Source organism: Saccopteryx bilineata, chromosome 5 (genome assembly GCF_036850765.1).
Source record: "Saccopteryx bilineata isolate mSacBil1 chromosome 5, mSacBil1_pri_phased_curated, whole genome shotgun sequence".
Classification (NCBI taxonomy): Eukaryota; Metazoa; Chordata; class Mammalia; order Chiroptera; family Emballonuridae; genus Saccopteryx; species Saccopteryx bilineata.
This window is the reverse complement of record NC_089494.1, coordinates 200,018,796-200,134,161: the sequence shown is the minus strand read 5'-3', so window position 1 is coordinate 200,134,161 and position 115,366 is coordinate 200,018,796. Positions and strand designations below refer to the sequence as shown.

The following is a 115,366-nucleotide window of genomic DNA, read 5'->3' as shown; positions in this document are numbered from 1 at the left end:
CCTGGATCTAAGTTGCTTTGATCCACTATGCTAGATAAGAGGAATATAGGGACACACGGGAAGGAGGACTTGTAACAATATTTATAGAAATTGACATTTTAGAAACACTTTATAATTAGGCACCTATTTTTAAGGGGCACAAAATGTGTGCTAGAGGCTGGAAAGGAGAAAGTAAACATGTGTTGAGTGCATGCTGTTCTCCAAGATGCTTTGCATTCGTTTATTCATCTAGTCACTCAAATATTTGTTGGGTGCTTACAATGTGCCGAGCACTGAACTCGGCAGCAGTAAGCAGTGAGCAGGAATTCTCCCTGCGCTCTGGAGCTTCCACTCTTACAGGGGAAGCAGATGATTTTTTTTTTTTAAATCACATAAAAGTAAAATTCCAAATGTGGTAGGTGCTCCAAAGGTGATCATGGTGCTTTACATATGTATGTTGGAGGATTTGAATGTGGAGCAGAGGGTGTTCCTGTGCAGGTTATGCTTAAGTCAAGATCTGAAAGCTGAGTAACCCAGTGGGGGGCAGGGATCACTAGAGGCTAAAGAGATGGCGTGTGCAAAGGTGAGGGAGTTCGGATAGTAAGAGGACTCAGAGATGGCTGGGGCAGCTGGATCAGAGAGAGTGACGGGCACCTAGGGACATAGAGACTGACACTGCAGTGTCCAGAGGCATTCTTGGAGCAATGGGAAGCCATTGAAAGGGCTTCAAGCCCTGGTCGGTTGGCTCAGTGGTAGAGCGTTGGCCTGGCGTGCAAGGGGTCCCGGGTTCGATTCCCGGCCAGGGCACACAGGAGAAGCGCCCATCTGCTTCTCCACCCCTCCCCCACTCCTTCCTCTCTGTTTCTCTCTTCCCCTCCCGCAGCCGAGGCTCCACTGGAGCAAAGATGGCTCGGGCGCTGGGGATGGCTCCTTGGCCTCTGCCCCAGGCGCTAGAGTGGCTCTGGTCGCAACAGAGCAACGCCCCGGAGGGGCAGAGCATCGCCCCCTGGTGGGCGTGCCGGGTGGATCCCGGTCGGGCGCATGTGGGAGTCTGTCTGACTGTCTCTCCCCGTTTCCAGCTTCAGAAAAAAAAATAATAAAAAATAAAAATAAATAAAAAAAGAAAGGGCTTCAAGTCTAGGGTGGGAAATGCGATATTAGATTTATATTTTACAAAGGCAACTATAGATGTTCTGTTTCTTCCCTTGTATGTCTCTATATAACATGGATGTATATTTCTCTATAGATATAGACAGGGTTTGTTATTTTCTTCTTTTAAGGGTTTATCTATGTTTACTCTATAAATATGTATTTCTATGTGTCTATAAGAAAGTAGGTACTTGGAAACAGTAAGTGAACCAGAGATCGTCAGAGAAAGCAGGATAAGAATAAGATGCATAAGTTCTAGCGGTCACACATAATAGCCATTATGGTGTAAACCAGTGATTTTCAACCGGTGTGCTGCAAGAATTTTTAAAGCATGCTATACCTCACTGGTCAGGGGTACTGACCTCTTTCTCCTTAGACTGTCAAATTAAAAAATGACAACAGCCAATGCAACAACAGCTGTGAATGGATCAAAATTATACCTTTTTTACTGTCAAATAGGCAAAAAAATATAATTTTTTTTTGGTGTGCTGCAGAATTTTAGTAATTAGTTCCTGTGTGCCATGAGATGAAAAAAAGTTGAAAATCGCTGGTATCATCTAAAGGATTTTTCAAAAGTCTTTAGAGGAAAGCTGACTGCCTGATGTTGGTCACCTGTCTCTGGGATGATGAAGGCCCTGGAAGATCCTAGTGACTTATGCCAAGAAAAGGAACACTGAAGTGAATTAAGTGGGACATTTTCCTTGTTACCCCCAGGGTCTGTAAACAATACAAACATAGGACAGAAAAGGGAGAGCTACAGAAAATGCATTGGAAATGTGGAAGCCATCGGGGTAGGGATATACAGAGGGGGTGTCATCCTCATATCAGACGTGAGCTAGAACCTACCGTGTTCTTGACCTTTGGCCCCCTGTCAGGTAGTCTTAAGTTCTTTCAAGAAAATAGTGCTATGGGAAGAGGGTTCTAGTCAGGATTGCAGCATAGATAAACGCAGGACTCAGATCCTCCCACGGTCACGTCAAAATAACAATGAAACTACAGAACAGCCACCCTTCAGGACAGCCTGAAATCTAGCTGAGCAGAAGTCTCATAACTGAGGATATAAAGAAGAAGCCACATTGAGACTGGTAAGAGGGGTGGGGACACGAAACAAGCTGGTCCCACAGCCACATATCAGGAACAAAAATCAGGAAGGATGTCTTGGCTGTGAAGATACCCCGTGAGGAGTAAAGAGTCCCAGCCCTACACCAGGCCCCTCCAGCCCAAGGTTCCAGTGCCAAGAAGAGAAGTCCCCATAACTTCTGGATGTAAAAACCAGAGGGGATTGTGGCTGAGTGAGATGGAGGACTACTGGAGTCTCAGGCACCCTTCTTATAGGATCCATGAGTGGGATTATTTGAACTCACTTCTTCTGAGCTCCAGCACTAGGACAGCAGCTCAAAAGGCACCAGGGACATATGGAGAGGAACTGAATTGTCTGGCTCCAGTGCAAGAGCTAGAGAGGCAGCTTTCTTCCAAACAGAATGCTGGCAAAGGCCATTGTTCCTTTGTTGAGCCCTTAGCAGGCAGGCTTCATATCGGAGACTTTATCCACCTGGCTAACACTGTTTGTCTCACACTGGTGATTCCCTGAGATCCTGCTTCACCCAAGTTTCAGGCCCACCTAAACTGTTTCTAGTGGTTTCTCCATACAAGCAGCCTGTCTTGGCTCATGCTTCAGACTTTCCAAAAATCTCTCAAACAGGCAGCATCTGGCCTCAGCATTACCTGTACCTCTTGTTAAGTGGCCTCAGGCCTGGTCAGGCCGGGCACTAGTGGCAGCCAGACTCTGTTCACAGTTTGGCCCCTCATGGGGATCTCCAAACCCAGCACAAGTAGCAGCTATCTGCAGATTACTTTGTAGCTCATGCTGGGTGACTTCGGGCAGAGCACAAGGAACAGCTGACCTTGGCCTGCACCAACTGGGGCCCCTAGAGTCAGCACATTCTGTGGATAGCTTCAGACCGTGTGGAAGAACTGCCCAACAACCTCCACAAGTGGCACACTTAAGGGGTGGAGTCAGTGGGCACAGAGCCCCACTGAAGTGAGCCCTACCCCATGGGATTGACTCCTGCACTGCTGATCTTTCACAGTGGTCACAGCCAGTCTTTGAAGCCGATCAGCCTGGGGTAAATCCGGCCCATTGCACTGGCCGACAGCAATCAAGGCTCACCTACTGCAGGAGGGTGCACACAACCCACATGAGGAGCACCCGGGAGGGCCCAGCTCAGGTGATTGGGGCAGCTGAGCCGCTGAACCCGACAGGACACCTACTACACAAGGCCATTCTAACAAGCCTGGGAGACCTACCAGCTCTACCTAATACATAGAAACAAACACAGGGACTCAGCCTAAATGAGGAGACAAAAAAAAAAAAAATTCCAAATGAAAGAACAGAACAAAGCTTCAGAAAAAAAAAATAAACAAAATGGAGACAAGCAATCTACCAGATGCAGAATTCAAAACACTGGATACAATGTTGCTCAATGAACTTAGGGAAAGAATCTATGAACTTAGAACTTCAACAAAGAGATCAGAAACATAAAAACAGATAAAAAAAAACACATAAAATGAACCAGTTAGAAATGCAGAATGCACTAACTGAAATGAATACATTATAAGAGCCTGAACAGGTGGTGGCACAGTGTGTAGAGCATTGAACTGGGATGCAGAAGACCCAGGTTCAAAACCTCGAGGTCACCAGCTTGAGCATGGGCTCATCCAGTTTGAGCACGGGCTCACCAGCTTGAGTACAGGGTCAGTGGCTTGAGCATGGGAACATAGACATGACTCCATGGTCGCTAGCTTGAGCCCAAAGGTTGCTGGATTGAAGTTCAAGGTCTCTGGCTTGAGCTCAAGGTCATTGGCTTGAACAAGGGTTCACTTGCTCTGCTGTAGCTCCCTGGTCAAGGCACATATGAGAAAGCAATCAATGAACAACTGTGGTGCTGCAATGAAGAATTGATGCTTCTCATCTCTCTCCGTTCCTCTCTGTCTGTCCCTATCTCTCTCTGTCTCTCTTTCTGCTCTGTCACACACACAAAAATAGAATACATTACAGGAAATCGACAGTAGAATACAAGAAGTAGAGGACTAAATCAAAGATTTGGATGATTAGGAAGCAGAAAACAACCAATCAGAATAGCAAAAAGAAAAAAGAGTCCAAAAAATGAAGATAGTATAAGGAGCCTCTGGGACAACTTCAGGTGTACTCACATTTGCATCATGAGGGTGCCATAAGAAGAGGAGAGCAAGGAATTGAAAACCTTAGAGAGAGAGAGTGAGTGAGAGAGAGAACTTCCCTAACCTATTGAATGAAATAGACATACATGTCCAGGAAGCACAAAATCCCAAACAAGATGAATCCAAAGAGGCCTACACCAAGATACATCATAATTAAAATGCCAAACGCTAAAGACAAAAAAAAAAAATCTTAAAAGCAATAAGAGAAAATCAGTTATCTACGAGGGAGCTACCATAAAATTGTCAGCTGGTTTCTCAACAGAAACTTTGCTGGCTAGAAGGGATTGGCATGAAATATTTAAAGTGATGAAAAGTAAGGCTCTACAACCAAGATTACTCTACCTAGCAAAGCTATTGTTTAGAATCAAAGTACATACAGATAAAGAGTTCCCAGACAAGAAAAAGCTAAAGGAATTCATCACCACTAAACCAGTATTATAAGACATGTAGGCCCTGTCTGGTTGGCTTACTGGTAGAGTGTCAACCCTGCATGTGGAAGTCCCAGGGCGCACAGGAGAGGCAACCATCTGCTTCTCCCCACACTCCCCCTCCCCTTTCTCTCTCACTTCCTCTTCTGCAGCCATGCTCGATTGATTCAAGCACATTGGCCCTGGGCACTGAGGATGGCTCCATCAAGCCTCTGCTTCAGGTGCTAAAAATAACTTGGTTGCAAGCATCAGCCCCAGATGGGCTTAGCCAGGTGGATCCCAGTTAGGATACATGCAGGAGTCTGTCTCTGTATCTCCCCTACTCTCACTAAAAAAAAGAAAGAAAGAAAGAAAGAAAGAAAGAAAGAAAGAAAGAAAGAAAGAAAGAAAGAAAGAAAGAAAGAAAGAAAGAAAAGAGAGAGGAAAGAAAGAAAGAAAGAAAGAAAGAAAGAAAGAAAGAAAGAAAGAAAGAAAGAAAGAAAAAGAAAGAAAGGTAAAAGGGTCTTCTATAACAAGAAGAAAAAAAGATCAAAAATATAAATAGCCTGACCAGGCAGTGGCACAGTGAATACAGCATCAAAGTGGGACACAGAGGTCCCAGGTTTGAAACCCCAAGGTTGCCGACTTGAGTGTGGGCTCATCCAGTTTGAGCATGGGATTACCAGCTTGAGCTCAGGGTCACTGGCTTGAGCATGGGATCATAGACATGACCCCATGGTGGCTGACTTGAGCCCAAAGGTCACTGGCTTGAAGCCCAAGGTCGCTGGCTTGTGCAAAGGGTCACTCACTCTGCTGTAGTTTCCAACCCCCATCAAGGCACAAATGAGAAAGCAGTCAATGAACAACTAAGGAGACTAAGGAGTCACAGTGAAGAATTGATGCTTCTCATCTCTCTCCCTTCCTGTCTGTTAGTCCCTATCTTTCCCTCTCTCTTTCTCTGTCACACACACACAATATATATATTGTGTATATATATTGTGTATATATACACACACATATATACATATATATAATAAAATCTCAATAAACATATATCTATAAACAATTACTTTAATTGCAGTTGGATTAAATAGACTTCACAGCAAAGGTTATAACAAGAGACAAAGAAGGACCCAGCAGTTCCACTTAAGGGTATTCATCTGAAGAAACCCAAAACACTAAATTGAAATAACATATACGTCCATATGTTTATTGCAGCATTATTTGCAATAGCCAAGATATGAAAGCAACCTAAGTGTCCATCAATAGATGAATGAATAAAGAAGTGGTACAGATATACAATGGAATTATACTCAGCCATAAAAAAGAATAAAATCTTGTCATCTGCAAAAACATGGACAGACCTACAGGATATTGTGCTGAGTGAAATAAGTCATACAGAGGAAGACAAATACCATATGGTGGTAGATAAAGGAGGCAGGAGAAGGCATGGGGGTATCTCTGGGATTGGATAAAAGACAAAATGGAGAAAGACATACTCCTTTTACATTGGGGGATACAGGATAGCTAATAATTAGCATTTACAGCACATCAGCCATAACATAGAGGTGGTAATCAGGGAACAGATGACAACGAGGGGTTCTGTGATCTCGTGCTCTGGTGGGCTTGTACTCTAGTGCCAGACGGTGTTCATCTTTTAGGGGTAGGAAAGTGACCTTGTAACAGCCTTTTTCCTTGTATATATTTCCTTGTTCCTACTTCCTCCTGCCTGTTAGTCTTTCATTCTGTACAGCTCCTCCAAGCTCCTTTCTATCTGCTAGATTGGACGCTGCCTGATTCATCAATTGTTGAATAAAGACAATAAGATCTTTAAAATTTTCTCAGTTGAAGCACAAATCTTAAGTGTAAGATTGAGTGAGTTTTGACAAATGCATGAAGCCAAACCTCTGTCATTCCAGAAAGTTCCTTCAAACCATTTTTTAGTAAATCCCTGCTCCCATCCCCAGAAGCAATCACTGTTCTAACTTTATTCATCATATATTAGTTTAGGCTGGCCTAGAACTAAGAAATAATGCATAAAAAAATAGAACCACACTTTGCATACTCTTGTGTAATGTTCCTTTTACTCAGCATAATGTTTTTAAAATTAATTCAAGACGTTTCCTGTATCAGAGTTCATTCCTTTTTTTTTTCTAAGAAGTTTCCTTTGTATGAATACATCACAGCTTGTTTATTCATTTTCCTGTTTATGGACATATTAGTTTGTTGCCAATTTGGGGTTATTATGAATAAAACTGCTAAGGACAGTCTTATGTTGGTGTTTTTTTTTTTTTTGGTGTTTTTTTTTTTTTTTTTGTAAACATATATTTTTGTTTCTCTAGAGTAAAAATAGCCAGGAGTGGAATTGCTGGGTTGTGAGAGATGAAGAGGCTGTAACAACATTAAATGTGCAGTAAGCCCAACAAGCTAAGGAGGGCCACAGGGCAGGCCTGACATGCCCAGTGACCAAAAGTCACCACACTGGATGGTCTGATCACAAATTCCTAACTGGGCAGGTCAGAGCAGGTAGTCACATTTCTACAGCTTCCTTAGCAAAGGTCAATCTTTACATCAAGTGAGCTCTCTCCATTGTTCTAATGCATCTAGGATAACATACCTTTGAAATATCAGAGTAGTTTTCTTTGCCTACCCCTAAAAGATGAACACCGTCTGGCACTAGAGTACAAGCCCCCCAGAGCACGAGATCACAGAACCCCTCGTGGTCATCTGTTCCCCGATTACCACCTCTATATTATGGCTGATGTGCTATAAATGCTAATTATTAGCTATCTTGTATCCCCCAATGTAAAAGGAGTATGTCTTTCTCCATTTTGCCTTTTATCAATCCCAGAGATACCCCCATGCCTTCTCCTGCCTCCTTAATCTACCACCAATGGATTCCATGCACCTTCCTTACGTCTTCTCCTTTGATTCTAACGCATAAAATAAGCTGAAAATCTGCCATTCTCTGGAGCATTTGAGATCTTGCTTCCCAGCATATGTCATCAGTTTGGCTCAGATAAACTCATAAAAATTCTCTACAGGTTTGGATGTTTCTTACATCAACAGGACCATGGGGACATTATGAAACAGCCAAAGCTTTTCCCCAAGTGATGTTCCACTTCACACTCCCATGAATAAGGTCTGAGAGTTCTGGTTGCTCCACATCCTCACTGACATTTAATGTTGTTACTTGAAAAACTGTACCCATTTTGCACCCAAACAGGGCATATAGTCCTATTTCACTGTGGTTTTAATTTTCATTTCTCTGATGACTAATGATGTTTTTATGTGTTTATTTCCTATTTGAAGAGCTTCTTACAAAATGACTGTCTAAATTTTTCACTGTGCAACATTTTAAGACACATAAGGGTTGTAACTCCTTTAAGATAGCAAAAATTTACCCCTTCTCTCTCTCTGTCTCTCTCTCTCTCCCTCTCTCTCTCCCTCTCTCTCTCTTCTCTAAAAATTAATAAAGAAAAAAAAGAAAAGAAAAAAAGGTCTGACCTGTGGTGGCGCAGTGGATAAAGCGTCGACCTGGAAATGCTGAGGTCGCCGGTTTGAAACCCTGGGTTTGCCTGGTCAAGGCACATATGGGAGTTGATGTTCCAGCTTCTCCCCCCTTCTCTCTCTCTGTCTCTCTCTCTCTCCTCTAAAAATGAATAAAGAAAAAAAATAGAAAAAATTTAAATTAAAAAAAATCCAAATGCTATGAATTCAGATATTTAAATATTGGAAGATCCAAAAATTAAAAAAAAACAAAAAAACAGTGCAGAATGCATTGCATGATGGGCCAGTCTAGGTGGATGGGGCGTCAGAGTTCTGTAAGTTGATTTAAGAATGAGGGCCTGAAAGAACTCCCACTCAGAGATGTGGGCTAAGTGACCAGGCTCTCATTATGACCTTCACAGGCTCTGGGCACTTTTGCCCTTGTGGGAAAACACATTTGCATTGGTATCAAAAAGAATACAGTCAAAGCTGGATCTGGTATTATATATTCATTGTTATTATATTCATATTTTTCTTCTGATTTTAAAAGAAATTAAAATTACAATATATTTGTGGACACCTAAAAGTACCATAGGTCCTAGGTACTGTGCCACTCTACTTAACAGGTAAGTCAGCCCTGTTGTTGATCACCCCCTCCTTAAATTATGACAGAAAAACTGCAGTAATTAGAAAAGCAAAGTCAACCTAGGTCAGGGTTGTGAGTAAGGTGACCAACAGTCCTCCTTTAGGGAGGACAGTCCTTCTTTTGTAAGTTCCGTCCTTCCTCGAAAAGTGTCCTCCTGCACGTCCTCCTTTTTGATATTGGAAGACTAATCTGTAAGTGTCTATATTCCATCAATGCAGAGTCAATCCATTGGGTGTGATGTGACATATTTGTATCTAAATGAGTACTTTTTTCTTATAATTATTATTAAAAATTAATAGGCATGTAAACATAATTACAATATAAAATATTACAAATATTTTTATTATGCTTTTATCATATTATAGTGTATTATTGTTATGATGATTAAAATGTTTCTTTTATTTACGATATTGTTTGCTTCAATTTATTTTTGTCCTTTTTATTGTAAAAAAGTTGGTCACCATAGTTGTGAGAAAAGCTGGCCTGGAGGTCTGAAGTCCAGGCTGAATATCCAGGTTGAAATTTCTGGTTTTTCTATAACCTCTCAAGCACCTGAGAAGCTAATTCCCAAAACATATGAGATGATATGTTTTCTTTGGTGGGTAAGCAACTCTGAACCTCAAAAATCATCAAGTATCAGGGTGTTTCAGAAAAGCACACCTATACATGGATATATTTGGGTTAAAAAGAAACTGTATAGGCCCTGGCCGGTTGGCTCAGTGGTAGAGCGTCGGCCTGGCGTGCAGAGGTCCCGGGTTCGATTCCCGGCCAGGGCACATAGGAGAAGCGCCCATTTGCTTCTCCACCCCTCCCCCTCTCCTTCCTCTCTGTCTCTCTCTTCCCCTCCCGCAGCTGAGGCTCCATTGGAGCAAAGATGGCCCGGGCGCTGGGGATGGCTCCTTGGCCTCTGACCCAGGTGCTAGAGTGGCTCTGGTCGCAACAGAGCAACGCCCCGGAGGGGCAGAGCGTCGCCCCCTAGTGGGCGTGCCGGGTGGATCCCGGTCGGGCGCATGCGGGAGTCTGTCTGTCTCTCCCCGTTTCCAGCTTCAGAAAAAAATAAAAATAAAAATAATAAAAAAAAAAGAAAGAAACTGTATAGCCTGACCTGTGGTGGCACAGGAATGTGGAGGTCGCCGGTTTGAACCCCCGGGCTTGCCTGGTCAAGGCACATGCCAGAAGCAACTACTACTATGATTTGATACTTCCTGCTCCTCTCCCTTTTATTCTCTCTCTTTCTCTTTCCTCTCTCTAAAAATCAAGAAATAAAATATTTTCTAAAAACTGTACATATTTGATTTTTAGGGGTTTAAAAAAATTTGACCTGTTAGAGTATATTTTAGCTTTATAATTTCCAGTTAAATGTCAAATTGGGCAATTGTTTTAGCTTATGATTTTAAGTTGAGGTGTCATAAGTTTATTTTTTAGATTTTAATTTATTTAAGAATATTGGATGGTTTTGTTTGTTTAAGGAGTACTTGAAAGGAAAATTAAATATGTTAAATGTATATAGTTGAAAATATTTAATGGAATCTACTTACTTTAAAAATCCTTCCTGCCTGACCTGTGGTGATGCAGTGGATCAAGCATTGACCTGGAATGTTGAGGTCGCTGGTTCAAAACCCTGGGCTTGCCCGGTCAAGGCACATATAGGAGTTGATGCTTCCTGCTCCTCCCTCCTTCTCTCTCTCTCTTTATCTTTCTCTCTGTCTCTCTTCTCTAAAATGAATAAATAAAAAATAATAATTAAAAAAAATCCTTCCTAAGGTGAGTGTTAACATTTTCTAGATTTATGAAGAGATTATGTTTTTAAAACTGTGGCTTGTGCATAAAACCATCCATAGGATATTTTAAAAATTGTGTTTGGATGATATATATTACCACAATGGGAGAAACTTGTTTTAGATAAGTTATAAGGAGAGCAAGTCATGTAAAATGGGGATACCAGGAACCAAATGAGGATAGGAGCCTACTCCTCTCACCCAAACCTCACATTTGCCATTTAGGGGCATCAGTCTCAAGCTCAAACATATACCTATGAAGTCATATGGCATATGCCCTAAAATCTGATTTCCCAATGTCAAAGCCCTGTGTCAATCAATCCACTATGGTCACCTTCCTAAAAACATACTTTATTTCCATCAGGATCTGATTGTTCAAATATGGCCTCCGCCTTGTCCCAGACTCTGCCTTTGCATTATTTATCTGGCTATTTATTCTACCCAGATCCTTCTTTTTACTCCCTGGGTGCAAATTAGAGCTTTTGGAAGCAGCGTTAAAATTTTCAGTCACCAGGGTCCCATTTACCCTCATTTACCAGAATAATAATTCCTTAAATGGTGCCCTGATGGCCTGTCTAAATGGATGCCCCCTTCACGTTGCCTAATTTGCATCCTGAGCATGATTTAGCCACCCAGCACCATCTAGTATTCTATTTTCATTTTTCTCATTAGTTAATTTTCCAGTTACTTTGATAACTGTTCTCAGACTAGCCAAGCATATTGCTTGGGTAAGGAAAATTCTAAAGCCTCTGGGCTAAAGTAGGTTACTTTAAGTTGCAATATGAGAATATATTTTCTTATGCAGAATATCCTTTCTTAATTCTGAAGGTCATCATATTCGTATATGCAGGCAGTTTAAGAGTTACATTAATTTCCACTAAGGTTCCGAAGTCGTTGTTCCCTGGGATGCTGGCATGCACACACCACCGCGTGTTTGCCTGCCCTTCATGCCTCCAGGAACTGCTCCTCCCACCTGTCCGCACGGTTGATTCTGTGCAGTATATTTGTACTCCAATGTGGCCACTGTTTCCTGTCACAGCTGATTGGCCAAGCACGGGGATACAATCTAAACTCATTCCTAAAGGTCATTCCTTTTTGGGAAGTTGAGACTTAGAGATCTGGGGAGAATGTTGTATGCAAATCGTGCTGTGTGAACAGGTTTCTGACGCTACTGCTGTGGGCAGCCATTCCTGCACACCATTGCTCAGGGAGCCGCCTGGGGAGAGAGAGAGAGAAAGAGCTGAGTGTAGCAAAGTGAGGGGAGATAAGGGCTGAGCAGCACAGGAAACAAAGCAGCTGATTCCTGATAACTCTCTGCTTTTAGTTCCTTGTGAACCGGAGTGCACAGTCTGTCCTTGGAATCTGTAACGGGACTCTCCACTTTATACTAAATCCTCCTGTTCATCCTAGGTTACTTTGCTTGGGTTTCTTTTACTTGAAACCCAAAGAACTTTGACAAAGAAATAAAGACCACTTACTAAGTAAGTAGTCAGAGAATCTAAATTGTAAAAAAAAAAAATTGAATTATTTAGAAAATAAAGCAATGCAATGTTAAATGAAAGAAGGATCATAGTCTAACAGTTTTATTAGGTTCTACTGATCTAGGGGTTCCATTCCCAGCTTAAAGCAAACATAGTGCAGGGTAAATTCACCCTGCAATACCAAAAGGAACATTATAGAAATAAGCACGCTCTCATTTTCTCTTGCTTTCCTTAGAAACTTTTACTTTCTGGTGGAAATTCATATATCCACCAGATATTGTGTAATATATCATATTCAGAACTTTAGTTTAGATCTTTTAACAGATATTTAATGAGCATATAATAGACTAGGGGTCCCCAAACTACGGCCTGCGGGCCACATGCGGCCCCCTGAGGCCATTTATCAGGCCCTGCCGCACTTCTGGAAGGGGCACCTCTTTCATTGGTGGTCAGTGAGAGGAGCCTAGTTCCCATGGAAATACTGGTCAGTTTGTTCATTTAAATTTACTTGTTCTTTATTTTAAATATTGTATTTGTTCCCGTTTTGGTTTTTTACTTTAAAATAAGATATGTGCAGTGTGCATAGGGATTTGTTCATAGTTTTTTTTTTATAGTTCGGTCCTCCAACGGTCTGAGGGACAGTGAACTGGCCCCCTGTGTAAAAAGTTTGGGGACCCCTGTAATAGACTGTGCCAATATCGGGGATGCATGATGAATAAGTTAGGTCTGGAGTGCCCAACACATAAAGAGAGAATGTCAGAATATGTAAGTTCCCTGCCTCCCCTTTCTCTGCTGTCAGGACTCTGGAGGGAGACGGGGTGTGATCACCAGAACCAGCTAACTGGTCTAGACAGACCAGCCTCCTAGAAAAGAATGAATAGACCTGGGAGGCAGGTTGGGCTTTGCCAATACTAGCACAGATCTGTGAAGTCTTTACCTAAGCCAGTTTTCCTGTTTATCTTTTTTCCCCTTTTTATTGAATTTATTGGGGCGACACTGGTTAACAAAATTCTACAGGTTTCAGATGCACAATTCTACAACATGTGATTTCTACACCATATTGTGTGTTCATCACCCCAAGCCAAGTCTGTGTTCAACACCATTTCTTGTTTATCTCTGCACCTATAAATCGGGCAAAAGAAAATGGAGAAATGGCTCTCGTGGGTAGATCACTTAGGATTCAGCTGTAGACAACAGAGGCCACTCCACATATATCATATAGAAATGAATTTTTATCTTTTTACAGGGATGGATAGTCAGAGAGAGGGATAGACAGGGACAGACAGACAAACAGGGATACGAGAAGCATCAATCATTAGTTTTTCTTTGCACGTTGCGACACCTTAGTTGTTCATTGATTGCTTTCTCATATGTGCGTTGACCGCGGGGCTACAGCAGACCGAGTAACCCCTTGCTCAAGCCAGAGACCTTGGGTCCAAGCCGGTGAGCTTTGCTCAAACCAGATGAGCCCGCGCTCAAGCTGGTGACCTCGGGGTCTCGAACCTGGGTCCTCCGCATCCCAGTACGACACTCTATCCACTCTGCCACCGCCTGGTCAGGCAGAAATGAATTTTTAAAAAGGAGATTAAACACAAAATTGCTGAGGGCCCTAGGCTGGTTCTGGCTCGGCAGCTCAGTAGGTTAGAGGATTGTCCCAACATGCTGAGGTTGTAGGTTTGATTCCTGGTCAGGGCACAGACAAGAATCAACCAATGACAGCATGAATAAATGGGACAATGAGTTGATCTCTCTCTCTTTCTCTCTCCCTCTTCCTTCCCCTTACAAAAAAGAGAAAAAGAAAGAACATATTGCAGAATTGGCTGTTCAGGGAATCAGACTAAAGCAGGGCCAATGGTTTTAAAGACATACTTCTTTAGCCTTGATCCAGGACCAGCTTCTTTTAGACACCGGTGAAGCTAAATATGGACACCAAGACCTGCTGTAGAAAAGCCCAGGGCAGTGCCTACCGGAGGAAGACAGGTACATCGCACTTCCACCTTCAAAATAACACAGCAATGCTCACAATAAAGCTAACATTTACTCACACTATGTGTCAGGCTAAGCCAATTATGTGATTTCACTCAGTTGTCATAACTGTTCTATGAGATAGATGCTCTTTTCATCCCCATTTTACAGACAGGGAAACTGAGATCCAGAGGAGGCAAGCGTTCGAGTTCACATAGGCAGTAAATAGCAATAGAGATGTGCGTGCATTTTATTGGTGTCGTCTATTTCATGTCTTGAACCCTAGCTGCAAGAAAATTTGGGAGGCAAAGCAAGATTTTTGGTTTTCCCACCTTTGCAGCTATTCAAAATACCCTAGAAGATAGGATCTACGTGGCTGTCCAGCATACCCAGCTCTGTGAAGCAGTCCCAATCCAGGGCTCGCCATGGCAAATATGCTACAGCAACAGTGGTTCAAGGCAAGTAGATTCATTCAATGCACCTAATCTATTTGTCATCTGTTACCCTAAGATTAGCTCACCACAAAGCCCTATTAAAGCAATATAGACAGTTTCTGATTACATTTGACATATATTCCTGTTTGAACAAGGCATAAATTAGTTTGTGGTCTGTATTTATTTCATTGGTACAGAATTACAAACTTAAGTTTTGTGTTTCAAACTTACTCACTTTTGGTAAAATGTGAAATACTTTTTTTTAATTTATTCATTTCAGAGAGAGAGAGACAGACAGAGAGAGAGAGAGAGAGAGAGAGAGAGAGAAGGGGGAAGGAGCAGGAAGCATCAACTCCCACATGTGCCTTGACCAGACAAGCCCTGGGTTTTAAACCCATGACCTCAGCATTCCAGGTAGATGCTTCATCCACTGCGCCACCCCAGATCAGGCCTGAAATACTTTTCTTTAAAAACAATGTTCATTTAGAGCTCATTGGATATTAACAATTCCCTTCATTTTTCAGGACCAAACTCAAAAGTCATTTCATTTGTGAGGAGTTTCCACCTGGATTTGAGTACTTTTGTTTATTAATTGTATTCTTTTCTGTAAAAATAAAAGTTGTACATGTCTGTATTAGATTGCTAGGGTTGTTATAACTAAGTACCAAAGGCTGGGTCGCTTGAATAACAGAAATTTATTTTCTCAGAGTTCTGGAGGCTAGAAGTTCAAGATCAAGGTGTTGGAGGTGTTGGTTTCTATTGTGGCCTCACTCCTTGGCTTGTAGATGGCCATCTTCTCCCTGTGTCTTTAGATGGTCTTCCCTCTGTGTGTCTGTGTCCTAATCTTCTCTTCTTATAAAAATATAAGTCATATTGAATTAGGCCCTATTCCAATGACCCCATTTTAACTTAACTGCCTCTTTAAATTCCCTGTCTCCAAATACAGTCACATTCTGAGGTGCTTAGGGTTAGGGCTTCAGTATATGAATTCAAGGGGACATAATTCAGCCTATTACAATGCCCTCTGCCAACTAAACTATTGTGCTTTCAGCACAATAGAGTTATTCTTTTACAAAGTGCTTTCATGTATAGAATCTCATATGACCTTCACATAGGGCAGGGTAGAGATCCCTATTTTACACATTTGGAAACTGAGGTTCAGGCAGGCAAGGTGACACCCTCGAGCTTACACAAGGAATGAGTAATTCTAGTGTTTGAGTCCAGATTTTCTGATTTGTGATCCAGCTCTGCTAGAGCCCTGGATTTGAGCTTGTAGACAGAGATAAAAGGGTTTCTTTGGATGCTCATGGGAACATTTGAGGAAAGGTCATGTGGGGGCAAGAATTTGAGACTTATGACCGTCAAGATGAATTTTAATTTTATGATTATAGTGAAGAGGAAGTGAGTGAGAACTGGCTGGAGTATGCCAGCTCAGAGGGGCAAGAGGCACAGAGGTTATGGAGTCATGCACAGAGAAGAGGATTAGTATTTTTAAAGACTCCACAATGTTTCCCCAATCTACTCACCAGGCTTATAGATATCAGCAAACTGACAAATATTTTAAAGCACTTGTTTTAGTCACAAAAATAGACATAAATAAAATAATATCAATGACATCTTTTATTAAATATACTGTAATATGATTTTCACTAATTACCATTAATGCTCTAAATGATAATGTTCCCAGAAATGGAAGAGCATTATAATCATTTCTAAAATCACCCCATAAAGAGGAAGGCATTTACTGATTTTTTAGCACATTCTTCTATTGATCACTGGGAAAAAATGAATAGCTTTTCTGATACATATAAGTGCAGAGTTAAAACAATAAAAAATTCAGCAATACTAGTAATGTAAAGCTATGTTCTAATATATAGGAATAGGAGTATATAATACTGGTAAGTAGTTGAGGAGTATAAATGAGCTCTGTGCCTGACAATTCACTCAGCTCTAGAGTCTTAAGTTAAGGCTGAGCACATTGTTTGAAATTGACTTTGGATGTCAAATAGCCCAGACTAGAGAATGAAAATCTTGCCAGGTGCTCTGTACTGTCTTCCCTGTGTCTTCTGGGGATAATGATGACCATATGTTTGTTCTCTTGATGACAATGAAAAAAGACATTTTGAAAGATATAATGTAACTCTATTTTCTTTTGCTATATATTTTTGGAAAATTTATTTTCAAATATATTTTCATATAAAATATATGGCTTTGGTCGGTTGGTTTAGTGGTAGAGCATCGGCCTGGCATATGGATGTCCCAGGTTTGATTCCCGGCCAGGGCACTCAGGAGAAGCGCCCATCCACTTCTCCACCCCTTGCCTTCTTCCTTGCCATCTGTCTCTTCTCCTGCAGCCATGGCTCAGTTGGAGCAAGTTGGCCCAGGGTGCTGAGGATGGCTCCATGGCCTTGCCTCAGGGAGAGAAATGAAAGAAAGAAAGAAAGAAAGAAAGAAAGAAAGAAAGAAAGAAAGAAAGAAGAGAAAGAAAGAAGAGAGAGAAAGAGAAAGAGAGAAAGAAAAGAAAGAAAGAAAGAAAGAAAGAAAGAAAGAAAAGAAAGAAAGAAAGAAAGAAAGAAAGAAAGAAAGAAAGAAAGAGGGAGGGAGGGAGGGAGGGAGGGAGGGAGGGAGGGAGGGAGGGAGGGAGGAAGGAAGGAAGGAAGAGTATTACTACCATGTTAGCTTCATCATAACTTATGTTATTTGGCCTTTACATAAGGTCAAAAGAGAGATATGGGTTACTTTGATGACCTTAAAGCAACTCCAAGAATGTCACCAACAGCATGAACTTTAAGACCAAATCCAGCAACCTGAACTTTGTTTTCTCAGTAAAATATGAGCAGCCATCACAGCTTGAGCAGATGCATGGCAGAACTCGACCCGACTTTTTTCAGCACCTCTAAAAGGCCTTGGCCCCCAAGGCAGGCTGGGCCAGATGGGTGTTCTTGTACTGTTGATCATGTACTTCTGGTCCTGTTGGTGGCTCAGAGCTTCCTGGCAGGGCGAAGACGGTGACACTTGTCCACCCTGGCAGCACTGCTGGCCTAAGCAAAAGAGTGAGGCAATGTAGTCTCTTTTGCTAATTATTTTGGTGGATATTATAATAAATACCAAAAAAGAATGGAGAAAAAGAAGAAAATCAAGGAAGGTTTAGTGTTTAAACGTGACCTGAGTAGGTGTGTGCCAGTTATGCATTTATTCCTGCTCAGCTCAAAATGTACCCTGTATTATCTGCTTCATGACAATGGGGCGGACCCTTCAAACACTTGTTTATAATGAACACTTAGACTTTGTCAATAGGAGTTGCCAGAAGGACACTGCAAGAGGAAGGGGCTTCTCCTCTGCTTCTGGCTCTCCCGTTGCATTTCTCCAGGATTAGACACAGCTGCCCACCCAGGCAGAAGTAGCGCCAGACACCGCAGGCCCGCTGTGGTGGAGGTGCTTGAGGGCAGGCGGTGGGGAATTGGGAGTTGGGGGGGAAATCCCCTTTGCCAGCGGGCGCGCCTATACCCCGACTGCTATGAACGGGGCTGATAACATCCTCCTTTGCTAGAGAATTGCCCTCAGCCACATGGTGCTGCCTTGCCTGCCCAGGAGGCTCTGCCACCGCCTCACCGGCCCGAGCTGCCGGCTGACCGATGAAGAGAGTACAGACGGTCTCACAGCGCCTGACTCGGCTGCAGTTTGCACTCCAGAGCTTCTCCACGGGATCAGACCGAGCTCGGCTGCAGCGGAGCCGAGAGGCTCGCTTCACTTTGTTCCCCCTCCTGCCCTGCTTCCCTCATTTTGCTTCTCCTAAGAGCGTTCACCAGTAAAACTCTTGAACATGGATTTGCATCTTAGGTTCTGTTTCTGGGGAGCCCACCCAAGGCCCACCCCCGAGGGAGGTCCGTCTGATCATGTTCGTAGCATGGGTGAGCTGGACAGCGCAGAGGCCCTCCGAGGGCGGGGTCGTTGCCAAAGGGAAAGTGAGAGACGGCAGACCTGGGACACCAGCTCTGCTCCTCATCCCGACCCTGGCCATCTGCCGGGGCAGAGTGAGTGAAGGGGTGGAGAAGGCAGGAGTGAGTGAAGGGGTGGAGAAGGCAGGAGTACTCCGTTGGATTAGAATCACAGAGCTCCCTCCATCCACAGGAAGAGAAGACCAGGAGTGGGAAAGAAGCATCAGCACAGATGTCATCAAATTATGTTTTTAATGTCATGTTGTTGTATTAGTTTCCTAGGACTTCGGCAACAAAGTACTGTGACCAACCCTTCAGAGTCAGTGTCACCAGTCCCGCCGTCGAGTTCTGGGCTCATGGGTTCTTATCTTCCTGAAAGAAGGGTTTTAGACAAGGAACACAAATAGCAAAGCGGGCAGAGGTTTACTGGCAAAGGGGGAGTACACGGGAAGATTTCCAGGCAGGTGACTCAGACTGATCTGAGTGTCTGCTCAGCCACATAGTCAGGTTTTTATTTTTGCCTGGGCCCCCGCCCCGCCTCCCGGCGGCTCCTCCCCTGGCTCCTTGGCGGGAGTGTTCCTGCCCATTGCATGTGCACAGCTCGGCTAGTGGTGAGCGGTTGTACGTCTGCGCTGTTCCTGTTTTGAGGCCACACACGTGCTCTTTGTCATCATTCTGCCCTATCATGTCTAGCCTCCCCAGCGGAAGATCGTATATTGGTCACGGTCCTATTTGCTAGTCCCTCTGTGCGTGCTCCACACAGGAGTGTAACTGCCCTGGGCTGTATCAGGAGCTTGAAAACCACAGGCAGCCACTTAATTATCAGCTGATGGTTATTTTTAAGGTTGATATTTCCTTTCCCTGTCTGTCCCTTACCTGCTCATGTCTGATTAGCTACCTACTCTAATATCAAGAACTCAAACCAAAGTCCTTTGCCCGGTGCTATTCATGCCGATAAAGTGAGGCTGAGTTTGGTAAAGCAGGACAGAAACTTTATTCACTGACCAAGGAGTAAAAGGTGAACTCATATCTAATCTTCTCGGCTGGGAGGAGGCTTCTGCAGTTACAGGCTGTGACAAGGAGCAATGAATTTTTTAGGCATGCAGGGAACAAGATGACGAGGGGGTGTTCTGTGGCTACTGTGTCCTGAGGGGTCCGGAAGAGAACCCTTGCCACCTGCTTTGCTACTTGCTTCCTGCTTTGCTATTTGTGTCTCGTCTAAAATTCTTCTTTTGAGAAGAACCAAGAACCAAGGACCCCAGAACTCTGACATTCCAAAGGTATGTTATCTTAGATGCAAAAAGACAGTTGACAGGCTTTTACGCAAAGATTGACCTCTGTCAAGGAAGCTACAGGTCTAGCATGTGACTATCCTCTTTTAGTGAGGAATTTTTATGTTCTCTAAATACCATCTGTGTGTGCTGTAAATGTTAATTAACTGTACTGTGCCCACCAACCTAAGAGAAGTATCTGTTCTGTGGCCCCTGTGATACAGGTGCACCACAGCCTCTCCTAGAGCACTGTGTGCTGAAGGGAGCAATGGGCACTCCTCAAAGAGCAAGCCCAGGAGCACACTTCTGAGTCAACTTGATTTGCTGACCACACGGTACTGCCTAAATGGCAAGAAGAGCTCTGTGTTTGTGAGAACTCCACCGTGGCCCCAACAGTCACAGAAATGAAAACTACCAATTTTTGCTAGTTTATAAGCAACACCAAACTGAAGCGCTAAAAAAAAAATACCTGGAAGCTTTTAAATTCACAATGTAGATGTGACAGGTGTTCCAAGAGATATGAGAGAGATATAGACTAGCACTCATTCTCTCCCAAGCAATTCAAGTTCCTTCGGAAACAATTTCCCTACAGCTCTAGCAGAGGCCAGCCGGAGCACCTGCTACCCAGAGAGGGAGTCAAACACCTCCCCACAGTACCCCATGAAGAGCAGACATCTGGAATGAATTTTATGGTTTTAGTTGGCTTTGTGGCCTGTAGCAGACAGAGGGACCCACTCGGCCACCATTAATGAATGAAACCATTAGATGGCATAAAGCAGCAACAGGTTAATTATGCATTTGGAATAAATAATGGGAAAGACTTATTCTCTGCTGAATTGACAAGAAAGACGTTTCAGCAGCATCTGCTAGAATCTGCTCATTCTGCAGGAAAAGGTAACAAAAAGGTCACATTATAAGTCAGCCTCCACTTGAAGCACAATCGCTGAGCTTGTTCTCCGGGGTGTGAGGCTTTGTAGCGAGGCAGCACACCATCTTACCCTTTTCTGCGTGTGGGCTCACGTCTTCCTTCTTTTGCTTCTATCGGCTTTCAGCTTCTCCTGCAAGAACACATGAACCTCCAGCCCAACATCTTGACAAAGGCAAGTCTTTTTGGTAGCGGGGCCATTAATGATGGTAGTCTGTCACAAACCTCAGAAGCCAGGGCACAGGGGAAAGCGGCGACCCAGTTACTGACAGCTGTTAGAGCCCTGTTTTTCTGCATTTTAGTTTCCCCCACAGAGGGGCACAGACACCGCCATCATTGATATTTAATTTAGATCCAGTATGTCTGCATACGCTGGATCAACTAAAGCGCAGCCTGCTGCCTATGAAAGGTCCAGCCCCAGGAAGTGAACCCAGGGCCAGCCTGAGAGGAAGCAGACCAGGCGAGTCCTGCTGCTGACGGGCTGGAGCTGCTGAGACACGGAGGAGGCCAGTGGAGGGGGGAGAAGTGACCCGGTGCCGAACCTGCAGAGTGAGGTGGAGACAGTCAAGAATATTCTGACCCAGAATGTGGAGCAGATCCTGGCCTGAGGAGAAAACTTGCACCATCTTCACAAGACAGAGGATCTGGAAGCTACCTCCAAGCACTTCAAGACAACATTGCAGAAGGTGGCTCGCAAGTTCTGGTGAAAGAACGTGAAGATGATTGTCCTCATCTGTGTGGCGGTTTCTCTCATTATCGTCTTCATCGCGCTCGCTGCCTCTCGGGCATCCCCTGAGTAGCTTAGGGTTCCCTCCCACACTGCCCTTCTCTGTGAGGCATCCTTCCATGGGAGGCATCTGAGTCCTCTTTTTAAATTGGTCTTAGCTATGGCCTATAAAAACATTAGACTCTCAGCACAAATGGTTTTGTCTGCCAGCCCCCTACTCCCCACACAAAGACTTGAACAAACACTAATAGAGTTTCTGACAGCTCAAGGCTGCACCCCTAATATGGCCCCAGCCCCCTAAAGTGTCTGCCTAAGAAAAGTGCCAGAAGAATGACTAGTTGTTCCAACGACACCTGGTAATAGACTGATAAGCCCCTGAACCCCTACCCCTTCGAGCTGTTATTTTAGAAAGCTTGGTTGTAAATCCTTTCTCCCCTGATTTGAGATGTAGCTCTTCCACCACCCAGAACTGCCTTCTCAGGAAACCGAGAGCCTCTATTTGAAATGCAAACATTCTGGAAACACCTCAAGCTCTCTCCCAGGCCCTGGCAGCTTGCTCTAACTTACACACAGGTACCTTCTGTCATAGAGACTAGAAGTTTGTTTCTTCTCCAGATAAGCCCCCTGTGTCACCGAGCCCTCACTTGTTCCTTCATCCTCCCTTCAAAACGCCCATCATCTCTGCACTAACCAGAGTTGAGCTCCATTCATTCTGGACCCTCTTCCCATGGCAACAGTTATTGAGCAAACTCCCCCCTTTATCACTTTAGTGTCCAAGCGTATCTTTGACAAAGGTCAGCTCTGCATGCTCTACCTGCCCTACGGTGGGTTAGTTTAGACAGATCACAGCGCTAACACGGCCAAGGTTATGAACTTGATCTCCATATGGCTCTGTTCGTGTCATATGTGTACACCTCTGCCAGGTGTTTCACAAGTGCCTTTCACTGATCACAAGGGACACCAGGTGAGAAAGTAGAGATGGCTCAGCACAAACCATTTACTACTGATTTTTTTGATTTCTCATTACTGCTTTAAGAGCTCACATACACAGATGGTATGGCTTATGACCTTCACTTTGTATACCTCAGCTAGAAGAGAACCTTTGTGTCATCAGCCCTTATGTTCTCCCCTTTCAAACCCCTTCTTCTCTTTGTCTCGGACATTCCTAACTCTCCTGTCCTTGCAGCATCTAGTTCATGGTCTTCCTCTTTTACCACTTCTTTCTCAACGATGCCACCTCCCACTTTGTCTCTGTGCCTATAAGCATTTATCTTCTGTCTACTGTTTCATTTTGTTACCACCACGGCTCCTGGTTCATGTATTTATGCTTCACCACTCCTAAATATTCCGCCTCTTTTGTCTCATCAGGCTAAATACATTGAAACTACTCAGTAAAATGCATTGGAATGTTTTCATTGAGCTATCCAATGGCTTTGACAAATTTCAGCAAAATGTTGACTTCCTTCATCATTTCTAGGGTGGGCAGTAGTCTGTGTTATTATAACTCTCAAAGAGATTATAAGTTTATACAGAATCGAACCAATGTTACTGTGCTTTGTACAGATTAGTCTGTTATGTGTGGATTTTTTTCTAATTTTATGTGACTATACAATAATATATTTTACCACAAAAGAAAATTATTTAGTATGTAGCATTATAATAGCTAGTTCTTTATACTCACATTGCTGTTAGACTACATTTTCAAAGTTATGCATATCTCTTTATTATATACATACTTTATGCTCATTTAAAATATTTTGTATATTCAGGAATACAAAATAATCCTTTCAATGGATATAACACATTTATCCAGAAGGAGTCCTTCAGAATGTTAATTTTCCAATTGGGTTTCATGCAATTTTCAGATGTATTAATTTCCTACTGCTGCTGTAACAAATTACCACAAACTTAGTGGCTTAAAACAATACACATTTGTTACTTTATAGTTTTGGAGATCAGAAGTCTTGCAAGGGTCTCAATGGGCTAACAACAGGTGTCAGAACTGAATTCCTTTGTGGAGGCCCAGGAGAGAATCCCTTGCCTTTTCCAGCTTCTAGAGGATGCCTGCATTCCTTGGCTTGAGACCCCCTTCCATCTTTAAAGCCAGCAATGGCTGGTTGAGTCTCTCACATCATATCAAGACTGACACTCCTGTCTCCCTCTTTCCCTTATAACAGTGGTTCTCAACCTTTCTAATGCCTTGACCCCGCAATACAGTTCCTCATGTTGCGGTGACCCCAAACCAAAAAATAATTTTGGTGGCTACTTCATAACTGTAATTTTGCTACAGTTATGATTCGGAATGTAAATACCTGATATGCATTATGTATTCTCATTGCTACAAATCAAACATAATTTAAACATATTGATTAATCACAAAAACAATATTTAATTATATATTGAGAAATATTTATTACTAATGGACCTCCTTACCTAGTGTATTGGGGCTACCATTCTGTAAATAGCTGCTTAACTAATGGATCTGTTTTTTCCAGATTAGTGGCAAGTTGTCTATATAGAACAGTATGAACTACGTCATAGGATACACTGCAGTTTCTTCACAGCATGGTATCTTTCAGGGCTCTTTCACACTATAAAGCAGCGGTTTCTGCGGTGGAATCCACATCTCATTTACTTCAATGGGAGACCCGTGGATTCCACAGAAGAGAGATCCCCTGTACGGCAGGAATGCAGTTCCGACACATTTCTTCCTCTCCTATTCAAGTCAATGGGAGGCCGCAGCAGATTCCGCTCAAATATAGAACATGTTGCTTAATTTTTTCCATGCTAGAACTTTTCCTAGGGCAGAAAAATTCCAAAAGTGGAATCCGCCACCCCCAATAGACTTCTATAGGAGGCAGATCTTTTACACTGCAGAATCCGCACAGCAGATTCCTCAGTGTGAGGCCTCTTTCAGTCTATTGGGGGTGGCGGATTCCACCTTTGGAATTTTTCTGCCCTAGGAAAAGTTCTAGCATGGAAAAAATTAAGCAACATGCTCTATATTTGAGCGGAATCTGCTGCGGCCTGCCATTGACTTGAATAGGAGAGGAAGAAATGTGTCGGAAACTGTCATTTCTCTGCCTCTTATTGAAATCAAAAGGAGGCTGCGGCGGATTGTGTGGTAACCCGAGGTTCTCGGGAGCTCTCTTCCACAAAATCCACCGCACTCCCAATGAAATTAATAGGAGGCGGATTTAATGCCAGAAACCGCTGATTTCAGCAGTTTCCTCATTCAGAATATGGGAAAATAGTGGGAGATATGGGAGATAATTATACATTGGGGAACAGTGTGAACTACATCTTATAGTGGTCTCTTATAGTATAAATGACTGATGTAGTTCACACTGTGTAAATGTATGGTGCTTTGTGTAAGTGAAAGCTGCTTTGTGTACTGTGTAATGATTACACACAAAGCACCTTACACTTACACAGTATTGTGTGTATGGCGTGTGTACTGTTTTTACATTATTAACCTTTTTTACACCAGCAGGCTGTCTCGCAGGCTCTCTTGGTTCTCCACCTCTTGCCTCTCTGCCTCCTAGGCTTCTGTCCTCCGGCACTTGCTGCACCCGCCCACTGATGACGTCAGCAAGCGCCGGACACACGTAATGCGCTGCTATGGACTGTGGAGCATTCCCCCCACCCCTCGCTTCCCCTGCCCCATAGGCCCCGGACGGATGATGCAATCACGTCTGCGCAATGACCGCAGGCATTCAGTTTGAAACGCACGTCCATAACGGCGTGCGTTCGAGCTGAATAGCGCTGCTGCAGACGGTAGCGCGGCTTCTCAGCGGCTAAAGCCATCGGAAATATGTTTTTCCGATGGCTTTAGGCAACCTCTGTGTTTTGGTCGTTCGACCCTCGCCGGGTCGCGACCCACAGGTTGAGAACTACTGCCTTATAAGAACGTTTGTAATTACATTGGGCCTACCCAGATAATTCAGGATAATCTCTTCATCCCAAGGTCAGCTGATTAGCAACTTTAATTCAATCTACAACCCTGATTCCCCTTTGCCATATAACACGACATAGTTATAGCATCATACTCATTTGAGTTAAATTTCCTTTTTCCCTAGCTTTCTTGAGCTATAATTGACATATAATTAGTAAGTTTAAGGTGTACAACTTATGACGATGCATATATATATTGCAATATGATTATCACAATAAGGTTAGTTAAAATCTCCATCTCTTCACATAATTACTTTATGTGCGTGGCAATAGCATTTAAGATCTGCTCTCTTATCAACTTTCAAGTGTATGATACAGTACTGTTAATTGTAGTCACCATGTTGTACATAGATCCCCAGAACTCATTCATTTCATAACTAGAAATTTGTACCCTTTGACCAACATCTCCCCATCCCTCCCACAGCAACAATCAATCTACTCTTTGTTTCTGAATTTGGCTTATTTAGAGTCCACATACAAATTAGAACATATGCTCTATCTTTGAGTCAAATTCTTAAAACAACAAAAACAGGTTAATTATTTAAAATGCTCAGAAGAAAGCATGCACTTGAATGCATAAGGTACCAAATTTCCTACACTGGATATTGCCAGTGTATTAACTTGTGTTGTCAGTTTCACTTAGACTAAAGCTTCTACTGCCATCTCTGGGCAGACATCTCAATTGGGGGAGGCTTCAGCATCTAATACATCTGGTTCCGCTAGAGCAAAACCACTCATTTCCTCAATTGCTAATGGTAGTTTGTTATCTTTATCATTTATCATTGAGAGTAAAAAATATATATATACACTTATCAATATGATTATTGGAAATTGTAAAAAAAAAGTATAATAATGTTTACATCTATTCAGTGCTATTTTTTGTCATAATGGAACAGACTTCATAAGCTGTAGTGATTCTTGTGGGAGAAGGTTCTTTGCCCACTCTTGTGGTTTTCATTTATTTTTTTCCACAAGTTGGGGAGAAGGGTTGGTAGGCAGAGAAATCAATAACTAGTACAGGTAACACTTCATCACAGTGGAAATGATGGATAATTCAGTGAATGGAACTGGAACAAATGGCTACCTTGTGTTTTAGAAAAACTTATTCAGCTGAGCCCCGACTGGTTAGTTCAGATGGGTAGTGTCAACCTGAGCACAGGGGTTGCCAGATTGATCCCCAGTCAGGGCACATAAAGAAACAGATTGATGTCCCTATCTTTCTCTCTCTCAAATCAGTAATAAAAAATATTAAAACATATTCAGCTGAATGTCTACCTAGCTTTTTAAACCAAATTAAATTTTAGGTAAATGGAAAGGTTTGAGTGTGAAATTTTTGATGGTGTCATCTGACTTTGATGGTGAGCATCAAAGACATTCACTTCAGTTCTTCCTATCAGTTCCGTTGCCGTTGTGGTTTGAGAGTGTGACCATGAAATGTTTCTTTCTGTGTAAGCCTGACACCTTTGGGTGTGCATCACTTCAGACTGAGAAATTATGTTTCTTATCTGAGAGAGAGAGAGAAAGAGAGAGAGAGAGAGAGAGAGAGAGAGGAAGGTAAAGAGATGAGAAGCATCAACTCATAGTTGCATCACGTTAGTTGGTCCTTGATTGCTTCTCATACATGACTTGACCCGGTGGCTCAAGCACAACCAGTGATCCCTGTTCAAGCCTTTGGGCTCAAACTAGCAAGCCTGTAATCATGTCGATGATCTCGCACTTAAGCCAGCGACCTCAGGGTTTCAGGGACCCCGGAGTCTGGGGCCAACATTCAGTCCGGTTCATTAAATTCTTAAGTGTATTTAAGTATATTTTTATACTCCATTCTGTTCCCACTGATCTACTGTTCCCTCTACTCTAGAACTCGTTTTAATTTCCTTACATTTTAATATCTTTTGGAGCCAATTCCCCATCACTCTACTTGATAAGCCTTTCAGTTACACTGCCCTAGAGAAACACTGACTGGGGTGACAGGTTATGCTGGTCTGCAGATACAGGTATTCCCATTTCTGTAAGGGCACCACTCCCCGACCTTTCCATCTCTAATTATAAATTAATAAGTTAAATGGAAAGCCAGTCTCTTATAAACTGGCTAACAAGAATCAGGCTCACGTACAGCCTTACTTACTTGGGAAAACTGGAAATGCTGGACTTTCTAGGTTGAAAACTGAAGACTGAACCATAGTTTTATAGTCTTTTTAGCTGGAACAAATGAAACATGAATACGTGCAGTGAAGCCCAAGGTTCTCCTAAGACATTAGGGTACCATACTTTGATTCATGTAAAGGGCGGGGAGGACATGTAATGCTATGGATAAAATCAAGGCCAGTTGAAAAGAATACTTAGAAGGGATCAAGTAGGCAAATTCTATCAAGACAATATTGTATAATGGCTCAGTGCACAGACTTTAGTTAGGGACTGCCTGGGTCTGAATCCCTGCCCTGCAACTAACTAGTATATGACCATGGGCAAGTTACTTTAATTACTCTATGTCTCAGTTTACTCATTTGTAAAATGGGGATAATAACAGTATTTGTCTTATAGTACTGTTGTAAGGATTAAATTCATCACATAAGTTAGCACTTATAATAGTGCCTGGCACATAGAAATTACTCAATAACTGTTACATTATAATGAAGCATTAAGGCACAAAGACTGTGAATCTATTTGCAAAGTTTCCAATGGCTGTCTCAGACTTTAACTAAACCAGTTCAGTATCAATAAATACTGCTAGATATTACTTTTTTCTATAGATAACCAGTCATCTACATTTGCACTATAAATTTGAAAAGGGAGGGGGAAGAGGCAATATTGAAGCTGTTTGATGAGAATCTTTAATTGTTCATTTCGGTAGTATTCTTCACAGAGGGTGCAGTGACTTGCATTAGATGCTGTGTGCCATACAAGGGCGATAAATAAAGGTCTCAGCCTTCCAGGAGATTTGAAACTAATAAGATTTAAAAAAGACAGTTTTGCTGAGGGTCCCAGTGAACTGCGAGCTGCTTCAGGGCATTTCCAGGAGTCAGCATCATCATGGCAGAAAACATCAAGAACAAAATCTAGAATTAAGACTGCTTTTTTGACAGCCACTTCCCCAACCAGAACCAGACCAGGAACTGTTGGCAGAACTACCTGGGCTTCCACTGCTGTGAGAAGGCAATGACCGCTAAAGGGGGTGAGGTCTCCATGTGAGAATGGTCCACATCTGTGGTGTCGGCCTAGGAAGACCGCCAAGCACAAGGCGTGTTTCCTGGAAAGACCTGAACTGGCTCCACTGTCTCTCTTCTGTCCTCCATCCTTCTCCCAGGATGGTGAAGGGGGACCTGCGTATATCCCACCCTGGGATCCTGAACCATGGCTAAAGTAATAGTTAATACTTGTTTAAAAAAGTGTAAAAAAGAATACATGGGTATAAATGAGGGGCTCACAATACTTACAGGAGAACCCATGTATGGGGTGGGGATGAGAATAAAGTTGAACTATTTCATAGAGGAGACAGTATTTGAGCATTTTTAGTTGACGAAGTATATTCCAAAGATAATTTTTTATGTATTGGGAATAAAATAAAGCAGTTAGAAATGAAGGGTTTGGAAATCTCAGGGAAAATTCTGGAATTTCAAATATACTGCTCACAAAAATTAGAGGATATTTCAAAATGAATATGAAGCGATAAATAAAAGAAGCACTTGATTCTTTTTTATTAAACAAGAACATCAGAAAAGCAAATGACAAGTCAAAGAAAGTTGTTCAATTATGCAAATGAGATGCAAAACCAACTTTTATTTCATTGGTGAAAATGCACTGTACAAAAGGCTGAAAGTACTGGAGTATCTGCACATTCCCTGAGCCCCTAATTTGCAGTGTAGTGCAGTTGGATGAAGGAAATGGGTAAGAGAATGATGACAAATCTGGTTACAAAGGTAGGCTGCACCAATGTTAAGGAAGCTGGATTTCATTTTTTGAGCTGAGAAATAATATGTCAATATTCAATAAGATGATCAAGTATTACTGGGAAGGTTACTGTAGTTATGGGTGAGAGGTATATTCAAACATTACCCATAATTCTGGAAATATAATTGAAGTGTATTTTTTATTTATAAATTATATAAGGAATCCTTAATAAAACATATGTACAAGAAATAGTTCATATTTGAAAATGCTCATCAGACAGCTTCATGCCTTTTCAGTGGAAGGGAAATCGGAGGGTAATCTCAGCAGTTCTTCTGCTTCTTCTTGCAAAGCCTCTGCTTTTTCATGCAACAGCATCTATGATAAAAACATCATGACATGAGGCCAAAATACACATTGCTGGAGAAATGCTAATATTTTTACCTCCTGAATCCGTACATATCAGCAATCTACACGTTAAAACTAATAATGAGATTGAAAAATGGCTACTTAAGAAAAAGCGATTATAGTAAATGACGCCGAAGCATTTAATTGAAGCCATTTTAGCTGATTGCCACATTTGGTACACCAAAAATAAAAGAGCTCTAATACTCTCAAAGATTTCTCTTATTGAAGACTCAGCCACTTAAAAATTAATGTTTAATCTATACAACCTAAGACAACTTTGTAAAAATTTAGTTAGCTCTTGAAAACATTATCCATTATGTATGCGTTTTATTTTTCCTCAATATTTAGTATGCTATCTTTAAAAAATGCTATCATTTTTTCAAAGAAAAGTTTTATTCAAGTTCCTAAAATTAACATGGCTAATTTCAAAGGACATATAATAAGCAAAGAAAGTATTCTAAACATGGCACATAGATGTAAATGAATATTTACTGAATTATTTTTCTCTTTTAGAAACCTAAAATATGATGACATATTACCATTTATGACAACACAGATGTACCTTGAGAACATTATACTGAGTGAAATAGGTAAATCGAAAAAAGATTAGAACTATATGATTTCACACACAGGTGGGATATAAAAATGAGACTTATGGACATATATAGAAGTGAAGTGGTTACCAGGGAGAAGGGAATGTGGAGGCAGGAAGGGAGTAGAGAAAGACAAATATATGGTGACAAAAAATGATTTGACTTTGGGTGATGGGTATACAACATAATCAACAGTTCAAATGCTATAGAAATGTTTACTTGAAACCTGTGTACTCTTATTGATTGTCACCCCATTAAATTTAACTTTCTAAATAAAATTACAAAAAAGAAACTTGAAATAAAATGTTATAGCTGGGATTTATGTATATATATTGGGGTGAAGTATTTGTACTACTTCCGTTACAAAGTTTTATAATAAAAAGTTTAGCAAAATCACAAAGGAAAAATTTCACGACACAAAGTGAAAATGAAATACCTACTCTCTACCAATTTGATATAAAGCATAGCATTATATATAAATATATAAAAAGACTAAAAGGTAATTATGTAAACTTTTCAGCAGCTGAGGTTATGGTGACCAAGTACAACGACTCTCCTAACACATCCTCTAGAAACCATACAATCAACAAGTAAACTACACAAAATCCATGCATCAGCATTACTAAGAATACAGAGACCACCGTTAAATTTAAATTACTCATAGTTTAAAAAAATCTACCAAGTTCTAGCAGAGCCATTCTCAAGCTCCCACTACAAAGTGTTTGCAGAGATCAAGTTGGGTTTGAGAAAAACTACACAAAAAAGAGAAGAGGGAAAACAGAGGGTCTCAGATGAAATAAAATCACCTCCAGATAGAGAAGGGCTACCCTAAGTACAAAAATACTAAGAACAGAATCTTGGTAGATTAAAGCACTGTTATAAGAAAGGACTTGAAGTGTGTGAAACTCTAGAAGGCAGTCTTGGAAAGGCAATACCTCTAGAGCAAAGAAGAGTAAAAAGGAGAGGTGTCTTTTGCAAGCTAAGCAGTAAGGGAAAAATATAAGGGCAAAATATAAGGGCAAAATTTAGAAGCCTGTAGGAAAATTAAGGAAATTTTAAAAATCAAAGAACGCCATTCTTCCTTGCATTTCTCTTTCACTCTAAGCCACCCATTAAAGACACTATACTTTGCTATACTGACAGAAAGAGACGCTTGAACTAGGATTCTCATTAACCACTTGGATGGTTATTCATCCCTGTCTAAGAAATGCAGAGGCATAAGCAGCTCTCATTATACAAGTCTAGTCTATAAAAAGAAAAAATAACAAAGTGCTTCAGCTCATAAATATTTCTTTCCCTGAAAGCATATCATGAAGCACAAATATATAATATTCAAAACAGAGTTAAATAGTCTCAAATAAACACTTGGAGACATGGGTAAAAACACATTCTGAATAAGATGCTCAAAACTAAAAACAGAAATTGACCAAAATCAGGAAAAAAACGAAACAAAGGTTGAAGCTCAGGAAAGAAACAGAAGAAAAAGGTAAAATTATATCAGAAATAAAAAATAAATAATGAGATATCCAAGGAAGAATAGATTTAAAGAAAAACCTAATTAGGGTCATTGCAGGGAGAGGGAAAGAAAAACAATCATAATATAGAAATGAGATAAAGAAAGAAGTAAAAAAGTCAGAGAAATCGAAGGGGAAGACGGGCAAAAAAGACCCAAGGTACACGATTGGAGATGCTAAAAAAGACAACCCAAGCAATGGGTCAGAGCTCATATTTAGAACTACAACCTAAAAAAGACTTCCAGAAATGAAATAAAATGAGATATATCCTTGAAAAATTATTTGAATTTAAAGCTAAAGAAAACAGGTTTGTGATTTATATATTCAACACAAGAATAAAAACTCAACTCCTAAGGATTGGGGTGGAGAACTAAAATGAAATACAAACAGCATCTGTGTTTCAAATGTATAACATAACCACAGCTTTAAAAAAGCAACACTTGAGCACATTAGTTCAATTTCATAGTCTCAAACTAAAGAACTATAAATAAATACTAAATTCTAGTTAGTAAGTCCCCCCCTTTTATGTTAAAGCATAAAGTGGTATGCTTTAACAATTCTAAAATTAGTTTCAGTATATTCTAGGATTCAGCAAAATAGATAAATATATTGATGAAAATAGGAGTCAGGTTTTTCACTTTTGGAGAAACGAACTAAAAATATGAGAAGGGGGAAGAACACAATGAGTCCTATAGAGGATTAAAGATGACTGGAAAATCTTTGACACCTCTATCTACAGATGGGATTTAATTCTCCTCTTGAACCAGTGCTAACCTTGGTGATTCACTTGTAAGTAATAAAATACAGTGAAAGTGATTCTGCATGATTTTCAGGACTCTGTCAAAAGGAAGCTTTGTAAGTTTCTGTCTTGGTTTCTTAGAATGAAATCATCCCAGGATCTCTTGACGGCTCCCTTCCCAAAGCCCAGCAACCATGCTGTAGGAAACCCACCTATGTGGAGATTAAAAATAGTTAAATAAGAAACCCACAATGTTTAAAAAGACATGATAACAAATTGAACAAAAGGGGACAGAGAATAAAATAAAAAAAACCTTTGAGCCCTTGAATTTCAACAGAAAGGAGGCAGACTGAGAAAGCTACCTAGCTGCAGACATGGGCCGTTACCTGTGGAAAAGAAAGGGTGATTCAGACGAGGGAATCCAAAGCTAGGAAGAATCACTCTCAGGGAGAACTGAATCCTAAGCAGGGAACAATCCATATGTGCCTGGCTGGATATCGGAATCGCTTCTATGTCCACCCACGGTCCCTCTTTTGGAATAGTCACTGTGGTTATCCCAGCCTTCCTCACCGCTGCAGGTGTGTCTTTCTTCAGCTGTACTCAAGGAACATCACCTGTACCTAGACTTGGTTTAGAAGAAATACTGGACCTCGAGGTCCAGCCTGAGTCTGATTCCATAAGGGAATATATCTTTTACAGATAAATCTATTTTATAAGTGGGAGAAATGTAAATAATTTGCGACCAGGGGCCAAACATTAAAGATGACTGAAAACTATGGGCATACCCCTCATGGAGAGATGGAGGTCTAATTCCCTTTCCTTTCAGTACGGGCTGATCTTAATGGCCTTCTAAGAACAAACAATATAGAGCAGAAGGGCCCCTACATAACTTCTGAAATTAGTCCAGAAGATCTCTTGTATTTTCTGCCTCGATTTCTCAAAATGTTCACTCTCTGGACATTTCTTCTCACACCTGGTTGCCATGGCACGAGGGATCAAAGCCCCACGGAAAGGCCACACGCAGCCCCAGGTAACAGTGCTTTCACCTGCCAGCCAGGTGAGTGAGCGTCTTGGATATCCAATCCAGCCAAGACTACAGCCTCAACTGAAATCTCACTATAACTGCATGAGATTCCACGTAAGACTCACCCAGCTGAAAGCTTATAGAATTCCTACTCAGAAAAAATATGAGCAAAATAAAACAGCTGTTTTAAGCCGCAAAGGCAGATGACACTTCCTTAATCAAACGACCAAAGTTAACATTAGTAATTGAACAGACTGGCAGCCTCTGGCTTCTGGCACAATGTACTAAGAAGGACACACATCATTTCTGTGGCATTACTGCAAAAAACTGTATAACCTCAATATAATCCTAACTGGTTTCCCTATTTCCATTCTTGCTCCCCTATTTGCAGCCTCTGACCTACTCTTCTACTCAAAATCCTGCAAAAAATCTCCATTTTTCTCTTTCAAGCTATGTGGAAAGTGAAAGGAATGGCTGGAACCAGAGTATGTATTTGGGTCTGTAAGGTGGAAGCCGTGAATTGAGGATGAGACAGAAGTACGCGTCACTGGATACAACAGTGATTCCCCGTATCGGCTATGAATTGCTTATGCTTGCACTGGTCTAATAAGCTTTTAAAATTTAAAGTCATTTCTATGGACAGTGTTACTACAGCTCCATTGGTATCCTTAATAATATATAGTCTAACTCCATATTCCTGTCTGTATTACTAATTTAGCTGTGTTACCTTGGGTAAATCACTTACTTTCTTTAAATCTCATTTATTTATTTATTCAAATATATATTAAACGTCTACTCTAGGCTGAGTACTGTGCTAGCTGCCATTGCAATGGAAATGACTCTAACTTCATCCCTACCAACCCCAAGGGTCCTAATCTAATGAAAAAGGTCAGTTTTAGAGTCATCAAACTGGAGATAACACTGACTCGACTCAGCTCTCAGGACTGTTGTAAATCAATGAAGGTCATCTGTGAGCACCATTCAAAAAAGATGGAAATTTAATTTTTAGCTCATTCTTATATGTATATGACAACAATATATCAATGAAGTTTTTAAAAGCTAAGCAGTTTCAGGCTACAAGAATGGAATTACAGTTGAAATCAAGAAGGAAATGATCCCAAACTACTATGTAATGGCTTTCCCCACACAGAGCAGGAAGGTAATGACACACAGGACCGCATCCAGCAAAGGGTAAGCAGGACAGTGATACGTTATTTACTACGGATGAAAGAAAAAGAAGAGAGACACTCTTGCTGGCAGTGAGAACTGTTTTTAAGTATGTGAAAAACTACCCTGAGGATGACAAAATAGTTCCAGAGGGTAGTATTACGACGTAATGGCCAACATTTTAAGAAGGCAAAATTGAGCCTCATTATAATGGGATGCCTTTTGTAATACTAAGCATGTCCAAAAATAGAACTCTATAATTTTTGAGGTTGTAAACTTCTTGTCAGTGAAGGTATTGTATGGTGAGAAGACCAGATGCTGAGGGTGCTGGTGAAAGGACTTCTGTGAAAAGGTTGTAAGGAGGCAGAATTCAATGAGTTAGATTTCCTTGTACTTCAATGAAGTCTTGAAACTGTCGATTTTTGGAGGTCCTTTTTCTCTTTATAGCAGGCCCTATATCATAATGGGTGCACTATTTTTATCCATGTATTATGAGTTTATACTTTTCTGTTTGTCATTAAATATTTCTGTTTTCATGTCTAAGGTATAAAGAGAGAACAACACAAAATATCATAAAGGTGAACAAATGGTTTACTTACCTTGGCTGATGCAACAATTTGCTTGGCCTGGCGTCTTGATAAATGCTCAATTGTCCTTATTAGCACTTCAGGATCTGCATTAGCCAAGTGCACTAGACTTTTATAACCTGCATTGTATAACTGTTTTGCTCGACCCTGAAAAGTATTACAAAAAATCAGTAGGATCAGAATTTGGGATTTGGAAAAAATAATTAAATGTCGAATTGAAGAGGAAAATTTCACACGAAAGAGATAGGAATATACTAAAGTAAAGAAATAAAAATGAAGAGAGAACACATCAGAATCCTGAGGAATTTAAAGATGTATTTTGGTGCTTCCAATGTGACCGCGAGAGAGCCCTCTGTGCCGCTTCAGTCAGCTGTGTGTGCAATCAGCAGTGAGAAGTCCATTATGGCACTTAGAAAACTGGCATTATTTCAGACCCCAATCAAAATGTTGTAGACTAATATCCTGTAGACTAAAATGTTCTTACCATCTACTCAGGAAACTACAGGTGCGTGGTGTGGTGTGTGTGGGTGAGGTGTGGTGCGTTTGAGTGTGAGGTGTGGATGTGGTAAGTGTGGGTGTGGTATGTGTGGATGTGGTAGGTGTGTGTGTGGTGTGTGTGGGTGTGAGGTGTGGGTGTGTGTTCCCAAGCAGAAGAGTTCCTCTGATTCAAGACCTGAATAACAGAGAATAAAATTAAGGGTTGGTCAAAAGAGACAGCTGAAAAACCAGCTGAGAATACTTTCTTCTGTCTCTTAAAAAATGTGAATAAGGCTTGTTACCACCGAGTCACCAGTACTTTAAATAAGAACAGAGTCTAAGCTGATGGAAGGCAATTCTTCACTGAAGAAAAGATGTTAAGGATCAGCGGTAGCACACATATACTTGGGGAATGTCATCTTATCCCTACTGTTGTTTTTATTCACATGTGTGCTCCTGGATTAACAAGGGATTTCTAGGAGACCATGGAAGCAATTTATCTTAAAAACAAACAAACAAACAAACAAACCCATGCTATAAGGCTGTTGTCATTTACCCTATGACAAGACTTCACAGTTAGTTGAAATCATCTCAATTGGGAAACTGGGAGGCTACTAACCTCTAAAACTCCAGTCACTTCCATGAGAGGGATCAGTTCTGCCTTTACACAGTAAGTCAATTTCTTCGTAAGTTCCACCAAAAGGGCTCTATAAACCCAAAACTCTTCAAGTTCCTGCCGAACACAGAGATATACAGAATTTAAAACTGGTAAGTTATTTCAAAGTTTAGTTTGCGTGCTAGGGAGTTCAGAGAGACTATTCCCTTATGTAAGTTCTGGGACTTAGGTTAAGCCAGAGGTGAACAATAATTCCATGCAAAATTATTTTAAGGAAACATGGCAGAGACTCTGATGAACTTGATGAATAGTTTTGGGATGAGGAAAAAATACAAAAAAGTAAGTCAATAAGAAGAGTTCTACTCAGTTTTATCAAAATACCAGAAAGTGAAAGCATATTTTTTCTTTCCCAAATGACTGAAAATAATGCCTACTTCTGGGAATTCACTCTGAAGACAAAATACAAATATGGAATGATTCAAATGCAAGCTGATGCTCAGAGCAACAATACTTAAAACAATAAAAATACTAGGAGCTGTGGGTGAATAATTGTTAACGCTGGATGGGTAAATGGGTATTCATTATATTATTTTTGTCTTCTTTTGTATACGCCTGCAATTTTCTATAATAGTTTATTTTTTAAGTCTCTTTCTAACCTTTTGGTATCATTGTGAGAGTATGTGATACAGGGAATAGCATCAGTTAGTCACTTTGTGACCACTGCTCAAGATAAAAGAGTAAAAAGAAGATACCTTGACTAAAGCCACTGAATCAATCACTCCTGGAACTGCCCTCGCTCTAGCTTTCCTATTACCTAAGATAATCTTTTTTCTTATTGTTTAATCTATTTTTTTTTAGTTGTAGGTAAAAACATCTTGATTAATACAATTAGTGTCTTATTTTATATGACTTAGTAATTATTTAAAAAGAAAAAAACTTTAAAATAGACATTCACAAAAGCACAAGTTGTTAGGTAGGTTTTTCCTAAGATCGACCATCAAATTATATTAGTCGTTTTTCAAGTTCAACATAGTCTTTAACTTGAACAATTCTACAAGCTGAAGTCCTTATGGCTCTAATTAAAACAAAGGGATAGCATATTAGGAAAAGTATCTTTAAATATGAAGAACAAAAAAGAGAAAATTTAAAATATATTTTAAAGGCTAGCTTGTTATTACTCAATTTTGTCTATTGCTTCGCTAGCATGTGATTACGAAATGTAAGCTAATATTTTAAAAAGTCAGCATAAGTAGTAGAATATATTTAGAAAGATAAATTTGCTAAAATAATTATAATTCAACCCAAAGTCAAGTATTTTGGATTATTTACTCATTAGTACACGTGACAGAACCAATTGCCATGTACACATACAAAATATGGAGATTTAAGATAGGGAAAATGAAGTTGATTTTAAGTCTAAAAATAAAATTCATGGGAAAAAATGTTTTGTTTTGTTTTGTTTTTTGTATCTTTCTGAAGCTGGAAACGGGGAGAGACAGTCAGGCAGACTCCCGCATGCGCCCGACCGGGATCCACCCGGCACGCCCACCAGGGGCAGCGCTCTGCCCACCAGGGGGCGATGCTCTGCCCCTCCGGGGGTCGCTCTGCCGCAACCAGAACCACTCTAGCGCCTGGGGTAGAGGCCAAGGAGCCATCCCCAGCGCCCGGGCCATCTTTGCCCCAGTGGAGCCCTGGCTGCGGGAGGGGAAGAGAGAGACAGAGAGGAAGGGGGGGGGGGTGGAGAAGCAAATGGGCGCCTCTCCTATGTGCCCTGGCCGGAAAACAAACCCGGGTCCCCCGTAGGCCAGGCCGACGCTCTACCGCTGAGCCAACCGGCCAGGACCGGAAAAAATGTTTTTAAAAATCAAGTATAGGGCCTGACTGGGCGGTGGTGCAGTGGATAGAATGTCGGACTGGGATGCGGAGGACCCAGGTTCGAGACTTCGAGGTCGCCAGCTTGAGCACGGGCTCATCTGGTTTGAGCAAGGGGTTACTTGGTCTGGTGAAGGCCCGCGGTCAAGGCACATATGAGAGAGCAATCAATGAACAACTAAGGTGTCACAACGAAAAACTAATGATTGATACTTCTCATCTCTCTCCATTCCTGTCTGTCCCTATCTATCCCTCTCTCTGACTCTCTCTCTGTCCCTGTAAAAAAAAAAAAATCTAGTATAGGAACAAATATGAAAACAATATTATGCTACCCAATACTAAGAAATTTAAATATAGCAAAAATGGCTTATATTATAAATTCGTCAAAAATCATCTGAGTAGACAAGTCTGGCAAGCTTTACTGTGTTATTTAAGGAAATTCTGAAAGCTTCTTTTTAACAAATCTATCTCAAGTGCATATGGCCAAAATAAAGTTTTCTCCTTGAGTTACTTTATAAAATAAACATTTGTTGTAGAAGTCTAAAGTAGCTGCCTGACATTGAAAGCAAAAGCAGTAAATTACTGAGACAATCGAAAGAACATGAAACGAAGTAGTTAAGTAGCTTTGGATATTGACCACATACTAATCAATCATTTCACGTGGGTGTTATGCATGAGGAGGACATATATAGAATCCACATTAGTGGAGAAATGTCATCTTAAGATTTGATTTCCAAACACTTGAAACAATTAACGGTGCTTCTAAGAATAGGGATAATTGTGTGCTTTCTACTTGCTCATTATATACTTTAGTTGATTTTGTCATTTTTGTATCTTCACATAAGTATGCAAATTGTGTTTTTCCAAGCCAATAAAAACAAAAAGACACTTTAAATAAATTCTGAGTGCTTTGTAATAACAGAATAAGTCAACAATGAGAAAATACTAACTGGTTTATGAGTTTAATAAGTTAAAATAAGATGATGCACAAAGCACCTAACATCCATTTAATGGCATTACCTCACAGAAGTGTAACACACAAGATGAGAACGTGGCAGCTGCAGTGAGGAGACTCTGTGTATATCCTCGAGGCATATTAAATTTTTCAGACACATTCCAAATGTTGGTCTCTTTGAGCAAGGTATAAAGCACAAAAGACAGGTATAGTCTATTCACAACATCCTTGTTCACCTTCTAAAAAGACAAATTTATGTACTGAACCTACTAAAAAAAATGTACATTATATTCAAACCAGACAAAAGGTAAAGTGAATGAAATTGTGCTACAGGAGAACAAGGCTAGAATGATTCATAGAAATAAAACAAAGTTTTAATATATATATCTTAGATCAGTGGTTTTCAACCTTGTTACACTTGGGGACCGGTGAAAATAGGAGAATTATTTTGGGAACAGCTAAGGAAGAAATTACCCTGAGCATAAGAAGTGAATCTAAGATCATTGGGTCTCTACTCTTTATATAACATCAGGGTGATTAACTCCTTCACAAACCAGCACGAAATTTCTAGTGGACTGGCCCATAGACCAGTGGTTGAAAACACTGCCTTCAATTAATTCAGATTATCATTTTTCTGAGTATAAAAAAAAAAGCCAAATTGTTTCCAGTTTATATTAAGCTTCTTTCTATAGGAAGTGTAGTAGGTTGAATTGTATCTTACCAAAAAATATATTTTTAGGTCTTAACCCTGGTACCTGTGAATGTGATCTTATTTGGGAGTAAGATTTTTGCTGACGTAATTAGTTAAGAATCTTGAGAGAAAACCATCCTGGATGTATAGTGGGCCCTTAGGGCTCTTTATTTAATGTAAATTATAGTAGTTGTTTCTCAAGTTCAACACAGAGTATAAATGTCCTTATAAGAAGAGACGACACAGGAGTGACACAGACGAGAAGGCAATGTGAAGATGGAGGCAGACATTGGAAGGACTCATCTACAAGCCAAGGAAAACCAAGGATTGCCAGCAACCACAGAAAGCTAGGAGACTGGCAAGATGTTTCCTCAGAGCTTCCAGAGGGAACCAAACCTGCCGCCATCATAATTGTAGCCTCTGGTCTTCTGAATTGTGAGAGAATAAATTTCTGTTGTTTTAAGACACCCAGTTTCACTTGGGGTGGTGAACACACAATACAAAATACAGAGGATATATTAGAGAATTGTACACCTGAAACCTATATAATTTTATTCACCAATGCTATCTCAATAAATTCAGAAGAAGACACCCAGTTTATGCTAATTTGTAACAGCAGCCCTAGGGAAAAACTACACGGAGAGAAGAAGTTAAGGTTGTATATATGTGTGAATGTGATTATAAATTAGACAAATGCATTTATTTAGATAAATATGTTAATAAGCTTGTCTATATTGTAAACTGTCAATATTAGATTCTATGATTTTCACAGTCATGACAAGTAATTAATGTTCTTAAGTTAAAACACTGAAAGAGAAAAATGCTTTCTATAGTTGTCAGTTCCTATTCCGTCTACCTGCTTTTGCCTGTGGTGTCTAGTAACTATTTTTTATGTAAAATTTTCAAAATTAATGTCATACTGGCCCTGGCCGGTTGGCTCAGCGGTAGAGCGTCGGCCTGGCATGCGGAGGACCCGGGTTCGATTCCCGGCCAGGGCACGCGGGAGAGGCGCCCATTTGCTTCTCCACCCCTCCGCCGCTTTCCTCTCTGTCTCTCTCTTCCCCTCCCGCAGCCGGGGCTCCATTGGAGCGGAGATGGCCCGGGCGCTGGGGGATGGCTCTGTGGCCTCTGCCTCAGGCGCTGGAGTGGCTCTGGTCGTGACATGGCGACGCCCAGGATGGGCAGAGCATCGCCCCCTGGTGGGCAGAGCGTCGCCCCTGGTGGGCGTGCCGGGTGGATCCCGGTCGGGCGCATGCGGGAGTCTGTCTGGCTGTCGCTCCCTGTTTCCAGCTTCAGGAAAATGAAAAAAAAAAAAAAAAAGACACATACTCGAGCAAGCAACAAGCAACTAAAGTGAGCAACTATGAGTTAATATTTCTCACTCTATCCCCTGACCCCTTCCTCTCTTTGTAAAATCAATAAATAAAATCTTAAAAAAAAAAAAAATTAATGTCATACTAAGTTAGAAACTGAGTAGCTCATGCTTAAAATCAGAGGGGGGGAGGAAAGGGTGATCTTGAAAGAGAAAAGGTAGGTATAAAATATAAAATTATATCCTCTACTATAGTAATAGAATGTTTGAGATGAGAATTTGACTGACATATTAAAGAATATATGAATTAAGATTTTGCATGTTGATATTGGACCACCTATTTAAAAAGCATTAAACTAGCCCAACCAGTGGCAGCACAGTGGATACAGCATCTACCAGGAACACTGAAACCCCAGGTTCAAAATCCCAAGATCACTGGCTTGAGCACTGGCTCATCCACGCATGCAGAATCACCAGCTTGAGCGTGGAATCATCGACATGATCCCTTGGTCGCTGGCTTGAGCAAGGGGTCATTGGCTCGGCTGGAGTCCCATGTTAAGGCACATATGAGAAAGCAATCAGTGAACAACTACAGTGCTGCAACTATGAGTTGATGCTTCCCATCTCCCTCCCTCCCTTCCTGTCTGTCTGTCCGTAATAATAATAATAAATAAAAAACATGGGGGAGATGGTAGATAATTAGGTGTCAATGGAGTATAGATTATCAAAGAAAATTAAAAATGGCCTGACCAGGTAGTGGCGCAGTGGATAGAGTGTTGGACTGGGACACGGAGGAACCAGGTTCGAAACCCCGAGGTCTTCAGCTTGAATGTGGGCTCATCTGGTTTGAGCAAGGCACACCAGCTTGAGCCTAAGGTCACTGGCTTGAGCAAGGGGTCACTCGCTCTGCTGTAGCCTCCCAGTCAAGGCACATATGAGAAAGCAATCAATGAACAACTAAGGTGCCGCAACAAAGAATTGATGCTTCTCATCTCTCTCCCTTCATGTCTGTCTGTTCTATCTGTCCCTGTCTCTATCTCTCTCTGTCTCTGTCACACACACAAAAAAGGAAAATGAAAAAAAGTATATATTATGAGGTATGAAATGATATTAACTTAAGGAATTTGAAGGCATATTAGCTAAAGAATTATTTTTACTGCTCTTACAGTGTATGTACTAGACACTTGCTTCATGCTTATTGACTGAACTTTAAAACCCCCCAAAATACTAAGATATCAAACAAAACAGTATTAGTTTATCCACTTCAACCTTCTAGAATGGTTTATGTACGTCAAGTACTAGATTGGACGTTCTCTGAGAACAACAAACAGCACCAACAATAAAAACCTTAAACCTGTCCTATCTTAGGGTCTCTGGTATCAAATAGAATGCCTAATAAAAAGTTTTTTTTTAAAATATAACTTTCTTATATAATATCATAAAAACATTTTATAAATATTTTACAATTCTTATAATGGGAGCAGTAAGTAGCATAGGAAAAAACAGATTAATAAGATTTACCTTTCTCTATGATAAAATCCTTATATGTACATGATGATATTTTAAATACAAAGGTACAAAAAACAGCCATCACACCACCAACAAATAAATATTTTTAGATTGATTTTAAAGAGAGAGAGAGAGAGAGAGAGAGAAACATCAATTTGTTGTTCTACTTATTTATGCACTTATTGATTGATTCTTGTATGTGCCCTGACTTAGGGATCAAACCCACAGCCTTGGTGTATCAGAAGGACGCTCTAACCAACTCAGCATCTAGCCAGGGTAATAGTTTATTAAAAATGCCTAAAATTTTCACCCTCAGATGTTTTAAATATAAAATGGGAATTATAATAATTTAGACAAAAAGTGTGAAACAAAAAGATCAAGTCAGTAAAGATGATACAATAGCATTAATTTTGTTAAATGAACTTGGTCATTGAGGAAGGAAAAAAGGACTGTGGTACCTTCTTAATAGCTTGACCTGATACCTTCTTCCCAAGATAGTTTTCAGAGACTCCAACAAGAGCAGCCACATTTTGTTCTGCTGGACTGAGCTGGTTAAACTTTATAGAAAAAGAATAATTATATAGAAAAATCAAATTGTAACTTTAAAAAGTGCCATTTGAACCAAATCTGGTATTTTTTGATACCAAATTTTCATTCTTGCAAAGGACATGAAAAAAGAGAACATTTTATTTACATATTGCAAACTTTAAAATATTATTAAAATATAACACACTTTCTAGAATTAAAGTTATGATCACAAGTACTGTGTAATATTGGAAGATGTCTAGGGGTACAGAGAAGAGGGAAAGCTTTAGAAGTAACTGCATTATATATACCACTTAAGAAAACTTATAGGAATGATTTTAAAATATGACATTAAAAAGTTTATTTCTTACAATTAAAAGCTGCACACTGCTTCTGCCTAATGTGGTCACGCCTCTATCTTGTTTACAGTACAATCATAAAGACTGTACTCTACCACTTGCTTTTGTAATAAATAAGGCCCGTTCCTGCTGGTGATAAAATTGCTATTCCTTCTCAGTTATTACTATTACTGGGTTTGGGATATCATCATGCTTGGCCCTGACAGAACTTTCATGTAATTAAACTCTCCATCATCAGAACCGGCCTTCATGGTTTTCTTTAGATCCTAGACATTATAATGCAGTGGTCACCAAATCAGAACAGTAACTATCTTTGGGGAAATGGAGACAGGATGATCCTTTTTTCTTTTCTGTACATTTATTTTTTGATAATGACATATTTAACAGAAAAGTAATATTTAAGTTAAACAAACCAAAAATGCTATTGCCATATTACTTTTTCATTTTTCAATACTGATTTTAGAAACAGAGAGGAAAGGAGGGAGGGAGGAAAGAAGAAAGGAAGGGAAAGAGGGAGAGAGGGAGGGAGGAAGGGAGGGACGGAGAGAGGGAAGGAAGGAAGGAAGGAGAGAGAGAGAAACACTGATTTGTTGTTCCAAATATTTATGCATTCATTGATTCACTGGCTGATTCTTGTATGTGTCCTGACCTGGGATCAAATCTTAGCGTATCAGAATGACACTCTAACCAAATAAGCAACCTGCCATATTACTATTTTAAAAACTGGAAGAACTAAAAGCCCAATTGCAAATATATTTTAATTAAAAAAGTGAACAACCACTTGAAGAAAATCCTATCTTTAATAGGCTAAGTAGCCTATATTGAAGAAACATATATGCTCACCTGTCTGAAGTATATCATCCAGTCAGGGTTACACTGAGAAGCCATATCATAAGGAGTGGTTAGGTAAATTAGATGAAGAAAGCTTTCAAGCACAAGGCTTTCAAGACCTATCTTCAAATCTCTGTAGAGAATGTCACAATAAGCCAGATCTATAGTTCCTAAAAGATATAAGTATTTCATCTTTCATAATCACCAAAGGGGGAAAGAGGTAATTTTAAAGAAAGTCTTGGTTAGAAGTTAACTAAACATAGCAAATAGTATTCAAAATCTCTTATTATGTAATTTAGCACAACTATTTTGGAGGTCGTTCTGATAGTATCCACCAATATTTAGTAAATTTATACCTTCTGACACAACTACTCTATTTTTGGGAATTTAACCCAGAAAAACATTTCCACACACATCCAAAAACATGAATAGAGATGCCCATGCAGCCTTGTTTGTACCTGAAAAAACTCAGGAACAGTGCAAATGTCCATCAATAGGAAAATGGTTAAACAAATTATGGTCTTTATATCATGGGTGACTAAAGTAGCAAAAGAAAATGAGGTAGATTTAAAAGGTTTAACATGTTAAGATGTTCATGATATTTATAAGGGAGAAAAGCAAGCTGCTAATACATACACTATGACTCCATTAAAAAATAAAGTATGTGCATATGCACATATGTATATGTGTGTATATATGTATAGACACATGCACCTGTGCTACATACACATGAAAATATTTGCAAGGATACATACACATACACACACATGTGCACATATATTAAATTGTTAACTGTGGTAGCTCCTGGGACAGTGGAAATGGGAAAGAAGTATAAGATTTTCTTTTGTAAATTCTGAGTCCTAAGAGATTTTTTTAACAACAGAAATGTATTATTTTTCATTAAATAAATTATGAAATAACTATAAAAAACTATCCACTGTCACGCAACAGTCTCTCTATTCACTGTTCCACAGCAATATAGTTGACTGTTTATTTAAAAACAAAAACTTGGCCCTGCCAGGTGGTTGGCTCAGTAGATAGAGCTCTGGCCCATCATATGGACTTCTTGGGTTCCATTCCTGGGCAGGGCACACAAAAGAAGCGACCATCTGCTTCTCTCCCCCTCTCTCTTCTCCTCCTGCAGCCAGTGGCTCGGCTGCTTAGAACACTGGTCCCTGGTGGCACTGATAGCTTGGGTGGTCTGAGCAATGCTAAAAGTAGTTTAGTTGATTTGAGCATCAGCCCCAGACATGGGTTGCCAGGTGGATTCCTGTTGGGGTGCATGTGAGAGTCTGTCTGTCTCCCCTCCTCTCACTAAAAAAAAACAAAAAAAAAACTTTAAAATATTTAAACCTGTATATATCTATGTATTATACATTGAAGTGAAATATACAGAAACTGTCTAAAAAGATATACACCAAATTGTTATTCTCGGTAGAATTAAGATTTGTTGATTGCTGGGGGAGAGGAGTGTGAAGAAGGGATGAACATCTTTTTCTCTATGTACTTCTGCAGTATTCTAATTACTTGTAATTCAAAATATTTTTAATGTTTTGAAGTTGAAGTAGTCTAACAGTTTATGATTAATTAATATGAAATTGCAAATCCAATTTTAAATAACAATAATTTTATGTCTATTTTTTCCAATGCATTTCCTCAGATTTTAAAAAATTTTATTTTAGGTAAACTATTACCTTTAAAAGAAGCTCGTCCCAACTTTGTAATGTGAAAACTATACTGGTACCATTCTTCAGACTTACAAAGAGCGTCTTTTTGTGTAAGTCCTTTCTCTGTCAGAGTGGTGTCTTTTTGTAGGAGTCCTTTTTCTGTCAGGTATCTAAGTGATTCGACAGTTACTTCCCAGAGACTCTTTTCTTTCAACAAAATCTTTTGCTGAACACCGAACAATGTGCCACTCATAAACTGATAGATCTCACCCAGATTTGTTGCAATCTGAAACAATTCAGGGCATCACTGGAGCATTTTCCTTAACTCAAGACATCATTTTCAATGTACTTAAGATAATTCCGTACCTCAGAGATATTTAAATAAAAAATTAGCATAAAATCTAAATTGTTGCATATATGAAGGTGATTTTATAATAGCATTTAAAAATTAACAAGAAACAACATTTTAAGAAAGATGACAGTTACCATATTCATAGTTTTTATGAAAACACCTACACATTTTTTATTTAAAAACTCCTTTGGTTTTTAGTGATTTTTCACAATATCTCCAAAGCTGTTCTCTGTTTATTCCACAACCAATTATCACTATTTCTCACTCCTCCTTCAGAAATCCTCCCAGACACCTGAGAAAGCACTCTAAAAATAGTATTTAAAAAGAAATAAAGAAACACATAGAAAACACAACTGAAATCTCCACCAAAACAGGATCAGGCAACAGTGTCCCTGTTTTATCACCTAAAAATGAAAAGCAGTTCTCTAATTCTTTTTGTCTCATTTCTATCTTCTTTTCTTGCCTTTTCCTTTCTCCTCCTCTTATTCACTATTTAAAACTTTTAATGGCAATCATCAGTAATACTTAACCCTCCATTTGGTAATTAGATATAGAGCTGACTCTGAATTAGAATAATTTTATATTAGGCAATTTCAATGAAATCAGCATGTTATGGTAAAATATAGTCAATCAATAAGCATATTTCTCTCTCACAATTCTGATAATATTTCAACTGGAAAACTTAAGTAGTCATTTCATATAAAACCAATATAGGGGATAACAAAAAATATTATGGAGCAAAGACATTTCTTATTGCTTCTCCTTTTAATAAAAATCATTCTTAATAAAGTATTCAATTAAGCTAAAATTGCACTTTTAAGGTATCTAAGAACTGATAGTTCAATGTACTTAGTTTCTATATTGTTTTCTACTTGGTTAATTACAGTTAACACTGCGGGTTAAAAAAAAAGTTTACTTGATCTTTCTATCTACCATCATGTTACTACTCCTCTGTGAAAAACTTTTAGACATAGGGATTTAAACTCACTGGGCTAGCCTCTGTCTCTTCTCAAAGCTGAATTCTCCACTGTTTCCCAATCTTCAGTTCACTCATGCCCAAATCTAAAGTCAATCCATTAATTAAGTCAAGCATTTACTGAATGCCAAATACATGCCAGGCACTGAGATTCAGGGGTAAATGGAAATAAATGTGATCCTGCTTTCACAGGGCTTACATTCCAAAGGGGTCGAGTCTGTGGTCCTATTAAGTGTACAACACCAGGATGACTAGATTCAGAGGCATAGGCATAGGCATAGGCACAGGCACAGGGAGACTTCCCTGAGGAAGTGATGGTGAAGTGAGAATCAGGAGGCTGGGTGGGAGTTAACCAGACAAAGTTGTGGGGGAAGGTAAACTGCATGAAAGGGTAAGAGCACTGGTTTTCTATTTAGACAAAGCTGAATTCAAACCTTGGCTTTGTCATTTAGTGGCAGAGTGACCTTGGGCACAAAGTTAGATTTTACTTTATTTAAGAATAATCCGGCCCTGGCCGGTTGGCTCAGCGGTAGAGCGTCGGCCTAGCGTGCGGAGGACCCGGGTTCGATTCCGGGCCAGGGCACACGGGAGAAGCGCCCATTTGCTTCTCCACCCCTCCGCCGCGCTTTCCTCTCTGTCTCTCTCTTCCCCTCCCGCAGCCAAGGCTCCATTGGAGCAAAGATGGCCCGGGCGCTGGGGATGGCTCTGTGGCCTCTGCCTCAGGCGCTAGAGTGGCTCTGGTTGCAACATGGCGACGTCCAGGATGGGCAGAGCATCGCCCCCTGGTGGGCAGAGCGTCGCCCCTGGTGGGCGTGCCGGGTGGATCCCGGTCGGGCGCATGCGGGAGTCTGTCTGACTGTCTCTCCCTGTTTCCAGCTTCAGAAAAATGAAAGAAAAAAAAAAAAAAGAATAATCCTAAAAAAGAGGTTTCACCTAAGAGACATTGATAAGAGTGTGGTGGTTACGGGGGGGAGGGGGGAATGGGAGAGGGATAGGGGGTGGGGAGGGGCACAAAGAAAACAAGATAGAAGGTGACAGAGGACAATCTGACTTTGGGTGGTGGGTATGCAACATAATTGAACGACAAGATAACCTGGACTTGTTATCTTTGAATATATGTATCCTGATTTATTGATGTCACCCCATTAAAAAAATAAAATTATAAAAAAAAAAAAAAAAAAAGAGGTTTCACTGAAGAGTAAACCAGAAAGGAAAATTAATTTCTAATTTTAGGAAAAGAGTATTTCCCTGTTATGCTTGTGAAAATTATTTAAAATTTTTTGCCTGATAAAGACCATACTTATTTCACAAATGTTTAAAATATCCTCCTAGGCTGGTCACAGGACTGTAGGGGACCTTTACTCTTAACAAGGGCGAAGAGGCTGGATTATCTCACATCAGGACCCATGTTTTACAGCATTGTATATCCATGGTATCCACCAAAGTCTCTTACTTGTAACTGATGCCTAGTTATAGTTTGTTGATTTCTCATATTCTTCACAACTCCAAGGTTATAAATGCACATATAAATCCAGATTCAGATTTACTTTGTCACAGACTGTTATTTTCCACATCAGATTAAAGTTAACATTTTTTCATACTTTACAGCTTTTATATCTATTTAACCTCTATTATCTCAGGTAATAGTAATAAGACTTTAAAATATTTAAAAATACCTTCAAACCAATCAGTGAAAGAAACAAAGTTTGGATTCCCTTGGAGAATTCTTTAACAAGATGGCTATAACAGTTTTCCAATGGTCTGCTTATTAACTCCAATACCTACAAAAGTTAAAGCAGTATTATATTTTGGGTTACTATAAAGGATAAATGGTGTTTCAGATAAATTTTTATAATTTGTGTTTATCTTATAGAGGCATAGGAAGATTAAAAAAATACAAAGACAAAAAAAGAATTTTGCAATTGTGCTCATGAAATAGAAAATAGGAAAAATACTTTTTATTATTTGCCTGAAATACAAAAACTACTCTAATTCTTAATCATAAAGAAGAAAACATTATTTAAAATAATTAATAATTAATTTTTAAAAGATGACTCATAAAAGGGCTAGACCAGGGGTCCCCAAACTTTTTACATAGGGGGCCAGTTCACTGTCCCTCAGACCGTTGGAGGGCCGGACTATAAAAAAAAACAACTATGAACAAATCCCTATGCACACTGCACATATCTTATTTTAAAGTAAAAAAACAAAACGGGAACAAATACAATATTTAAAATAAAGAACAAGTAAATTTAAATCAACAAACTGACCAGTATTTCAATGGGAACTATGCTCCTCTCACTGACCACCAATGAAAGAGGTGCCCCTTCCAGAAGTGTGGTGGGGGCCGGATAAATGGCCTCAGGGGGCCGCATGCGGCCCGCGGGCTGTAGTTTGGGGACCCCTGGGCTAGACCAAAGACCAAAAAAAAAACAAAACCAGCCCTGGCAGGTTGGCTCAGTGGATAGAGGATTGGCCAGCAAGTGAAAGCCCCAGGTTTGATCCCCAGTCAGGGCACACATAAAAAGTTACCATCTGCTTCTTTCCTTGTCCCTCTCCCCCTTCTCTCCCTTTTCCCTTCCACAGCCAGTGGCTCGGCTGGTCCACATGTCAGCCTCAGGTGCTAAAAATAGCTTGGTTGATTTGAACATTGGCCCCAGATGGGGGGGGGGGGGTCCTGGTAGATCCCGGTTGGGGCACATGCGGGAATCTGTTTTACTATTTTTCCTCCTTTCATTAAAAAAAAAAAAAGACAAACCAACCAAAAATCAGATTGAATGTTACCTGTTGCTTGTCTTTTTCTTGCAATATAACAATACTCTCCCCAATAGAATCTATTCCAGCACGGCCAGCTCTGCCAATCATCTGTTTGTATTGATTTCTCTTTAAAAATTCCTTAGCAACATAGGGGGCTCTCAAAATAACTCTATGGGATTGATAAAAATAATTAAAAGTGATACTCCATTTACAGCAAAAGCATCTATTTTTTAATTAACTTCATTATATCTATGTGGTATTAAATTTAATGACATATTAACTTAAAATAATAGGTTACTACTATTTTGCAAAAATCTATGATGTACTAGGTTCTTTAAGTACATTATCTGTGATTCTTACAAGAGTCTTTATAATAATATTCTTTTGTTTTTTTAAACAAGGGCTAATTGGCTTACCTCAACCCACAAAATTAGTAATTTCCAGAAACATGATTTGAATTTAGGCCCACCTAGCTATAAAGGCTGTGACTAATCCACTATAGCAATAGTCTGCAACAATTTTTTATTTTATACTCCATAAATGAAAATTCTCACCATGTACCACTAATATATGCATACTTATTTATAAATTTATATTGTGGTCAACTATATAAAATTGTAGATTTCAACTGTTTTTGACCTACAAACAGGGTGATTTCATCCTGCTCAAAAATACATAAGTCTGTAGCCAGCAGACTTATGTATTTTTGAGCAGGATGAAATCACCCTGTTTGTAGGTCAAAAACCTACAAAGGTGAGACCTTGTTCAAAGGTGAGAAAAAAATCTATAGTATTTACCTATACTGACTAACTCCTTTATTTATAAATCTCATTGGACAGCTATGATTACCAAACACTTTAAGAAAACTAATGATGTAACAGAAAAACAAGAAGATAAATAATACCATATTTCCCCACATATAAGATGCACCTTTTTTTGGAAAAATTTGAAATCTAAAAACTGGGTGCATCTTATACAGTGGTTGTAAATATTTTACTTGCATTTCCCATTTTTTTGACAATGATGAGGAGTTATATGAATTTTATGATGAATAAAACTTGAGTTCAATAACTTTATGTAATACATTTTTTTTCAAATTTCTGGCCCCAAAATTAAGGTGCATCTTATACATGGGAGCGTCTTATACATGGAGAAATATGGTAAATGTCTCACAGAAGCAGATAATACAGAGAACAGAAAAGAACTTAAATTCTAATAAGTATCCACAGAAAATCCTAGAGGGTATTGTATTCAAAATATGAGAGCAGACTTTATTTAAAAAGAGCAATAAAAGTAGAGAGTTCTTGGAAATTAAGAAAAGGTTCTAAATTCATTTTAACAATTCAATAGAACTGAGCCTGACCAGGTGGTGGCGCAGTGGATAGAGCATTGGACTGGGATGAGGAGGAACCAGGTTCGAGACCCCGAGGTTGCCAGCTTGAGCATGGGCTCATCTGGTTTGAGCAAAGACCCCTAGCGTTGCAGTCTCCGGGACCGCTCGCGACCTTCTTTCATTCACAAAAAATGGAAAGGCGATAAAAAGAGAGAGAAAGAGAGAAAGGGAGAAAAAAGGAGGGGTGGATTGATGATGAATGCTGTCACAAATTTTTAATGTCACAAATTATAAAGAATGGAAATCAACTATGCAGGCCACAGGTTTAGTAGTAACTGAAAATGTAACCAAAGATCTGCTCTAAAAAAGATACTAGACTCAAAAGTCTTTATGAATGAATTCTTTAAGGTTTCAAGGAAATCCCTATGTTGAATAAACTCTTTCAGATGATTAAAAATGGTAGAAAGCTTTCCAACTGTTTTTACCCAAGCTGGATAATAAACTGTAACTTAAAAACCATATAAGGAGGGCACAAAAGAAAGAAGAAATTTTAATACTAGAAAAGCTACTAATATTATTTTTCATTAAAATATTAAAGAAAATAAACCAAATGATCAAGTCAGCAAATATTTGAAAAAGAAAAAAAAAATTTCACCCACTACCAAGAAAGAATAAAACAACCACAAAACTCCTGGCAAGCTAGGCTTTAAAAAGTTTTGAACCTGGCCAACAATTACTTGTATCTTACCTTCGAGCTGGTAGGTTAACACCTGCAGCTAGGGTGGATGTGCAGGTTAAAAGGCAGAGGACTCCTGCGGAATAGGCCTCCTCCAAGAGCTTTCTTTCATCACTTGTTAAACCACTATGGTGATAAGCAACTCCTAATGGGATAGTGCGCTTTAAAACAGGACACAAGTGGCCACTGCTCACACTCTTCAAATTCTCAATCACCTCCTGTTTTTCTTTTTCCCTGTGTCTCAGATATTCCCTAGGAAAAGAGATCCATTAGAAATATGAACCCTATAGTGACAAAGTGCCTATGATTTAAATTTTAGTAGATGCATGTAAATATGCTTTTTAAAAAATATATTAATGTTATTGATATAAGTAAATAAAATGTTCTTAGAATTTTGATTCTAATTTCACAGACAGTCGCAATTTTTTTAGAGATCACAGAGCACTGTGAAAATTTGATTAAAGGTAAGAAAAAAACAAATATTCACATAAACACAATACCTCACATTTAAGTTCCGAAGGTTTATGGACTTCCTGAAGTTCATTCCTGTACTTCCTATGAATTCATGGACACGAAATTTAGACCACTACTCTAGATGTTACAATTATTTTTTTCACTAGATCACATGTCATCATATGTCATTATTGAAGATGATTTATTTTAAGTAATACATTTTCTTCTCTTAAGATGGTAACATATTAAATAACACATAGGGTATGTAAAATACTGTCTTGAAACTAGCATTTTAGAAACCTCAATAATATCCTACAATGTCTCTGGGTCTAGAAACACCTATTATTTTAAATTCCACTAAGACAAGAAAGAAAGGAAAGAAAAACTATGTAGAACTAACTACCAATTGATTGTAAAGCAACTTTTAAATACCAATAGCAAACACATAGCATCCAAGGTATAAATATTACACACAGAGCCCAGTGTTCTTTTGGTCTACTTCCTAGAAAGAAGAGAGCGCTCTGGCTGGCATTCACTGAAGAATTTCAGAAGTTGAGAAACAGGAGGCAAAGAGGCAAGAGCAGCAGGCTTTATGTTGTGATTTTCCAGCCAATGTGCAAGGTCCTGAAAAGAATGTAGAGGAAGGACACTTCTCAAAGAATTAAGTCTTATAAGCAGTGATAACATGGATAATCAGTATATAATTTTTGATAAGGGACACATAAGTTATGACTGACCAGATAAGCTATGGCTGCATGAAGAATAGTTTTGGGAGAACTTGAAATCTGAGCTGGATCTTGAAGAACAGGTGTTAGGTGACAATAAGGGCAGGGAAGTGCAATCTTGGCAGAAGGTAAAGCATGATCAAAAGACTGAAAATGGGAAGTTCAGGGCATAAACAAAGAAGAGTAGTTCAGGTTGGATGAATCTCAGGGTGAATGAAGAGTAGAAGAAATAAGGATGGAAAAGCAAGTTGAGTCAAGTCTTAGCCTGAATTCTAAGCTAATAAGCACAGGTTTTATTTTTAGGAAATTTTTTTTAGGAAAAGTAGTAAGACCAGAGCTTTGGCAGTTGTCAGGAATAGCACTTAAAAGACATTCTTTAGATTTCACTTATATGTAAAATCTAAAAAACAAAAATAAAAGAACAAGCAGACCAGAAATAGACTCATAGATTCAGAGAACATTTTGATAGTTGCCAGATTGGGGGGGGGGGGGGTTAGGGAGTCTGGAACAAAAAGGTGAAGGGATTAAGAAGTACAATTTGAGAGGTACAGAACTGTCATGGGGATGTAAAGTACAGCATAGGGAATATGGTTAATACTGCAATAACTATGTATCGTGTCAGGTGGGCTCCAGATTTATCAGGCTGATCACAAGTTATATAAATGTCTAATCACTGGGTCTGAAACTAATATAATATTGTACATCAACTGTAATTAAAAAATAAAAAATATTTAAAAAATAAAAGACATTCTTGACTAAAGTCAAAGGGAGTAACAGCTACAAAAAAGATAATAATAAACAAATCAATTAAAAAATGGGAGAGGACCTGAACAGACACTTCTCCCAAGACGACATACAAAGGCCAACAGATGCATGAAAAAATGCTCATCTTCACTAGGTATTTGAGAAATGTAAATCAAAACTGCAATGAGATACCAGCTCACACCTGCTAGACTGGCTATTATCAACAAGATAGGTAATAAGTGTTGGAGAGGCTATGGAGAAAAAGAAACCCTCATTTGCTGCTGGTGGGAATGCAAGTTAGTACAACCATTATGGAAGAAAATATGGAGGTTCCTCAAGAAATTTAGAATAGAACTACCATATGACCCAGCAATCCCTCTACTGGGTAACTACCCCCAAAACTCGAAACACTGGTATGGAAAGACATATGCACCACTATGTTCATCACAGCATTATTCAGTGGCCAACACATGGAAACAACCAAAGTATCCCTCGATAGAGGATTGGATAAAGAAGATTTGGTACATAGATATAATTGAATAATACTCTGCCATAAGAAATAATGACATAGTGACATTTATGACAACATGGATGAACCTTGAGAACATTACACTAAGTGAAATAAGTAAATCAGAAAAAACTAAGAACCGCATAATTTCTCACACAGGTGGGATATAAAACTGAGACTCATGGACATAGATAAAAGTGAAGTGGGCCCTGGCCGGTTGGCTCAGTGGTAGAGTGTCGGCCTGGTGTGCAGGAGTCCCGGGTTCGTTTCCTGGCCAGGGCACACAGGAGAAGTGCCCATCTGGTTCTCCACCCCTCCCCCTCTCCTTCCTCTCTGTCTCTCTCTTCCCCTCCCGCAGCCAAGGCTCCATTGGAGCAAAGTTGGCCTGGGTGCTAAGGATGGCTCTGTGGCCTCTGCCTCAGGTGCTAGAATGGCTCTGGTTGCAACAGAGCAATGCCCCATATGGGCAGAGCATCGCCCCCTGGTGGGTGTGCTGGGTGGATCCCGGTCGGGCGCATGCAGGAATCTGTCTGACTGCCTTCCTGTTTCTAACTTCAGAAAAATACACACACAAAAAAAAGTGAAGTGGTTACTAGGGGGAGGGGCAGAGGTGGATTAAGGTCGGTTGAGGCCCCGGGCACAAAAGAAAATATTGGGCCCCTTAAAAAAAAGAGAGGCAGAGAAAATAAAAATTCATGTTACCCATATTTTTTTTTCTTGTATTTTTCTGAAGCTGGAAACGGGGAGAGACAGACTCCCACATGCGTCCGACCGGGATCCACCCGGCCTGCCCACCAGGGGCCACGCTCTGCCCACCAGGGGGCAATGCTCTGCCCCTCCGGGGCGTCGCTCTGTCGCGACCAGAGCCACTCTAGAGCCTGGGGAAGAGGCCAAGGAGCCATCCCCAGCGCCCGGGCCATCTTTGCTCCAATGGAGCCTCGGCTGCGGGAGGGGAAGAGAGAGACAGAGAGGAAGGAGGGGGGGAGGGGGGAAAAAGCAGATGGGCGCCTCTCCTGTGTGCCCTGGCCGGGAATCAAACCCAGGACTTCTGCACACCAGGCCGATGCTCTACCACTGAGCCAACCGGCCAGGGCGTTAACCATATTTTTAAATAAATAAAAAATATTATGTACTATCAATGTTATAATTGCACATATGAAACCAAACTTGGTGTCATTAGAAAAAAATGTAAAGTTGGGGTTTTGTGGGGCCCTTCAGAAGTCAGGGCCCAGGGCATACGCCTGCCGTTAAATCCACCTTCGGGAAGAGGAATGTAGGAAAGGGAGTGGAAGGGAGCAAAGAGGGACAAATGTACAATGACGAAAAATTATCTGACTTCGGGTGATGGGTATACAACATAATCAGCAGTTCAGATGCTATAGAAACGCTTAACCTATGCACTTGTATTGATCACTGTCACCCTGTTAAATTTAATTTTCTGAATAAAATTTTTTAAAAAGGTAATATTCCTTGAGACTGAGATAATCATTTCGAAATAATCTGCTTTAGTCTTTGCACTTAAATAGACATACAACCATATTCTATTGTCCAGGGCAGGGGAGAGGGTACTGTACCTGCTTCCCACAAAATTTATGATAAGGAGCCAAATAATTAAGATCCAAGCTGAGGCCCTGGACGGCTGGCTCAGTGGTAGAGCATCAGGCCACCGTGTGGAAGTTCGGGTTTGATTCCCGGGCGGGGCACACAGGAGAAGCGCCCATCTCCTTCTCCACCCTTCCCCCTCTCCTTTCTCTCTGTCTCTCTCTTCGCCTCCCACGGCCAAGGTTCCATTAGAGTAAAGTTGGCCCGGGTGCTGAGGATGGCTCCATGGCCTCTGCCTCAGACACTAGAATGGCTCCAGTTGCAATGGAGCAATGCCCCAGATGGGCAGAGCATCACTCCCTGGTGGGCATGCCAGTTGGATCCTGGTCAGGCGCATGCGGGAATCTGTCTGCCTCCCTGCTTCTCGCTTCAGGAAAAAGAAAAAAAAAAGATACAAGCTGATATCCCAAGACTCTCAAGAAATGTTTTAAAACCACTATTGAGCCTGACCAGGAGGTTGCACAGTGGATAGAGCGCCGGAATGGGATGCAGAGGACCCAGGTTTGAGACCCCAAGGTTGCCAGCTTGAGCGCTGGCTCATCTGGTTTGAGCAAAACTCACCAGTTTGGACCCAAGGTTGCTGGCTCGAGCAAGGGGTTACTTGGTCTGCTGTAGCCCCACGGTCAAGGTACATATGAGAAAGCAATCAATGAACAACTAAAGTGCCACAATGAAAAACTGATGATTGATGCTTCTCAACTCTCTCCGTTTCTGTCTGCCTGTCCCTATCTAACCCTCTCTCTGACTCTCTGTCTCTGCAAAAAAAAAACCCAAAACAAACCACTATTAAATAAATTCAATAAAAAAATTAAAATATAAAAGTAAATAATAAAAATAAACAAGACCACTATTGATATAAGAACCTATTTAACTCTAGATTTCACTTCATCTATATCTAAATTATAGAATAATATAAAAAGTGTTATTTCAATATGACAACATTTTAGTCAATAGCCACAAGAAAATGAGCTAAAACTATACTCAGCTTATAAAAGCAGCAAGTAATATGGAAAACATAGCTTAGAGGAAATTTTCCTTTGGAAAGAAATTGTTAACTGCTATCTTTTAAAGAAAATATCAAGTATCTATTTTAATTCATTAACTGAGTGTTCTGGAGAAGTAATTCTTAAAAATGCTTCAATATTAAGCATAAACATTTATGATCCAAATAAACCATTATCATTAAAAGCAAAATAAACCTGACCAGGGGGTGGCGCAGTGGATAAGAGCGTTGGACTGGGATGCGGAAGACCCAGGTTCGAGACCCCGAGGTTGCCAGCTTGAGCGAGGGCTCATCTGGTTTGAGCAAAAGCTCACCAGCTTGAGCCCAACGTCGCTGGCTCAAGCAAGGGGTTACTCGGTCTGCGGAGGGCCTGCGGTCAAGGCACATAAAAAAACAACAACAAAAAAACAATAAATAAAAGCAAAATAAGCCCAGTGGATGAAGCACTGACCTGTAACGCTTAGGTCACCAGTTTGAAACCCTGGGCTTGCCTGGTCAAGGCACATATGTGAATTGATGCTTCCTGCTCCCCTCCTCCTTCTCTCCCTCTCTCTGTCTCTCTCTCTCTCTCTCTGTGTCTCTCTCCTATCTCTAAAATGAATTTTAAAAATCTAAAAAAAAGAAAAGAAAAAGCAAAATAAGTCAAGGGTATAACTTCTAAACTTCAGGTCTCCCAGGCAATTGTTAGTCTCTAAATTTCTATGTTACTTAGCCAGTGCTATATTACCTTATATTATTCTAAAAAAATGAGCAATTTACTGAGAGTACCTCAATGATAATTTCGTTCAACTTTTATAATCAACATCATTATTATAAAGGCACGTTATCAGTTATACAATGGAAAGCTCTGCATCTCTGTGCTAGTCAATGGATTTAAGTCTATTTCAGACCAACCCGTGACAGCAGGCCTGGGAAGGGGGTGGAGGATGACTAGGTTAGAATCCAGGCAGGGTCAAGGTCTGTATCTAGAACTGGCTAAGGGGGCAAAAGTCTGAAAACAAAATAAAACCACATGAGAAAAGTGCAAAAACCTGGACTGCTCATATTTAAAATCACATTATACTCATCGCTGTGAATATAACAGAGCCAATATTAAATTACTATAAAACTACAAACTAGTAAAATTCCTTAATTACTTAGAAAATTCAATATAAATGTCCACACAACTTAAGTGTGAAGCTTACTAAGGAAACAAAGGCACTGTATTTAATTAAAGAGAATATGAGCTGCAGATATGACCTATCCCCATAGTAATTACGATGATTAGTCCTTTTCCACCTAGGCCAGTGGTTGACGTTGGCTGCAGGTTGAACTTGCCTGGGGAGCTTCACAGAATGGTGCCTGGGTCCTCCCATTAGAGATTATGATTTGTTTAGGATGTACCTTGGACACTGACATTTTTAAAAGTCCCTGATTCACTGTGCAGCCAAGGTTGAGAATCATGGCTCTAAGCCATTATATTAGCATTCTCTTATATGTAGTCTTAGAATTTTTCTCTGGCTATTTTACATATATGAGTTTCTTTTCTCTTCTTTTTTAAGAGAGAGAGAGGGACAGACAGACAGGGAGAGATAAGAAACATCAATTCTTCATTGAGGCACCTTAGTTGTTCATTGATTACTTTCTCATATGTGCCTTGACCAGTGGGCTGCAGCCAAGCCAGTGACCCCTTGCTCAAGCCAGCGACCTTGGACTTCAAGCCAGCAACTTTTGGGCTCAAGCCAGTGACCATGGGGTTATGTCTATGATCCCATGCTTAAGCTGGTGACCCTGTGCTCAAACTGGTGAGCCCATTCTTAAGCCGGATGAGCCCGTACTGAAGCCGGCAACCTTGGGGTTTCAAACCTGGGTCCTCAGTGCCCCAGGCCAACACTCGATTATTCACTGCATCACCACCTGGTCAAGCTATATGAATCTCATAATTAAAATTTCTCCAAGGTCAAGGCTTTTCAAATCTATTATAACCACTTAACAATGTTCTGCAATATGTCAGTGTTTCTTGAATAAACAGGATACAGAGCATTCAAATTATGACAAAAAATAAAACAGAACAGAATATTTTTAGAAGATTAACATACTTGCTTAAAAATTTGCATATCATTTCTGCTACGTTTTCACAGTTCTTCTTAGTGGGACAAAAAACTAAGCAGGAATAATTGGGAATAACTTCTGTCACCAATGCTACCAAGTGATCAGGATCCATCTTTTTCAGTGTATCAGAATACTGCATAACAAGATACAGCAATAAAGTAGTTAGCAACCACAAAAACCTGTCATTTTACCAGTGTGCTTTGAAAGGTAGGTAAAGCCATAAAGTTAAATTTTTTAAAATCTGATCATTTAAATAAAATAAAATCTATATTGTACATCAATATAGTTAAGTCTCGCTTTTACTTCAGGTTAGTAGGATATTGTTAGGTACATTTAGTTTTCAATTAAAGCACCTGGGTACAAAGTCTGGCAACCCTGGGTTCAAAGGTTATTACCGTTACCTTATAAATAAGGAGACGTGAAAAAGTCATGCCATTCTCAGCTTTTCTGTCAACCTCATATATTGCATCATTTATTTTCACATGTTCTTTTAATTCAACCTCAAATTGAAGGGATATTCGCAGTTATTAACACATATAAATTCCTTTTTCCAGAGTTATAAATTTTGTAAAATATGTTGTAAAAAAAGATACCTATACAAGGTAAGTAAAACATGCTTTCACTTAAAAGTATTTTCTTTACCATTTCTTCTATTTCTCTTAAATAAAAGTAGGGATTAATATTCTTAAAATATACTTTTGAATTGAATAGCTACATATCTAAACAGGAACTATAGTACAAATAAGTTAAATGTCCATACTCTATCTTTTATTGAGGAGTTATTTGTGTTATTTCTCATGGATCTAAAACTTTCTAATATTTTATTAGTTGTCAGTTTTTATTCTAACTACCACCATATTACTTTGAGTATCTGCAGACAAAAATAAAGTTTGTAAATATAGCTTACTGCATTTTCAAAAGAATAGCAATTAGCAATTAATTTGACAATTAAGGCCATAAAATATCCTTAAGTTTCATATATGATGCAAATGTACAAACATCGATTTTCATATTAAAATTTGGGGATTCTTAAAAATAATTTTCTGAAAACCCATTCAGAGACAGAACATGTACACTAGTACTACAGTAGATACATTTATTTACTCTCTTTAAACATTTCAGGAATACTATTATTGAGAAGTTTAAATTTAAATCCACATGAAGTCTAAACTTATTTAAAAAGAATTGTAACTGCTAAGAATAAATACTTTAACTTGGAAGATACCTTTTTAATGTGCTAATAATTCAAAACATAAATCACTAAATTCTGACTGAAAACTTTTACCTTAGAGAATAAGAAGTGGACAAATAGAATGGGTCCTGAAATTTTCATTCAGAAACTACTCATTTATTGAATATTTGGGCCAGCCACTGTTCCAGATCCTACAGATACAGTTGTGACCCAAGCCAAGATCCCTACCTCACAGAGTTCACATTCTCTATAAATTCTTATTAGCGTATAGCCATCGTGAGTGGAGTTATAGCCCTCAACTACTCTATAATTTTTTTTAAATATGGTACATTTGTTACTATTGTTTCTAAGTCAAATGATACATAACAAATCAGTACAGTGTAAACCCCAGGTACATACTGGTCTGAACTGACTGGTGTAATATTCTGCTTGGAGAAATTCTCTCAGGTCTTCAACATTGTTCAATGTTGCACTCATACCAATAATTTGAGTTGTTTCTAAACAAAGAAAAAAACCACAAAGTATTAAAAAAATTTGTTATTTGGTATATCATAATAGTAACTTCAGCAACCTTTTCCTGTTCTAAAATTTTCCTGAGTGATTTGGAAAGAGGTTGGGAGAGGTAGGAAAAACACAAATATATTATCAGAGTATTAATTTGGCAATCAAAGAATGAAATTTTTCTCAGATCCTAAGAGTTACTATTTAGAATTTTATAAAATTTCAAACTTGAAAAAAAGTAGGATCTTTATCAAGACTTCTAAACAACAATTATGAGTATAAATATACTTGTTGCTATTTGGACCATCCTTGTAAAGAGTTATGATAGGTTCCACAGGTTCGGCTCTATGCATGTGTATAGCGTAGGGTGCAGGGCTGCGTGGGACCTAAACTCTTGTCACATGAAAGGTACTTTATGCGATCTTGGTATCAGGTTAACTTTATTTTAAAATAAAGGTGGAATGAAACTCATGAAGCTGCATAACTTCCTGGGCAGTATATAAATGCTGCTTTCCACAGACCAGCTATTGAATAAAAAAAAGAAAACCAAACAAAAAAACAGAGAAGAACAAAAATAGAGAAAAAGAAAAAATAATAAAAAAACCTCACTACAAATAAAATTTTTAATTAAAAAAATGAACAAAAAGAAAATTAAAAAATAAAACAAAGAAGCCTTCTTAGCAAATGCTTCTTCATTGTTTCTGTGTTTTATCTTTTTCTTTAGTTAATCGAGTAGACTCTATTACTTATTGTCTGGTGAATAAAATGATTAATTGCTAGTTATCAACAACCAATTTGAATTTGGTAGTGATGTTTAGACATGTTCTCTCTCTCATTCACAGAATAGCATGTGTGTTGTTTTACATATCTGAAAGAGATGCTCAAAGATTAAATTAGGAGACAACCAACTTCTCCAACTTCTCAACCTGGGGCTTGTCAATTAGATATTAACTTCTAAAATTCCAAAATCATGTTTTTACCTGAATACATGCTGTGCTTTGTCTTGAATTTCATCATGCAAGATCTTATCTGAAGGAAGACTATGTGTTGCCCCTTCCTACTCTGCACAGGTGGCCTATGAAGCGGAAGAGGTGAGTACACAACCAGATTAAAAAAGGCTGTGCTAGCCTGACCAGGCGGTGATGCGATGGATAGAGCTTTTGACTGGGATGCGGAGGACCCAGGTTTGAAACTTCGAGGTCACCAGCTTGAGCGTGGGCTCATCTGCTTTGAGCAACGCTCACCAGCTTGAGCCCAAGGTTGCTGGCTTGAGCAAGGGGTCACTCGGTCTGCTGTAGTCCCCCCAGTCAAGGCATATATAAGAAAGCAATCAATGAACTAAGGTGCCACAACGAAGACTTGATGCTTCTCATCTCTCTCTCTTCCTGTCATTTTGTCCCTATCTGTCCCTCTCTCTGTCTCTGTCAGAAAGAAAGAAGGAAAGAAAGGCTGTGCTAAGAAATTTGGGATTAATGTGGAAAAAAGGGGAAGCTACGAAAGGACTGTAAATAGTAAAATAATCTAATGGGATTCGCATTTAAGAAATACCATTCTAACTGCACTAGAGAAGATGGGTTTGGTGGAGAAGGAAGTGATCAAGTCTGAAGGCAGATGAAAGTTTTCTATGTTAATCTAGGTAAGAAAGGATGAGGTATTGAGCTAAAGATTTAGTAGTAAAGAAGGATAGAAGAGAGAACTTAAAAATATATTTATATGGTAGACCAGACAGAACTTGGTTGCTGACAGAATGGACAAGAGTGAAGGCTGTAAGATTCTGGCTTGCTGGCTGGCTGACAAATAGTGGCAAGGAATTCAGACTGAAGAATGGGTCTGAAGAAAATGGGTTAGCCTTGGACATGGTGAATGTGAACAGTTCACAGGATATTCAAGTAGAAGGGTTCAGCTGGCAGATAATATTACTCAGAAGAGAGCCATAAACTGGGATTGCAGATCGGAAGCCATCAGCATACAGGAAGCACTTGAAGTCATGAGTGTGCATAAGAATTAGCAGAGGCTGACCAGGTGGTGGCACAGTGGATAGAGCGTTGGACTGGAATGCAGAGGGCCCAGGTTCGAGACCCCGAGGTCGCCAGCTTGAGTGCGGGCTCATCTGGTTAGAGCAAGGTTCACCAGCTTGGACCCAAGGTCGCTGGCTTGAGCAAGGGGTTACTCAGTCTGCTGAAGGCCCGTGGTCAAGGCACATATGAGAAAGCAATCAACAACTAAGGTGTCTCAACATGCAATGAAAACCTAATGATTAATGCTTCTCATCTCTCCGTTCCTGTCTGTCCCTGTCTATCTGTCTCTCTGACTCTCTCTCTGTCTCTGTAAAAAAAAAAAAAAAAAAAAAAAAAAAAAAGAATTAGCAGAAACTGTATGAAGTAGGAAACAAGGAAGAGCCTAAACTGATTCTATCATAATGCCAATGTACATAATGAACATGCTTAGAATAAGGTGTCACAAAGGAGAACAAGAAGGAAAAACTAAAGAGATTAATTTCATTTAAGTATCTATTGCCCTGGCTGGGTAGCTTAGTTGGTTAGAGCTTCATCCCTATATGCCAAGGTTGTGAGTTTGATCCTTCCCCCACCCCATCAGGGCACATACAAGAATCAACCAAAGAATGCATGAATGGGTAGAAAAACAAATAGATGTTGCTCTTTCTTTCCCTTCCTCAAAATCAATACATAAAAACATTAGATTTTTAAAAAATAATTCTTAAGATCTGACCTTTAAAATTAATTTTTGCATATAGAAGTTAAGTTACTGCACTAGCATATCATTAAATAATAAAGGAGACATTTAGAATAAATATTTCTTGTACATTTAAAGACTATCCAATGTTGCAAAATAGCTCCTTAAAGTGATTACAGGAATATACCTCATTATTGGTACGATGATGATTCTGATGGTGGCAGCAGCAGCAAAATCTTATAGAGTGCTATGTGCTAGGCATTGCTGAATGCTGTACATGTGCTAACTCATTTATCCTCACAACAGTCCCATCAGGTCAGTCCTATTATTATCCCATTTTACAGATGAAGAAAGAGAGGCTGAGTCACCTTCATAAGCACACATAACTAGCAAGTGAAGGATAATGACAGGGATGTCCTCCTGTCATAAATGAAATGTTAACTTCATTTATCTTCACAATTATCCTCATTCTTCCAACAAAAATTTATAAGCTTACCTTAGAAATCAAAGTCTAAAGCAAAAATCTTAAGTATTTTACTCAAGGTTACATAATCTAGCTAGTGACAGAAATAAGTCTTATAAGATCTTTGATTATAAATCAATTACGGCAGTTACCACATTGGAAAAAATACTCACTGCTAGTGTAGAGGATTTTTGCTAGGGTCATTTCCAGCACAGCCCCGCGGCTTCCTTCAGCAATCATGTGCAACTTGAGATTTTTATTAAAAAGGAAAAAAGTAAATCTGCATATAATGACTATATAAAACATGCATATGCATATATTTGTATGAAATGAAGTAATATTTGCTTTATAACTCTTAAGCATTTTGGATATAGCAACTAGAGTACATATGCATTATTTCACTGATATCTTAAGTTAATGAGGTTTGGGGGCAACGTCTTAACAGATCTGGAATCCATAAGTACATTATAAAATAAAATATACACACACATATATTCATTCTGCAAGAAAACAACACAAAACTGAATTTAAGATCAAGTCTGTTTCCATCTGTATTGTCTATTTATTAAAATAAATTATTCTCATAGAGGTACTAAGCAGATCCACATAATAACTCAGTATAATAAAAATGTTGATAAACAAGTTACAAAAATAGTAACCCACCTCATCTACAACAACCAGACCCAGACTGTCAATCCTTCCAGTTTCAATCAAGGAGTTGATCAGACCATGTCCTTTTTCAATAGTGGCAATATATAGTGATTTCTTTTCCCTTCTTTTAATTGGAGGAAATTTTCCTTTGCTTCCAGCATATTCTTCCACAAAGAAACCCAGTTCTATACCAAAGCTTGACAAATCCGAAATCTAGAATATTAGTCAAAATAAACAAACAAAACAGAAAAATAAAAAGTTTAGTTATTAAGTGCTCTCTGGGATTTAAAAATCTATAATTCTATTTAATACCAATCAACGGGAACAAGCTCACAGATAAAAGCATGTAAGAAATGTCATTATAATTAGTGCTCATTTTGGCAGCACATATACTAAAATTGAAACAGTAGAGATTAGCATGGCCTCTGCACAGGACGAATGCAAATTTGTGAAGTGTTCCATATTTAAAAAAAATCACAATGTATTGATCTTTGCAAGAATAAATCCTACTTTTATTTATTTTTATTCTGCAAGTATGTTTATTACAGCTGGAGCCGGTGACACAAGGAAGGCGCAGGGACAGAAGCAGTGACTGGAGAGAGCCTAGACGGGTCTCCTCTGGCTGTCTAGAAATGTTGGGAAAACAGTGGGCTGCTCTCAGCTTGCTGGAAGGTCAGGGACAAAGGGGCTTTGGGGACAGGTTCGGGGTGAGCCCTGGACAAGCTGCTGTCCATTGCTCCCTGGATGCAAGTCTCATGGGGACCCTCAGAATTTAGGAGAAAGAAAATTCACTCAAGAAGGAGATTCGATCCTTTCGAAGAACAGAATGCCCCAAGGAGGGCGCACCACAACTTCTAAACTACTTAATAAATGAGAAAGTAAATTTCAACTGTCTCCTCTGATGTAAAAAAAATTAGAGTAACTCATTTATTTTGATAAAATAATTGAAAGCAAACTAAATATCAATAGAACATTCACAATGGAGTTTAATCCACCAGTTTAGATGGGAAAAGATTTTCAGTTAAGCACATCATACTGCTTTTGGCACATTCTAAAACTATTAATTCTCCATCATTAATAGAAAAACCTGCTTTCAGTCAATAAAGTTACACATGCTAGTTTTTATATCTTAATGTCATATGTCAAAATAACATTAGCAAGTACCACTTGTTAAAAAAAAATCACCTTTTCTTGGACAATTGCCACATATGGTAGAATCATTAAAACATCTTTCCGCCGGCAAAGCAGTTCTTGTAGCATTAAAATCTCAGCCACGAGGGTTTTTCCACCACTCGTTGGCAAGGAGTATATTAAATTTTTTCTTTCCTGCACAGAATTCAATGTTAAGCAAGTATGTTGCCAGTCTGTGGAATTAAACAAAAAGCATTATTTTTCCCCTAGTTCAGTCTTAATCTTAGAAAGTTTTCTAAGAAGGAAAAGTAAATCCCACCTTCTCATAATGGTATGAGAGGGGGTAAACACACAATATGGTATAAAGAGATGTGTTGTAGATTTGAACACCTGAAACATGTAAAATGTTAACCAGTGTCACCCTAATAAACTCTATTAAAAATGGAACTATACATCAATAATAAATGTCAAAATCCCCAATGTGTAATGTGCATAGCAAGTGAGAGTCTGATTCGAATTCAGCCTGGTCAGTGGAGCTCTCCTACTCACCAGCTGCAAACTTAGGTGTAAGGTACCACCAGCAGGGCAGGCTTTGCCTGCTGGACAAGAGTTATCACCTGAGACAGAGCTCCAGGACAGTACGTGATTTATGTGAATTCTAAGACTTTCCTCTTATACTCTGCAAGGAGATTTTGTAAGCTTCCCTTTCTCGTTCACTCAAACACCATCTTAGAGAAATAGGGGAGAAGAAAAAAAATTTATGAGCATTTGTATAAACCAAGGACTATTATTTAGATCTCATGAGGAGCTGAACTTTGAATGGCCTGAATACCATTTAAACCGGATAGTTTAAACCATAAAACCTTATTAATTTGTGTATCTAGGGTTTCCACAACTTAGCACAGTGGAATTTATGAAAAGCAGCATGTCAGAGCCAAAACATGTTGTGAAAACTAGTATACCAGTAATTACTTTGTAGGGTAATTTGATAATGTGGATCATCAGAAGTCTTCAAAATGAGCACCAGTATCTTAATCACTAGAAAAATGGAAAAAGACATTTCACTGTAGGGATAAATGCAAATGACTAATACATGAAAAAATGCTTAGAAAAATAAATAAAGACCAAATAACTATCAAGAAATTTTTAAAAGGCCACTAATGTAAAAGCCACCTGGCCAAAGTGGAGACAAACAAGCATTCCTGTGTACGGTTTATAAGAGCTTATAAACTGCTAGTCTTTTTGGAAAGCAATTTAGCATATCAAAACCAAAATTGCACATTGTCGATCTAGTAGTATTACTAGTATTCTTCTAGAACTCCACTCCCATTGAAACAAAGGGACATATAAAGATTATGTGCAGGATGTTCATCGTGGCTTTGTTTTATATAACAAAAAGCCATTGGGGGTAAAGGTTGAACAAATTTTTTGCACAATCATATAATTCTTGCCTGACCAGGCGGTGGCGCAGTGGATAGAGCGTCGGACTGAGATGAGGAAGGACCTGGGTTCGAGACCCCGAGGTCGCCAGCTTGAGCACAGGCTCATCTGATTTGAGCAAAGAGCTCACCAGCTTGGACCCAAGGTCACTGGTTCGAGCAAGGGGTTACTCGATCTGCTGAAGGCCCATGGTCAAAGCACATATGAGAAAGCAATCAATGAACAACTAAGGTGTCGCAATGCGCAACGAAAAACTAATGATTGATGCTTCTCATCTCTCCGTTCCTGTCTGTCTGTCCCTGTCTATCCCTCTCTGACTCTCTCTCTATCTCTGTAAAAAATAAAATAAAATAAAAATAAAATTTAAAAAAAATCATAGTTCTTTGCAACTTGAAAATGGGGAAATAGATTTATATATGCTCAATATACAGTTGAGTGAAAAAAGCAGATTATAAATGTGTCGGAAAGTATGAACTCAATTATGTACAGATATTAGAAAAATTGGCCTTGAATATTTTGCATGTTTTCCCAAAAAGATTAAATTTAAAAAATGATTGACAGGTTATAATACAAAGGCATTAGAATAGTTAAACATCAATGAGTTACAAGTGACTAACTTATTGTGCATTTTTGATAATTCTCAAATATTTACAAATGGCTATGTACCCTTCTTTTTGCCTGACTGGTGGTGGCATAACGGACAGAACCTCAACCTGGGATGCTGAGAACCCGGGTTTGAAACCCCGAGGTTGCTGGCTTGAGCGTAGGCTCACTAGTTCGGGTGTGGGGTTGCTGGCTTGAGCGTGGGATCATCATGAGGCGATGGTCGCTGGCTTGAGCCCCCCACCAAGGCACATATGAGAAAGCAATCAGTGAACAACTAAAGTGATGCATCTATGAGATGATGCTTCTCATCTCTCTCCCTTCCTGTCTCTCTCTCTCTCTCATATACAAAAGACTATGTACCTTTTTTTACTTTAAAATATTTCAGAAAAAAAATTTTTAATTTTTCAAAAATCCTTAAATTTAATACTTAAATATTAAAAAACTTCAGACTGGTACCGCTCATTAGTTATCAAATTGCAGATGTTTCTATGAAAATATAACCTGACCATATCTACATTTTATCCAACTCAGGTTTTTAAAGTATAAAATGACAAAAATAACAAATACTTAGGTATATTATCATCAAACATTAAAAAAATTAGAACTTAGTTCTCAACATTTAACATTTATATAAAACACATTAAGCATGTAATTCTACAATGAGAAAACAACCACTACACCATGAATAAAGTTAAGTTTCTCTTGCTCAGTGGTTCTCAAACTTTTGGCACTTCAGTGTGCCCTGGAGGGCCTATTAAAGCAGACTGCTGGTCCCACCTCCAGACGTTCTGATCTATTAGGTTTTGGCCTGGGGCCTGAGAATTTCAACACATTCCATCAAGTTCCCACGTTGGGGTTCAAAAACTGGTCATGTAATTAAGCTTATTTTGCAAGTAAAAAGAGATAAAGTTATTAACCAAAGTTCATACTTCAAAACTACTAGTTACTGATAGTCATTACCGAAGTCTAATTTGGCATATCCTTAACATAAACTATAACTTGCAATACAGCTATTATTACTTTTATTATCATCCTTTGTTAATAGATCAGAAATTAAGGCTCAATATGCTAAACTTGTGTTTAAGTGACAGGGCCAAAATTCATAAGTAGGCTGACAACCCGCAGCAGTTAAAAATCAACCGGAGTATACCAGGCTCAGTGCTAGTTACATAATAAAAAGATGAATTAGATAAAGCCCTGTCCACAAGTACTCATTCTGGTAGGAGATGCAGATTAAACAAAGACAGGTGCTAGGAGAAAAGCAAAGGAAGAAAGTGAACACCTCCTTCCGGAGCTATATACATCATTAGCTCTTAAACTACAAACCTCACAATTTAAAATTAGATTCTTGTAGTCTTATATTACTGTTTCCTGTAGTACTACTTCTCCAACCTGAACCGAGAACCCATGTTTTCATATGGTTCTTAAGATACTTAGCCAGTGGGAGTGGAGTGGAGAGAATAAGGGATATAAGTGATGATGGACACACCTGACTTGGGCTGGTTAACACAAAATAGTGTACAGATGATGTGTTGTACAACTGTGCACCTGAACACTGTATAATTTTTAAAGTATCACCCCAATAAATTCAATTAAAAGGGGAAAAAATAGGAGTTTCAAAAAATGCTTAGGCACTGATTGGTTGATAGGCTGATCTTCCAGAATAGCAGCAATAGTACCTTGTCTAAAATGACACGTATTTGAAATATAGGCAAGAATCCAGAATTTTTGAAAAATATTATATGATACAGTTATTCATATTCTTTGCACTTAAGTCTTAACTTCAGTTGTCTTAATGTTTAATTTTAATCTGCTATCACAAATACTGGCTTCTTTCATTCAAGACATCTCAGTAGTCAAAGGAATTTCAACAACTACGTTTTGGTAGAGAAGACAGACTCAGCCAAGGAAACACACCAGCTAAGAAAACTGAGGAGCAGCTAGACAACTAGAGAAAAACGGAGTGGAACATATCAGGAAGTGTTTTAAAAAGTCTGGTTAATTGTGTCAGGTAAGCTACTAAGGAGTCAGGAAAGGTAAGAACTAAAGATATCATATCTTAAGTGAGCACAGAACCCAGAATTCAAATGGGTTAGGAATTATTTGAGTTAGCAAAGGGAGACAGTAAGGATAACAAGTTTGAGAAGTGTGAGTACAAAGGGAAGAGGTTCAGTAGTAGCCAGATAGGGTAGGTTGCAGGATTCATACTTTTGAGAGGAGGGGAGATAGTGAGACAGATCCTCCTATGCACCCTGACTGGGACCCACTCTGCAATCTCCATCTGTGGTCAATGCTCAAATCAACCAAACTAGTTTTAGCGCCTAAGGCTGATGTTCAGACCAACCAAGTCACTGGCTGTGAGAGGGGAAGAGAAGTAGATGGTCACTTCTCCTGTGTGCCCAGACTAGGACATCAGGCTGACACTCTATCCACTGAGCCAGCTGGCCAGGGCCAACACATTTTTTTTTCCTGAAGTTAGAAGCAGGGAGTCAGACAGACTCCTGCATGCACCTGACTGGGATCCACCTGGCATTCCCACCAGAGGGCGATGCTTTGCTCATCTGAGGCGTTGCTCTGTTGTGGCAGGAGCCATTCTAGCGCCTGAGGTGGAGGCCATGGAGCCCTCCTCAGTGCCCAGGTCAACTTTGCTCCAATGGAGCCTTGGCTGAGAGAGGGGAAGAGAAAGATAGAGAAAGGAGAGGGGGAAGGGTGGAGAAGCAGATGTGTGCCCTGGCGGAGAATTGAAACCAGGATTTCCATACGCTCTGTCAATGCTCTACTGCTGAACCAACTGGCCAGGGCCAACACTTTGTTTTTAAGATATAATATATGACAGGGAAGGATGTGCTTTTTATTGCTTTGCACTAATGTCATTGTAATGGTGGCAAAAAAATTTTCATTCCAGCAAAATGCATTACCATATAATTTTTCAATTCCCCTGAATTGAACATAAAGGTCTCTGACTTTGCTGGGTAATGAATAAAAAGGACCAAGATCATCTGATGATGACTCTATTGTTTTCTTAGCAACATTAATTTCTTCAGATAGGAGCATCTCTTTGAGCTGTTTAGTCCTAGAAAACACTGGTGTTTGGGCCTTTGCATTTCCAGTCATGGCACTTTTTAGATGATCTTTAAGACTTTTTCTCCTTTTCACATCTGAACTAGTTCTGACCTTAGAAGAGGATTCGTCAATTTGCTGGGGTTGCTCTATGCTATTATGGGGCAATTTCTCATTCACAGTCTTGTGAGAGGATGAGTTCCTATCCCTCTCTTTAGTACACCAATCGTCCAAATCATTTGAAGAGTTCTGCAAATTTTCAAAATATAAAACCTGTGAAGAAGGCAATTCATACGTAAGATCAGCTCCAGGTTTAATAGAGACATCTTCATGCCCACTCTGGTTCTTTGTACACTCATCTGTTTTTAATTCAGTACAGCTGTCTACAGTAGTAATGCTGAGTTTGTGATGTTTGATGCTTTCTGAACAAAGATCTTCAGTGACAAGGTCTGTATCGGGTTTCCTATTTTCATGAACTTGCATATATTTTTGTTCCAGGTCATCAACTTGAGCTAAAAAAGAATTTTCAGCAAAGCTATCATAGTCACCAAACATGTCCTCTTCACTATCATTGCTCTGGAAAGAAAACAAAAATATTTATGATCAATTCTAACTTCATTAATAAAAGTTTCAGCCTTCAGCTACATCAGGTATATAATTAAATGGTAACACACCCATCACAGACTTAAATGTTAATCACCCTATAAAATATATATTTATCATTCCCATTTTATAGAAGAAATGGATGCCTAGAGAGCATAAATGACTTGCCTAAAACTACACTCCGAGTGCACGGTGATGCTGGGATCCTAATTCTTAAGCCAATGATAAGTCCTTTACATGATAGATAGCAAGACTGATAGACATTATTGATATGTCATCTCACTAGAAGTTCTAATACTGTACAACCCCTACCCTCCTAGACTCCAATGTACAGAGAGTGGTCTGTAACAGAATCATGTATGTACTACTGGACACTCCAAGGAGATTGTCCCTAGGTATTTGAAATTGAGAGGAGTCTGCACATTGACCTAGGGTGGTCTACTAAACAGAAGATATGTAAACTCGGAGGCAGCAATATAGTGCAGCGATTAAAAACACAGGACTTGGAGTCAAACGTAGTTTCTTAACTTCTCAAGGCCTGATTTCTGTTATAAAATCTAGATAATGTAACCAGCTTAAGGAAGTACCCAGCACATAACTGGTCTGCAGCAAGTGGCAGATTTTACTGGCACAGAAGCAGCAGTAACTTCGACTCTAACTTTGTGTCTCGGTCATACTTATTCGCCACGTGTACACTTTTTAAGTGTCGGCAGTCTGCATTTCACATCTAAGTAAGTACAGGGATAACGAGGCAGTATCTCACAAGGGAGAATGAACAGCAATAACAGAGGTGAGGTAAGCACACGAAGACTAGTATATAACCGGTCAATTGTTTGCATCTGAGAAGGAAAACGTCAACATTTTGGAGTTTCAAATTCCATTCCTTCGAGAGCTGGTCTCCCACGCCTCTTTCAGTGGGCATGCGCAGTAGGAGACCTGGGTTTGTATCTATCATTGTCCAAAGGTGGGAAATGGGACGAGAAACCCGGGGGGAATTTGAGAGCTGATGGGGCTGTACCTCAACCAGTTGCACGCCCACAGTTTTCCGTCGCCGGCTCCCAGCCACCATCTCCTCCTCCTTCTCCTCCTCCTCCTCCTCATTGTCCGGCTTGAGCTCGGCCGTGGTAGGGGTCGCAGAAATGATACCTAGGCTAGGGCGGTTCCTTTTGCGGACAGACACCCGCCGGCGGATGCGGGAACCATCTTCATCCATGGCAGGGACCGAGGACTCTTGCCCGAACGAGGTCCCCCGTGACCCAGCCACCAAACCCCAGTGAAGGGGCTAGTGGAGGACAAGCACCTGAAAGTAAGACCGCTAACTTATCCATTCATCTTCGCGAAAGACCACAAATTTAATTGCTCCCGGACCGGAAGCGGAGACACACACGTACAGCCCGCCTTCTTCTCGTCCAATCACAAGCGACGCAGGCTCGCCGCGCGCTGAGACTGGGAACGTAAAAGCTCTGCGCAGACGCATTGACAATTCTTTTCTTGGGTCCCTGGCGTTTGCCTGCGGAACTTCTGAGGGGAGTCCAGGCCACCCCGGGGAAGAGCACCGGAAAGGACTTGTCAGGGCTATTTAGAAAGAGGAAAGGAAGAGGGAGGACCGAGGAACCATGTCATCTGTGTTTGCTGTATGTAGTGGTTTAGGGAGGAAAAATTCGACGTACTTTGTAACGGCTGCTGTCAGCCTTCCAAATCCAAGAACTCATGCGGGTAAAGTCTCTATTTTGCGTTCGTTGTAGTTTTGCAGCCATTTCCTTAGCCCTAATTAGGTTGGTGGTGTGTCGCCACTGTTAGCTAACAGCGTCGGTTTCCAGGCGATGTATGAGTTATTCCAAGCTGGGTGGGAATCTGTACTGGCCCATGACATGACTAGTATTTTGAACTGAAAAGGGCGTGAGATATATTTTCTAATACTTTTTTTTTTTTTAACATAGCAGGAGAGTAATGAATGTTTATTAAAAGGAGACAGGGACTTGCCTAAGAACTTCTGGTTACATTATTTAGAGTAAACTTAAGGAAGGGACATTGCTAGGGTCACCCAGCAGCAAATTCCAGATGCCTGAGGTCCCAAAACAGGACGAAATTGTGACACAGGCTTTTGAATCTATTATTTTTGCACTTTTTTTTTTCTGTTTATCAATAACTACTCTCTCTGTAGAAGGTCGGTTACTCATCCTCCCTTTGGTACGACAGTCCCTTTCTGTTCCTTCTCCGCTAAGTAAGATATTTGCATTAAAAATATGTTTCTGGCCTGACCTATGGTGGCTCAGTGGATAAAGCGTCGACCTGGAATGCTGAGGTCGCCGGTTCAAAACCCTGGGCTTGCCTGGTCAAGGTACATATATATGGGAGTTGACGCTTCCTGCTCCCCCTGTTCTCTCTCTATCTATCCCCCCCCTCTAATAAAAATGAATAAATAAAAAAAAATGTTTCTGACCATGGAGTGAAGGGAAATAAATATTAAAAGAGCAGATTAGAGGTTATATGGGTGGGTAACAGGTGAATATGCCCTTTCCTAGAGCCCTGGAAGGCACATCCATATTAAATTTTTATCCAGTCATTGTGAGTATAATGAATATAAAACCTGTCTATATTCAGGTGTTCCTTGATTTATCTTGCTAATATAAAACAATTTCTTTAGCTACTCAGCTAACAAAAAGAATTGGCTTGTTGCTGTTTCTGTTTAATTGCAGTGCTGTGGAGAAGTTGTTCACAATATAAACAGGTAACCAGCAATGAGGACCTGGTAAGAATTTTTTTATTCCTTTTTTATAAGGTATTTGCAAATATGACCAAATTCTTATTATTTAGCTGTTTGAATAGAGTTCAGCTAAAGGACAAAACAATAATCATTAGTCTGAGTTTGAAAATGATAATTCATTGATAAGTAATGAATTGAGTTTTGAAGAAAATTCCTAGATTCCTAGCAAGAAGCATGGCTTCTATGATACCGTGTTTTCTTTTTCTTAAATTTAAGGATATGTGCTTTGGGAATTAAAAAATGTTTGGGTGGATGGAATAATTGCAGATAATCCAACAAAGGCATTTTACAAAACTTACAGGTTGACTCTGTTCCTCATTTCAAATTCAATTCTTTCCTTGTCCCATTCATCATTCTTTTGAGGGGTGAGGGCTGTATTAATAAATGAGGGATCAAATTAAAGTTTGAAACCAGGACACTAAATACAGTTTCTTCTATAGATATATTTTTATGGGTTTTAAGTATTAGGATTGGACCTGGGTAATATAGGTTTTCTTGCCACTTGCAAAGATAATTTGATACTAATCAGAGCATACAAAGCACTACAGTGTAGAGAAGGAATATAGTCATTACTGGAGGTCCTCGGGTTACAACAGTCTTGACAGATGGTGTTTTGAGTTTACGATGCTCACTCCCATAAAAAACGTAAAAAAATTGAGACTCAGTGTTTCAGCGTATGCCGTTAGTGTCAGTATTTATGGACTATGTGGGTGAAATAGTTTGGTTGTGTTATTTTGCAGTAACAGGGCATATGAGTGAGAGATGGCTCACTCCTTTTTTTTCTGTTACTACAGTATAGTGTACAGCAGTGGTCCCCAACCCCCGGACTGCAGACTGGTACCAGTCCGTGGGCCATTTGGGACTGGTCTGCAGAGAAAGAATAAATAACTTACATTATTTCCGTTTTATTTATATTTAAATCTGAATGATGTTTTATTTTTTAAAAATGACCAGATTCCCTCTGTTACATCCATCTAAGACTTACTCTTGATGCTTGTCTCGGTCACGTAATACATTTATCCGTCCCACCTAAAGGCCCGTGAAAATATTTTCTGATATTAATCTGGCCCATGGCCCAAAAAAGGTAGGGGACCACTGGTGTACAGTACAGTATATTTATGTCCTTCTCCTTTTTCTGTGGCTTAGTTGTGTTTTTATATTCTAGATTATGATTTTACAACTGTGTTAGGATAGGTAAGTGATTTAGGCTAGGGTGTGTTTTGACTTACACCAAAATTTGGGTAATGTCACTGTTGTAGGAACAGAACTGTGTCGTAACCCAGGGACCCCCTATACATGTGAGCTGAAAGTAAATTGGATTAAGAAAGTTTGAGGACTTGAGAAAAAAAAGCACTCTAGTCCTCTGAGCATCTATCTTAGTCATTCCATTCACACCATACTTCAAGATAGTAAATTATTAGAACTCCTTTTTAGGTCATAAACTCTACTGAGACTAATGAAAGCTATGGGATCTCTCAGAAAATGGCACAGTCCCATTCATTTGAAATTTTACATAAAACTACAAAGGTTCAAGGATTTCACAGCCATTTCTACATTGAGACTCTCTAGACTAGAGATGCCTACATTCATTGTAAGAGGGAGGCATTGTGACAAACGTTGGAAGCAGTGGTGAAAGAAAAAAAGAAAGGCTGACACAAACTTATAAAGCAGTCTGGGAGCCACAAAATTGTAGTCAAAGGACCTATACTAAGTAAGCCATGGGGGCATCGTCTCTGTAACAAAAATGGTACTAAAACATCTGATGGTGAAAAATGGGAATGGATTTAGGAATTATTCTAACCTAAAAATTGCATATATCTGTGATATTTTCTTATTATTTTTTCTTCTTTTCCAAGAGAGAGGAGGGGAGATAGGTAGACTCCCGCATATACCCCATCCTCCAGGATCCATCCAGCAACCCCCGTCTGGGGCCAATGCTTTGCCCATCTGGGGCCATGCTCACAACTGAGCTATTTTTAGTGCCTGAGGTGGAGGCCATGGAGCCAACTCAGCACCAGGGGCCAACTTGCTTGAGCCAGTTGAGCTATGGGTGCAGTAGAGGGAAGGGAGGGAGGGGGAGCAAGAGGGGGTGGAGAAGCAGATGGTCGCTTTTCTTGTGTGCCCTGAGAATCAAACCTTGGATATCCACATGCCAGGCTGATGTTCTTACCACTGGGCCATCTGGCCAGGGCCGGATTTTCTTAATTAAAAAATCTATAGTCATTCACAACCTGGGCAAAACATTTGAGGAATCGCTTAGTGCAGATTTTATTTTTTTTCTCCCATAAGCCCTTTTTCGTCTCCAAATACTATATTTTATCTTAGAATCCTCCATGACAATTCCTCTTTAGCCAAAGTAAAGCAAAGAACTTGTGCAAAATATGGAAAAGCACACTGAAATCTTTATAGTGATAAATCCTTTTAGAAGTACTTGTTTTTTTCTTTTACAACGTCAGAATGTAGTTTTATTCCTTTTCATGGTAAGAAAGGCAGTACTGATCCACTGGGTAGATTTAAATGTGGTAACCATAAGATTTCATTTTAATTCAAAATTAACACATTAAACTTTATTATCAAATTCTTTCCCCCTTTATTCCAGCCTGTTCCAATGGAAAGTCCTTATAAGGAGCCTCTTAAAAAATGTATCTTGTGTGGAAAATGTGTAGATTATAAGAATGTACAGGTGAGATCTGGTTTTACTTCACTAGGATACTTGATTTTAGGATTTTGTTTATTAGTCCTAACTAAAAACAAGTCTGTTTTATAACAGGTTTTGTGGAGGGGCAGCTGTTTTAGCAACATCATAATTTCCAATCCAGTTATATTTCTATGTATAAGGCATCTCTATTTTATTCTAATAAGAGCTCACTGTGGCAGTAATTCTCAGTTTCTGGGGGTAGTTTGGAAAAAGACTCCTCTGGTGAAGTTGATCTCTGTACCTCACTGCCAGTATCACTGTTTCAAATACAATTTTATTTGTTGTGTAGCTCTCAGCAATTTAAGTGGCAAATCTGGGATAGAAAATAATGTTGGACTTTATACTGATAGTTGCTTTATATGGAGAAGAACCAAGAAATTTTAAAATGTAACATTTTAGGATTATACATAGTGCTAACAACACTGCCTAGCATCTGGAAAGTGCTAGAATTAAATTAATGAAACATAATTACAGCAAATGTCTCAATGTACCTTTTGAAGACTTCACTGTAGTCTGATATTATGTGACAGCCTATCATGATAGATGAAATGTTTAGTATTGTTGTAAGCAGGAGTATTTTAGAAAAGTATCTGTAAAAAAGTTAGGAAAATGGCCTTAGCACTGAAAGAATATGCTCAATAATCTGTTGTATAGACTTTTTGAACAGAGATATTAACTTCAAAAATCACTTTAGTTCCTTAAAAAGATCTTCCTGGGTAAGAGATATTAACTTTAAAAATCACTTTAGTTCCTTAAAAAGATCACCTACTAATAGGATAAGTATAGGTCCGTATTTTTCATATTTAGGAAGTTTGCCTGAAATTTATTAACAAACCTTTACATAACTTGAAGGTGATATGAGGTATGCTTTTTTTTGAAATTTACACAAGTTTGAGTAACAAATGTATTAACATAAATTTTTTCCTCTTCAAATAAAACCTAAACAGCTTTTGTCCCAGTTTATTTCTCCGTTTACTGGATGCATTTATGGAAGGCACATAACAGGTATTTTGTTCTCTTTTATAGCAACTTATAAACCTACCTTTGTTATTTAAGAAAACTGGCAAAATTTGTTTTCAAATAATGCTACAAATCACTATTAGAAATCTTAGTATTGCCTGACCAGGCAATGGCGCAGTGGCTAGAGCCTTGGACTGGGACGCGGGAGACCCAGGTTCAAAACCCCAAGGTCGCCAGCTTGAGCCCAAGGTCGCTGGCTTGAGCGAGGGGTCATTCGTTCTGCTGTAGCTCCCCAGTCAAGGCACATATGAGAAAGCAATCATCGAGAAACTAAGGTGCCACAACAAAGAATCGATGCTTATCTCTCTCTGTCACCAAAAAGAAAAAAAAAATCTTAGTATTTAAGAAAGCATCTTAGTCCAAGAGGGGTATTATTTTACATGTCTTCGTATACTCAGGTAACTATAAGCTGATGTGTAGAAAACTTGAGATCTTCATATACTCAGGTAACTATAAGCTGATGTGCAGAAAATTTGAGATTAAATTGTGTTGGTATTCTAGGAGTACCAGAATTTACTTACACATTTAATTACTATTAAATTGTGTAATAGTCTAGGAGTATACTATAGTCACTCCTAGACTATTATTTAAACAGGAGCCTATTTCCTATAGGCCAAATTGGGTCTGCCACTTATTTTTATAAATAGCTTAGTGTAGTGGTTTTCAACCTTTTTACACTAGGGTACCAGAGAGAATAGAATTATTTCGGGGACCGCTAAGGCAGAAATCACCCTAAGCGTAAACAAATTCGACCAAGATCATTGGGTCTATAATCTTCATACAACATCGGGGTGGTTAACTCTTTCGTAGAACAGCCTGAAATTTCCGGTGGCTGGTCCACGGACCGGCGGTTGAAAACCACTGGCTTAGTGAATGTAGTTTCTATGGCTAGCTGCTTTGTGTGTTAGAAAAGTGGAGTTCAGAAGTTATGACAGACTGTATAGCCTGCAAATCTTAAGGTATTTACTCTCTGGCTCTTTAAAGGTTTTCCAAATCTTCCTTGACTTAGATAGTTGTTAGGCATTTTGAATATTGGCATTTTTTATGAATAAGAAAGAATTTTCTTTTATAGGTCTTTGTGGGAAGAAACAAAAAGAAATCACAAAAGCAATTAAGAGAGCTCAAATAATGGGTAAGAGTATCTGAAAAAATGGTCTGGGCTAATCAAAATTTTGCCTGTTATCTTTTGTGAAGAACTTTAATTGTTTCTTTACAGGATTTATGGCAGTTACATACAAGGATCCTGCGTATCTCAAAGACCCTAAAGTGTGTAACATCAAATATCGGGAGTGAATTACATAAAGTTATTGTTAAACATTTTAAAATAAATGGTTGTTGACTCAAACTCTAAAATCTAATAACATTTAGAAAAATAGGCTTAAAATAAATCTTTCAACCAATAAATTCGTTTTTATTAATATGAAATCTTATGACGAAAGTGTTTCAAGAGTGATGTGTTTCCTATTCATATCAGTGAATGTTCATTAAATAAAACTAGAGTATTTAAAATGTTAATACTCATTTACATTTACATACACATGAATAAAATACATTGGTACGGTGGCATTGTCACTTATATCTGGTCCAGTTAGCTTGTACTATCATAGATCACTGTTAATGGGATATTAATTGTGAAAAGGATGACTTGTATTGGAATTTTAAATCCAGATTTTGTCTTATAAGTGGGATTTTAGGAATATGGGTAGAGAGAGGAAATGGATGCATGTATAATCTACAAATCCCACGTAACAGAGTGTGGACCTGAAATTGCTCAGGGAGATTTTCTAACTAGCAAACACAGGTATACCTGACTAGGCCAGTAGATCTTCCCTTTGTAGGGATGTTAACACTAGACGGATAGTGGTGCCGTCACAGGACCCGACATTTATTCCTGGACTAGTCTGTCCTGAAACTGTGTCCTTTAAATAAACTGATCCATGTCATCTTATTACCAAAAGGAGAGAAATTAGGAGAAATTTCCCTATAAGGACTCTTTTTACTCCTTTCCATTGAATACCCTGAAAATTTGGTCATCAGACTCAATTGTGAAGTTCAGCTATGTACCAATGACCTGAGCAGGCTTTTATTTAAAATTCAATATTGCTTTCTTCAAAGGAGATGGGTCATTGTGCAACAGCATGAGCTAAATATTTTTGTACTTATATAGTATTTCAGCAAATTGAACTTTCCATGAAAGCAGGTTTAGACTTCAGTCTGAGTAAATATGTAGGATCTTGAAAAATCTGAAGTTATTATCTAGAGAAGACATTTGCATATGTTGGCTGCTTGTTGCCTCTACCATTACCCAGGTATCCAGTTTTGTTCATTTGTTGGTTATGTCTAGTCATTATGTTCTATATTCGATGGTGATGTTTGCAGTTATTTTTAAATAGGATTCAGACTGACATCCTATTTCCCCTCCTTTTGCCCTCTGCACCACCACATGCATCTTATGTGCCAATAAAACAATCCCAGAAAAAAAAAACCATTATTTTCAAAATCATCCCTGGTTTTATGTGGACTTCGTAAGCATCCCATGGTAACTAACACATGTTAACAAATAGATAAAAAAGATGCTAATTTTTTATACTAGCTATGGATTTGCTCTATTATGTAGGAAGTAACAGATGAAAAGCAATGGTCAAACTGTGTTCAGCATTTCATCCAGTCAATGAAACATGAAAGCTTCATGTATTGTGTACGCTTCATGGAAAATCCTCACAATAATGAAAAAGACACATACAAAAAACATAGCAAAAGCTCTTTTAACCAACCTGCACCTAACCAACTCACTAGATTAAACTGAGTTAAACTGGATTAAACAGTCTTCCTCAGAACTGTACTGAGCCCATGACTTGCCTGCTTGTTGAGGTCTGCATTGCCAAGAGTTACTTTGTTCCCATACCTGTTAATTGTATTTGTTACTGTATTGATGAAAAAGGAGCATTAAAAAGAAAGCTAACTGTTGGAATAAAATTAAGTAAGTGCTTTGGAAGGTCAATAAAAATAGCTTTAAAAAATAGTTGTCAAAAAAAAAAATAGTTGTCAAATTATGTGTGGTCAGGACAAGTGAGTAAATTTAGGAATGAGTGGTTGCCATGAAATAAAAAAAACCTAGTAGCATTCTGTACTTCACTTTAAAGAAACCAAACTATTTGTGCTGCATTATAGTCATGCCATAAATAGAACTGCCAGATTTAGCAAATAAAGGTACAGCACATGGTCAAGGCACCTATGAGAAAGCAATCAATGAAAAATTAGGGTGTTGCAACGTGCAACGAAAAACTAATGATTGATGCTTCTCATCTCTCCGTTCCTGTCTGTCTGTCCCTGTCTATCCCTCTCGCTGACTCTCTCTCTGTCCCTGTAAAAAAAAAAAAGATACAGACATTCAACTAAATTTTAATTTCAGATAAACAATGAATTTTTAAAATATAAGTATGCCCCTTGTATTGTAGTACCCAGCATTTTATCTGGCAACCCTAGTCATAATGTACTATTTATTATAGCTTTAGTAGGAATTGTAATGACTTAGAAAAAATTAAATAAAATTTCATATTAATTTTAGACTTCTATTGTAAAAATAAGGCTAGTCTCTCTTTCCCAATTCAAAAGACTATGGTACTACTTAAACTTTTCCCTTAATAGTTTAGTGAAAGGGACAAAAAAGGGTTTTGGCTTTAAAATAAAAGTACTTGATAAAATAAATGCAGTAGAACTTATTTATTTACTTCAAATAGCCAAATAGCAAAAACAACGAATATTTGGCTTTACCCTTAAGCCATCAAAAATCTTTTGGCTTAAAAGGATCAAAATGTAGGAGACTGTGAATATCCACCAGAATATTTCATTTTTTCAATCTCCTCATCTGTTTCTAGGCTGCTCGTTGGTGATTTTTCTTGGTTACTACTACCAGTATCTGTTTTCGATGGTTTGTTCTCTGTCTCTAACAGCCGCGGCTTCTTGACTTGCCGTCTGCCATCTGTGTCTATGGCTTTGCACTTTGTTTGCCGTGTACGTGTACTTCTAGCTAGACTAGCTTCAGGAGTGTCAGCGTATTCTACCATTAAGGTCAAGTTGTCTACTGTGTTCAGTTCGTGCTTGGTATTACAGCTACTTTTAGAAATTTGCTTATTTTTCAAGGAGATAACACATGAATGAAGTAATTCACAATCTGGAAAAAAGGTCCGTAAAGCTTGACAAAGAAAAATGTTCTCCTGAGGGTCTTTTTGGACATTCTTCTCTCCTAAACAAAATAAAATAACAGTTCAACATGCAATAGTCGTTCTACAAAGGTTTTATAATAATCTATTTGTTAGTAAAGTTGAGTTAAAAACACTTCAACACTTTTATCAAATTATCAAAACTGAGAAAAATTACTTGCATGATAACAAATTCCAACTTATACCATAATATTCTAAGAGAACATTATAGAAGGTCTACCGGAAAGTTTTTGGAATAAAACAAAATACAAATTTTTCTTACCATCAATAAACTTCATTAAATAATATAATTGCCATTATTATTAATGATTTCTTGCCAGCGTGAGGGCAATTTGTATATCCCATTTTTGAAAAATGTTTTATCTTTTCATGCGAAAAATTGAACCAGTGCTTGTTTGATATCTTATTCATTTTTGAATTTTTTGCCTTTCAAAAAATTTTGTAAGGACAAAAACAAGTGATAGTCGGAGGGTGCTAAGTCCAGGGAATATGGTGGATGCAACAGACATGCTTCTGTAGCATTTCTTCCTTGTTGAAATTCATAAAAATTATAGTGGCGTAAATAAACTTTATCAGTAGCCATGGGTACACTATGGCTTCAAACATAAGACTAACGTGAATCAACTTTGTTTTAGTTAATTTGCTATGTCAGTATGTATACATTAAGTGATAAAAATAGAGAGGCACACATGCGCCAAATAAACATGTGCTTATGTGTTGAAACTTGTTGTGATAGAGACGGACAGAACTTCCTGGTAGACCTTATAGTTAAATTCTTTAATATCAACAATTGAGTGTAATAGTACCATGTTCCTTTGTTCAGTAGAATTTAAGGGTATTGGCCCTGGCCGGTTGGCTCAGTGGTAGAGCGTCGACCTGGCGTGCAAGGGGTCCCGGGTTCGATTCCCGGCCAGGGCACACAGGAGAAGCGCCCATTTGCTTCTCCACACCTCCCCCTCTCCTTCCTCTCTGTCTCTCTCTTCCCCTCCCGCAGCCAAGGCTCCATTGGAGCAAAGATGGCCCGGGCGCTGGGGATGGCTCCTTGGCCTCTGCCCCAGGTGCTAGAGTGGCTCTGGTCGCAATAGAGCACGCCCGGGAGGGGCAGAGCATTGCCCCCTGGTGGGCAGAGCGTCGCCCCCTGGTGGGCGTGCCGGGTGGATCCCGGTCGGGCGCATGCGGGAGTCTGTCTGACTGTCTCTCCCCGTTTCCAGCTTCGGAAAAAAAATACAAAAAAAAAAAGAAAAAGAATTTAAGGGTATTAACAGAACAATTCCTTTTAATCCTTTTTTTTAATTAAATGAGAGGTGGGAGGCTGAGACAGACTCCCACATGGTGGATCCACCTGGGAAGCCCCTACCAGGGGATGCTCTGCTCAGCTGGGCTACAGCTCTGGTTGCTGAGCAACTGAGCTATTAATATTTTAGCACCTGAGGCAGAGACCGTGGAGCCATCCTCAGTGCCCAGGGCAAGACCAACTTTTGCTCGAACAATTCAAGCCATGGCTGTGGGAGGGGGGGGGGGAGAAGCAGATGGTCATTTTTCCTGTGTACCCTGACCCGGAATTGAACCCGGACTTCCACATGCTGAGCAGACACTCTATTGCTAAGCCAACTGGCCAGGGCCCCTTTTAATCTTAAAGTGGACAAATTCATCTATGCAGCTGGCTCATCCATAAGTCAAATCAGATTTTTTGTAGGCCCAGAAGGTAGTGATGTGTATGAACTTTTTACTTACGTGCTGCTTGAATCTGTGCTTGTTTTCTTTTTTTAATTTCTTGTTTTAATCTGTTTACATCCTTTAGTAGTTTCTCTACTGCTTCCTCACTGTGTTCTACTTTTTTGCACGTTCTCTGCAAAATAAAATAATTTAAGGGGATAGATAAAATTCCAAGTTGTGTACTAGATTCATGAATAATATAAAATCCTTCATGGTGCTTAGTATTAAATATTACTTGCTTTTATAAAAACTTTAATTTAGCTATTTTTTGGAGGAACTTAACAATAAATACTTGAATAGTGCTTTATAGGTATAAAATGATATCCAGATGTATTAATTCCCATTCCTATAATAGTTTTAGCATACCAGTCATTTCCTTGATAATACACAGAAATAACAAAATGTAGCTTGCTTTGAAACAAAAAATACTGTACTATTTTGAGAGGTGATAGGTACTGCAAACATTTAACATTAAAGAAAAGTGACTACATTTTAATGTTATGAAAGAACTTTTATACAGGAATTTTATAATTCCTATAAAAGAAACTACTTTTGAAAAGCAGACTATTGGGGTGGTGAACACACAATGCAATATACAGATGATGTATTATAGCATTGTACATCTGAAACCTATGTAATTTTATTAACCAGTGTTACCCCAATGAATTCAACAAAAAATTTAAAAAACTGAAAACCTTACTAACCTCATGTGTCATCAGTTTGAAGCACTAATACACTTTGACTCAGTGATTTCATTTTGAGAATATATCTTAAAATATATATAGAATGATCTTTCTTAGTATAATACCAAATCAAAAGTTACTACTTTCCAATTATACAGTAAAATGCCATTATAGTCACTTTTAGTGGATACTTTTTAAGATGCTACTCAGCCTGTTTATCATGAACTTGTTCACTAACAACCTCTTCACCAACTTCACCCTAGCTTATGCAAGCAGAGATGTTACACAGCAAATCAGCAAACCCTACTCTCTTGAATAGAAGATACCTAAAGGCAGCTGTGGTTAGCCATTCTCTGGTCAACCAGTGGATGAGTAAACAGGAAGAGCTGTAGATAACTATGAAAGAAACCAATGTGCAGACACGGAGAAAACTGTGATGGCACTCGAGCTCCTGGTACCAGTTCCTTCCTGGAACTTGGCAGCTTTCTGCCTACGGGTCCTGTAACATACCTCTCTACATTCCCTATTTTAGCCCAAGTTGGTACTTTTAACATAAGAGTTCTTAAGTACTACTCTATGAATACACTGCCATTAAAAAAGAATATGTAGCAACATGAAAAGTATTTAATGATACAGTATATCAAATAAATAAAAATCATGACACATTTGCCTGACCAGGTGGTGGCGCAGTGGATAGTGTGTCAGACTGGGACGTGAAGGACCCAGGTTTGAGACCCCGAGGTCACCAGCTTGAGCGTGGGCTCATCTGGTTTGAGCAAAGCTCACCAGCTTGGACCCAAGGTCACTGGCTTGAGCAAAGGGTTACTCAGTCTGCTGAAGGCCCACGGTCAAGGCACATATGAGAAAGCAATCAATGAACAACTAAGGTGTCGCAATGAAAAACTGATGGTTGATGCTTCTCATCTCTCTCCATTCCTGTCTGTCCCTATCTATCCCTCTCTCTGACTCTCTCTCTGTCTCTCTAAAAAAAGAAAATATCATGACACATTTATGTGCTGCCATCACTGTTAACTATACAGAAGCATGTATAGATTAGGGGAAGACTGCAGACTGGCAAAGTGAAAATAGTTACATTACAATGATGGGATTATGGATGTTCCTCTCTTCTAAAATTCTTGTATTACTCATTTTAGTAGTGTGTAAAATGTATTAAAGCCATTTCTCTTAGAGTACTAACTGACGAGTATTGTGACCATGGAAATATACTCCTCAGATCTCCAATTGGAGGAATAACTGACTGGCAGCCCAGCTGCCATACTACTATGCCATACTAGTAGGGTGCCATACTATTACTATGTCTGTACTTAGGCCAGACTCTTCCTAGGCTGCTCTTAGTCAATGGCTGAGCACGCTGGGGGTATTATTACAAGTTTATTCCTATAGGACAGCTTTGCTCAAAGATTTCCCATTAGCCTGGCTGAAACTTTTCTGGCCCTGCAGTCTAAAGCTCTTCCTACTCAATCTCATCTCCTTTTTCAGGTGTCCCCTTCCCTTTATCCTTTTCTAGCCCAATGAATCTCTTGCTAGTCTAATCCCACATTGATGTCTACTTCTCAAAGAAACTGAACTGCCAAAGTAAAATAAAGCAAAGTACTGTGGTAGATTGTTTCATTCCCAAGTATTTACTTTCATTTTTATCCTACAAAGGGTCATATGTCCCTGCCTGTTGCCATGTGATAGCTTCTGACCAATGAACTATGAATGGAATTGGCAGACAGACAGTAAGAGAGAGAGAAGCATTAATTCTTCATTGCGACACCTTAGTTTTTCATTGATTGCTTTCTCATATGTGCCTTGACTGGGGGCCTACAGCAGAGCGAGTGACCCCTGGCTCAAGCCAGCAACCTTGGGTTTCAAGCCAATGACCTTTGGGCTCAAGCTAGAGCATGGGGTCATGTCGATAATCCCACACTCAAGCCAGTGGCCCTGTGCTTAAGCTGGTGAGACCGCACTCAAGCCAGTTACCTCAAGGTTTCAACCTGGTCTTCTGAGTTCCTGTCCGACACTATATCCACTGAGTCATGGCCTGGTCAGGCTGCTCTGAGCTGCTTTAATAGCTATTTTGAATTTCCACTAATTTTCTTGCTCTTTTCCCTTTGTAATGAGAAGAGCCTGTTCCACATAAGGTTGTTCCTTCAGTCTGGGTTTGAGAATGAAGATGACATTTAGAATAGTAGCCGAGTTGCAGCCCAGACATAATGTTAGTGAGACAAACTTTTGTATTTGTGGGCCACTGAAACAGGTCTTTCTTACTGAAACTAATCTAAACTACATATCTAATCAAATGTCAGGTTATCCCTAAAAAAATTCAATTATCAATTTGATATGAACTCTAGAAGTGGTCTGAAAGAGTTGGGTTAATTAACTTACTTTTAATTCCTCTTGTAAAGAAGCATACATTTCATTTATCTTGTGTACTTCCTTTAAAGATCCATCTTCTTTAAAAAATTCAGGGCTGTAAAAAATTACCATTTCCTCAGGCAAGTGTATAGGACTCATTTAAAGATACGATGAAAAACTTATCTGTAGTTGAGCTATGAAGAATCACAATCATATTTTACTGATTTTAAGGCATCATTGATTGAAAGAGGCAACATTATTTTATGTACATTGAAGAAAAAAAAATGCTAAGGCATGGTTTGTAAGACATCCCAATTTGAAGTAAATTTAAAACTACATCTTAGAATCAATGAAATGTGATACTTAATTTCTGTAAGACACTGTTATGCACTGTTGAACACAAAAATAAAATCTAACCCCTTTTCTTATAAAGTTCATATTCTAGGAAATATATATTATTAGTGTTACTTCTGACAATTATTCCCTTAATGACCATCAAAAAGTTGAAACTTAGCAGCCTATAGTATGCATGAGTCTTGGCTAAAGCCTCATTTTTTGTCTTTATTATCCAGTCTTATCTCATGCCTTTAACTGAACTGCTGCCTTAGAAAATTATTTTGAGGCTAGCTACTTATTCTTAGAAAATATGTTAAAATAGGCAAAACTGGACAAGTGCTAGAAAGAAATATGGAAAAAGTAAAAACTGTAGTTTAGTGATGTGGTTATTAGTCAATTTTTCTTTTATTTTCATTCTGTCGTAGAATAAAAAAACTAATTTCAGTAAGTGGATAGGAATAAGATTAGTGAGAAGCAATTAAAGAATCTCACCTGTGTCAGCGGTAGAGCGTCGGCCTAGCGTGCGGAGGACCCGGGTTCGATTCCCGGCCAGGGCACACAGGAGAAGCGCCCATTTGCTTCTCCACCCCTCCGCCGCGCCTTCCTCTCTGTCTCTCTCTTCCCCTCCCGCAGCCAAGGCTCCATTGGAGCAAAGATGGCCCGGGCACTGGGGATGGCTCTGTGGCCTCTGCCTCAGGCGCTAGAGTGGCTCTGGTCGCAAGATGGCGACGCCCAGGATGGGCAGAGCATCGCCCCCTGGTGGGCAGAGCGTCGCCCCTGGTGGGCGTGCCGGGTGGATCCCGGTCGGGCGCATGCGGGAGTCTGTCTGACTGTCTCTCCCCGTTTCCAGCTTCAGAAAAATGAAAAATGAAAAAAAAAAAAAAAAAGAATCTCACCTGTGTGTTTTTACTGCTCTGCTAAAACCAGTGGACATACAGGAACCTGACACAGTTTTATAACCTAGTTGTTCAGACATGCCCAGGTTGGCCACCACTAAAGGTATCCTATGAAAAAGTCTGAGGAAATAAAAATTTTAAATACAAATTTAGAATAAAGTGAAAGATTAGCTTCTAAATTTATTAGTATAGATTACCTTTCCCCTATAAGACTAAACAACAAAAAACCCCATTCCTTACTATTGATATTTACCCAAGATAGAATTTACTGACTTGAGGAAAATGGCTTTTAAAAGTTGAAAATATACAACCTGACCAGTGATGGCACAGTAGATAGAGCATTGACCTGGGACGCTGAGGTCCCAGGTTTGAAACCCTGAGGTTGCCAGCTTGAGCGTGGGATCATAGACATGACCCCATGGTCAATGGCTTGAGCCCCCCCCCCCCCCCCCAGGTCAAGTATGGAAGCAATCAGTGAACAACTAAAGTGGCACAACTATGAGTTAATGCTTCTCATCATCTTTCTTCCTTCCTGTCTCTCTCTTGCTACAAAAAAAAAAAAAAGTTGTAAAATGTACAAAGTATAATTATGTAAAAAAATATTTTCATGGCTACTTTAACTGATTAGCACATATAAAAATAAGGCTGTATTGTTGAGATTTTATCCTATCTCATGAATAATAAAATCGACCTTAGTTGGTACTCCTTTCTTTTTTTAATTGAATTTTATTGGAGTGACACTGGTTAATATAATTATACAGGTTTAGTTGGTACTCTTTTAACTTAATTCTCATATTCCATGAAAATGTTGTTTATACAACCTTTGGGGAATCCCTGTTAACTCATTTTCGTAGGTCATCAAGAACTACTTTGGTTTCTTGCAGAGGTTACAGAAAAGCTGCTCAAGTATCTACATTTAAGTTCTACATTATATCCTTCAGCAACCAATAGCTAAAGCACACACACTTTTTCTACCTTATTTTAAATAATAGTAAACCCTCAATGTTGGAAACATAAGTCAACATTCCATAACAGGCTTCTAATTTCCTTATCTGACCTTCATTTTCTCATCTATAAAAAGCAGATAGTTAAGACAGACTTCAGAGCATTATTTTAACACTCTAATGCAACAATGTATGAAAATACTTGGTTAGCCACAAAAAGTGCTATAAGAATATTGGGTAGCCTGACCAGGCGGTGGCACAGTGGATAGAGCATCGGACTGGGATGCGGAGGACCCAGGTTCGAGACCCCGAGGTCGCCAGCTTGAGCGCGGGCTCATCTGGTTTGAGCAAAAGCTCACCAGCTTGGACGCAAGGTCACTGGCTCGAGCAAGGGGTTACTCAGTCTGCTGAAGGCCTGCGGTCAAGGCACATACGAGAAAGCAATCAATGAACAGCTAAGGTGTCGCAATGAAAACCTAATGATTGATGCTTCTCATCTCTCCATTCCTGTTTGTCCCTGTCTATCCCTCTCTCTGACTCTCTCTCTGTAGGAAAAAAAAAAAAAAGAAGCTGGACCTCACCTACATAGGTCCAGAAACTGAAAAAAAAAGAATATTGGGTATATTTTTCTATTAGTTGAGCACAGCCAGTGACTAGCTAACATTTACCCTTTCTGAGGTTTATACAAGGCATGCTCCAGCCGATGAGTAGAGCAGCTTTCCGTTACAATACTCGGTGTTAATAGCAGAAAAACAAGGTCCCGGCTTGAAAGATGCTGCTGTAAGTTTTTGTGAAGCAGTCTCTCTCTGAATGTCATGATCTGATCTGAATGGCGTCGGAATTTGTACCAACCCACCACATCCTGAAAGAAAATACATTAAAAAAAAATCAGGTGTGTACCTTAATGGTTACACTTATTGAGTCTGTCATAATTAAGCAATAAAATTGACAGCCTTTAAAAATAGCTTTCTTAATATTTAAAAAAATTTTGGGAGTATGTAAACAAAACATTTAAATATACACGTTACACTTTGTAAAGTATGCAAACTCTTGCAGTTAAATTACTTTCCATTCAGTTTCAGGACTAAATTTTATTCAATATAGATAGAAAAAAAAGATTATGTTATGACATCTTAATCTCTTAATCTTTAGTCAAAATTTAAATTAAAATATCAGTGAAAACAAGTTAATTTCCTACATGAATACTTGATTTGCTATAAATAAGCTGAACCCAATAGTTTTTCTTTTCTTTTCTTTTCTTTTTTACAGAGACAGAGAGTCAGAGAGAGGGATAGACAGGGACAGACAGGCAGAAATGGAGAGAGATGAGAAGCATCAATCATTAGTTTTTCATTGCAACACCTTAGTTGTTCATGTTTTCTCATATGTGCCTTGACCGTGGGCCTTCCGAATAACCGGAAGGTTATTCGTGCCAGACCAAATAACCCCTTGCTCAAGCCAGTGACCTTGGGTCCAAGCTGGTGAGCTTTACTCAAACCAGATGAGCCCGCGCTCAAGTTGGCGACCTCAGGGTCTTGAACCTGGGTCCTCCATCCTAGTCTGACGCTGTCTCCACTGCGCCACCGCCTGGTCAGGCTGCACCCAATAGCTTTTAAAACAAATTTGTATGGGGATATCACCTACCCCATAGCGTTGGTTTCAAGACTGAATAAAATCAAGTGAAAGGGTTTTGTAAACTGTAACACATTAAAGAAATGTGCTATGTTACTAAACCTTTATGTTTTTAACTGAAAAAATAAATTTCATTTGCTGAAAATTTAGTAATTGTTAAAAAAGAGAAAACAACCATTTTGCTTAGAGATCTGTCAGTTTCAGCAACTGAGTTGTATATCTGCTCCTTTAAATTGAGGAAATTAAAATTACTTTTTAAAACTAAAACATTTTTCCAGGTACATTTTTTAAATACCTACACATAATTGGGGTAAAGCCTGTGCATTTTCAACAAAAGACTGTTTGAAAAAAACTTCTGGCCCTGGCTGGTTGGCTCAGTAGTAGAACATCAACCTGGCGTGTGGATGTCCTGGGTTCAATTCCCAGTCAGGGCATGCAGGAGAAGTGACCATATGCTTCTCCACACCCCCTTCCCTTCTTACTCTATCTCTCTCTTCTCCCACAGCCATGGCTCGGTTGGAGCAATTTGGCTCCGGGCACTGAGAATGGCTCCATGGCCTTGCCTTAGTGCTAAAACAGCTCAGTTGCTGAGCACCGACTCCAGATGGGCAGAGCATTGCCTAGTAGGGGGCTTGCCAGGTAGATCCCCATTGGGGCACATGCAGGAGTCTGTATCTGTGCCTCCCCACTTCTCACATAAGAAAAATGAAAAAAAGAGAGAAAAAAAACTTCTGCTGAATTTACTTTTGTTTTGAACTCTGAGATCAAAAAGTTTTAAGAGGAAAATGGTACCCAGGAAAAATTCTGTATTTGGAAAAAGAAATCTATTTTGATCATTCAGCAAGTTTTAATTGAACACCAAGTATGCTGTGGAGGATTCAAATTAGGTGTTGTACAGGAAATCGTCCCTACACTATAAAAACTAGTAGCTGTGGCTATGCAAAAACAGTCATGGATTAAGTCCGAGAATAAATGTACTGGGAAGAGGTATGATGGGAAGGTAGAAAAGGAAGAGATCAATGTTCATTAGAATAGTCAAGGAAAGGCTGAAAACAAGAATAATTCTTTTCATAACTAGATTTGCTGCCTGACCAGGTGGTGGTGCAGTCGATAGCGTCAGACTGGGACGCAGACGACCCAGGTTCAAAGCCCCGAGGTGGCCGGCTTGAGTGCGGGCTCATCTGGTTTGAGCAAGGCTCACCAGATCAGTGGCTTGAGCAAGGGGTCACTCGCTCTGCTGTAACTCCCCCTTCCCCGTCAAGGCACATATGAGAAAGCAATCAATGAACAACTAAGGTGCTGCAACGAAGAATTGATGCTTCTCATCTCTCTCCTTTCCTGTCTGTACCTCTCTCTGACTCTCTCTGTTTCTATCGAAAAATCCCAAACAAACCAAAAAACCCAACAAAAAACTAGTTTTGCTTCCAGAACAGCCCCTTAAATTTCTGGAAAGAACAAGCTTTACCTCGCTTGCTTTATAGGACATTGTGAAGACACATGCTACTTAAAAGTTCTGTCAAAGTATTTACAGTTTTAGGAACTAAAAATAATACTTCTAATAAAAAAGAGGTAAATAAGAGAATACCTTTTTGGCACTTGATAGTATTTTCTTCAGTGCTTGCTCATTTAATTCACCAGAAGAATTGTAAAAGCTGTAAAAGCCAAAATTAAAGGCATTTCAAATAAGCTAAAAATATGAATCATTTTATTAGCAATTTTAATTTTAGTTACTCCTTACTACCCAACCAAAATACATATACCTGCCTGCCTGTCAAATAACGTTCTAAAATAAATAGTAAAGAACATTCTCGGCCCTGGCCGGTTGGCTCAACGGTAGAGCGTCCGCCTGGCATACGGGGAACCCGGGTTCGATTCCCGGCCAGGGCACATAGAAGAAGCGCCCATTTGCTTCTCCACCCTCCACCCTCCTTCCTCTGTCTCTCTCTTCCCCTCCCGCAGCCCAGGCTCCATTGGAGCAAAGGTGGCCCGGGTGCTGGGGATGGCTCCTTGGCCTCTGCCCCAGGCGCTAGAGTGGCTCTGGTCGCGGCAGAGCGGCGCCCTGGAGGGGCATGCCGGGTGGATCCCGGTTGGGCGCATGCGGGGAGTCTGTCAGACTGTCTCTCCCCGTTTCCAGCTTCAGAAAAATACAAAAAAAAAAAAGAAAAAAAGAACATTCTCAAAATAAGGTCCATAAGTAATGAAAAAGGAAAAGGAGTGGGGAAAGTTCAAGAGATAAGTTTGGGTATTACTTTAATGAAGAAAAAACCCACATGTGTTAAATACAGGTATTTGTAAGTTCACATAGCCAGTTCAAAATTCATTCAAATTTACTTATTGATATATACATACAAAAATATCTAAAAAGATTATAATGAAGCACAATAATGAAAATAATTTATTCATTGCTAATTCCTAAGGCAGCACTTGCATTAAATAAGATACGTGTTTCAGGAGTTGGTTGGTCTTGTTTTTTTGAGGGGGAGCAAGGAATAGGTACTGGTTTAGTTTAGTGGTCTTTGTTCTAAGCTGGAAAGTCAAAGTTGTAGGAAGATTTAAAAGATTCTAAAGTTTATTTCCAGCCTCCTTTCCCTTTCAATAACAGGGAATGCAGGTAATATTTTCTTCCTATTAACATTCATTGAGATAAACAATATTCTTTTCTATGATGGTGATAATCCTTTATAAATAATTCACTGTAATGGGCTTTTAATGGTTAATTCTAATCTGCACAGTAAAAAGAAGTTGTTACATAGCACTAAAGATATGTCCTAACAGGCAATATATTTTTTCTTTTTAATTTACAAAGGCTTACATTAAAATGTTTTAATGGGAAAATAGACAGTGATCCACCTACCAAAGGGGGATATTCAGTTGATCAAACAGATCCCTGTAGTTGATTATTTATTATCCCAGCATGAAAACTCTAAATACAAGAGTTTATTCCTATATTTCTCTAGGATGGTCCACTTCTGAGTTTCTCAAAGTGGGGTATAAAGCAATATGCCAAAGTATACAAGAAACAACAGGATAAGAGCGTACATCTTTTATGTGCAACTGATTTTTTATGATGTTTCTGGGAAGGAGGCATTTTTAAACAGAAATAGATATACAGGGTGGGGCAAAAGTAGGTTTACAGTTCACATGGAAAATAATACAGTAATTAATATATAATACAAGAATACACTCCATTTCATATATTCACAGCTGTAAACCTATTTTTGTCCCATCCTATATTGTTCAGAATTCATATTAAATTGCGTTTTGTTTTTTTTTCTTTTTTTAAATTTATTTATTTATTTATTTTAGAGAGGAGAGAAAGGGAGAGAGAGAGAGACAGAGAGGGAGAGAGAGAGGAGAGAAAGTCAGAAGGTGGGGAGGAGCTGGAAGCATCAACTCCCATATGTGCCTTGACCAGGCAAGCCCAGGGATTCGAACCGGCGACCTCAGCATTTCCAAGTCAACGCTTTATCCACTGCGCCACCACAGGTCAGGCTGCGTTTTGTTTTTTTTTAAGTGACTAAGTTTTAGGCTTGAATGGCCTGTTTTCTAGGAACTTCTTCCAGATTCCGGAGGTAAGTGAATCAGTGTATTTCAATGGAAAACTCTGAAGCAGCAATGTATTCAAGTGTAAGGGGCCGGAGAGTATTTTAGGCTTTGCTGGACACATAGTCTTTGATGCAGATTCCTCTTTTTTTTTTTAAATAACCCTTACTATACCAACTATTCAGAATAGAGTGCAATATAAAAACAAGCCATGGGGTTATAACTTGGTCACCCAGTTTATGTAGTAGAACATAAAGCTGGATGTTTAAAGCTTATTCAGCTCAGACTCCAAGATGTTTGGTATTAGAAGATGCTGTATCAGGGAGAGACAGAGAGGGAGCGAGAATTATATAGAGTTGCTTCACTTTAGTTGTTCAATTACTGCTTCTCATGTGCCTTGACCGGGCAAGCCTGGGGTTTTGAACTGGCCACCTCAGTGTTCTGGGTCAATACTCCATCCACTGCACCACCACAGGTCAGGCTAGGCTTAGTATAGTCTTAAATTGCTGTACTCTAAAGAGGTACAGCTCCTACAATACCTTATGTACAATGGACACAAAAATATTTGTTGAATGACTAAGGGATTCTTGGCAGAGACTCATAACATACTACCTTGAGGGTCTCTGGAACCGCAAAGGATTAAGAAGGGAAAGTCAAAAGTGATTTAATATCTTCTGGTGACTACCTTAAATAATTAGACCAACTTAATAAAGTCTTAGAACTGAGGAAACCATCTGATCCAGTGATGGGAAACCTGTTTCATCCTTTTAGCTTTATAAAAGTAAAGGGGCAGGGGCTTGGGAGGGCATAGGAGAATCACCTGAAATGGATCTCATTCAAAAAGGTTTACCACAGCCTGGCCTGTGGTGGCGCAGTGGATAAAGTGTTAGCCTGGAATGCTGAGGTCACTAGTTCAAAACCCTGGGCTTGCCCAGTCAAGGTACGTATGACAAGCAGTCATTCAACAACTAAAGTGAAGCAACTATGAGTTGATATTTCTTGCTCCCTACCCCCCTCTCCTCTCTTTGTAAAATCAATTAATAAAATCTTAAAAAAAAAACAAAACAAGAAGACTATACTAAGCCTTTATTCCTATCATCCCCTACCATAAATTTTTCTCACCATAACCATGTGTTCCACTGCAACTCGTACACAACCTTGGATGTGTCCATGCAGGGTGACTAAGACAATACTGGTTTTTCATGTACATTTTATATATTATAAATCATAGAACTATTTCATTAAAACTACACCATGTTGTGGTTATAGCTATCTGCTTTATGAAAACTCATTTGTGTACTTTTAACAATACCTCAATAAAAAATTTTAAAAACTATCATAGCTAGCCTGACCTGTGGTGGCACAGTGGATAAAACGTTGACCTGGAAATGCTGAGGTCACCGGTTCGAAATCTTGGGCTTGCCTGGTCAAGGCACATAAGGGAGTTGATGCTTCCACCTCCTCCCCCTTGTCTCTCTCTCTCCTCTCTCTCTATCTCCCTCTCTCTCCTCTCTAAAATGAATAAATAATAAATAAAAAAAATTAAAAAAAAACTATCATAGCTTATATTAGGGCTAATAGTACTACTACTTGTAGGACTAAGAGCACTATTTTTCACCTTAGAAAAGTAATAGGAAGGTGGCGCAGTGGATAGAGCATTGGACTGGGATGTGGAAGACCCAGGTTCGAGACCCTGACGTCACCAGCTTGAGTGCGGGCTCATCTGGTTTGAGCAAAAGCTCACCAGCTTGGACCCAAAGTCGCTGGCTCAAGCAAGGGGTTACTCGGTCTGCTGAAGGCCCGCAGTCAAGGCACATATGAGAAAGTAATCAATGAGCAACTAAGGTGCCGCAATGAAAAACTGATGCTTCTCATCTCTCTCCCTTCCTGTCTGTCCCTATCTATCCCTCTCTCTGTCTCTGTCAAAAAAAAAGGAACCTAACTGGTTAACAGACAAAAGATAATATTAAAAAAATATAAGTGAAGGAACAGATGATAATCTGGAATAAAAGGGTAGAAAAAAGATTACTGTTGATGTATGAGAATGTGTCGCTGAGTTTATAGTATGTAATGAAGTGAGTGCCTGTGAGAAGGAAAAGCAATCCTCAAGGTACACCTGGGAGAGGCAATGGAGACCAGCTAAAACAAACATATATATAAAACAAACAGGATTGAAATGAACAAGTGAATTTTCATGTATTTAAGAAAAGTAATTTTAATCAGTGCTGTATAACTGATAAGAAAGATACTGTTAATTTTAAAAATTACTTCACTTGAAGAGAGTACTTTTCACAGTGGATCATTTACTTGCTCTTACTACTCACCTAAAAAGCTGATAACATGGAATATATTTCTGAATGTCTGGAAAAAAGAATTTTTAATTATGGTTACATTAATATTCATATGAGTAACACATGTTGAACACCTTGTGCCAGGAGTACTTTATCATTTTCTCATTTAAACCTCCCAACAAACCTATGAGAAGATATCATTCCTTCCCTTTTAAAGATGAGGTAACAGGCAGAGATTAAGTGGCTCTCCCGAGCCAGTGTATGCAAAGCCTCACTCCTAACTACAGTGGTAGAGTCCCTCTAAATATGTTACTAAGGCACACAGAAGATAAGTTCAAAGCTGCTATATTTTCACTTGAATTCTAAAAGGGGTTAGGCTGTAATTTTACCCATTTGATAAAAACAGCTGTTAATGGGATTATCTTTTGTTATTCCAAGTAGTTGTTTCACAAAGGCTTTGTTAATGTTAATTAAGAACTATCAAGAGAAAAACTTCTTTTAAGAAGCAAGTTTGCCTGACCAGGTGGTGGCGCAGTGGATAGAGCATCGGACTGGGATGCGTAAGGACCCAGGTTCGAGACCCCGAGGTCGCCAGCTTGAGCGCGGGCTCATCTGGCTTGAGCGAAAAGCTCACCAGCTTGGACCCAAGGTTGCTGGCTCCAGCAAGGGGTTACTCGGTCTGCTGAAGGCCCGCGGTCAAGGCACATATGAGAAAGCAATCAATGAACAACTAAGAAGTCGCAACGCGCAATGAAAAACTAGTGATTGATGCTTCTCATCTCTCTGTTCCTGTCTGTCTGTCCCTGTCTATCTCTGCCTCTGTAAAAAAATAAAAAAATAAAATAAAATAAAATAAAAATAAAAAAAAGAAGCAAGTTTTATTCTCCTGTCAATAGAAATATATGTAAATGGGAGAAGTGATCATCCTCACTAGACATTTTTCTTCTAGCAAATGTATGCTTCTCTCAGACGACTCTCTCTGTCAGAAAAAAACAGTGAACAGAAAGAGCCCTTGTAACTGGTAACACTCAAACATTCTCTGGTGTAGATGAGGGAATGATAAAATGAAAATGTCATTAACCAAAGTAATGTAGTAATTTGTAGATCTTGATTTTACCTGTTATCATGTGTCTTAAAGTAATATAACATTTTTAAATAATTTGAGAAAATACGTAAGTGTTTGTAGGGCACTTTCCTGACACCTTAAAGCTAAACACTGTTCCTGGCACAATGGAGTTGCTCAATAAATAGTTTTTACTTAAACTCCTCAAAATATGTATGTTCAGATACTTTGGGAAGCATGCCAATTAAAAAGGCTCCCCAAAATGGTCACGTACACAAACCCATTGCCCTCAATTATAATTGAGAAATGCAAATTCAAATGATTTTTTCCTGTATCAAATTGGCTAAGATTAAAAGACTTGATAATAATCTCTAGGAATTTGACTTTCAGATATATTCAAAGGCACAAGAATATATGCACAATAAAATCTCCACTATTTTTTTATTCTGTATTGACAAAGAAATACAGAGTCCTTCACAGCTGTTTAAATAAGTTATGGTATGTCCATACAATGAGGCTCTGAAACCATTAGAAAGAATGACAGACTATACACATTTATACTGTTTTGCATTAATAACATCTTGGAGATCTTTATCCATGTATCGTATGATCACATTTGTATAAATAAAAATATATACACATATATATGTGTATTATGTGTACTGTTAATGAGTAAAAACAATACTCATGAAACAAACAGTGGTTGCTACAATGGAGACTAATGAGAATGAGTTTAAATTTTTAAATTTACTTTATTTACTTCATACATATATACTACATTTACTGTATGTACATATGTACATTTACATATATGTACTTCCATTTTTAACATTTTAAAGTGGCAAACAAAAAAAACATGAATAGTGTGCATATAAACTATCTTTCTGGAAAGTAATTTGTGAATACAGATCAAAACCCTTAAAAATGTTAATACCCTTTAATATTATAATCACATTCCCAGGAAAATATCAATAATAGATATGTACAAGGCTGTTCAGTGTAGTATAACTTATGATAATAAAAAGATTGGAAATAACTCAGACTATCATTTACTTATTTAAAGAACTGCTGAAATTACAGAGCCATAAGAGTAAGGCCATAGAGAATACAATGCAGTTATAAAAAATGATATTTAGAGGACAGTTGCACATGGGAAAGTGGTGATGACACATGTCAAGATGCTAAATTTTTTATAAAGTACACTATCAATTTCATTTAAAAACATGCTTAGAAAAAACTATGTTAATCAGAAAACTCCCTATATATTTTTAAATTATCATTTTTTTCCCCTGAAAGAACACCGGCCACCAGCTACAGCTGCTCCGTTCTCACTCCTCAAACCCATGCAGCCTGGTCTCTTCCCTTTACACTCCAGAAATTACATTAGATTTTTAATTCTGTAGTCACTTGAGTTTTTCCAGTTCTCATTTTCCAACTTTTAGTATTTAACATTTTTGTCCAAACTTTTTCTCTTGGTTTTGCTTAGTGGTTCCTTCTCCTTTAGCTGGGCCATCTTCCTGCCACTTAAATATATACAGGAGCTATTTCGTCCTTGCTTCTCCACAGTAATCATTATTATTTTTTTTAAGTGGCAGGAGGGGAGATAGTGAGACAGACTCCCTCATGCACCCTGACCGGGATCCACTTGGCAACCCCCATTTGGGACCAATGCTCGAATCAACACCAGGCTATTCTCAGTGCCTGAGGCTGATGCTTGGACCAACTGAGCTATCCTCAGCACCTGAGCTGACACTCGAACCAATCAAGCCACTGGCTGTGAGAGGGGAAAAGGGAGAAGGGGTAGTGGGAGGGGGACAGAAACAGATGGTTACTTCTCCTGTGTGCCTTTACCAGGGATCAAACCTGGGATGTGTGCACACTGGGCCAATGTTCTATCCACTGAGCCAACCAGCCAGAGCCCTTCTAGTGATCTTACCTGCTTATGTCCCATACTGTTTCCTGTTTTAGACTAGGCCATGGCCATAATTTTAATTGAGAAATGATGGCAATAGGTTCTTTTAAAATTTTGCATCTTTTTAAAAAATCAATTTAAAAAATCCCTTTCAACATAAACCAACAAAAAGTAGAAATCCAGAAATAAGTGGCTCACCTATTGTATAAATTACTTCAACATCATCCATTTGGGAATCAGTAATGCTATTCTTGGCTTCACCTTTCACTTCCCCAAGGAGAAAACCTTCCTATGGATAAAAATAAGAAGCAGTAAGTATATGGAATATACTGATAGAGTTACCAGTCTATCAGTATTTAACAATGTATATAGTATGTGTTTCCAACTTGAGGGTACAGAAAGAAAGACCAGGTACACTTCCAGTTTAGTTGGAAAACATGAACAGTTAACTAAAAATTAAGAGATTGTAACTACCACTGTGATTTTAGCACACTTGGAAGCATAAAAGGCCTACAGCCAGAAATGAGCACACATTGCCTGAGGAATGAGGAGCAGGTCAGTCTGCCATGGAAATGAAGAGTCCCATTTGTAAGGAAATCATAGATAGGAATAACTCCAATAATGGAACATCCCAACATGACCAGCCAAGGACTTTAAATTAATGGCACGTACTTTTGGGAGCCAGTGGTGGCTTCTGAGTAATGTAATGACACAATGACCAATCCTTTTAGATTAACAATCATGCAAAATATTAAAGATTTGAAATTCAACATCAGACTCTGCTTTTTTAAATGGGAGCTGTGAGCCATGATTCATTAAAAATTACATGAATTTTTGTCACAACAGTGGTTATTTCTTTGAGTTTTGAAGAATTCAGTTATTTCTCTTGGCACATTTTCTTGTTTTTTGTTTTTGTTTTTTTAGAGACAGAGAGTCAGAGAGAGGGATAGATAGGGACAGACAGACAGGAATGAAGAGAGATGAGAAGCATCAATCATCAGTTTTTCGTTGCAACACCTTAGTTGTTCATTGATTGCTTTCTCATATGTGCCTTGACCGTGGGGCTACAGCAGACCAAGTAACCCCTTGCTCGAGCCAGTGACCTTGGGCTCAAGCTGGTGAGCTTTGCTCAAACCAGATGAGCCTGCGCTCAAGCTGGCGACCTCGGGGTCTTGAACCTGGGTCCTCTGCATCCCAGTCCAACGCTCTATCCACTGCGCCACTGCCTGGTCAGGCTCTCTTGGCACATTTAAAGATCCATTGTGCCCCTGGCCAGTTGGCTCAGCGGTAGAACACTGGACTGGCATGTGGATGTCCCAGGTTTAATTTTGGGTGAGAGAATACAGGAAAAGCACCCATCTGCTTCTCCACCCCTCCCCTCTCGCTTCTCTCTTTCTCTCTCTCCACCTCCTCCTGCAGCCACGGTTCAACTGGAGCAAGCTGACCCTGAGGGCTGAGGATGGCTCCATGGCCTAAGAGCTCAGTTGATGAGCAATGGAGTAACACCTCAGATGAGCAGAGCATTATCCCCTAGCAGGCTTGCGGGTGGACCCCGGTAGGGGCGCATGCGGGAATCTGTCTGTCTGCCCCCTTCTCTCATTAAATAAAAATAATAGTAATAAAAATAAAGATCCATTGTGCCTTACAATGAAGTTTGTCTTCTTTATAATTAAAAATGCCCCCCCCCCATTTTATTAAGGAAGAGCACAAAAGGAATGTTTCTACAATGTATTTACTGGGAAAAAAGGGGGCCAATTCAGAACTCCATACTATAGTGTTCTAGACAAAGCTGAAGAAAGGAAGCAGAGATAATGCAAGTCACCCTTTAAAGTAGGGGTCCCCAAACTACGGCCCGTGGGCCGCATGCGGCCCCCTGAGGCCATTTATCCGGCCCCCGCCACACTTCTGGAAGGGGCACCTCTTTCATTGGTGGTCAGTGAGAGGAGCACATTGACCATCTCATTAGCCAAAAGTAGGCCCATATTTCCCATTGAAATACTGGTCAGTTTGTTGATTTAAATTTACTTATTTATTTTAAATATTGTATTTGTTCCCATTTTGGGTTTTTTTTTTTACTTTAAAATAAGATATGTGCAGTGTGCATAGGGATATGTTCATAGTTTTTTTTATAGTCTGGCCCTCCAAGGGTCTGAGGGACAGTGAACTGGCCCTCTGTGTAAAAAGTTTAGGGACCCCTGCTTTAAAGACTAAAGAAAAAGATCTAAGAAACAAGGGCCTAATATTATGGTACTTTCCAAGGGCTAAGTTTTATGCTACAGAGGACTTAAGAGCCCATTCTGTTTATATTTACACTAAGACATTCCAAAATAATTTCCACAGCTACATACATTTAAAATTGTCATATATTTACTCTTTTTTTTTGACAGAGAGAGAGACAGAGGGGCAGATAGGGACAGACAGGAAGGGAGAGAGATGAGAAGCATCAACTCTTCGCTGCCGCTGACTGGGCACTGAAGCTGGTGAGCTCAGGGTTTATGAACCTGGGTCCTCTGCGTCCCAGTCCGACGCTCTATCCACTGTGCCACCGCCTAGTCAGGCCTATTTGCTCTTTTCTAGGTGTTCATTTATAAGGTTATTTAAGAAATTACTAGAGTTTGTTTAGTAGGGTATTTTCTAAACTACAGTATTAGCAAGTTAGTAAGCACTTAACTCTAAGGCACTACCTCTTGGGCTCAAAGTTTTACAATACTTAATTTCATAAAAATAAAAGTTTGGGCCTGACCTGTGGTGGTGCAGTGGATAAAGCGTCGACCTGGAAATGCTGAGGTCTAGGTTCGAAACCCTGGGCTTGCCTGGTCAAGGCACATATGGGAGTTGATGCTTCCAGCTCCTCCCCCCTTCTGTCTCTCGGTCTCTCTCGCCTCTCTCTCCCTCTCTGTCTCTCTCCTCTCTAAAAATGAATAAATAAAAATAAAAAAAAATAAAAAAACAGGGAGAAAAAAATTAAAATAAAATATTGAATAAAAGTTTGTAAAAATAGGCACTGTATTAAAAAAATATTACTTCAGCCTGACCACGCGGTGGCGCAGTGGATAGAGCGTCGGACTGGGATGCAGAGAACCCAGGTTCGAGACCCCAAGGTTGCCAGCTTGGGCACGGACTCACCAGCTTGGACCCAAGGTCGCTGGCTCCGGCAAGGGGTTACTCAGTCTGCAGTACCCCTCCCCCCCCTCCCCCGTCAAGGCACATATGAGAAAACAATCAATGAACTAAGGTGTCGCAACGAAAAACTTAATAATTGATGCTTCTCATCTCCGTTCCTGTCTGTCCCTATCTATCCCTCTCTCTCTGACTCTGTCTCTGAAAAAAACAACAAACAAACAAAAACAAATACTACTTCAGAGACTTTGAACCTAGGCAATTAGTATGAAATAAGCATTTAAATATCTAATATTTGAGCATATACATTTGAATCTGAACTGAAAGCATCAGAACAGGAACTAGCTGAGGCCTTACAGTGTAATAAATTTAAACCTAACGCAAAAGTCAAATATCTGATACCAAATTAAGCTTTTCCTTCCACTAAGTTTTCCCAAAAAACTGCCACTGGATGCAACATTTATCCCTTTAACCACCCTACCGTTTCAACAAGCATGCATAGTAGCTGCTTTGCATGAAAAACTGCAGTTGTCTTTGCAAAGACTGCCCATAGTTTGGAGCAGCGGGAAGTGAACGGGCAACCTTCCTGGCTAGTGGGGAAACGCTCCGTGAACTTTCCCAACCAAGCAGAACCTGAGAAAAGGGGGCGCTGAAATGGGGCCGCGTGGGTCACTCGGATCGGGGCACGGAGACCAACACTGCTTAGAAGAGGGAAGGCTGGTCCCGGAAACATCTAGCGGACGGGAGGCACATCAGTTCCGCCCCACAGCCTGGGAAGGCACAGCCCCGAAAGCTGAGGCCGGCGCCGGGGCGGCCTCCGGGAGCTTGCGGGTGGGACGCGGGCAACGGCAGGGAGGGCGCCGCCGCCGCCGCCGCCGCCGCGCCTCTTCCGGGCAACGCCGGGCCCCGCCCCGCCCCTCAGCTCACCGAATCCGAGTCGGTATTAAGGTGCTGGAAGGACAGCGCGCCGAGCACGAAGCCCGAGAGCACCGCCGACGTACTTTCACCCTCCATGCTCAAGCCACCGCGGCGGTGAAGGAGGGGGCGGAGCGGAGCGCGCCAAGTTCAGACCGTCCTCTCTGAAGCGACGGCGGGGCGGGGCCGAGCGAAGGGGCGGGGCCTGGCGAGGAGGCGGGGCCGGCGCCGGCGCACAGGCCCGGCCGTCTCCGCTGGGGAGCGGCTGGGGGAGGTGCAGGCGCCCTCTGTTAGGGAGCGCGCCAGGCTGCTGTTGCCGACGGACCCGCCGTCAGTTCTACCGCGCTTTGCCCCAAGTGTCTCTCCCTGGCTCCCCTGACAATTTAGCTATAAAGACCGCGTGGTGTTGAGGACCTCTAGGGAGGGTACAGAAGGTGTTTTCGTGGCTAGCGGCTCCTGAGGGACCCGTGGTATACGTGCAAAACTATCAAAAATGAACACTGCTGACAGAACGGAAGCATGGATTAATGTAATATCACAATGAATATGCCGTGTTTATAGTTCGAAACTGCATGATACTGCCGTTTACCCAATGAAATTACTGGAATACTAATAACGAGTGTCAGATATTAGCTGTTCTAGAACTCTTCAGCCCTGGCTCAATTGCTTAGAGCGTCCCTTAGATATGCCAAAATTGCACGTTCCATCTATCAACCAATGAATGCATAACCAATAAATGAAAGAGGAATCAACCAATGTATGCAAATCAATGGTGGAACAACAAATTGATGTTTTTCTATCTCTCCCTAAACATAAACAAACAGACAGACATTTAGAACTCTTCAATTATGTTAAATCCATGGGGAGAGTGGGCGGGGGAGCAGTAGAGGAGTTGGGTTTCTTTGCTTGCTTTTAGAAGATTAAGGATTCAATTTACTTTACAGAATACATAGATTTTTTTTAAGCCTTGTTCTGAAAGTTAAATGACAGGTATAACCATACTGTGTTGGAGGACTTGATATGAATGATAAGAGGAGTGAGAAGACCAGGATTTGACAATTATCCATGCAAGATAGCAAATACGTGGTTTTGAAATGATTGAAAGAGCTAAATATCAGACTAGACATGCTCCTCCGCTTAGATGGGGTTACATCCAGATAAGACCACTGTAAATTGAAAACATCCTAAGATGAAACTGCATTTAATGCACCTAACTTTCTGAACATCATAACTTAGTCTAGCTTACGTTATTAATAAAGTAAATATTAATGGGATTTTGAAAAGGTCCTAATACAGCACTCTCAAAGCTGGGTCAAATGGACTCCTACTTGTCCCCCAACATTAAAGTGTCCCATACAAGTCTTGTTCTATTTCCTCAGTTTGCAGGAATTTTAAAAACTGGAAAATAAAGAATACAATGAGAAATCCAATGTGGAATCATAGTTGTTAGATTCAAGGAGTGCTGACATGCTGGGGCTGCCAAGAGTGTACAAGGTCCCTGTGATGCTGAGAACAAAGAGTTCAGCAGCATCCTGCATTGAGTCAGAGACCCTTATCAGAAGTTTATGTTTGAAATTCTCCACTGAGTAATACCCTCCCCTGTAACTGCGCACGACCTCCCTAGCCAATGACTAACAGCCACATCAGCTTCTGTATGATGCTTGCTCATCCTAGATAGCCACCCTATAAAAAGGAGCCATTTTAGAAGCTCGGGGCTGCAGTCCCTGTGCAGGTTTGGGGGGCTGCAGTCCCCGCGCAGTTTGTTGGCTGCGCAGGTTTGGTTGGCTGCAGTGCTCCAGTCTCTTTGGAGGCGTGGGTTGCCTGCAGTCCCTGCGCAGGTTTGGGGGGCTGCAGTGCTCCAGTCATTTCGATGGCGTGGGTTGCCTGCAGTCCCTGCGCAGGTTTGCAGGGCTGCAGTGCTCCCCTGCGTGGGTTACCTGCAGTCCCTGTGCAGGTTTGCGGGGCTGCAGTGCTCCTTTGCATGGGTTGCCTGTAGTCCCTGCGCAGGTTTGCGGGGCTGCAGTGCTCCCTTGCATGGGTTGCCTGCAGTCCCTGCGCAGGTTTTGGGGGCTGCAGTGCTCCCGTCTCTTTGGAGGCGTGGGTTGCCTGCAGTCTCTGCACAGGTTTGGGGGGGCTGCAGTGTTCCCCTGTGTGGGTTACCTGCATCCCTGTGCAGGTTTGGGGGGCTGCAGTGTTCCCCTGTGTGGGTTACCTGCAGTCCCTGCGCAGGTTTGGGGGGCTGCAGTGCTCCCTTGCATGGGTTGCCTGCAGTCCCTGTGCAGGTCTGCAATAAAACTTATAAAATTCACTTTGTGTCTGCTGTGGCCTATCTCGCCGGGATGTAACAGATGGAGGCCCCAGCGAGATAGACCGTGTAAGACCCCTCCTCATGGAGTGGGCTGCAGCAGACTTTGGTAGCTGGCTAGCCTCTGGCAGTTGCCATTTGGAAACTGAATTTGGCTGATTCGAAACATTTGGAGTCTTGAGACTGTTTGGTAAGGAAGCGTCCTCTTTGAATATTTGGAAACAGAGCTCTGGTTAGAAAAGGGTGTAGTAGAGCAGGTGGGACGCCACCTGATTTCTCCCCACCCAGTTGGTCAGGGAACGCAGGATGCTGCCTACTCCCTTTGGTTTTGGTTAAGCTTCCTCTTTGAATATTTGGAAACAGAGCTCTGGTTAGAAAAGGGTGTAGTGGAGCAGGCAGAACGCCACCTGATTTCTCCCCACCTGGTCAGTCGGGGAACGCAGGACGCTGCCTTTGCCCTTTGGTTTTGGTTTAGAAGTTTTGTTTGTTTTGTGAACATATTTGGTTTGTTTGTCTGCTACTGGAATGGCCAACTTAAGAGCAGACTGGCCAAACCAAGGATTGCTAGACCCATAGAAAACATAGAGAGTCTAGCGTACTATCACCAGCACCCACCTGCAGGCAGGTGGCACGGTCAGTATGCAGCCAGTATAGCAGCAGAGGTAAAGAAAGAAAAGGCAGCCAGGCTGCAGCTGGCTGCAGAAGAAGCGGCAGGCTCCCCTCACAGTTTCAGGCACTTGCCCCTCCCCCTTGGGCACCGGCTCAAGGGCTGAGCCACTGCTTAGTCAGGCAAAAGATAACAGCGCTGTAAGTTAGAGGTTATCATCACCTTGCTACAGCCCCTGCCCTCCTCTGCTTTGGCTCCGGGGAATCCCCACCTCCTATCTGGAGCCAGACCCGAGGAGAAGATTTAGGGAATACGGCCCCTTCTAAACCCACTGCTTTAGGCTTCTTTAAATACAGGATACCCAGTTTTGCTCTCTTAGTCAAGCCCCTCAGTGAGATCTTCTGAGCATGGCTTTTAAGGTCTATAATGACCAAGGAAGTAACAGAAAAGGCAAATAAGGCCCAAAAGAAGTCAGGAAATACCAACTTTTGGCTCCAGCGCCCTAAGGGGCTTCATAGCTGTCATTAAGGCCCTGCTCCAGAGTGGAAAGAAAGGTCATTGAACTGAAGCCTGCCAGGCTTCCTGGCCCCACCGGTTGACACACTTGTGCTGTGGAAAGAGGGACATGAGAAGGTAAGCTGCCCCCTTGCTCCATGGAGGGAGGGTTCAGTCTCTTCTAGCCCTGCTCCAGCTACCTGTGACCTGACCTTGCCCAGCGTGCTGGGAATTGCCACTGAAGGCCTAAGGACATGTTCAGGAGCCTAAGGTATTTCTTCCAAGTAGCAGATAAGCTAATAACACAAGGGCCATCTACTATGCCTTGCTTGAATATTTAAGTTTTATTTATTCCTCAAAGATCTCTACTGTAGGTATTGACAGTCTGGTTTTATTGCTTTATGTTTAGTGTATCCTTTATTTCTCTTATCTCAATGCCCCATGCCTATTATAGGCTGGGGCCTGCTGCTAATTCCAGCTAGAAGCAGTGGTCACTAGGACTTAAACTCTAACTGCAAAGTGTAGAAATGTAACACCCTTTCCCTAAGTACTTGCAGGTTTTATAGGTTACTCAGCAAACTGTTCAAAGACTGTCCAAGAGGCACTTCTAGCAGTACACCACCCAAGGACTGACTCCCACATAGATGGGTCCACACACCATGATCCTGACTACTCCCACTACTGCCAAGGTAGAAGGCATACCCGCCTGGGTCCACCACAGCCGGCTGAAGCTTGCAGTCCCGGCAGAGACATCTTTGTGGACAGCGAAGACTGACCCCGCCAACCCTTGTAAGCTGACCCTGAGAAGGACAGCATGCCCTGCTTCAGCCACAAACCAGAAGTTAACTGGTCCACGCATGGCTAATGCCTAGAGAAACTCACTAAGGACCTCCTTCTAATTAGACTTTGGGAGGGAGGGAAACTAAGGTAAAAGAAAGTCATCTTAAGGTTTGATGCATGTACTGCTGTGAGTCATACAGAAAGGGGGTGTAGGTCCTTTGGCTGACTAACTTAGTCCTCACTGAAGGTTAAAGATTTTTAAATCAAGAGTTCTGACTAGAAAGGAATTGTATGGTTTTGATAATAGAAGGTATGAAGTGTAGAGGTACTTTTGAAAGGAAAAGGAAAAAGTAAGTTGTTGTGAAAGCTAGTTATATACAAAAGTGCATAAAAGTTGTAGAAGGTTTGTGTAAGTTGCAGAAGGTTTGTGCAAGTTGTAAGAAGTTAGTACAGAGAAGAAAAATACAAGGCAGAAAGAAATTAGTCCGTAAAGCTTGTAGTACTAAGGGCACACTATCAGCGTGCCAACACATACTAGGGAGGACCCTTGACCCAATTAGCTTATAGCTACAGCTAAAGTAGAAAATTCTCATGACCCCAGCCTTATACCATTCTCCTCACTGATGAAGAATCAAGGATTTGATTTATGCCCAAAAGAGATGGGGGAATGTTAGATTCAGGGAGTACTGACATGCTGGGGCTGCCAAGAGTGTACAAGGTCCCTGTGACGCTGAGAACAAAGAGTTCAGCAACATCCTGCATTGAGTCAGAGACCCTTATCAGAAGTTTATGTTTGAAATTCTCCACTGAGTAATACCCCCCCCCCCCGTAACTGCGCACGACCTCCCTAGCCAATGACTAACAGCCACATCAGCTTCTGTATGATGCTTGCTCATCCTAGATAGCCACCCTATAAAAAGGAGCCATTTTAGAAGCTTGGGGCTGCAGTCCCTGTGCAGGTTTGGGGGGTTGCAGTCCCCGTGCAGTTTGTTGGCTGCGCAGGTTTGGTTGGCTGCAGTGCTCCAGTCTCTTTGGAGGCGTGGGTTGCCTGCAGTCCCTGCGCAGGTTTGGGGGGCTGCAGTGCTCCAGTCATTTCGATGGCGTGGGTTGCCTGCAGTCCCTGCGCAGGTTTGCAGGGCTGCAGTGCTCCCCTGCGTGGGTTACCTGCAGTCCCTGCGCAGGTTTGCAGGGCTGCAGTGCTCCCTTGCATGGGTTGCCTGCAGTCCCTGCACAGGTTTTGGGGGCTGCAGTGCTCCCGTCTCTTTGGAGGCGTGGGTTGCCTGCAGTCCCTGCGCAGGTTTGGGGGGCTGCAGTGCTCCCTTTCATGGGTTGCCTGCAGTCCCTGTGCAGGTCTGCAATAAAACTTATAAAATTCACTTTGTGTCTGCTGTGGCCTATCTCGCCGGGATGTAACAATAGTCAGCCAAATTAGTCAAGATAAAGACTGACAAAGTGCTAGGATTCTATGGCTGGGACCCAAAACCTAATAATGTACAAGAGTGAGTAAAATGGTCAGAGGATGAAGAAGCGATGTTTCTGAGGTTCCTTGAAACAGGATCCTCATGCATTGTGGAACCAACACCTGTTAGTGAAGCCCTAAGGTGGGCTACAATTAGATTGAGTGAATATAGAAATGTGTAAGATTATTGATAATAATAAGAACAATCCTATTATTGATAATAGGAGTAAGGTAAAAGTTTGAATTAAAATGGTAATGTTTAAACAGGCTTTAAGTGACAAGGTTGTGTCTCCTTTATCCGAATGCTTCATGGGAATAAATATTATATCTGACTGGGGAGCTCTTCCCCTACCTAGTACCATAAAACCAAAACCTATCAAGGCTTTTAATTTATCTCATCCAAGTGTTCTGTAGTAAAGCTGTTCTAATTTAACAATTACATAAGAAAGGAGAGCCTTGGGGAAAAATGAAATGTCATTAAATGAAATTTCTGCCAATGTTTTGGGTCACAGATTTTCTCTTAGGTAATTTAAGTGATGTAATTGGTATTACTTTGCTCGCCCATGAAACTGAGACATGTGTTTTGGTCATTTGCATTTGTTCTTTTCTGAATTACCACAACATATATATTTTCCTCTTTCCTATTGCTCTTTATATATTATTGATTTAACAGTGTCTATATATTAAAATTATTTACCTTTTGTCTATCAAATACTGAAAATCGTTTTCTACTAGATGGTTTTTAACTTTAATTGTGTTTGAGGCGATTATTTTTAATATAGAAGCTTTAAAACTATGTATTTAAATTTTTATTTATACCCTTAATCTTTCTGTCTAAGAGGTATCATATCTAGGAAGACTTCCTTGTCTTATGACACTATTCTTGAATAGGAGGAGGCAATTACTAATTAAGACCAGTGGACTAGCCTGACCAGGCGGTGGCGCAGTGGGTAGAGTGTTGGACTGGGATGCCGAGGACCCAGGTTCAAGACCCCGAGGTCACCAGCTTGAGCATGGGCTCATCTGGTTTGAGCAAAGCTCATCAGCTTGCACTCAAGGTCGCTGGCTTGAGCAAGGGGTTACTCGGTCTGCTGAAGGCCCGCGGTCAAGGCACGTATGAGAAAGCAATCAATGAACAACTAAGGTGTTGCAATGAAAAACTGATGATTGATGCTCCTCTCTCCGTTCCTGTCTGTCTGTCCCTATCCATCACTCTCTCTGACTCTTTCTCTGTCTCTTTAAAAAAAAGGGGGAGGCAGTGGACTAATGCCACTGGCTGAATAGAATCACAACAGATTGATTACCAATAGTCTGAACACTGGATTCATACAAACAATATAATTGTTTATTTTATTTTATTTTTTTCTGTATTTTTCTGAAGCCGAAAATGGGGAGAGACAGTCAGACAGACTCCCGCATGCTCCCGACCAGGATCCACCCAGCACGCCCACCAGGGGGCGACGCTCTGCCCACCAGAGGGCGATGCTCTGCCCCTCTGGGGCGTTGCTCTGTCGTGACCAGAGCCACTCTAGCGCCTGGGGCAGAGGCCGAGGAGCCATCCCCAGCGCCCGGGCCATCTTTGCTCCAGTGGAGCCTCGGCTGCGGGAGGGGAAGAGAGAGACAGAGAGGAAGGAGAGGGGGAGGGGTGGAGAAGCAGATGGGCGCTTCTTCTGTGTGCCCTGGCTGGGAATCGAACCCGGGACTTCTGCACTCCAGGTCGATGCTCTACCATTGAGCCAACCGGTCAGGGCAATATAATTGTTTAAAGAAGATTTTTAAAAAACGATTATTTGTTCTTTTCTTCACTTAAAGAAACTAGTGCTCCTTGGTAGAAAGGCTGATTTCAAGGGCTGAGGCAGAGAAAACACAAGATGAGACTGAAACATATTTTTGGGGGGTCAGAAAGTAAAGATAGGTCCAAAGAATGATGTAAGCATGTGAAACTGACATAGGATTCAGGTGGAAGGGGCTGATACCAAATCTGAGGCAATCTAAGTATCAATATAAATAATGATAGTAATGGATTGTGGTCCATTGAATAAAATAGGAATCTTTGTGTTCACACTGATATAAATGAATGAATTTATAAATGAGTAAATGGGATAAGAGAAAGCTCTTCCTTACAGTAGAATATCAACTAATAAACAGAGGAAATCTTGAAATTAAAAAACCATTTTTGCCCTGGCCGGTTGGCTCAGCGGTAGAGCGTCGGCCTAGCGTGCGGAGGACCCGGGTTCGAATCCCGGCCAGGGCACACAGGAGAAGCGCCCATTTGCTTCTCCACCCCTCCGCCGCGCTTTCCTCTCTGTCTCTCTCTTCCCCTCCCGCAGCCAAGGCTCCATTGGAGCAAAGATGGCCCAGGCGCTGGGGATGGCTCTGTGGCCTCTGCCTCAGGCGCTAGAGTGGCTCTGGTCGCAATATGGCAACGCCCAGGATGGGCAGAGTATTGCCCCCTGGTGGGCAGAGCGTCGCCCCTGGAGGGCGTGCCGGGTGGATCCCGGTCGGGCGCATGCGGGAGTCTGACTGTCTCTCCCTGTTTCCAGCTTCAGAAAAATGAAAAAAAAAATTTTTTTTGGGCAACTATCATCATCATCATAATTGATACAGGCAATGGATACTAAAACTAGCAGGTAAAGTTTGAGTAACAGTTTTTAGTCTCCAAGAATCTCCCCCAAAGATATTTATGAATGACAAAAGAAAAAATAACTTTACCAACATCCCCTTAACCAAATAATGAAGTTTAACATCTCCAATAAAGAGACAAATGCACATCAGATACCTCCTAAGGTGGGGTTCTAAGAGGACCAAAACATCAGCTATGTAATATTCTTTTATTTTTATGTTTATTCTATTGATTTTAGAGAGAGGAAGGGAGAGAGAGGGAGAGAAAGGAACATCAATCTGTTCCTGTATGTGCCCTGACTGGGGATCGAACTGGCAACCTCTACACTTCAGGAGTAACTGAGCTATCTGGACAGGGCATAGTATTTTTGTTTTGACTTATTGATTTTAATAAGAGAGGAAGAGAACAAGGGGGAGAGACAAAAATTTTGATCTGTTTCTGTATCTGCCCTGACTGGGGATAGAACCTGCAACCTCTGCACTTTAGGATGATGTTTCAACCAACAGAGCTATCCTGCCATGGCTGCAATAGTCTTTTGCTAAACATAAAAAAGTCGAAATTTCTCACGAGGAAAGATCAGACAAACTCAAATATAAAATAACAGACCTGTACTCTTAAATGGCAGTGGCATGAAATGCAAAGACTGGGGAGCTGTTCTAGATGAAAGGAAACTGAAGAAATAGGACAACTGAATGCTGCAAGGAATGACCCACAATGGCAGGGATAAATTGGTTCAAACTATACTGAAATATTGGTGAAACAATTTTATCTGTTTTTACTTTGTTTTACCTATAATTAGTATATGATAACTCTGAAAACCCTAAAAAAGAGAGCAATTCTGAAATCTTCACCTCAAGAACTATTTAAAAATATTACAAATAGATTTCCTTCAACTATCCAAATTTCAAAGCTTGAATATGTTTGAATAGTTTGTAAATTTTCTGGTCAGATCAAAACTTTTCCTTATCACTCCCTAAATTTTACTTTAAAAAGTATGGATTTTATTTTTCCAGCCTGGGCAACTCATTTAGTATTTAAAAGTCCCTCATTTTACTGATGAAATTCTTATAGAATTATGCAAGATAATTTTATAAATCAGAAGTGTCATTGTCCATATCATTTCCCAAATTCTCAGAAGATAAAATTAGATAATCTATTACAAAATCAAAAAGTCTAAATTTTCTAAAAAGCTTAATTTCCCTTCACCTAAAATTCTACCCCAGCATAACAATGATATAATCTCTACCTCAAAGCCCTCATAAACTCACATCATAGGCAGTTTTTTTTTATTTTGTTAATTTTAATTTAATTCCATTATTTTTTAATTAATTTTAATGGGGTGACATTGATAAATCAGGGTACATATGTTCAGAGAAAACAGCTCTAGGTTATTTTGACATTTGCTTATGCTGCATTCCCATCACCCTCATGGGCAGTTTTTAAGGAAGGCTCATGAAACGTGGCTGGAGACCTGTTGCAACAAGTATCTTTTTTTTTTTTTTTGTATTTTTCTGAAGTTGGAAACAGGGAGGCAGTCAGACAGACTCCGGCATGCGCCCGACCAGGATCCACCCGGCATGCCTACCAGGGGGCGATGCTCTGCCCATCTGGGGCATCGCTCTGTTGCAACCAGAGCCATTCTAGCGCCTGAGGCAGAGGCCACGGAGCCATCCTCAGCACCCGGGGCAACCTTGCTCCAATGGAGGCTTGATTGCGGGAGGGGAAGAGAGAGATAGAGAGGAAGGAGAGAGGGAGGGGTGGAGAAGCAGATGGGCGCTTCTCCTGTGTGCCCTGGCCGGGAACCGAACCTGGGACTCCTGCACGCCAGGCCAACGCTCTACCACTGAGCCAACCAGCCAGGGCGGTATCTTCTTGGTACATTCCAATATTGTCAAGTATTTTCAAAATGTTTTCACAGTATTTGAAATAGGTACAAATAAGTACAAGATATATTTCCAAAAAGAACATTACCAGATATATCCCTCTTTCATGTACCACCAGGAGATATAAGAAGAGATAGCAATAGAAGTCAGCCTTAGAATGTACTAGAATGGAGCATTTTAGATCTTAAACACATATCCTAAGCTCCAATGCATAGTCATGAAGGAATATGTTTTCTTGTTGTATAAGTTTGCTTGGGTTGCCATAACAAAATACCCCAGACTGGGTGGCTTAAACAATAGAAATTTATTTCTCACAGTTCTGGAGTCTAGAAGTCCAAAATCAAGGTGTCAGCAGAATTTGTTTCCCCCTGAGGCCTCTCTCCTTGGCTTGTAGATCGTTGGCTTGTGGATCACTGTCTTTTCCTGTGTCTTTATTATTAGTTTTAATTCTTTTTTAAAAAGCATTTTAATTTAATTTATTTATTTAGTGACAGAGATAGAGAGAGTCAGAGAGGGACAGACAGGAAAGGAGAGAGATGAGAAGCATCAATTCTTCCTTGCAGCACCTTAGTTTTTCATTGATTGCTTTCTTATATGTGCCTTGCCCAGCAGGCTATAGCAGACTGAGTGACCCCTTGCTCAAGCCAGCGACCTTGGGCTCAAGCTGGTGATCCTTGCTCAAACCAGATGAGCCTGCGCTCAAGCTGGTGAGCTTGGGGTCTCAAACCTGGGTCTTCCGCATCACAGTCCGACGCTCTATCCACTGTGCCGCTGCTCGGTCAGGCTCCTGTGTCTTTAATGGTCTCTTCTCTGTGTGTATGTCTGTGTCCTAATTTCTTCTTAGGAGGATATCAGTCATATTGGATGAAGGTCTACCCTAACTACTTCATTTAACTGTACCTCTCTTCAAATGCAGTCACATCCTGGGGTACCAGAGGTTAGGAATTCAACATATAAATTTGGTGGACACAATTCAGGCCATAACACTTACATACGTAGACAAAACACCCCTCCCACGTGTTTCTTCTTTACTCTTATTACTACACAATAATTCTGTCACCAGATATTTGGGTTTTTCATATACCAAGCAATTCTATGATACCAACTGGGTGTCCTAGAATTCAATTAATTTCTGACACAATCTACTTAAAGTAAATTTCAGTTTCAGCTCTTAGCAGAGTAGCAGCTACCCATCCCCTTTTCAGCCCAGTAGCCACCAGATATACAGGTTCTGGGAACAGCTTGCACACAGCTTGTAGGAGCCAGGATGGAAAAAGATATTCCATGTAAATAGTAACCAAAAAATAGCAGAAGAGGTTGTACAAATGTCATATAAAAGAGACTTTAAATAAAAAAAAG

The 115,366-nt window shown here is 40.1% G+C and overlaps 3 protein-coding genes and 2 pseudogenes across 5 annotated transcripts; 3 read left to right on the top strand and 2 right to left on the bottom strand.

The window, feature by feature from the left end:
* The first annotated feature begins 18,475 nt into the window (after positions 1-18,475).
* On the top strand, positions 18,476-21,502 carry LOC136306616 (vesicle-associated membrane protein 8-like; annotated as a pseudogene).
* A 7,552-nt stretch (positions 21,503-29,054) lies between these two features.
* HELQ (helicase, POLQ like) lies at positions 29,055-73,117 on the bottom strand. Of its 2 annotated transcripts, none has more exons than XM_066281099.1 (18): positions 72,754-73,117; positions 70,991-71,708; positions 66,081-66,259; positions 64,908-65,108; positions 64,418-64,490; positions 60,986-61,083; positions 59,796-59,894; positions 59,382-59,527; positions 52,281-52,520; positions 50,227-50,368; positions 49,119-49,223; positions 46,142-46,400; positions 44,460-44,617; positions 43,191-43,289; positions 39,286-39,459; positions 36,397-36,510; positions 35,313-35,447; positions 29,055-29,646 (listed from the first exon to the last, which is right to left on the bottom strand). In XM_066281099.1, the coding sequence occupies exons 1-18, from the start codon at positions 72,946-72,948 to the stop codon at positions 29,554-29,556; spliced, it is 3,228 nt and encodes a 1,075-aa protein (XP_066137196.1). In that variant the 5' UTR covers positions 72,949-73,117; the 3' UTR covers positions 29,055-29,553. The 2 variants fall into 2 exon arrangements, with proteins under 2 accessions (XP_066137196.1, XP_066137197.1); XM_066281100.1 differs by having other exon boundaries at positions 66,081-66,221; positions 71,247-71,708.
* Positions 65,264-65,363, top strand: LOC136307154 (U6 spliceosomal RNA; annotated as a pseudogene).
* Positions 73,118-73,241: 124 nt separating the features above from the next.
* MRPS18C (mitochondrial ribosomal protein S18C) lies at positions 73,242-81,626 on the top strand. 2 transcript variants are annotated; one of them, XM_066280071.1, is made up of 6 exons: positions 73,251-73,451; positions 74,435-74,487; positions 77,102-77,185; positions 78,148-78,205; positions 79,293-79,352; positions 79,437-81,626. In XM_066280071.1, the coding sequence occupies exons 1-6, from the start codon at positions 73,352-73,354 to the stop codon at positions 79,511-79,513; spliced, it is 432 nt and encodes a 143-aa protein (XP_066136168.1). In that variant the 5' UTR covers positions 73,251-73,351; the 3' UTR covers positions 79,514-81,626. The 2 variants fall into 2 exon arrangements, with proteins under 2 accessions (XP_066136169.1, XP_066136168.1); XM_066280072.1 differs by lacking the exons at positions 77,102-77,185; positions 78,148-78,205 and having other exon boundaries at positions 73,242-73,451.
* Positions 81,627-81,752: 126 nt separating this feature from the next.
* Positions 81,753-104,023, bottom strand: ABRAXAS1 (abraxas 1, BRCA1 A complex subunit). Its single transcript, XM_066280070.1, has 9 exons — positions 103,868-104,023; positions 100,019-100,109; positions 96,879-96,915; positions 92,597-92,663; positions 90,048-90,241; positions 88,436-88,555; positions 87,234-87,318; positions 84,178-84,292; positions 81,753-82,466 (listed from the first exon to the last, which is right to left on the bottom strand). The coding sequence occupies exons 1-9, from the start codon at positions 103,952-103,954 to the stop codon at positions 82,030-82,032; spliced, it is 1,233 nt and encodes a 410-aa protein (XP_066136167.1). The 5' UTR covers positions 103,955-104,023; the 3' UTR covers positions 81,753-82,029.
* Positions 104,024-115,366: the final 11,343 nt, after the last annotated feature.

Coding starts and splice junctions, on each gene's coding strand:
- HELQ (XM_066281099.1), bottom strand. CDS start 72,948: ATGGATGAAGATGGTTCCCGCATCCGCCGGCGGGTGTCTGTCCGCAAA. Junction 64,491..64,907: donor GTCTGGTTGTTGTAGATGAG/GTGGGTTACTAT, acceptor AAAAATCTCAAG/TTGCACATGATTGCTGAAGG. Junction 35,448..36,396: donor AAGTGACTGGAGTTTTAGAG/GTTAGTAGCCTC, acceptor AATACTTTTCAG/GGTCGAGCAAAACAGTTATA.
- MRPS18C (XM_066280071.1), top strand. CDS start 73,352: ATGTCATCTGTGTTTGCTGTATGTAGTGGTTTAGGGAGGAAAAATTCG. Junction 74,488..77,101: donor TAACCAGCAATGAGGACCTG/GTAAGAATTTTT, acceptor CCTTTATTCCAG/CCTGTTCCAATGGAAAGTCC. Junction 79,353..79,436: donor TAAGAGAGCTCAAATAATGG/GTAAGAGTATCT, acceptor GTTTCTTTACAG/GATTTATGGCAGTTACATAC.
- ABRAXAS1 (XM_066280070.1), bottom strand. CDS start 103,954: ATGGAGGGTGAAAGTACGTCGGCGGTGCTCTCGGGCTTCGTGCTCGGC. Junction 87,319..88,435: donor AGAGCAGTAAAAACACACAG/GTGAGATTCTTT, acceptor AATTTTTTACAG/CCCTGAATTTTTTAAAGAAG. Junction 82,467..84,177: donor AGCACAGATTCAAGCAGCAC/GTAAGTAAAAAG, acceptor TATTTTGTTTAG/GAGAGAAGAATGTCCAAAAA.